This window comes from Talpa europaea (assembly GCF_964194135.1).
Source record: "Talpa europaea genome assembly, chromosome: 4".
NCBI classification, from domain to species: Eukaryota; Metazoa; Chordata; class Mammalia; order Eulipotyphla; family Talpidae; genus Talpa; species Talpa europaea.
Window position 1 is genome coordinate 59,733,382 of NC_140070.1, and position 144,179 is coordinate 59,877,560.

The 144,179-nt window shown below is 37.3% G+C and overlaps 2 protein-coding genes across 2 annotated transcripts; both read left to right on the top strand.

The window, feature by feature from the left end:
• Positions 1–34,894: 34,894 nt before the first annotated feature.
• On the top strand, positions 34,895–69,582 carry CPB1 (carboxypeptidase B1; the record flags this gene model as incomplete). Its single annotated transcript, XM_084231471.1, has 11 exons — positions 34,895–35,042; positions 35,151–35,226; positions 42,636–42,760; positions 50,997–51,096; positions 51,187–51,288; positions 52,128–52,229; positions 54,890–55,000; positions 55,086–55,176; positions 56,161–56,363; positions 68,024–68,108; positions 69,395–69,582. Exons 1-11 carry the CDS (start codon positions 34,972–34,974, stop codon positions 69,580–69,582), a joined length of 1,254 nt encoding a protein of 417 aa, XP_084087597.1. The 5' UTR covers positions 34,895–34,971.
• A 5,294-nt stretch (positions 69,583–74,876) lies between these two features.
• Positions 74,877–100,548, top strand: CPA3 (carboxypeptidase A3; the record flags this gene model as incomplete). The annotated part of the gene is made up of 11 exons (XM_084232031.1): positions 74,877–74,944; positions 75,039–75,114; positions 78,477–78,601; positions 84,761–84,863; positions 84,968–85,069; positions 86,208–86,309; positions 88,421–88,531; positions 90,273–90,363; positions 91,332–91,534; positions 96,877–96,961; positions 100,361–100,548. 11 exons carry the CDS (start codon positions 74,877–74,879, stop codon positions 100,546–100,548), a joined length of 1,254 nt encoding a protein of 417 aa, XP_084088157.1.
• Positions 100,549–144,179: the final 43,631 nt, after the last annotated feature.

A 144,179-nucleotide genomic window follows, 5' to 3' on the forward strand; every position in this document is an offset into this window, starting at 1 on the left:
CCTGATGATAACTGATGAGGAGCATATTTTCATATCTGTTGACCATCTGCATGTCTTCTTTGGAAAAGTACCTATATTGCTCTTCTGCCCACTTTATTATTGAATTGTTTGATTTTTTATTGTCGAGTTGCATTAATTCTTTGTAAGTCTCGATATCAATCATTTATCAGATGTATGGTGTGTAAATATTTTCTGCCATTCAGTAAGGTGTCTCTTTTTTTGGATCACTGTCTCCTTTACTGTATAGAACATTTTAGTTTGATGTTGTCCCAATTGTTTTATTTTCTCCATTGTTTTCCTTGCTGCTAGAGATGAGTCCACAAAGATGTTTCTAAAGTTTATGTCATGGAGTGGTTTACCTCTGTTTTCTTCTATGTGTTTTCTTGTTTCAGGTCTTACATCCAAGTCCTTTATTTACTTTGAGTTGATTTTTGTGTATGGAGTAATATAGTGGTCTACTATAATTTTTTTGCATGTGGCAGTCCAATTTTTGCAACACCATTTGTGGAAGAGGTGGTCCATGTTCTCGTGTATAAACTTTGCTCCTTTGTCATATATTTGTGGCCCATAAATTGTCATTTTTGTCTGGGTTCTCAATTCCATTCATCTGTGTATCTGTTTTTGTTCCTGAAACATGCTGTTTAAATTGTTATGGTTTTATAGTATAGTTTGAAGTTCATAAGTGTGACACCTCCATTTTTCCCCTTTTTAGTCAGTAGAGCTTTGAATATTATGGATTTTTTTTTGAGCATCCATATGAATTTCAGTAATCTTTCTATTTCTTTGAAGAAAGTCATTGGGATTTTTATTGAGATTGCATTTAATCTATAAATTACTTTGGGTATGACAGTCATTTTGACAATGTTGATTCTTCCTATTCATGAGCAGGGAATATCTTTCCATTTCTTTGTGACTTTTTCTATTTCTTTCACAATTTTTATAGTTTTCCTAATATAGGCACTTTCCCTCCTTTGTTAGGTTTATCCCCAGGTATTTAATTGTTCTGGTAAGATTATAATTTCTTATTTTCTTATTCTTAATTTCTTATTTTTTTAAAAAAAAAGATTTTATTCTTTTTAATTTTTGTATAGAAGAACTAGGGTGTAGGCCAGAGGTTCATGGGGTGAGAAGATTCACCAGAGACAGAGTGGAGAGCAAAGCATGCAGATCTACTGACATATACTGCTAAGGAGAACAGTGGGCAGGACAGAAGAGGTCTGCTGCAGCATATGTGGGTTAGTTCCCTGGCCAAGGATCAAACTGAGGCCATTGCAGGGACAATGCTAAGACCTAACCTGTAGGCCACCCTGGAGGCCCAGTTTCTTATTCTTTTAGTTCATTATTTGTATGTAGAAAGTCTACTAATTTTTGTGTGTTAATTTTGTATCCTGCCATTTTGCTGAACTCATTTATTGTTTCAATTATTTTTTTCATGGTGTTTTAAGGGTTTTCTATGTATAGTATCATGCCTTCAGCAAATAACTATAGCTTTACTTCTTTTGCCAATTTTTTAATTGGTAATTTTTAATTTTTTATAAGGTATTAGTTTGCCTTTGAAGTTTTGGTAGAACTCACTTCTGAAGCCATCTGGTCCTGGACTCGTGTTTTGGGGAATTTTGGTTATTGTTTAAATTTCCTTGCTTGTGATTGCTTTGTCCAGACTATTTATTCCCAATTCAGACTTGGATTACTATATAATTCTAAGACTCTGTCCACTTCATCTAGGTTGTTGGATTTTTGCATGTAAACATGTATTTTATCTCTTATTATCCTCTGAATTTCTGCAATCTTTTGTAACTTCTCCTCTTTTATTTTTTATTTTATTTGAGTTTTCTCCCTCTTTTTCTTAATGAGTATAGCTGAAGTTTTATCTATTTTGTTTATTTTTTCAAAGAAGCATCTTTTGGTTTCATCAATTTTATGGACTGCCTTTTTTATTTCTATTTCATTTATTTCTGCTCTAATTTTTATTATTTACTTCTTTCTACTGGCTTTTGGATTTTTGTTTTTCATTTTCCAGTTCCTTGTGATGAGAGACAAGATTGTATGTTTCTTTCCAGTTTCTTAATGCAGGCTATATTGCTATGTAATTGCCTCTTCAAACAGCTTTTGCTGTCTTTCATACATTCTGAAAGGTTATGTCTTTATTTTCATTCATCTCAATGTATTTTTTTGGTCTGATGTCCTCATTAATCCAGTTGTCATTCAGTAGTGCATTGTTCAGTCTCCACATATTAAAGTATTTCCTTGTTTTCCTTTTGTAGTTGATTTGTAGTTTAGCACCTTTCTCGTCAGAGAAGGGAGTTGGTATAATTTCTATCTTTATAAATTTGTTGATGCTTCTCTTGTAGAAAGGAGTGACAAATATGAAAAGAGAAAAATAAAATAGATTGGAATTGAAGTTATACATGGATGTCAATGTAGACAGTTTGGGAAGTAAACATAAAACTATGTTGGTATATACGCATATACATGTGTATATATATATATACACATATATGTATATGTGTGAGAGAGGATAATAGCAATAATTACATTTAACACTCAGATATTATTTTTTCTAAATAACCATTCTCTCCTAAAGGAACGAGAGTTCCTTGGAGAAATAGCTGCTTCCAAGGCTGAGCAAATAAAGAATAAGGTGAACTCAGAACATATTTGTATTAGAAAGCAAGAAAATGATCAGAGAATCATGGGAATATAAAGCCACCAGTGTAGAGAACTCCTAGCCAGACTTTGGACAAGTTTAGCATTAAAATAAACAATAAGTAAAATAAATTATACAATATTTTGAATAGCATAGGAATATATGAGTTCATCCTAACACAAATAAATCATAAAAATAACAATTTGACAACCATCAGAATAATAATTAACTCAGCCATGAAACAGCAATGGATGCTAAACTACTTGGACAAAGTTTCATGAGGAATGGGACAGTTTCAAAATACTTCTCCACAAAATCCTTATTCATTACAAGAGCATAAAGAGTACAACTAGAGTGGAAAATCCTGACCGATACCACTTTAATCATGATTATGATCACCAGTAATGGGATATATCAAAACTATGTGTTACTGGACAGGATGCACTAAAAAAAAATATAGTATCACTTCTGTGCTATTCCTGTCAAAATGCAAAACCTGAATCTACCCATGGGGAAACATCAGCAATAGAAAAACTGATGGACATTCTGCAAAATAACCATCGTATAATCCTCAAAAGTTTCAACATTTATGTCAAGGAAGACTGAACAATGGTTCAACAGAGAAGGAAACCAAAAAGCCAGAACCACCACGTGGTTAGCTTCTTTCAGTATCAAGACATTATTGAAACAGTTGGCAAAACTTAAATGGAGGCTGACTAGGTGATAAAAATGCATCATTGTTAATTTTCTCTTTCTTTTTTTAAGATTTATTTATTTATCCATACATATAAGAACCGGAGTACAGGCCAGACTCGGGGGAGGGTGAGAGGATTCACCAGAGACAGAGCAGGGAACAGAACAAGCGGACTGAAGAAATACACTGCTGGGGAGCAGCAGGGCGATAAGAGAAGTCTGTGGCGCTATGTGGGACCCTCGCCGGCCGGCCAGGATCCAACGGGCGCTGCAGAGGTTGCGGACAGCTTCACGGAGCTGCGCTCAACCACCTGCGCCACCAGGGGAGGCCCCAATGTTAATTTTCTGATTTTAGTGGCTGCTTGTGGTTATGTAGGAGAATTCCCTTGTTTATAAGAATTATATTTTAAAGCAATCGGAAGTATAGTTTTACTACATCACATCAACCATTTTCTGTTAGGTAATAGGGAAAATTTCTTTATCCTTTTCTTACAAGTTTTCTCTAGGTTTGAAAATTATTTCATATTTTAAAACAATAATAATTCAACTAGTAGGGCAGACACAGAAAATAGTGAATTTTTTGAATCCTAGAACAGAAATGATTTCAAACAAAAAACTCAAATACTAGAAAAAATTTTAAAAATGAATGGGGGGGTCCAGAGTTAAGGGTTTAAGGGCTTTACACTAGTTCAGAGGAGAGTATATTTTTTTTTACTTTAGAATTTAAAAAGGCACATAAAATTTTAAAGTTAACATAAAGCAGGAAAACAATTAAAAACTTAAAAATTAATAGAGGAAAAAAATAAGAAAAACATGAACAATCTTATTTATAGGTAGTGGGACAAAAAATAAGACCATGGAAGCTGAATGATTAAAAATATTTGGATATAAACCAATCGATAGATGTGAGAGAAAGAGAGAGAGGATCATATCCTTAAATCCCTTGAAATGGAATCACTGTATTAAAATTTATGTACACAATTTTATTATCTATACAATAACCTTTGATTCACTAACAAGTAAAATAAGATTTTACTTTATAAATAGATTTTTCCCCTACATTGAGGTAATATTGGTTTAGAATACTTTATATGATTGAGGAAAATAGGTTCTCATGTTCTCAGATGTATGTACCTACCCACTCCCATCATCCAAGCACCCAGAGTCCTTTACCAGAGGCCATTGGGCCCCTCCCACCATCATCCCCACCCCCACCCACACTACCCCTTCTGCAGTCACATATATAGGGCTCATATTGGCTTATAAACTATGTTTTTAAATAAAAAATTTGTAACTGCCTCTCTCCTAAGCTTCCCTGTGCCATTTCTACTCTGTTGATGATGCTCCAGCCACACTATTTTTCTACCTGCTCTCAGAACATGCCAATCTCTTTCTCACCTTAGGGTCTTAGCATTTCCTGTTTCTTCTATCTGGATTGACCTCCCAAACCCTATTATAATTATAAACATACTCGTTTTGTTGTTCCCAAAATGGCTGCCTTCCCAAGGACATCCTCTCTCTACTCTTCTTCAGAGTGGACTTCCTGGTAGACCACCTCCCAGGGAACCCACTGTCATACCCTGCAGAAAATTTTTGACAACTTTCTCTCCTAAAACTGCAAAATGTAGTGTCACCTTCTTATGTAAATTTTTATAGTGCAGTCTTTTTCTTTTGACACACTATATTCATTTTTTTCATAAATCAAACTGCTAAGTGCTAATAAAACATGTAATAAAAAAGTAAATGGCCTCTGTATTAATCTTAAGTACTGCCACCAGTAATATGATTTTTAAAGCTATATTCTCAAATTACTTAAATCCCATGGGGCTAATTGTCAATGTCTTTCATACATAATAAAGCCTCATTATGGTTGTCATATAACTTATGCTGAATCTGTTTTCTCTTCTGAAGGAAGAAAGGGAGGAAGGGAGGGAGGAAGAAAAGGGAGGGCAGGAAGAGGAAGGAGGGATGGAGGGGGAGGAGAGAGGGAGGGAAACTTATTACAAAGATACTTATAAATTTAGTCTGGTGAAAGGAGCCGCCCTTACAGTGTCCTTGACCTTGGTTCAATTACAGGAGAAACATTCTTTACTCACACTGTCATGCTTCACATACACTTCAGAAAATCCAGTTTTCTTGCAACATTCATCTAATTTGGTGAAAGTTATGTCATTAGAGTTTTTGCCATTTCCAATAGGAAATGACCTGGACTGCCACAAAGCAACTGGCTTAATGGGGCTAGTAGTGGCCATTAAGAAAGAACTGGTGGGGCATCCCTGGTGGCGCAAGGGGTTAAAACACAACCTATGAAGCTATCCGCAGCCACTGCAGCTCGAGTTCAAGCCCTGGCCAGGGAGCAACCCACATGGCGCAGCAGACCTCTCCTGACTCGCCCACTGCTCCCCTCAGCAGTGTATTTCAGTAGATCTGCCTGTTCTGTTCCCCACTCTGTCTCTGGTGGATCCTCTCACTCCCACACCTGTGGCCTGTACCCTGATTCTTGTATACATAAATAAATAAATCTTTAAAAAAAAAAAGAAGGAACTGGTGAATTATTAACATTACTAGACTTATATGCAATGTTGAGTGTTTCCAGGCTGTTTTCTTAATAACTCATAGATTTTTAAAGGAAGACGTTCCAGCAATTTTTGCTTTATAGTTTGGATGCTGATCCATAGAAAAGTTATATACCATTTCTTGGGTCACCCATATGTTTCTGGATAGAACTTACTTAAGCATTCGTTGCCACTGACATAGGGTTCTGGGGACGAGAGACAAGTGACGAAAAGTCCTCCATGATAAAAATGACTACCATACACACACCTCTGGGGATAACCTTATAAACTATAGAGAAACAATTACATCACAAAAGAACCAATTATGTTCAGTTGTTGCCAGTATTAATAAGCACTATACTCAGGATTCCTGATAAAAGGCACAGCAATAAACTGAAATAGACTGAGAGAGAGATGAAAGAAAATACTTTCTAAATACTTACTTTCTAAATATATTTACTTTCTAATACCTACCAAGACATATTATTTATTTTCTATATATACCATGTCAGTTCTAACACATGTAGCTTATATCTACAAACATTCATGTAGCCCTTTTGTATGTGCTAAAAGCATTAGGCATTGTTTGTTGCTGTTATCTGTCAAGGTCACAATAGGCTCTTATTGTAAAAAGTACATTCTCATTTTTCAGAGCAGTTCACCATATTCAGAAAAGTTAAGTGACTTGTCCAACATCACACATTACCCAGAGTCCCCTACGCCCAGTCCAATACCCTGTCCCCACACCATGCAAGCTCCCTTTGACCTTCCTCTCTTGCGATAAATGATACCCTTAAGTATATGGAAAACAACATCCATGAGGACATTTTAATTTAGAGGAAGGTATGAATGGAAGGAATCAATTGACAAGAGCTATTCATCTACTATAGGATTTTGGGTAAAAAAAATGCTCAAAATAATCTGGAATCCCATGATCTGAAGTTCTTTGAGAGGAAACATCATTTCTCGTTAATCACCTATTCCATTTACTGCTTATCCTAAGAACATGGACAAATCTAGACTACCTCTGGAGATCAGCCTGGACTTCAATCTTAGATGCCTGGATCCATAATCACCTGGCTAATCAGACTGCCCTCTGCACAGAAATGGACAGAGTAATGCTTTTTGCAACTATTGCAAAACAATAGCATACAAGTCAAATCTCCAGTATTTTCTTTACTTATTCCAGATAATATCTTATTTCCTGTGGCTTATGAATACATTTGATCATAAAAATGTGTCAGCTCTTGGGTGTTAATGTTGTCTAACTGAGAGTAGAATAGATGCCAAGGCAGGACTTCAGGCTACTGAGAAGACTTGGAACTTCAAGAAATTCCCTTCAGTCACACCCACCTCTTAGCAGAATCCAAGCATGGCCCTCTTGCTCCTGTCCTCATCAGCAGCCAAAAGATTTTCACTATGTGATTAAGGGATTTGGTTTGTTTTCCCTTATCCCTGTGACAATGACTTTGTAAGAGAATTCATTGTTTCTCTCCTGAGCTCCCAAGTTGGTCTCCACAGAAGACTTGGTGCCCAAAGCAATGTTAGGTAAACTACAAAGTCTGCAGAATGAGGAATTATTGGAAGTAGATAATATACTCCACTGAAAGTTCTTCCTGGCAGTGAGACCCTGATTTGGACTTCAAAAGCTTAATGGCAACAACAAATGAGATTGGCCTGGAAAATCTGCTTCCTCTTAGGCAATACAAGGTAGGTGATGTGAAATGAGTTTTGGGTATTTGCAGACTCTTTATTTAAAAAAAAAAATAAAATGGCCACACTCACATACAGACCACTTTCATGAAGTCACTCAACTCAGCATCCCTTGCTTGTGATCCAAAGTTTTTTGCAGCTCTGACTGCCTCCCAGTACCTGAGGGTCAAGTGTCCCACTGAGAGCTCGGAAAGAGAAGCCAAAAAGATTTGGAACTGGTGCGGATGACTGCAGAGTACAGATGGCCAGTTAGAGGTGTAATCTGTGCATCTGGGAGACATGTGTTATAAGGAGGCAGCTGCTAACCCAAATGAATCAACCAGAGATTTTAAGAAAAGAGAATGCAGTTTGGAAAAATGGGTAGAAGTTTTGAATGTATGTAACTGGGCAGAGTTGTGACCAATGGTCAAAAATGAGTTATATGCAGAATAGTCCATTTCGTAGGAAGTGTGTGCATGTTGGAGGGGTCATTTTGCAAATGCTGTGTTAACTCTCTCCATCCAAGTTTTTGCCTCATATGCTGTAATGTGTGACTTTTTTATCGGTGCTCTAGACTCTGCGATAAGGTACAATTCAAGAGTTAAAGGAAGAATTGACCTGTCATTTTCCAATGAAGGGAGAATGGGTGGTGGAGAGTGTTTTTATTCCATTTATTGCCCCCTTCGATGTATGACTTTTGTATAGCTGGATAAAGTCTGAATTTCTACCTATCCACACCATAGCCCATGATATTGGGAAATGAGCTAACATGACTTTGTTCTGGCTATGTAAGCAGTTCTGAATTTTAATTGTATTTCTTTATCAAGACCCCAGAATGGAAACAAAATCAATTTGTTTTAATAAATCACCTGTTTCTGATGACAATCTACATTGAACTATAACTACTAAGCTTTTTTTATTCCTAAAAAAATTATGAAGCAAGCTGTGGGGGCAGGAAGGGCACAGGGTAGGTTATGACCTGAGTAGACAGGGTAAAGGAGGAGTCCTGGAGCCCTCAGTGACTTTTTCAGGGTTTTATTGGGATTTTACCAGGTACATGGTGGGCAGGGGTGGCAGAGGACCGGGAGGCCTGCCAGCAAGTCTTCACTCTTTATGGACTCTCCGGCATTCTCTCCTGGCCTGTGATTCTCTGTTCCTTTTGCTCTGCTGTTCCGCAGGTGTCCTCGTGATGCCACCCTTATAAGCCCAGACTCTCAGCCCAGGTGTACGCACTTACATATGCCCACACTCTACTCCAGGTGTCCGCCATCAGGAATGCATTCAGGACCGCAGATCCATCATCAACACTAATGGCGGGAAAGCAGAAAAACCTGATACATTTTTACCTCACCCTACACAAGCATACTCCAACTATGAGTCAAACTGTTTTAGTGAACTGATGAATTTCTCTGGGAAACTTATTATGACAACTTTTGATCAATTACTGAATACAAACTGGTTTAAAAGGGATGTATCATAATTACGGTAACAAATATGCTATAATGCTGCCTCTTATAATGAGTCCTTTCTTCAAGATTGAGGGCTCAGGGGTGAGGGAGTATTTTGCATTTTTTCTGTTTATTGATTTTCATGTTTTATAAAATGATAAATTAACCAGCAATGGCTCTTTGTCCAGAGTTTATGGAGAAAGAAATACCTTTTGGGCTCCCTCGGAAAAATCTCCTCTTAGAAGTGTAGGAGGAATAAGTTTATGTCATCTAGCAATACTACTGCGAACATTTACCTAGATCAAAATTAGGGAATGCATTTCAGCTGCCACTATCATATCATTATAGCTGCATGTCTTCAATTGCATATTTGTTGCCAACAAGAATCCTCACCAGATCAAACTGATTAGAGTTAGGCCCAAGATAACTGTAGCCTAGATAAAACCAAATGATTTTCAGTTTCCTGGATACCAAGAAACAGGATATGTCATTGATGGCCAGTGAGTGAACTTATTCCACATTTCAGTCTTACTCATCTGAATGTGACACTTTCTTTATGGTACTTGAACTTTCATTGTTTATTACAGTTTAAAAGAAAAGATTTCTATTTCTTTAAAGCCTTTTGCTTCAAAATTAGAGATTCAGATACCATATGACACAGATCAAACTTCAAGAGCCTATAAAAAGAACCAACAATCCAATCAAATACAAGGTTGTTTTTTTTTCCCTAATAATTATGTTGTTCAAAAACTGAGGAGAAATGGGCATTAAATATATTCTATAATTTGGTTTTATATGTTATAGAAAAGGGGAAATAGGAACATGAAGACAAAGTCACCAGTGAAAACTCTCACAAGAAGTTTTGGGCATTGATAAGAAATTTGCCCTTTTATTGCTACTTGTGTTTAAAGACATTTAATATTGCACTTTATAAGATGAAACTTAATTAGAAATTTTGCAGGTCAGATATAAATGTGGACATGATCAAAGTCATTGGAACCTTATGACCAAAAACAAACAAATCTCTGTAACTCAAGGTAGTAACTTTCTTAGAAATAACCTGTGTTCTATCTTCCCCTTTTCCATAAAAGTCAAAGAGAACCCCTTAAGTGGGCCTCCATTTTCTTTTTTTTAAGATTTATTTATTTATCCATACAAGAGCTGGGGTACAGGCCAGAGATGTGGGGGGGAGGGGAGGTGAGAGGATTCACCAGAGACAGAGTGAGGAACAGAACAGGAAGACTGACTGAAATACACTGCTAAGGGGAGCAGCGGGCGAGACAGGTGAGGTCTGCTTCACCATGTGGGTTGCTGCCTGGCTAGCTGGGGATCTAACTCGTGCTGCAGAGGCTGCAGATTGCTTCATAGTGCGGTGCTTTATCCCTTACACCACCAGGGAGGAAGTGGACCTCCATTTTCACTGGCCAGTGAGTGATCTTTTTCTTATTTGAGGGAATGAGATCTTGTTTTTTCCCTGGGAATTCTTGAGTCTCCAGATTTATAGAGCTTTTTGTTTTAGTTTTTGTTCCTCTTGATAATAAAGTTAACCTCTCTGAAATAAATAATAATGCTATGTATGAGATAATCTGAGCAAGTGTGACATCTTCAGAAGACCAATGTTTACAGTCAAGTCACTTAAAACAGTGCTCCCAAAGTGTCCTCACCTCATAGAATACATAAAGTGATTGCTTCTACAGACAAAGTTGGGTGATGCCCTGCACTGTGCCAGGGTTGCTACAGCAGCCCTACATCCCACCACTCTGAGGATGGAGTATAAATATCTTGGGCACATTATAAGTTATTCATGAGGGAAGGTTTCATGTCCAGCAGAGGATCTTAACCATTTTTTTCCATGAACCCTTTTAATGTCTGATGAAGCATCTGGATCTCTTCTCTGAATAATATTTTTAAATGCATAAAATAAAATTCACAGGATTGGAGAGAAAAATTATTATATTGAAATAGTTATAAAATATTCAAAAGCCAAAAGTGTGATATAGTATATGTACTTTTTTATTAAAGCATTAAATAAAAAGATCTAGTGGCAAGTCTAGTAACTATCATAATTTCAGACTACTTATGAGTACAAGTAGTTTTTCAAGATATATGCAACAATTGCATTGTGATAGAAACATTTGTTATCTCTGTTAAAGACAAAGTCATGGATATTGCTAATGCTGCAGTGATTCTGGACTATATTTATGGTTGAGCGAAATGCTAACTTTCAGTTAGAACTGAGAGAAAATGAGAATGTAATTTTTTTAAATCTCATGGGCCCCCTTAATTTTCTCCATGGATCTCAAGTTGAGAAACTGCTTAGAAGAATAAAAGGTACAGGAGGAAGAGTTCTCTCTGTTACTTAACATTCTTCCCTTTCTGAAGACTTATCTTGAATCCCTTAATCTTCTTCCCTTATCCTCTTTCCTATTTCCTCTCTGTGTCTGACTTCCTTTCACTCTTTCTTTATTTCCTCCTCCCATTCTGTTCCTTCACTTCATTTGCTTTCTTTACTTTCCATAATCCCCACCTGGATACATTCAGCAGATGAGCAGACCAATCAGGGCAGGCTTTTGGATTGGTCTATCCATCACCCAGTAAGAGTTTGGACAAAGAGGAAAGGGCACCAAGAAATGCAGCCATGTAATGAGAAAGATGCAACTTATTTGAGCCAGACCTCCCTGTCAAAAGTAAAAGAAAGAATCTTCCATAGTTCAGAATGAAAATGGGCTTTTGTTAGCTAATTTTAGCCAATATTCAATCAGCAAAGTATCTAAGCTTCAAAGTAGAATATTTGCGGACATAACTTTTATCATTTAATTATCAAGTTCTTATAGAAACTAAACTTATATTAACTAATAAAGTTACATTGTTATACTATAAAAGAAATTAGTATTAGCACAATCCTAAAAATATTCCTGGATAGTAAAGAAGATTGTAAGGGATCTCAGCATTTAGAATTTGCTATCCACAAGACTTCACCCATATCATGGTGGGATAACTAGGTTGGGATCTTTTTCTATAAATATAAAAAATAATATTTGCTCAAAGGAAATTCAGGCATTCCATGATAAAGTCCCAGAACTTTCCCATGGAGGACTTTCCCTAAGGCAAGTAGCTCATAGCCAGGAAGGAGTGGGAGAAGGTGAGGGGAATGTGACCAGGAAACTACATACCCCCCATTGGGGTTTCACAATCCATGACTTTATAGAAAGCTCCAGAGGGCATGCTGAACTTCCCCAAAATTACATTTCAGAAAGGGGTTGCAGCCACGTCTGTGCGTGGATCCAGCCTCAGACACTGTGAGTTCCCCAACAAATGTAAGAAAGGAAAGCTCTCACCCACCCCTTCAGGAAAGAAAAGATCAGAGTCATGAAGCAGAGCCTCATTCATCACAAATAGGGCCTCCCTGTCATGTAAAACTGGTTTAACATATTCAAAGAAAAATTACATGATCATTTCAATAGACAATGAAAAACCGGTGAACAAGATTCAACATCTATTTGTGATTAAAAACCCTCAATAAAGTGGGAATATGTGGAATTTATCTAAATATTATGGAAGCCATATATGACAAACCCATAGATAACATTATGCTCAATCATGAATAAATGAAAGAATTTATAGAAAAGGGAACAAGACAGGAACAATACAAAGATATCCAATGTCATCACTGTTGTTTAACATAATATTGGAAGTCCTAGTTGGAGCATTTAGGCAAACAAAACACATCAAATCAATCTAAATTAGAAATAAAGAACAGTCATTATTTGCAGGTGATTTGATAATAATCAAAAAAACTCTACCAAAAAAAAACTACCAGAGGGGCCTCCCTGGTGGCACAGTGGTTGAGCACTGGGTTGCGAAGCTGCCCGCAGCCTCCACAGCGCCGGTTCAAACCCCAGCCGCCAGGCGAGGGTCCCACATGGCGCGCAGACCTCTCCTGCTGCTCCCGCTGCTCCCCTCAGCAGTGTACTTCATCAGTCTGCCTGTTCTGCTCTCCACTCTGGCTCTGGTGAATTCTCTCACCCTCCCTCACTTCTGACTGTACCCAGTGCTTGTATAAATAAATAAATAAAATCTTTAAAAAAAAAAAACTACTAGAAATAATAAATGTATACAGTAAAGTGGCAGGGTACAAAAAATCAATACACAAAAAACAAATGCATTTCTATATGCAAACAGCAATAACAAAAAAAAAAAATCCACAGACAACACAATCAAAATAATGGTAAAAATACCTAAACAGACATTTCTCTATAGTAGATATTAGATGACTTATAGACACATGTAAAATTGTTCAGTATCACCTGTTATAAGGGAAATATAAATCAAAACCACAATGAGATATTACTTCACCCCTATGACAATGGCTTATATCAAAAAGAATAGTAACAAAATAGTAACAAAAAGTAAAAAAAGGACAAGAAGAAAGAGGGAATCTTATCCAAAGTTGATGGTAATGCAAGTTGCTGCAACCACTATAGAAAACAGTATGGAGATTCCTTAAGAAAATGAAAGTGGAAGTTCCATATGATCCAGAAATACCTCTGCTAGGCATTTATCAAAAAACAATGGAAGTTCTAATACTAAAAGATTTATGTGTTCCTGTGTTCATAACAGCGTGGTCCATAACTGTCCAGTCATGAAACTAATCTGAGTGTTCAGTGACAATTGACAGGATAAAGAAGTTGACTGGAATGTATATTCAATGGCATACTGCACAGCTGTGAAAAATGATGGAATAGTGGCTTTTGGGACAAAATGGATGGACCTTGAGGTGATTATGCTAAATGAAATAAGTCAAAGACAAATATTAGATGGTTTTACTTATCTATGGAATATAAATAACAAAAAGCATACATTGGCAAAATATAGCAAAAATAAATCTTGGACTTAGTGAAAAAACATACTGGTTACCAGAGGGAACAGGGGAGAAGGAAAAGGAAATGGAAGAGGGTCGTATGTAGGTTATTGGCTTGGGAAGTTTGGCAGAGGGTGAGTAGAATACATGGAGGAATGAAAATTTAACCCTTAAATTACAATAGAAAAAGAGTAGGGCCTCCTTAATGGTGCAACAGGTTAAGTCTCAGCGCTACCACGCTATCACTGGTGCAGCCAGAGTTCAATCCCTGGCCAGGGAACTAACCCACACATATGGACCAGCAGACCTCTCCTGTCTTGCCCACTGTTCCCCTCAGCAGTGTATTTCATCGATCTACCTGTGTTGCTCCCCTCTCTGTGGCTGGTGAATCCTCTCACACACACCCCCCCCACACACCTCTGGCCTACACCTTAGCTCTTACATGCCTAAATGTTTTATTTTTTTTAAAAAGGTAATAATAAAATTATGTGTAGGGGGAAAATGAACTATTATCCACAAATCTCAAATACATACCATGAATTGGCACTCAAAAAAAGTAAGAATACTTCACAGATACACTTACCACCCTCCTCCTCAAATATTCTAATGGTGTCGTATACGATTATTCTCTCAGAGGCCACTGAATTTTCTGGTTGATCTTCTAGGCCAATACTGAATATTCCAGGCCATTAAATCCCCCAGAAGTACTTAATAAATATGGAAACAGTAGGACAACAATACACTTAAAAAGAAATTTTTTTTTATTAAATAATAAATTTTATTTTTATATTCCCCCATACAACTGCACATGCCCCATTCTGACACCAATCCCTCCCCTCCCGGCCCCCACCCCCCAAAAAGTGTCTCTGGTTCATAGTTTTTTGTTGATTTTGATTTTCACTTTCTTATAGTTATTCTTTTTCCTGATCCCTTATTTAAGTTTTCTAGATCCCTGCTATGAGTGAGACCATCCGGTATTTTTCTTTTTCTTTTTGGCTTATTTTGCTGAGCATGATCCCTTCCAGCGCCATCCATGTTGCTGCAAATTGCATGTGTTTATCTTTTTTGAATGCTGAGTAATATTCCATGGTATATATGTACCACATCTTCTTGATCCAGTCATCTATTTTTGGGCATTTGGGCTGTTTCCAAAGCTTAGCTATTGTAAATAGTGCTGCTATAAACATAGGGGTGCAGGTGTTCTTTGGAATTGATGTTTCTGCGTCCTTTGGGTAAATACCTAGGAGTGGAATTGCTGGATCATATGGAAGCTCTATGTTTAGTAGGTCCAGAAATCTCCACACAGCTCTCCATAGTGGTTGGACCAGTTTGCACTCCCACCAACAGTGCAGAAGAGTTCCTTTTTCTCCACAACCTCGCCAACATTTGTTGTTGCTAGTTTTTTTAATATGTGCCATTCTCACTGGTGTAAGATGGTATCTCATGGTAGTTTTGATTTGCATTTCCCTGATTACAAGTGATGTTGAACATTTTTTCATATGCCTTTTGGCCATTTGCATTTCCTCTTCAGAGAAGTTTCTTTTTAGCTCTTCTGCCCATTTTTTGACTGGGTTATTTTCTTTGTTGTTGTTGAGTCTCATCAGCTCTTTGCAGATTTTTGTGATCAGTCCTTTATCATTAGTGTTGGGTGCAAAAATGTTCTCCCAGTTGGTGGGGTTTCTCTTTGTTTTTGTTATTGTCTCTTTTGCTGTGCAGAAGCTCTTTAATTTGATGTAGTCCCAGCTGTTTATCTTTGCCTTCACTATCACTGCTTTGGGTGATGTGTCTGTAAAGATGTCTTTGATATGCAAATCACGTAGTGTTTCACCTATATTTCCTTCTATGTATTTTATGGTTTCAGGGCTTATGTCTAGTTCTTTAATCCATTTTGAGTTGATTTTTGTGTATGGTGTGAGGGAGCGGTCAAGCTTCATTCTTTTGCATGTAGCGACCCAATTTTCCCAGCACCATTTATTGAACAAACTTTCTTTGCTCCAATGCATAGTCTTTGCTCCTTTGTCAAAGATTAGTTGACCATAAATATGTGGGTTTATTTCTGGATTTTCTATTCGATTCCATTGGTCTGTATGTCTGTTCTTGTTCCAATACCATGCAGTTTTGATGATTATGGCTTTGTAGTAGAGTTTGAAGTCTGGGAGTGTGATGCCTCCATTTCCTTCTTTTTTTTTCAGGAGAGCTTTGGCTATTCGGGGTTTTTGGTGATTCCATATGAATTTCATCAATAATTGTTCTATTTCTTTGAAGAATGACATTGAAATTTTGATTGGAATAGCATTGAATCTGTATATTGCTTTTGGTAGGATGGCAATTTTAATGTTTATTCTTCCAATCCATGAGCAGGGGATGTCTTTCCATTTCTTTGTGTCTTCTTCTATTTCTTTTAACAGTGTTTTATAATTTTCTTTGTATAGGTCCTTTACCTCTTTTGTTAGATTTATTCCCAAATATTTGATTTTTTTTGTTTCGATAATAAAAGGGATGTTTTTTTTATTTCTTCTTCTTCAGATTTATTGTTTGTGTATAGGAAGGCTACTGACTTTTGCGTGTTGATTTTGTATCCTGCCACTTTACTGAATTGATTGATAAGTTGAATTAGTTTTTCTGTGGAGTTTTTGGGGTTCTCTATGTATATTATCATATCATCTGCAAATAGTGATAGTTTGACTTCTTCTTTTCCTATTTGGATTCCTTGGATGTCTTTCTCTTGTCTTATTGCTCTGGCTAGGACTTCCAGTATTATATTGAAAAGCAGTGGTGAGAGTGGACATCCTTGTCTTGTTCCAGATCTTAATGGAATTGCTTTCAGCTTTTCACCATTGAGGATGATACTGGCTGTTGGCTTGTCATAGATGGCCTTTATGATGTTGAGGTATGTTCCTTGTATCCCAAGAATTTCAAGGGCTTTTATCATGAATGGGTGTTGCACTTTGTCGAAAGCTTTCTCAGCATCTATTGATATTATCATATGGTTTTTATATTTCTTTTTGTTGATGTGTTGGATAACGTTGATTGATTTTCTGATGTTAAACCATCCTTGTGTCCCTGGAATGAATCCTACTTGGTCGTGGTGAATTATCTTATGGATACATTGTTGGATTCTGATAGCTAAAATTTTATTGAGGATTTTTGCATCAGTGTTCATTAGGGAGATTGGCCTGTAGTTTTCCTTTTTTGTGTTGTCCTTATTCGGTTTTGGTATTAGTGTAATGTTGGCTTCATAGAACGTGTTTGGTATTGTCCCTTCCTTCTCAATTTTTTGGAAGAGTTTGTGAAGGATAGGCACTAATTCGTCTCTGAATGTTTGGTAGAATTCATTTGTAAATCCATCAGGTCCTGGGCTTTTGTTTTTGGGAAGGTTTTTGATTACCATTTCAATTTCGCTGCTTGTAATTGGTCTGTTTAGGTGTTCTATTTCTTCTTTATCTAGCTTTGGGTGATTGTAGAGTTGTAGGAATTTGTCCATCTCCTCTAGATTGTTGAACTTGTTTCCATATAACTGTTCATAGTAGTTACTGATTATTCTTTTGATTTCTGCTGTGTCCGTTGTGATTTCTCCTCTTTCATTTATGATCCTGTTTATTTGTGCTTTCTCCCTTTTTTCCTTTGTGAGCCTGGCTAGGGGTTTGTCTATTTTATTGATTTTTTCAAAGAACTAGCTCTTGGTTTCATTGATCTTTTGGATTGTTTTTTTAGTTTCAATTTCATTTATTTCTGCTTTGTTTTTTATTATTTCAAAAAGAAATTTTTTTAATTATGCCAGATAGATTAGATTTACCAATGAGAAAGTGCAATTCATTAAATGTTAAGTATTTCATTTCAATAAGTCATGTGTAACAACATTTAATATGATTTTGTGTAAGAAAATCTGAACTTATTTTGCAGCAGAAAACTCGGTAATCTAGGTAGAAAACTGTCTTTTAAAATGATAATTTATAAGAAATTCAGCTGGAGAAATCCACTTAATACCATCTGACTTGCCAAAGAATATATCTATTCCAATTATTTCAATGCTCTGCAAGTGTGAAGATTTTTTGTTGTTTTGTTTATAATACATCATGACAAAGATCCAATCAGGAGACAGGTGGAAGCATCTGTGCCAGAGTCACACCTGAATTTACACTTTTTTTTCAGATGACTCTTTGCTTTCCATGCTACAGGTCTACTGCTTGTTGTCTCAAGTGCAAATAAACATGATGCCTCTGATTCAAAATCTTGAGCGTCCAACCCAGTGTGTAACCTGAAGCCATTACTTTCTCATAAGTCCCCATTTCTTCAAAATTAAGATTAATTCATAGAACAATTATGAAAATCAAGAGAGATGATCTATGTTATTAGCACTGAACCTGGAACAAAATATATTCTCAGTAAATAATATGATGTTATTTAGCTGATCTAATATACCAAGATAACATATCAAACTACAAAAAGAAAGCACAGATGAATTTTGTATACTGTGAAATGTCTTGTAAACATTAGTTTAGAAAACTGTTCTGTTCTATTATTTGAATGGTACAGCAATCTATGCTGGTGCCATGCTATTTTTCACACACCAAAGATGGTAGAAGCATGATTTTAACATCAAATTTAAGCAGCTCATTATGCCAAGGACTACAGCATCTGCCTTGATATGACAAAGAAAATTCAACTCTACCCGGAGGGAGAGAGCAGTTATAACATTGTTTATATTAGGGAGAATATATTAAAATTTTGTGATTTCTACACTTTGAAATCAACAGTACATTGACTTAACCTGGGAATTTCCAAAGCAATTATTTTTTTAAAGCAGTAGTGATCTTTAAAACTAATGATTGGTCCTCCCCAGTGGCACAGCGGGTTAAGTGCAGTGCTGTGAAGCTGTCTGCAGCCTCTGCAGCATGAGTTCGATTCCTGGCCAGCCAGGGAGAGACCCACATGGTGCAGCAGACCTCTCCTGTCTCGCCTGCTGCTCCCCTCAGCAGTGTATTTCAGTCAGTCTGCCTGTTCTGTTCCCAGCTCTGTCTCTGGTGAATTCTCTCACCCTCCTGCACATCTGCCCTATACCCCAGCTCTTGTTAAAAAAAAAAAAAAAAAAAAAAAAAAAAAAAAACCTGCTAAAACTAGTGATTAAAAATCCACCTCCTTTATTAAATTCATTCAAATATAATATCTATAAAAGCTTTCTGTTGTGGTAATAAACCTTTCCTATTTTCTCTCTCTCCTTGGCCTTTTTATTTATTCATTTCCCATTAATGGTAGCATTTAAATAAGAGAATGAAATTTTTAAAGTCACTTTCCATTCTACCGCTTTGTTAATTTCTTCTAAGTGCACTTTAGTGTTGTTTAATTTGTGTATGGGGTAGTGCATAGTTACCACACTATTCCTTTATTCCTCCAGACAGAAGCAATTAGCTGGGCTAGCCAAATCCTCCACCTGGCCACTATCAGCACATGCACAGCACCAGGAAGAAGCAGGAAGCTGAGTGCTCCATAGGGCCTATTTCCTTTGATATTCAAATCCTCCACTTTCTCCAGCAGACTGTAATGGAGGCAGATTTACAGAACCCATATCATCTCTGATCCTGATCCCACCAGACAGTGAACATAATTGCATTTCTATTCTAATATTTGAGGACTAAACACAATTGTGTGTGTGTGTGTGTGTTTGTTTTTCTATTTAAAAACTGTTGCACGGACAAAGAATGAATCTTTAAAATGCACTTACTAATTTAGCATAGGTTGATATATCTGATGTGTGTATTTTTTAATGCCACCAAACTAGACTTATTATTTCTAAAGATATTTATGTGGCATCTTCCATGTATTAGACACTGAGGTAGGTACCTAGATTACAACTGTCAACATCAGTTTAAATTGTACATGTTGTATTAATTAGTCTTTTTAAAAATGAAAATCAACAAGCAACTATAAACCAAAGACACACTGCAGGGGAGCAGGGGGCGGGGAGAGGAAGGATTACAGTCAAAATAAGGGGGGGGGTGCAATTGTACGCGGAATATAACCAAAATGAAAATGCATACATTGTGCAAAAATGAAAAATGATGTAAGAATTATATAAAATAAAATATTAAAAAAAAATATTGAACTGCACACATACAAATGGTTAAGACTGAAAAAAACATGATGCAAAAAATACATACAAAAAAGAGAAGGGAGGAGAAAGGTCCATATTATCAAGAAATAAAGGACAAGGTTTCTCCCTGGTGGAGCAGCAGACTGAGTGCAGTGCTGTGAAGCTGTCCACAGCCTCTGTAGTGCGTGTTCAATCCCAGCCAGCCACAGAGATACCCACATGGCACAGCAGATCTCTCTTCTCTCGCCCACTGCTCCCCTTAGCAGTGTTTTTGGTTGTCTGCCTATTCTGCTCTCCATTGTGTCTCTGGTGAATTCTCTCACCCTCTCACACCTCTGGTCTGTACCCCAGTTCTTGTATAAATAAATAAATCTTTAAAAAATAAATAAATAGGGCCTCCCCGGTGGCGCAGCGGTTGAGCGCTGGGTTGCGAAACTGCGCGCGGCCTCTGCGGCGCCGGTTCGATCCCCGGCTGCTCCCCGGCCACCAGAGGAGGGTCCCACATGGCGTGCAGACCTCTCCTGCCGCCCGCTGCTCCCCTCAGCAGTGTACTTCGGTCCTTCTGCCTGCTCTGCTCCCCGTTCTGGCTCTGGTGAATTCTCTCACCCTCCCGCGCTTCTGACTGTACCCAGTGCATGTATAAACAAAACAAACAAACAAACCAGCAAACAAATAAATAAAGCATGCCTCTATAAAAAAAATAAAAAATTTAAAAAAAATAAAATAATAAATAATAAATAAATAAATAAATAAATAAATAAATAAATAAATTGTACATGTTGATAGTAAGGAAAGAAGCTATTCAGTGATAGGTTTTTTTTTTTTTTAAGATTTATTTTAGTTATACAAGAGCCAGGGTACAGTCCAGATGCGCAGGAGGGTGAGAGGATTCACCGCAGACAGAGTGGGGAACAGAAGAGGCAGACTGACGAAATACACTGCTGAGAGGAGGAGGGAGCGAGACAGGAGAGTTCTGCTCACCATGTGGGTTGCTCCAAGGCCGGCGGGGATCAAACTGGCACTGCAGAGGCTGCAGAATGCAGACAGCTTCACAGCGCTGTGTTCAACCACCTGCGCCACCAGGGAGGCCTCTTTAGCAGAAAGTTTTAACTAATTAAAAATATTAATTTGCCTTAGAAGAAGAAATTTCCAACTTTTGGTAACTTGATTTAAAGATCTGTGGGGTTTCCCTTCCACACCTTATTATAATAGTTGTTTTTTTTTTTTTTTAAGATTTATTTATTTATTTATACAAGCACTGGGTACAGTCAGAAGCATGGGAGGGTGAGAGAATTCACCAGAGTCAGAGCGGGGAGCAGAACAGACAGACTGACAAAGTACACTGCTGAGGGGAGCAGCGGGCGGCAGGAGAGGTCTGCGCGACATGTGGGACCCTCCTCTGGTAGCCGGGGAGCAGCCCGGGATCGAACCGGCGCTGCAGAGGCTGCGGGCAGCTTCGCAACCCAGCGCTCAACCGCTGTGCCACCGGGCAGGCCCTTATAATAGCTTTTTTAACGTTTTTCCTGAATAACCTCTGTGTTTGGTATTTAGCAGCTTCTAAGACAAGGGAAAACATGATAACCAAAAAATAAATTTAAACTTCCTTGCAAAAAAGTGAGTGCCATCAGGTGATACCTAGGGTATAAAACTTCTTGTACAATAAATTAGAGAAAATTACCTGCTATTATGGGAAGAAAGTTTAGAAACTGGCGGTGATCCTCTAAGAGAAAACCATTTCACCATAGACATATTTCAAATTATACTTCAAACTTACTAAATTCTGATTCGTAGGGGTAGCGAGCTGTCCAGTAACTTTACAAATACAATCTCTCCATAGTCCAACATCTATACATTTTCTGAAGTGTAACCATGAATAACTAGCTGAGTCACAATGAAATCATTCCTATTTTTTCTAGGCTTTTCTTATGTAACTTATATAAAACAATGAGTTTCAGTGTTGCGATATTGTGATTTATAATAAGAAATATGAATTTTATCTTTGTCCCCATTGGAGGCACAGTACTCCAAATCCTTATTTCCCACATGATAAAATCATAAACATGTCTTGATATATATGACAAACCCCTTCAACCATACCTGAGTTTATGATAATGTGGAGACTTTTGGAAAGCACCCAAGGAAAGGGCTGATTGCCAGCAGAACCAAACATATGGTTGGATGCTTGGAGCTTTCTGTCCCACCTGTCTGACCTTGGGGAGGAAAGAGGAGTAGCGGGTGAATCAATTGCCAATGGCTAAGTGATATAACCAGTAATGCCTGTTTAATGGAACTTCCATAAAAATTCAAAAGTGGGCCTCCCTGTTGGCACAAGGGGTTAAGCACAGCGCTATGAAGCTATCTGCAGCCTCTGCAGCATAAGTTCAATTCCCGCCCAGCCAGGGAGCTACCCACATGGTGCAGCAGACCTCTCCTGTCTCACCTGCTGCTCCCCTCAGCAGTGTATTTCAGTACATCTGCCTGTTCTGCTCCCCGCTCTGTCTCTGGTGTATCCTCTCCACCCCTGCACCTCTGGCCTATACCCCTGTTCTTCTATGCATAAAAAATAAATAAATCTTAAAAAAAAAAGAAAGGGGGAGGGAAAAAAAAGAAACCAAAACTAACAAGAAATTGGTCCTTCTCTACTTCGTTTTGGAAAAATAGAAATAAAATAAAAATAACTACACAACTTTCTCTGGTCCCCACCCAAGTATGGCTTTACCTAGAAAAGGCAGAGGGAATCTAGCCCAGGAAAGATGAGGAAAGCCCAACTGGACTGTGCAGGGAACTCAATTTCTCTGGGGACAGATGTGCAGAAGGAACAAGTGTCAAAGAACTTTAAAGAAATCAAGCTACTGCTATTCAAAAAAAGTCTTCTCCATAATTGCTGCCCTCTTAGTTGGCAACTGCTATTAATTTCCAGTTTGTTGCATCTCAGCTTCCACTCTTCATGCCATGCTTCAGGGTTTCTTTTCCCTGGGTACAGCTGTTCCTTTTCATCTCATAAAGCCACATCTGCCTACAAAGCCACCAACCTCTCTGCTGTGCACAGTTCAAAGAGAATAATCTATTGGAGGAAGCATCATTTTCATGCAGAAATGTGAATACCTCATTGTCACTGATGTATTGAGATTTAATGCTTTAATGGGTTCTTAAGGATGCTGATAAAACCATTAAAAATTCATACCAATTTTTAATTTAAACATAATACATATATACCTTTTCCTGATTTGCCTCTCCATCTGTGTCCACAGTCTTACTAAATTTCATGGAAGCCTTAGCTAGATTTGGAACTAAGCTAATCTTACCAGTGGACCAGGGATTCTCAACAGGAGAGATTTGGTCTGGAGGGTACATTTGACAAAGCCTGAAAACAACTTTTGGTTGTCTCAACTTAGAGGGGATAAGAGGATTGCTACCAATTTCTAATTGGTAGAGTCTAGGCATGCTGCCAAATATCTTACAATGCATAGGACAACCCCACAACTAAGAAGTATAGAGCCCAAAATGTCCACTGCTAAAATTTAGAAATCCTGCAGTAGTATAACAAAATGTTGCTAATTCCATGACTAAACACATTTCTCATTGTCACAGGTTAATTTTTTTTTATATAAAGAAGCTCTTTAAAGACTATCCTTTCATATATTGAGCATATGTCTCTAAAGACTTAATAATGCAAGCCTGAATAGAAAATTGTTCTGTATATCAGCCAGGCATACATTTAAACCATATTCAGAAATCACCAGCATCAGATAAAGTAGTGCATGTCAAATACATTCTTGATTCTTTTTTTTAATCCCAAAATACAGGTAAGCTATTAATATGCATAAATCATTAATTCATTTAATAAATTCATGAAAGAGCAAAGTCACTTAGAGTCTCTGTGATTTCTTTTAAGATTTATTTATTTATGCATACAAGACCTGGGGTACAGGCCAGAGGTGCAGGGGGTGAGAGGATTCACCAGAGACAGAGTAGGGAGCAGAACAGGCAGACTGACTGAAATACACTGCTGAAGGGAGCAGCGGGTGAGACAAGAGAGGTCTGCTATGCCATGTGGGTTGCTCCCTGTCTGGCTGGGGATCGAACTCATGCTGCAGAGGCTGTGGATTGCTTCAAAGTGCTGTGCTTAACCCCTTGCACCACCAGGGAGGCCCCACAGTCTCTATGTTTAATTTTCACTTCTGAACATTCTTCCAGACTGTTTCTCCTCCAGATTAAAGCATTATCTAGGTTAAAGATGATATCTTCTCACCATAAGCAAAAAGAATGTATGTCATGGGGTTTGAGCTGCACACCTGTACCTGCAGGGCAGAATGTGCATTATATTCCAGTTTGACCTGATGTCTTCAAGATGCTCCCACAGTATAATCTTGAATTATGTGAACATTTTGTTTACTGGATAAACTCTATGTAGAAATGAAAAAAAAATCTTTTTTAGAATATATGGCAGAGAGTGAAAAAGGAAGAACACTAAGAACATAGAGAAAAAAAATTTTAATCATCAAAGCTTATCAGACATATTGGAAATAATCAGCTATGTCCTTTGTTCTGCCTCTCCAGCCCTGTCTTTGACCACAATTTATGCCTTGGTTCAGAATTTCTCTTGATCAACTAGTCATTCTGTCAGTTAAAATTTGCCATCAAGCAAAACTTTTACCAACTGCTGCCCTTATGCCCACTGGACTTAAACCAACTATGCTTCCCCACATTTTATACTCTGAAATAAATTGTGTGTGAAAATTACCTTTTATTGACTTTAGTGAGAGCCTTATACAAACAACTGAGGGCAGATTTCAACTGCCCACTGCCAAAATAGCCCTCTGTCCCATCTGTTGGGTGCACATATCATTGAGACTTTTATTAGCCTCAGAAATAGAGAACTCATTTTATGGTGTTAGCTTAAAATCTACAGAAGTTCTTGAAAAGTAGCTCTTCCTTTTCCTGACAACCATTGTATCTGAGCAAAGGCTGCTACAGAACCATAGTAACAAATATTAAATCATGGAACTGTCCCCAAAATGATAGGACCAATATATAATTTCAAGTCTATAAATTCATACTATATATAAACTGATCAAAGAATATATACCTGTTATTTCTGCAAAAGTGTAAACTTTTTTAAACTTAAGTTTTAAGAAAAGAATAAGAAAATTTTCACCAAAACATTGAAAAAAAAATTTTTTTTTTAAAAATCACAATAAAAGTTAAGACATAGCATAAGTGGAAGAATGGAAAAGTTGTAAAAGGCTTAACCATTAGGGGCCCAGGGAGAAGTAATGATCTTTTACCAAAAGAAGAGAAACAAAATCATGGAAGCCTAATATGGTTTTTTACAGTTCTGCTTACAATTACACATTAAACAATTTACCCCTTGTGGATGAGTTCCTAAAGCCTGCTGAGATGTTGCACTTAGAGAAATGAGTACATGCTGTTTTTTCTTCTGTTGTGGTTTATTTTTATTAAAACAAAAAACTTACAAGTAAAAAAATTTACTTTTACTGAATTTTACTCTTTCCAAGAAGACCAACAGCATGGATGAACATTTGTCCAATGTTTGTAACACAATAAAAGACAATGGCTTATACATGCATGCCTAGTCAATGTTCTATGGACTGGAATACATGAAATAAAGGCAACAGATGGTATACCTAAATTTAATTTGCTCTCTGATTTATCCTTGTTTCCACTCTGAAATGTTTGTCTAATGTTGTTAGAAAACACAAGACCATGCTTTGAGCAAGTTTATCTTGTAAACTGATGCTGGATCATCAATCCCCAGAATGAAAATTGTAGTCTATCCACAGGAGCACTCTCCTTAGACTAAAAGGAACTTGTCAACAACCAATACTACAACCAATATCAGGGATGGCATTTCATGATGTTTGGAATCACTACATATAACAATAAAACAACCCAGAGACCATCAAGAGAAAGAAGTGTGATTTGAAGTTAGAGGGGGTATTTTTGTGTGCCCAGTCTTATCTCGCAATGTTCCCTGAAAAAAAATGGTGTTTTGCTTGATTAATGTGATCACTTATCCTTGTGATTTCTTCTTTTGAACACTCTGCCACTGTCTTTGATTGTCCATCAGTATGTATACATCAGAGGAATGTTCTAGACAGCCACATTCTAAAATGAAAATTTTTGAGTCTTATGTTACTGCTTCTAACAGCTGTCAAAATAATTCATGCTGACATCGTATTTAACAGACTTGCCTTCAAGTCAGATCAATGTTGGGAGCAGCATGCAGTGCTGCAAAATTAGGTCATTAATTGAGAAGTAAGTTCAATCCTCCTTGCATTTGCAGACTAAAACTCTGAGGTAAAAGGGAACCGAACAATCAAAGATTCTGGAATCTTCTTTCAAACCTCCATCAAAATGTCAATTTAGCTATTTAATTCTGAGTTCTTAAGAAGAATTTCATTATTTAAAAGTATGGTGATATAATGCCTACTCTGAAAAAAAAAATCACTGTAAAACATTCCAACATTAAAATGTATCACTCTTAAAAAGGGAAAATTCAAGTGCTGAATATGTTACATTGGTCATCTTTCAAACACTCAGATGTCAACTTTTTCAAATGACTACAGAAAAATCTGTTGTTACTCTCAAATGTCAACCAGCATGGTCCTCATAGAACTAGCATACAGAATTACCTCATGGTAATATGTTAGAGAGAAACAGAAGATTCTCAATGACTTAGAATCTGGGAACAGAAAAAAACAATCTGGTGTTTAGAACCAGATTGCCAAATGACAGCATCAGCTGTATTATCTATGTGCCTAGGGGTTGCCCTTCCAAACTAATTTTAAGAATAAATTGAAATTGAACTGGTGCCATGCAAAGTAGAATACAGACATTTGTGAAGATTCATACCAGCTAAATAGTAAACAAGTTGTCATAAAATATCAACATTTTCTTTTTTGAATTGATTTTGAATTAATTTATATTTCTGTTAGTATGGCATTTTATACTATTAACATTTATATATTAAAATCCTGCCCTTTCTACAAAAGATTTTAAAGAGCTTTAATATTCCATTACAGAATTTTAAAAATAGAAATAGTTCCCCATTACGTTGAAAACTAGATAAAAATAAATATTTCTCTTATTTTGAGCTAAAGGTAGAAATGTACATACTTTGTTTTCAATAAAATAAAGATGCTAAATAGACATATAAAATTAGTAATTTATTCATTTAATAATTCAAATACTTGGGAGTTTTTTCTCTAAAAACAAGCATTTAATGCACAAATATAAGAACGAAACGTTAAGATGGGCTATAAGAATTAATAAAGATAAATGTAGATGTAAAAACAGGTTGATTTATTTGGCATTATTCCAATATGCTTTCTCATTCTTCTGTCCTGATTAATTGCCCTCAGCAAGGAACTGGAGCCTAGTTATGCTGTTTTCTTAATTCCTGTTGATGGAGTGTTAATATAAGGATAGAAAGAGAACAAACCACCTTTTAACTAACCCATTCTTTATGAGTTAATCAATCATAACTTGTCCATTTTAATTATCTCCCTAATTCCAAATAGAGATATGTTTGCAGTTTCCAAATATTTGCATGATTAAAGATGTTTTCCTTGTTTCAATAAAGAACCTCAAATTGATGAGTAAGGTAGTAAGATTTATGAGAAGAAGTTGTCCTGTTTATCTCCCAGTTGTCAAAAATACTGGTATGCAATCAGTAACAAACAACTTTCCCACCAGAGATATGCAAACTATGCCCCTTAATAGTGATAATCATGTTAAAATACATGTATATACCAACATCAGTAGATGCCAGAGCAAAAGATCAGCCAAGAAAATGCTTACTAGTCTCCCTCTTCATATCCACAAAGAGGCAGTTTATTTGAATATTAAATATAATTATACAAGCTAACAGGCCATTGGTGCACCTGGATAATATTTTCAGATTGCTTTTAACTTCCTTGGAGTGATATCAACAGATTGGGTCAGCAATCAGTTATACCCATCAAGTTACAGAGAAATTCTAGCTACCTCACAACAACTGGACAGTTAATTTATGAATAAGGAGCATGATAGCAAGCTCTGGAGAAGCCACAATGGCAACAGCCCTTAGTAGACCTCCGCAAGCCCCAGGATGGGACCCATCATAACAAACCTCCACGGAACCTGCAACAGACGTTGTTGAGTTCCAGGATAGGTCCTTGAAGCATCCCCATAAGCAGTAAACTTCAGCAAGTCCTATGATGAGTCCTGGAAGCAGACCCTCCAAGGTAAGACTGATGTAAGAGCTCAGAAAACTCTGTGAAGCTTATGGAAGCAGAACTTCCACAGGAGGCCTTCAAATCTCAGTGAGCCCTGGGACAAGTCCTAAAATCAAACCCACTAGTGATAGCCTCAGCAGTTAATACTAAATAGTAAACAGGGGCTACTCAGGTAGCCCCAGAAGTACATGGAAGCAGTTTTCACCACAGTAGGCCCTGGCAGATATAAGCCAGCCCAGTAATAGCCTGGGACCAAATAGTAGCCTTCCAAAGTAGGCCCCTGTTGACTCCAGTGAGGCCAAGGGAGCGTTCTGGAAACAACTCAGACCCTGTAAGTCCTAGCCCACAGTAGAGCAGGCCTTGCCAAGGGGAGAAGATGTGACAGAACCTAACAGAAATAACTGCAGGGCCTAGTCTCCACATGCTGTGGCTCTTGAAGCAACACAGATAGCCTTTCAGATAATATTGAGATTGATTATCCTTTGGTCAGTAGAGACCATTGCAGACTTCACTAAGGTTGTCATTGAGGATATTCATGCTACATTTAGCAGGAGGTAAATGGAGAAAAGAACCTGTGAATAGTGATGTTGAGTAGGAAACAATCTCACCACATCAGCTCAGTCAGGGGAACTGGGAGGAAGGGAGTGGAAGTTGGGTAGATATATTCTCCCTGAAAGAGGGGAAAACCTTATAGAGGAGCTAGGGTGATATACACAGACTGGGTTTCCAGTATAGATAATAGCAGAATAGGCTAAAATCAATCCTCATCTAATCCTCATTCCCTCTTCCCATTCCATGGTTCTGGTACTTACTTTTTGAGGTGTACTCAGAGCATACGGACTGGTGAGACTTTCATTCCAAACACCAGAAAGGAAGGTGAAGGGGTTACCACAAACATAAGGCAATCCCACCCCAACTCATTCTCACTAATATCTGAATTCCTCCTAGTCTCTTATCATGCTGAACACTCAGCAAATACAAATCACATCTGAGTATATATAGAAGCAAGAAAAGGCATAAATAAATAAATAAGAAAGACACTGAAGATATAAAAAATAAAATAAGGAGACATCAAAAGTAAACCTGGTAATATATATCTCTATATATAGATAGATATAGATATATAAATATATATGCATATATAGATATATATGTGTGTATATATATATATACACACATACATACATACACACATACACACAAAATAGAGGACTGCAAAGGAGGATGTTATCACAAGGAGAGAATAGCTCTCCAGAATCCAAAGTCAAAAAATAGGAAGATTATATTAACCTATCAGATAGAGTTCAGAACTGCTATAATAAAAAATCTCAAAATGGCAAGTCAAAATAACAGGAAACTCAGAAAAGCAAGTCAAAATAACACAAGAGAAAAGTAAGTCAAAGAAATATGTGAGAACTCAGAAAAAACAAGCTCATACAACAAAATTCAGGGAAAAAACTCATGAGCATAGAAATAAAATCAATGCACATAAGGTAGAAATTGAAGCTTTAAATAAAAAAAAAAAAAAACAGAAACTCAGGAGGTAAAGAGCTCAAAAATGAACTGACAAAACTAATCTATATTAAACCTTGGGACTATGACTGCAAAATTGAAAATGCTGAAGGGAGCAAGGAAGAAAGAGGTTAATACAGGGGAAAGGACCCCAATAACCTAGGGTAAAGGATTATGGGTACTTTCTATGGTTGGGATAGTGTGTGATAACATACATCTGAAGAGGTGTGAACCTATCCCCTAATTCATATTTAGTATTGTAAACAAACCAATGTTACTTCATTAAAGAAAATAATAAATAAATTTTTAAAAGCATAGGGGATGTGAGGGCCTCCCTGGTGGCACAAGGTGTTAAGACACAACTTATGAAGCTAACTGCCGCCACTGCAGCACCAGACCAATCCCCAGATAGGGAGCTACACACATGGTGCAGCAGACCTGCTGCTCCCCTCAGCAGTGTATTTCAGTCGATCTGGCTGTTCTGCTCCCCACTCTTGTCTCTGGTGAATCACTCACCCCCCGCATCTCTGGCCTGTACCCCAGTTCTTGCATTAATAATAAAAATAAATCTTTAAAAAAATTAAAAAAAAACAAAAGAGAATAGGGGATGTGAGCAGAATTTTCACTGATTGACTGAACATATCAGTTATTTCTGTACTAACTTCCCATTTCAGAGCTTCCCTCTTCCATCACCTAAAATACTGTTATATTTTTATTTTTTTAAGATTTATTTATACAAGAACCAGGGTACAGGCCAGATGCGCATGAGGGTGAGAGGATTCACCAGAGACAGAGCGGGGAGCAGAACAGGCAGACTGAGGAAACACACTGCTGAGGGGAGCAGCGGGCAAGACAGGAGAGGTCTGCCGCGACATGTGGGACCCTCGCCGGCAGGCCAGGATCGAACCAGTGCTGCAGAGGCTGCAGACAGCTCACAGTGTGGCACTCAGCCACTTGCACCACCAGGGGAGGCCCATTGTTATATTTTTAACATCGGAATTTGTTAGAGTTTTTGTCTGGTTTTATTGATATGATGAAAGGAATTTAGAGAGAAACCCAATCTAGAATTCAAACAGGGAACTTTCATTACAGATTACACAATAGGGAAGGATAACTGCCCTGACCAGTCTGAAAATGGCAGGGGTCTTGGTTATGAGGTTAATAAACAGGGCAGGGGAGTAGAGAAGTAGTATATTGACTTACTAGGATTTTGTGGTTTTCAAAACAAGGTTCTGGATAACTCAATAATATGAAGGCAAGGACCAGGTTTCAGGGGCCCTATAACAAATTGAAGCAACAATGTTCTCCTTTCATAGTAAATGGTCTTGCATATGATGCATAGAATATGATGTTGAATATAATGATGTTGATGTAGGAGTTCCCAGATTATAATTTTTATATAATTTATTTTTCAATTGATTCTCCAATAGGAATAAATACATATACAAAGTTCTTGAATTCCTCCAAGTTCTTAGAGGAATTAGTGTTCTTAACAGAAACAACACATTCCTTGATTTATGGCTTTTCCTGGTATTATCTGATCCTCCAACAGTGAGGAAGAGTCTTCTATTTACCTCTTCTCCTTCAGTTCCAGGCAGCACCCAATTTGAGAGAATTGTCTTATTCAGAATCAGCAGTTGACCAATTGATAAATGCCAGATTCTAAATCAAAGAAGAAAGATGCTAAAAAAAAAAAAAAAAAACTACTTTCTTAATGTGTCTGTCTAACCACTTGCCTGTCCAGCACAGCAGGATTTGAAAAGAAAGAATCATGCTTTTTCTTCTTTAACTACTCAATAGAATTTAGCCCAGTGACCTTAACATTAAAAATCACAGTAAGTCATTTGACCTTGAGCAAAACACAAGAATCCACAAGGCCAAAGCTTTAAGTTAATGTGATTCCATTTGTGAACTCAGTCTAGAGTTTCCCAAAATGTGTTCCCAAAATCAATGGTCCTAAGTGACATTTTTGAAGAAAATTTTGCATCGCCCAAAACACTGGAATGTAACAATGGTCCTAAACCTTCTAATTTTAGCTGGACTTGGCTGACCAGGCACAATCCACAATACCGGCAAGTATTAAGAGATAGATTTGGAAAATGCTGTATCCAAGTCCCTTTTTGAAGATTTTAAAAACATGTTAAAGACTCCAAGAAGCCCTACACCAAAGGAAAGTGTTTCTTTTAATTTAAAGCAAAAACATTTGACCTCAGAACCCTTTCCTATTTAATTCTATGAAATATGCTTGGGGAAATGATTTTCCAGAAACTAAGATAGGATGAGTTGCAACACCACAGGGCAGATTACAGTGTCAGAAATCTCATACTGTTACATGAAACACAAACAGACACAAAGGTGCCTCGTGGCTTATTAATCACCAAAGCTGTGTATATAAAAAGATAAATTTAAATATATAAATATGAGATAGGAATCAGAATTTCAATATCTATGGAAGACATATAGCAACTTAAAAAGACAAATTTCAATTACTAATTGCCCTCCATTTGAATTTACAGAACATCAGTTAAAATAAACTCATAGTTTTTTTTTTTTTTTTCCCTTGGTCCATTATTTGGTTCCCCTATATTCCTCCTATAAGTGAAACCATCTGATATTTTTCTTTTTCCTTCTGACTTATTTCACTGAGCATGATCCCTTCTAGCTCCATCCATGTTGCTGCAAATGGCATTAGCTTGTCTTTTTTGATTGCTGAATAGTATTCCATCATAAATATATATAAAATAATAAAAAATAAATAAATCATAGTTACACTATCTTTGTAGCTCCAAGTGCAGATCTATTTGTAATTATGTGACCAAAACCTACTCAATCAGCACACGCCATAATCTTAACTGCAAAATTGTCTCAAGGATAAAAAGGTTCATGTGCTAAATGAGTACACTAAGATTCAATTTGAAGATTTAGATTAGAATTTAGGGGAAGAGGAAATGATCTTTCCAATAAGATTACCAACCCAGTGACCATCCTGTTAGCAGGTGGCAGAATTGACTAAAACAGGGAGACCCAGGTTTGAACTTGTGAAGCCAGTACCATTGATGAACTTTTCAGTTACATGAATAGAGTCTCTCTTTCATTTAGCTAGTTTAGACAAGGTTTATCATGGACAGTAGAATTGTCCTAGACCCCCTGTGCCTCAGGCAAAGTAAAATAGTCAATATTGAATTTTTTTTGTGTGTGAAATCTTTATTTCTATCATGTTGCTTTCTGCCACATGAGGTACAATGGAACATAACCATAAATGTTGACAGTTTTACCTGTAGTTTTAAGCTGTAAACACATTTACACTGATTTTTTTAAGTTGTTCCCACCATAGTTCATTTTTATAGCCATAATTACTATATCTGTAAAGTTGGGTTCACACTTCCACTAAATTTGGCTGGTTTCTGCCTTAAGTTAAAATTCTCCTTCACTTAACTTTGATCAAATCCAATGTATGGTTTGATAGACTTCTTTGAAATTGCCATCTCCATAGGATTTGCTAATGATTTAGTCACACAGGATTTGTTAACTTTTATATATTTCCCAGAAAAATATAAGACACAAACAAACTTGTTAATTCAATTGATATGAAAGGAAGTTACCTGGATTTCTAAAGCAGACAATGATGGTTATGGAATTTGTTCAATTGTTTGGGTCTAGTACCCTGGGTAGGTATGGCTGTAATCAACATTGCAGATTGGTTTTATCATGTTGCCTGGAATCCTAATGCAATTTCTTGTAATTAAATGCCACATTAGAATAATTAAATGGATTTGGCCCCACCCCTGTCAGAATACTGAATGACCAACAGTAGCAAACTCATGGAAAAAGTCACCAGAAGTCAAGAGTGGAAATGTAAGTCAAGAGTGGAAATGTAAAGTACTTAGAATAACAAGATAATCTTGGGAAAAATCAAAGTTGGAGGACTAAAATACCATCTGAACTGAAGATTTATTGTATAGTACAGTAATCAAAAATTTGTGGCAGTTGTACAAAATCAGACAAATGGATCAACGGACACAATAGAAAGTGTAGAAATCATCCCATACATATATAACCAAATGAATTTGACAGAAAAAACAGTAATTCATTGGGGGAAGGAAAAGTCTTCCCAAAAAAATAATGCTGGATTTACTAGATATACATATTAAAAGAAAGTATGTTGGCCCATATCTGACACTTTACATAAAGACATAAACTATAAGCTCCCATAAGAAAACTTAAGGCATTTTTTTTAATTTAAAATATTTTTACTTAATTCATGTCCTGTTTCACAGAATAAAGCCACAAGTAGCTACTACTACATACTCACTAGAATTGCAAAAGTTAAAGATTAGTAATAATAAAATGTTGGAAGGAATTCAGAATAAGTGGATACTAGTAGAAAATTAAAACAGTACAGCCACTGAAAAATACATGTCAGAATCTTTTAATGTTAAACACTTATTTACATTATTTAGCAATTCCACTCTTAAATAGTTACCTCCTCTCAAAAGGAGAAAAATATGTCAACCATAAAACTTGTGCAAGAATGTTTAATTTTAGTTTTGTTCATAACTCACAACTGGAAATACTACAAAAACTATCAGTAGGAAAAATGGATAATTTGTAATATATTAATAAATGGAATACTACTAGTTAATGAAGAGAAAAAACAATATATAAACAAAAATAGTAATAAATATCAAAAACTTTATCTTGAATGAAAGAAGTCAGACAAAAAGGAGTATATAAAATATGACCTCATTTACATGAAATATTAGTACAGGAAAAATTAATGTGTGAATCTAGAAATCCATATAGTGGTTGTCTGAAAGGAATACAGAAATAGATTGGAAAGATGCCCCCAAGGAATTTCTTAGAGTAATGTTTATTTCATAGGTTACACACTTGTTAAAACTCATTGAACTTAAACTTATATTATAAAATTAATTGTATATAATTTTCAATTCAAAATGAAAAGACTTCAAAATAGGCTTTATTCAAACTCATTTATTTCCAGGATATTCAAGGTCTAACAACTAAATTAGATCATTTGAACTTGAGATTGTTTGTTCTACTGCCACAGGTGTTAAGGGAGATATCCTCTCATACTTTACACAGCTACCAAGGCAATAATGATAGAAAAATCATTAATCAAGACTTGATAATACCTGTTAGTAAGAAGAAAACAAATAACACCCCAGTATATAAAAGGAGGTGAAATTAATCCAAATGACCTAATCAGGCACAATGTTGGTGTTCTTGGTTCTCCTGTCTGTGGCTCTAGCTTCCACTCACCATGCTGGTGAGCACTTTGAAGGGTAAGTAAGCAGTAACTTAAATGAACAAATCCTTCTTCCTTGCTGGCCCCCAAATTTGAATGCACTGCTAAATTTTCTCTGTTTCTGCTACTATTTTTTACCATGCAGTGAGAAGGTGTTTCGTGTCAATGTTGAAGAAGAAGATCAGATTAAATTACTCCAAAAGTTAGCCAGCATCACCCAGGTAAATGACAATTTTATACTATGGATTTGCTGCACACTAACGTTATTTTGTTTTTTTTAAAGATTTATTTATTTTTTATGCAAACAAGAGCTGGGGTATAGGCAGAGGTACAGGAGGTGAGAGGATTTCCTGAGACAAAGTGGAGAACAGAACAGGCAGACTGACTGAAATACACTGCTGAGGGGAGCAGCAGGTGAGACAGAGAGGTTAGCTGCACATGTGCATTAGCATCCTGGCCAAGGATCGAACTCATGATAGGGTGGTTGCGGATAGCTTCATAGTGCTGTTTTAACCCCTTGGGCCACCAGGGATGCCCTGCACCCTAACTTTAAAATCTTAGATTGCACTGTGATGCCATCAAATAAATATGACATGAAAAGTTACCTATAACATTTTTTGACAAGAAATAAAAACCCAAAAAGCATTTAATATTGCAGTGCCTTCTTTAGATGTCTAATTTAATTGCCATAAGTCCTAGAGTATTATAAATCCACAGGAACTTTTAACAGTTGACAAAGCATGACAACTGGATGAGTTGGAACTATAGCAAAGGTCAGAGAACATCTAATACACAGTCACTTCCCTTCTAAGACAAAAGAGAAAAATGGTCTACTTGGATATTACTAAAAAAAACTGGGCTTCTGTCCAACTTGAAATTTATTTTCACATGCCATGTATCATCTGCTCTCTTTGATTTCCTTTCATTCCAAATCAAACAACTTCCTGACCTTGGTTCAGGCTCTTCTACTTTTTATATCATGGAAGTTGTGAGCGGGTGAGATGGGGAATAAAAAGTCATGAATGATTTCCATACTTTACTTTCAAGAAACCAAAATGTCTATGCTACTTTAGCATCCTCTATATATGGGCTAAGAACTGTTTTATTATATATGTAATATATATGTCAGAAAGCTATTACTTACCACACAAAAAATTCACTTGAGTAAACACTGTTTTTTTTCATGAATATATAAATCAAAATAATCTACTGGCCTCTAAATATCTGTCTATCCATCCACATATTCACTCTATATTTATCCATCTACCCACCCATCCATCTATCTTTCTCTTTCTACAGTTACTTTTTTAGTATAGATGTGGAGGGGGAAAAATAAGAGTGTAGAGAATGCGATGATCTGAAATAGGTTCAAATGTTTAGAACAGGAGTGAATATAGAGTCATGTATTCCTGCCTTCTATGCAAATACATTTCCACCATGGAATGGAAATAGTATTTCTGGTTGTTAGACCTAATAAAACCCATTTGAGTAGTTTCAAGGATAGTAGGAATTCCACTTTTCAGAGTAGCCCAACTGCCTTACAAAATTGTTATACTGAGATGAAATACACCTTCTCTAACTTTGACCTAACTGATCCAAACATTTGGCTTACCTTCAAGATTTATCTGTTCCAAGATTGCCATCATTTCTCTTAGCACCGGTTTACAGACACTTGATCATTTGGTCACCTCTAAACCTAGCTCAGGATTTCCATCCATATTTCTTTTATAACATGTAGCTCTCAGAAGTGACAATGGATCTCCAAGTGTGTGCTGATTGATACATATTGCGGAACCAGTGTCTGCCTTCATTTGTGAAGGAGACAATTATTAATGGGGCCAAAGATTCTTTTCAACATCTTGAACAGGTTGGAGAACATTTTTAATTTATATTAAGCCTATGGCAATTCGAAACAATTTTGTTATTTTTTTCCCCTTGAATAACCCTCAGCAAGGTATTCTTCCTTTTGTGTTTGCCTAATTGATTTTTTTTAATCTAAATGTAGGATTTTAGATTTACCCTGTTAAAATTGATCTTGACAACCTATTTTATTTATAGCAAGTTTAGGTCATTTTAAAAATGAATCCATTCATCCAGAAAAATAATTCTTCCCCCTGACTTGCACATTCCCAGTAAGCTTGATATGCATACCTTCTTGACTTTTATCTTTGTCACTGATACAGAAAAGTATTAGTAAGTCAGGGATCAGCAGGGAATTAGAGGCTTCCTTCATGGTACATTCATGCAATACATATTTATCATGGAGTCTCCAATGTTCCAGACACAGTGTTAAGTACTAAAAGTGATAAATTAACCTATTCTCCTTTGTAAGTTCAACTTGCCACATTATTGGGGTGTTACCTACTACTAACACTGCCACTTTTCAGCTTATAAAGTAGAATATAAAATGCAAAGATTTGGTCAAATACTTTGCTGAGAGCCAAGATTCAGAATTCTATCTGGCTGTGGCCTCTTCCAGTAATAAGATAAAGTTAATTGAGCTGACTTATTCTTGTTTTAAACTGTTCTAGCTCCCAAGGACCACTACTTCCTTTATAAGCATTCACAATCCATCTGCTTCCAGCTTACTCTGCAGTTTTGCCAGATCCCTGCCATGCCCCGAAGAATTCCTACTTCTGGGATTCACCTGTTTTCTTGTTTATGAAATCCAAATCTTGCCCCCTCAGGGATGCCTTCAAACTCTGACTCTTCCAGGATTACTGAGAAAATGCTGCAATCACATCTGTGGTATCTTTTTAGTTATCAGAAATACAACATTTTGTGGTGGTCAAGAGCAAAGAATCTGGACTCAGACTACCTGAGGGTTCAATTCCTGGCTCAACCACTTACTGGACTTTGGACACCTCTTTGGGTTTCAACTTTTTCATTTGAAAAATTAGGAGAATGAGGGCCTCCCCGGTGGCGCAGCGGTTGAGCGCTGGGTTGCGAAGCTGCCCGCGATCTCTGCGGTGCCGGTTCGATCCCCGGCTGCTCCCCAGCCACCGGAGGAGGGTCCCACATGGCGCGCAGACCTCTCCTGCCGCCCGCTGCTCCCCTCAGCAGTGTACTTCGGTCCTTCTGCCTGCTCTGCACCCCGCTCTGGCTCTGGTGAATTCTCTCACCCTCCCGCGCTTCTGACTGTACCCAGTGCATGTATAAACAAACAAACAAACAAACAAATAAATAAATAAATAACATGCCTCTATAAAAAAAAAAAAGAAAAGAAAAATTAGGAGAATGATAGTTTTTATCTTATAAGATTGTTGTGATATTTTAAAGTATTACTATAAATGGAACACTAGAAATTTCTTATACAGTAAAAACTATGTGTTTGTTACTATCATCATCGTATCTGGGATTTTACAAACCAGCATAATCACCTCCCTCCTCATGGACATTGGGCCTGAAAGAAGGCGTTTCTGCTATGATTATAGCATATGGAAAATCATTTCTTTTCATCCTTAATCCTTAAATCCCTTTTCATCCTTAATTCTATACTAAGGATTTTGTTTTATATCCTTGCAATCAGATTCTATGTCTCCATTCCTTGGAGACAGTCAGCATAAAAACTACTTTGTCTTCTCTGTACTTTTTGAACTCTGCTTCTGTAGGATAAGGTGAATATTTATGCCCAAAATAACTTAGTGACTATCTTCTGATATTCTTATGACTCCCACTGTACAAGTAAGTTCCTCTCTGTTAACTGGAATCAGACCTAAAGTTGCGTCCTCTCCCAACAAGATAGGAACATTTCAAGATAAATGAATCCTATCAGATTTCCAACTTATAGTCAAAAAAATGTTAAGAAAAAGTTGTACAGTGTGTGCAACACCAAAGACACTCATTACAAATATTTATTCTTTTATATATGCATCTTATTCCTAAAATTATGTAAGGTGGATACATTACTTCATCATGATTTTATGTTAGTTTTATGATATGTCTTAGGAGGACTCTAGATATTTGCCATTTGAATGATTAAGTTGGTAATTGCAATGTTATCACTTAAAAATATTACTTTGTCTTCCAACAAATGTTCTTTATGTGTCTGTCACTCATATTCTTGGAATTAGAATTCTTAACCACACTTTAATAACTTTTTAATATATAACTCAGTTCCTCACATCTTACATTTTATTTACTCCACTTGCATATTTCAAACCTAGATATAATTCATAAGATCTTGATAATTACTGAAATTCACATGTATTGTCTTGTGCTAATATTTTCAGTTTATCATTTATATGCATTCTTGATGCACTGGCAAACAGCGATGAAGCCAAATAATTGTTCCAGGTTTTTGGTTTCATTTCTTCTAATAACTACTGCACACTAATGCCAGTATAGTTAAATATACACCATATTTGTTTGAAGCCACGGTATGAGACATTGTGTATTTGCTTACCAGTTTTCTCCATGCCAAACTGAAATTTTCAAGTAACCTCAGATTAGGTCTGTAAGTTTTCAGTTAAGTATATTTTGGAGATTTCTTCAATCCATTTTAAAGAATCCTCCATTCTCATGTGTAATCTTGAAGGTAACACTATCTATTTATCCTCTTTTTCAATAATTGGCAGAACCAAAACCAAAGGCCAAGAGGTTATCAAGTTAAGAAAGCAACCTTCAGGTTAATATCAGAAAGAAAATTTCTCATAAGGCATTTAAGCTGTTCTGAAATGGTACTAAATGTACTCAAGATTGTGTTAGAACTGTCATCAAGGATATTGTATTGAGATTTATTAATTTGAGTGGAAAGCTGGCATCTATCATAGGTTTTTCCAGAGCCAACACTTAAGCAAATATTCAAGGACAAATATTACACTTGAGAACTGCAGGGAGCTCTTGTAGAAAAATGGAATGTGATACAAAGAATAAAAGGCAGACAACAAAGGGAACACTGTTAAACCAGCTACATAGGGATTGACTTGGGGTATAATCCTGCAGGGATACTTTAGGAAAGGGTGCAAATGACATGCTTCAGAATTATGTTACCTAAGGAAGGAGGGAATTGGATTATTTAGTCATCAAATTTCCAGGGTCATTGGTTGAGCACTTCTTTGGAAAGAGTTATTTATCCATCTTGCCTGCCTGAAGCAGTCAGCTTGTTTTTTGTTTTTTTTTTTTGTTGGTTTTTTTTTTTTTTCCAGTTCTAGAGGGAAAGAGCTTTCATGCACAGAGTTGCAGATCTTGGCAGTGAGGAGTCCCTTGAGCAGTTTGTGTTATGTATGGGGAGGGCTGTCAAATTGTCTACAGATGCTTAGAGGGCTTTATGTGCTTTACAAATTCCAAACCTCTGGGTCTATACTAAAGACACCACTCCCTCTGTTAGCCCATCTTGGAATGAAAAGTGTCTATTAAGAACACGAATTCAGACTCAACTTTTTAAGATTTGTTTTCTCCTATAATATGCTTTTTTATTGCCTTTCTATTTACAATGTTTGCTAACTAGAATTCATTACTACCCCTTTGCTTTCTCTACCCTTATCACAGTATGTCTTCATACTTCCTCCACTATCGTTCAATCTCTCATCTTTTTCCTCTCATCTTTGACTCACTAGATGACTTTTTGTAGCCAATTCATACCAAATCATCAATACTCTCCTTTCAACACCTTACTGCAACAGCACTAACACTTTATTTCCTGGAATCCCTCCTGATGTGAGCCGAGTGTCCCTGCATCCCATTACCCTGACAGTTTCTATGACCCTGATTCATGACTCAGTACCCACTGGATTTCTATAGTGGTTTGAGGACTAACAAGATAAGATATTGGCTCCTGCATTCTCCACAGGTATATCTATTTTTTTATTTAAATTTTATTTTTATATTCCCCATACAATTACAACCCCCTTATTTTGACCCCAATCTCTCCTTTCCCCACCCCCCGCCCCCCATAGAGTGTCTCTGGTTCATAGTTATTTGTTGATTTTGATATTTTCTTTCTTATAGTTATTCTTTTTCCTGGTCCCTTATTTAAGTTTTCTAGATTCCTGCTATGAGTGAGACCATCCGGTATTTTTCTTTTTCTTTCTGGCTTATTTCGCTGAGCATGATCCCTTCCAGCTCCATCCATGTTGCTGCAAATTGCATGTGTTTATCTTTTTTGAATGCTGAGTAATATTTAATGGTGTATATGTACCACATCTTCTTCATCCAGTCATCTATTATTGGGCATTTGGGTTGTTTCCAAAGCTTAGCTATTGTAAATAGTGTTGCTATAAACATAGAGGTGCAGATGTTCTTTGGAATTGATGTTTCTGTGTCCTTTGGGTAAATACTTAGGAGTGGAATTGCTGGAAGCTCTATGGAAGCTCTATGTTTAGTAGGTCAGGAAATCTCCACACAGCTCTCCATAGTGGTTGGACCAGTTTGCACTCCCACCAACAGTGCAGGAGAGTTCCTTTTTCTCCACAACCTCGTCAACATTTGTTGTTGCTAGTTTTTTTAATATGTGCCATTCTCACTGGTGTAAGATGGTATCTCATTGTAGTTTTGATTTGCATTTCCCTCCACAGGTATATCTAAAATTAAGTCATCTTAATATCGCACCTCATCAGGTTCTATTAAACTACCTCTAAATTTTCCCAAACTCCCTTCCAAATTTACAAGCAATGGTTCTAAACCACCTGTCAAATTCCCAGCCTGAAATAGTCCATAAACATCTAAATAGGGTATGGGTGACACAGGGGGGCAGAGAAAGAGCCAATAGCCTGTTCACTTCAGGCTTCCAGGTCAAGAAAATTATAGGAAACAGACACCTACAAGTGACAGCATGTCTTCTCTTAATATTTTTCCACAGGAAAAGGAAATTTAAAGCCACATGTCAAAAAGAAAAAAAATTAATATCATCAAATATGTCATCTTTTTATTTTTTGTGTACAATTTTCTCTAAAATCTCCCCCATGAGGAAAAAGGTCATAAGAGATTTGTCCACTAGTGTATTCCTAGTCTCAGGTACAAAGCCTAGCACATAGTAGGTTGTCAATAATAGCTGGTTAATAATTGAACAAATGAAAATATCAGTACATTACTGAATCCTCCCGGGTATTTAGTTTTTTGCCATGATGCCAAGATGTCCATTGTGAAAAGACACATGTTCCTGTCTGATATATTCTCCAGAGGCAAGGGACGCTCCCAGTTCCACATATAACTGTGATATATAGCTTTGAGTTTCAAGATAAATGCATAAAATAAGTCCATTAAAAAGTAAAGCAGAAAACTCAATTTCACTCCATTAAATTTTGTGATGCTAGTTAATTCATCATCATTCATTCAGCATATTTATCCTTTCCCAAAAACATTGCTATCACAATAAGCAACTGCTCCAGAAAATCAGTAAGTAGAGAACAGCAGTTATAGAATATTGCAATTAACTAGCATTGTGTGAAACAATTATATGTTCTTCATGCTTGTTGATAATCAATTAAGGCTATGGATATATGTGTAAACATGTTTATTGACATCTAATGGCTTGCTTCCAACCCTTGTTCACTCAAAGGGGATATTTTTAAGCAATTTCATGGATAATTTGATTTTGAAAATAGTTCAATGGAGTAGATCAACAGTGTAGTAGCTGATAAAAGTTCATAGTGGAATTATAGTTGTCCAATGTATCTTATTCCATATTTAGATTGACTTCTGGAAACCAGATTCTGCCACACAAATCAAACCTCACAGCACAGTTGACTTCCGTGTAAAAGCAGATGATGCTGTCACTGTGGAAGACTTTCTGGACCAGAATGAACTGAATTATGAGTAAGCTTATGTTTTATGACTATTTAAATTCTCTCCCCATGTATGCTGTCATCTAAGCCTCTGGGAAGATTAAAATAAGACCAAGAGCATAAGCAAGGCCCCACAAATAGATCATGGTGGAATTGGCCCTGGATTCCAAATCTTAAGACATCAGGCCTAGTGAATTCTGTGTTTTGATTGCATAAAAATGGTTCTTCCTCTTGAACCCCCAGTCCTCATCCAGATATATGATCTGCTACTATATTACAAGTGATATATAAACTATAGTCCAAATCAATGAACACTCTTATTATGAGCCAGATACAGTTCTACTTCCAAATCATATGAAATCTTCTTTCCAGGTGAGCTGTCAGACCTATGGTAAATCATGAGGGCTCTTCATGCTCTTTTAGATTAAGAAGTAGACTAGAGTCAGACTGAGAATTTCTTCTGCCCTTTCCTCCCCCAAGCTCCATCGTCTTCTCTAATGATAGATCACATGGAGAAAAACCCTGAAAGGAACGTGATTCTCCAAAGGCCTAGATAAGAGTTGGCAAAATAGGTTCTTCTCACCCTAAGTACCAAACTGGTCCATCTAAACCTTTAAGATGAGAATGTCCTCTCAAGTACAAGCAGTTGCCTATGTATTGATCCAAGAAAAGAGAGTGAGTGCCTATGTGTACCAAGTACCAAAAAAGCCAAAAATGGCCCCACCCACTTGAGAGGGATGACAGAGGAGTGTCTTTAAAGAAAGATAGAATTCAAAGAAAGAAAGACAGACTATTACATACAATGTGTTATATATGTGGAGAATGGTAAAGAACTAGAAATGAATAACAGACCAAGTCTAGGGACCAGGGAGATGCAGCATAGAAATGAAACTTCAGTGGAAAACTGAAAGATGAATTGGAGTTAGCCAGACAAAAACAAAGAAAAATCTTATTCTGTGAGAGTCCACATTACCCTGCAGGCATTTGCACAAGTGGAAGGTAGGAAATGGTTTCCTCCTCCAAAGCATGATCCTTCCTCCAGACAACAGATCAGACAGGAATGGGGGTAGTCTTGGACTTCAGTCCTGAACATTTGAATGCTTGTCCAAAATCTCCCACCATAAACCCAAAGGATTTTATTGTATTTTGAAAAATGTGACCTATATAATTTTAACATTAGAATTTTTTCTTGTTTTTCACATTTTAAAAATGTAAAATAGCATTTATGCCAATGAAGTTATTAGAATTGTCAGTTATAAATCTAAAATTCCATCAGAAGGGAAGCATAATAAGCAAGTTAGTGGTCTGGACAAAAACAAACCAGATTCAAACCCTGGCTCTGCAACTTCCTGGCTGTGTGACCTTGGATAATTTGCTTAACCTTACTGAACTTGAGTTTCCTTATCCATCAAACAAAGATATAATGCCTCCCCCAAAGGGATGTTGTGAAGATGAAATAAAACCATATGTAAATAAATTTCAATTGGGAGTACTATTGCTGAAAATGCTATTATGATCTACTATTGTATGGAGGAAAATTATACATTTTTAAAGGTCAATGGAAACTGTTATGTTTAACCCCATTATCATGTTTCACACAGTTTAACTATCTGCTTTTGCCTGAGGGAAGTGTCAAAATATGACCTTAAGAATTGACTGTCTTTTTAAAACAGGATATAATACATTAAGTTCCAAAATGTGACTATGATTCATGTCTTTGATATTTTGCTCTTCTTATTACATTAGGAAAGACTTCTAAAATCCTAACCTTTAGGAGCCTCCAGTAACCTTAAAAAGGATGGCAGTTTCTTAAAGTCTTAAGAAAAACAAAAGAAATTTCAGCAACTATAAATAAGCTAACTCTCGCTACCTGAATGATGTCCTAATTCTACCTATATCACAAAGTAGTAAATGTCTTCTATTTATATACCAATCTCCTTTCATCAGGTGGAAACTTCATGTCTTTTTTGTAATAGGTAAATTTTTGGGGAACTGAATGAATGTTATCTCATCTAGAACATAAGACATTCCCTGATGGTTATGAATTCATTAATTTTCGCTTCTCTATTCACTGTTTGACATATTTGTAGCATATAATTTTCTAAATATTAAGTAAATCCCTAGAAATTCTGTTCACCGGCAATATCTTTGTGAGCCCCAGCAGACCCTGTTAAGCCCATTATTATCTCGAGTGGTAACTAATGTTTTTAGATGGTTCCTGCAAGCAAGAATTTGCAGTTGTATTTGTGCGTAACAGGAACCATCTGCTGCACACGTTACTCCAAAATAGCTTCTCAGATTTTGGGGGTGTTCCAACCCTCTTCACTATGACTTGTATCATTTGGCCACATTAATCAGATTATGAATTACCATGGGGAAAAATTAAAATGTCTGCACCAAAAAAATAACTGTTTTTTTTTTAAATAAATTTTATTGTTATATTCCCCATACAATTGCAGCCCCCCCATTCTGACCCCAATCCCTCCCCTCCCGCCCACCTAAAAGTGTCTCTGGTTCATAGTTTTTTGTTGATTTTGATTTTCACTATCTTATAGTTATTCATTTTCCTGGTCCCTTATTTAAGTTTTCTAGATTCCTGCTATGAGTGAGACCATCCGGTATTTTTCTTTTTCTTTTTGGCTTATTTCGCTGAGCATGATCCCTTCCAGCGCCATCCATGTTGCTGCAAATTGCATGTGTTTATCTTTTTTGAATGCTGAGTAATATTCCATGGTATATATGTACCACATCTTCTTGATCCAGTCATCTATTTTTGGGCATTTGGGTTGTTTCCAAAGCTTAGCTATTGTAAACAATGCTGCTATAAACATAGGGGTGCAGGTGTTCTTTGGAATTGATGTTTCTGTGTCCTTTGGGTAAATACCTAGGAGTGGAATTGCTGGATCATGTGGAAGCTCTATGTTTAGTAGGTCCAGAAATCTCCACACAGCTTTCCACAGTGGTTGGACCAGTTTGCACTCCCACCAACAGTGCAGAAGAGTTCCTTTTTCTCCACACCCTCGCCAACATTTGTTGTTGCTAGTTTTTTTAATATGTGCCATTCTCACTGGTGTAAGATGGTATCTCATGGTAGTTTTGATTTGCATTTCCCTGATGGCAAGTGATGTTGAACATTTTTTCATATGCCTGTTGGCCATTTGCATTTCCTCTTCAGAGAAGTTTCTTTTTAGCTCTTCTGCCCATTTTTTGACTGGATTATTTTCTTAGTTGTTGTTGAGTCTCATCAGCTCTTTGCAGATTTTTGTGATCAGTCCTTTATCATTAGTGTTGGGTGCAAAAATGTTCTCCCAGTTGGTGGGGTTTCTCTTTGTTTTTGTTATTGTCTCTTTTGCTGTGCAAAAGCTCTTTAATTTGATGTAGTCCCAGCTGTTTATCTTTGCCTTCACTATCACTGCTTTGGGTGATGTGTCTATAAAGATGTCTTTGATGTGCAAATCACGTAGTGTTTCGCCTATATTTCCTTCTATATATTTTATGGTTTCAGGTCTTATGTCTAGTTCTTTAATCCATTTTGAGTTGATTTTTGTGTATGGTGTGAGGTGGTGGTCAAGCTTCATTCTTTTGCATGTAGCGACCCAGTTTTCCCAGCACCATTTATTGAACAAACTTTCTTTGCTCCAATGCATATTTTTTGCTCCTTTGTCAAAGATTAGTTGACCATAAATCTGTGGGTTTATTTCTGGATTTTCTATTCGATTCCATTGGTCTGTATGTCTGTTCTTGTTCCAATACCATGCAGTTTTGATGATTATGGCTTTGTAGTATAGTTTGAAGTCTGGGAGTGTGATGCCTCCATTCCCTTCTTTTTTTTTCAGGAGAGCTTTGGCTATTCGGGGTTTTTGGTGATTCCATATGAATTTCATCAATAATTGTTCTATTTCTTTGAAGAATGACATTGAAATTTTGATTGGAATAGCATTGAATCTGTATATTGCTTTTGGAAGGATGGCCATTTTAATAATGTTTATTCTTCCAATCCATGAGCAGGGGATGTCTCTCCATTTCTTTGTGTCTTCTTCTATTTCTTTTAACAGTGTTTTATAGTTTTCTTTGTATAGGTCCTTTACCTCTTTTGTTAGATTTATTCCCAAATATTTGATTTTTTTTGTTTCAATAACAAAAGGGATGGTCTTTTTGATTCTTGGGATACAAGGAACATACCTCAACATCATAAAGGCCATCTATGACAAGCCAACAGCCAGTATCATTCTCAATGGTGAAAAGCTGAAAGCAATTCCATTAAGATCTGGAACAAGACAAGGATGTCCACTCTCACCATTGCTTTTCAATATAATACTGGAAGTCCTAGCCAGGGCAATAAGACAAGAGAAAGACATCCAAGGAATCCAAATAGGAAAAGAAGAAGTCAAACTATCACTATTTGCAGACGATATGATATTATATATAGAGAACCCCAAAAACTCCACAGAAAAGCTAATTCAACTCATCAATCAGTTCAGTAAAGTGGCAGGATACAAAATCAACACGCAAAAGTCAGTAGCCTTCCTATACACAAACAATAAATCTGAAGAGGAAGTAACTGTTTTTTTTTTAATTCTTACATTGTACAGTTAGGTACAGAAAGACTAGGAATTGGATGGTGTTAATCTTCAACTTAAGGTTCCAGAGCCAAGTGGACAGAACTTTTTCAGTGGGCAGCCTGCCACAGGAGTCCTTCCTACAAATTGCAAAAGGGCAGTCTTTGCAGTTTCCAATCTAGGGAGAGATTAATTGTTGCCTGTAATATCATTTATCTCAGTGTTTTAGGTTCAGGAATATGTCCTTGGATAGCAATGGGTTCATAGTAGTATTCTTCAACAGTCCAAGAATTGATCAAATTATTTTCAAGAGTCTGAAAGAAGAAAAATGAGTCATGTCTCTAAGGCATTGATTCCTTGCTTTGTTGGGAGTCCCTATCATCTAATTTGCCTGTTGTTTTTTTTTAAGAAATTGGATGGCACTATAAAAAGAACCTATAAATGTATAAAATAGTGTATGTGCTTCTGTATTTTGGAGCTGTAATGTGGTCCCTATTACATTAAGAGGCATTGTTTTAATCTCCAAGAATAGAAGCTCATTATTTAGTAATGATATTTTGTAATATAGCTAAAGTAGTGCTATGTTCTAAATCTAATAACATCAAATAATCATAGGACTGGAAAGGATCATTTGAGGTTAATCCCCTGCCTTCAGGCAAAAAAAAAAGAGCATCATTCTGATGCTCTTTCTCAAGTTACTAGATGTGAAATTAATAAATTTAACTGTTATCTTATGCTTCTTTGTCCTGGTTATTGATGAAAATGTTTAATATTTAACAAGTAATAACTCCAAAAGAATGTTTCATCTTAGTACCAAACAAAACACTAACCCTGACATAGTTACTGATTCCCTTAAATAATTTGAATTTCAGGATTGGGTGCAGTAGAAAGAAAACTAGATGCAAAAGAAACTACTGCCCTCTGCACTATGAACTGGGTCCTCACAGATCAGAGATCACCATGACCTTAGATGCACATGTCTAGTGAAAGTCTTGAGACTATGCAATGCCTGGGAGCAATTAACTATTTTCTCTGGGTACACAATAAGAAGTCATGTGACTTAGATGGCATTTTACTTGCTCACTGATGATGGAAAAAGCTTGCTAAAATGAAAGTAGATGGCATTTACCATTTCCTCTTAGACTTTTATTTCTGTGGTTGAGGCAGAGTAGTTCATCTTTGTTAAGCAAGATTTATTCTTTCAAATTGATGATTTTGAAGTATAGCTGTTTTCTTAAAGGTTTCTGTCAGTTGATTTCTTTTTTATTATTATTAATTTATTTATTTATACAAGCACTGGGTACAGTCAGAAGCGCAGGAGGGTGAGAGAATTCACCAGAGCCAGAGCAGGGAACAGAACAGGCAGACTGACGAAGTACACTGCTGAGGGGAGCAGCAGGTGGCAGGAGAGGTCTGTGCACCGTGTGGGACCCTTCCCGGTGGCCGGGGTTCGAACAGGCGCTGCAGAGGTTGAGGGCAGCTTCACAACTCAGTGCTCAACCGCTGCGCCACCAGGGAGGCCCTCTGTCAGTTGATTTCATCTAAGGTTTCACAATTTTTATTTTGCTTGTTTCAGTTTGCTTTGATTTGGTTTTAGTTTTTAGTTATATTTGAAAATCATTTTCTTAAACGATCTCTATTCTAAGTGTTAATTTCCTCCATGTTTTCCTGGAGTTAATGAAAACAGTAAATGGAAACTTTACCATAGCTTAATTATTTTTCTTCATAAACTCTTGAGACATCTAGATAAATTGACCAAGATCTACAGATTTGAGTCATGTCATTGTATCATTGTATCTTAGAAATGAAAAGGACATTGAATATCAGCTAATCAAATGTGCCATTTGAAAAATCAAAATTTTAATTAATTTAATTGAAGACTAATTAAAGTTGATTAATATATTTAATTAAATAATTTAATTAAAGCCCAGTGATTAAATGACTTTTCTGAAGCCAGTTTATGAGTTAGGTAAAACCATAAAGTTGATCTTTTCAAATCTGATTCTGGATTCCTTCTATTTAGATCCTATTTCCTAACAATCCAATTTAGGTTGTAGAATATAATTATTACATTTATTTTTATCATTGTTCCTAACAGTAGCAGGCAAAATGGTGGTTCCCAAAAATGTCTACATCCTAATCCCTAAAATATCTGAATAAGTTATATTATATGACAAAAAGGAGTAAGGAATTAAGATTGCTAAACAGCACTTAAAATAGGGAGATTAACCTGGATTGTCTGGGTAGATTCACTGTAATCACAGAATCCTTAAAGGTGGATGAGGGAGGCAGAAGAGGAGGTAGAATGATGCCAAGTGAGAGGGATTTGAACCACAGTTGCTGGATTCCAATGTGAAAGAGGCAAGGAAGGCATATGGGCCGCCTCTGGGATGTGGAAAGGGCAAAGAATCAGAGTATCTTTCGAGCCTCCAGAGAACAGTACACATAATCCTGTTGACATTTGACTTTAGCCCAGTGAGGTCTGTGTTGAACTTCTTCCCTACAGCACTATAAAATAATAAATTCTACATTGTTTCAAGCACAAATTTGTTGTAATTTATAGCAGTTAAAGGGACCTAAGACACTCAAAGTACTAATGGCTGCTGCTCAATAGAAAATTTTCATTCCACAGAATATGCTTCTTAATCTGCTCCTTTTCTTTTTTAATACTACTGTAAGATGGTTAAGACCGTAAGACAGTATTTGCTTCTTGCTGGGAAGCAAATATCATTTAATATTAAGTTATTGTATTTTCCATAAACAGATACAAGTCATGTCCAAATTACCGTAATGAAGAAGAAACCAGGAGGGAGGTTCAGAGGATGTCCTTGACATACTTCATCAGACTGTCCTTGGGGCAGCCGGAAGAAAAGTAGACATTTGATGTGTGGCTGCAATTCTCTGCATGTCAGATAAAAACATTTCAAGGCTTGACTGTGGATGATAGAAGTTTCTGCAAACTAGACTCTGCCTGAATAGTCACAGTGCTATGATCAAGGACATTAATCTTCATAAAGATTTATCCATTCTAATCTTACTTGTATACATTCTACTCAATAGTACCAAAGAGAAATAAGTTACACATATCCACGCCTGTGCTTTGCCCTAAAACTTTTACTAAACAATCTTTTATAGAAATAAGCAGGTTTTAAAGGTTCTATCACTAATTTTCGTATAACCTTGCTACACATTATTTGTAGGTTGATTAAACCAGTTAAAGGACAAGCAAGCAGAAAACTAATTCCTTAACTGCAGTCATATTTTGCCTAATAAATCTTAAACTTGTTACTATTTCTGAATTTCCACTCATCAAGATATTTGGGACTGAGTAGTTTCCTGAGACATGCAACTTTCAGTGCTGAAGCCAGGAAAGCACTAAGGTTAAAGAGACCACAGAAAGGGCTCAAGCGCATGTTGTTGTATGGCAGCCCAAACCCCTGATTCAGAGTGCTCTAGGTACCTAAGGAAATAATTTTCCAAATTTAGAGCCCAAGAACATTCAAATATGTGATGTTCATGCCAAGGAAGAGCCAGCCTTGCTTATAACACCCAGTAGCCTTCTCAGGGGATTACTTCTTTTTTGTGGTGAACAGGTCAAGTTGAAGAGCAGCAGGACACATGTGACTCCATTCACTAAAGCAATCACTCTGGATCTTTGTCTGTGGTCCCACATGTGCTAATCGGAGCCCCTACCTTGTTTTATTGCAGAGTATTAATCAACAACCTGAGATCTGCACTGGAGACCCAGTTTGATAGCCAGGTCCGCGCAACTGGACACAGTTATGTCAAGTACAACAACTGGGAAACGGTATGAAGTGCACATGATTTTTAGATAGACATTGCTTTAAGAATTGAACCAAGAACACCACATTAATCCACAAATTATTCCATTTGGTAGATCGAGGCTTGGACTGAACAAATCGCCAGTGAGAATCCAGCTATTGTCTCTCGCAGTGTCATCGGAACCACTTTTGAAGGACGCAATATGTACGTCCTCAAGGTAATCATTTTTAACCATGACCTCACCAAGTCTCAGGGCTTCGTATCAATGAATTCTAATATGTTAACATCTGTTTTACAGACACACAGATCCCAAACATTGTTATAAGTCTTTCCCTGACTGCATCCCCCAGAGAATCAGATCCCCCACTTTCTTTTATCATATGTGGATTTTCAATCATTATTTTGATTTATTCAAGAAGAAAAAATGCAATAAAATAATAAAAGTACTATAAATTTAACCACATTCCTGTAAGCAATGTAAATGATCATCTACCTTGATAAAATTCTTCTCTCCCAGATGTTGTTTGCAAATCCATTTGCTAAAGAGGTTCATAAACTTCTGTCTATCAGACAACATTACAAAGCATATCAATAATTTGTTTTTGTCATCCTCTAATGCCATTTTGTCATGTAATTCTAATGAAGAAAATAAAAAGACAAGGAATAAGTGAGAGAGAAGAAAAATTCTTACAAGATTAGCAACAATCATGATTACTTCTAATTACTCATCCAGTTGTCTTGGTCATGTCACCTAATAATAGCAGCTGAAAATAACCTCCACGTGAGTACAATTAAGCAGGGTAATCAAGTATCTTCTGAAAATACGAGCTGTCAAGCTTAATAAAAATAATAAACAGCCATGTAAGTCTTCAGCTCAAACATTGTGAGTGTCTAGAGGCAAGAACATTCTGTGCTAGAATTATGTTTTAATTTAATCATGGGATATATCTCTTGCTGCTGTCAAGTTTCACCTGTTATGTCCAAAACCAGACAGGTAGTAAATGTTAACTTTGAAATATAATGTATCAGCTTCCCCTTCCTTTTTCTTTGTGATAGATTGGCAAAGCTGGATCAAATAAGCCTGCCATTTTCATGGACTGTGGTTTCCATGCCAGAGAGTGGATTTCTCCTGCCTTTTGCCAGTGGTTTGTGAAAGAGGTCAGTATGTAGAGTGATTTTGGGCAGAGGGAAACAGAAAGTATATTTTCAATCCAAACAATCCTTTATAACCTAACTATAATAATAGAGAAAAATAACACAGAAAAAATAATTCATAATTCCAAGTTCCCATTTTTTTAAGATTTGTTTATTTATGCTTACAAGAACTGGGGTAAAGGCCAGAGGTGTGGGGGGGGTTGAGAGGATTCACCAGAGACAGAGCAGGAAACAGAACAGGCAGATTGACTGAAGTACACTGCTGGGAGGAGCAGCGGACGCGTCCAGAGAGGTCTGCAGCACTATGTGAGTTGCTCCCTGGCTGGCCGGATATCGAACTTGTGCTGCAGTGGCTTTGGATAGCTTCATAGGTTGCATCTTAATCCCTTGCACCACCAGAGGAGCCCCAAGTTCCCATTTTTTATATTAATTCCAACTTTCACTAGGAGACCTTAATATGGCAAGATGTTAAAATAGTTAGCAAATTATATTTACTTGAATTCCATTCACCTGAACTTTCTTATCTATGTTTGGTGGTAAAGTTAACTGGCTCTATTTTAGATAGGCAATTTAAAAGTTAATATATAAATAAATAAATTATAAAAAATAAATTAATTAAAGTTAATAATTGTTGATAAACCACAAACTTACTCATTAGCTCCTGGATAATAATCATTGTATACAGAATAAAAGGAAACAATACACTTTACCCTCTTTAAATGATAAATTGTTTTTCATTCCTTATAATTCTATTGATAGGAGATACTCTAAAACCTTAATTTTGAGCCCATATTGATAGAAATAGATGACTCAGCAGATAAGGAGAGAGAAGGAACAACTTTTTCTCATAGAAGAATTACAACTAATAAATGTACAAAGAATAAGCAAAACAGAAAATTTCTGTTAAAACACCACAGTAATAATCATTTCAGGAAAAAATAATGGCTAAAAGTTTAGAGAAATAAGACATTTGCACTTTCAAAGTGTCTCTCCCAAAGTAAGTATTAAATTACAAAACAAAACTTACAGTAAAGAAACCTAGCAGAAACTTTCTGATCCAGTTGATACAGGTTATTATCACGAGGAACCTCATCAGTATAACATAAAATTAAATGATTCTACTCTCTGATATTATGCACCCCCTAGAACCATATCCTGTGCCACATCATTTTTAGTGATATTGTTCCAAAAAATGCATAACATCCCTCTAATTGTTAAAAAAAATTCAGACAAACCCAATAATGAAACTTCTGCAAAATAATCCGACCAGTACCCTTCAAGTGTGTCACTGATGAAAGATAAGGAAATACTAAGGAGTTATAACAAATAAGAGGCTACCAAGAACACATGACAGCCAAATGCAACACAGGATCCTAAAGTGGATCCTAGATTAGAATGTGGACATTAGTGGAAAAATTGCTAAAATCTGAATAAAGTCCATAGTTCAGTTTTTAGTATTTTACTAATGCTAATGTCTTCACTTTGATGACTGTACCATGGTTATTTATATAAAATGTTAACACTAGGGGGAACTGGGTGAAGGGTATATGGGACCTCCCTGTATTTGCAATTCTTCTGGAAGTATAAAATTATTTCAGAGTTAAAAGTTTATAATATCAAAATGTTCTTAAAGTGTAAGTATATTATTACATGCAATTTAATTCATTTTGTTTAAGGCACTTCTCTATTTGTTACAGTCTTGTTTCTAGATATGTTGTGTATCCAATTGGCATCATGTAACTTTAGTGGGCATCTCATCATCCACCCTCTAGAAAAAAAAAGAACTTCTGTCCCTACTTTGGTTATCTCCAATCATAGACCACTAAAAGAACATGGTTCTATAGATTCTCCTACCTAAAAACACATGTTTATTGTGTTATTATAATGAACACACATGTGTAGAGTTACAAAGTGTATATAAAAACTCTTATTACATAGAAAATTTGAAGATTTTATAGTCCATCAAACATGCATGGAGTATCTGGGTTTAAGATTAATATAATCCCAGAGACTCAGAGAACATAATATAAGGATATGAGGTCCTTCACTTGGAGATAAGTTACTTCACTCCATGTTACTTAGCACAGACAAATAGTCCTGTAACAGGTTTCCCTTCTTAAAGAAAAAGAGGATTAAGAATTCTGTCTGTCATTATGTGTGGATCTTTGGTGAGTGAGAGACTCCACAAAATCCCTCAGTGTGAACTCACTTATTAAATGGAAGTTTTCTCTTTCCATGTTGGGTACTCCCTCTTAAAAGAATATCTACAGAAGTTTTCAATTTCTACACAAAACATGCACAGATTTCTATAGGCATTCCTTAATAACTAGGAATAGGTCTTATCCTCATAGCCTAACTAAAAAAAATAATAATAATAATAATAACCGTGACGACTCATAGAAAGTAAATATATAAGTTCTTTAAAAATCTAAATTCATTAAATTCTTGTTCCACTTTAAAGTAAAAGATTAAAATAAAAAATAATAACATGGTTTTTGTTCTAGATGTGTTGTATATCCAATTGGCATCATATAACCTTAGTGGGCATTTCAATAAAAGACACTGCTTTCTCTACCAAAATAAACATTTATCCAGTATGTAAATTTTAGCAGCATTGTACATTCCATTTTTCCATGAAATTCTGCTTTATACTTCATATACAGGCTGTTCGTACCTATGGACATGAGATCCACATGACAGATCTTCTTGAAAAGTTAGACTTTTATGTCCTGCCTGTTGTCAATATTGACGGCTACGTGTACACATGGACAAAGGTATATGAACCAATATTGAGAGCTGATGAAATTAAAACCAACCACTTTGCATTATATTTGTCCTTACCATATAATCCATTTTCAGAACCGAATGTGGAGAAAGACCCGCTCCACCCATCCTGGGTCTTCCTGCATTGGCACAGATCCCAACAGAAATTTCAATGCTGGTTGGTGCAGTAAGTATCTGACTGGCCATTTTGCACACATTTGTTGAAAATCATAAGAGAAAAAATAACATAGGAAAGCACAATAATGTCTAAATCAAGAAAAATGTAAAATTTTTGGAGTTTTGACTTTCAAAAGCATATACTATAGTTTGTTTATTCAGTCAATAAAAATATTTTTATGCCCTATTTTGTTCTTTTCTGTGCTGTGCTAGAAAATTAACACTGAACAAAGCAGGAATAATCTTATTGTCAAATGTTCAATCTAGAGGATACCATTGTTAAATAAAAAATATTTAAAGAAAACAGTTGTATAATTATCATCTTAGAATTCAGTTCTCAGAAAATGATTATAGTAGTCTCCCCCTTACCCACAGGGGATACAATCCAAGACTCCCCATAAATGCCAGAAACCATGGATAGCAATAAACCCTACATATACTCTTTTTTCCTATACATGCATGCTTATAATAAAATTCAATTTATAAATTAAGTACAGTGAGAGATTAACTATAATAACTAATAATAAAGTAGAATTTTAAGTGTATTGCAATAACACTTAGAATGTTCCCCCCTCTCTCTTTCTCACTCTCAATATCTTATTGTACATAATATTTTCTGACCATATTTGACTGCAAGTAATTGAAACTGCAGAAAGCAAAACCCCAGATAAGGGGGCACTACTCTACAGTAATACAGAAATTTCTCACAGATATTAGTTTGTCCCTGACTTGTGATTTTAATACTATATTGATCTTATTATATAATGCAACAGAGGGACACACTGGGGGTTTCACATGCAACTTTTTAACCCTGTCAGTAATCTTGTGACTAAATGTATATACTTTACAATGTATATACATATATGAGTATGATTAAAAGAACTTTCATGAATACAACTTATTTTTAACTCCCTAATTTAAAACTTTGAAACATGCCCTATGAGAAATTCAGTAGGTGACCAGTTGCCATTAGCAAAATATATGTCTTTTTCAGAAATCGGAGCCTCTAATAGACCCTGTGATGACACTTACTGTGGACCTGCTGCAGAGTCTGAAAAAGAGACCCATGCCCTGGCTGATTTCATCCGCCAAAACCTCTCTTCTATCAAAGCCTATTTGACCATCCACTCATATTCTCAGATGATGCTTTATCCTTATTCCTATGATTACAAAATCTCCAAGGACAATGCTGAGTTGGTAAGTAATTACAGTAGAGATTTGGTATTTCACTCAAATTTTTTAAAATTTTAATCTTGAAAAAAATGTAATTTCTGGAAGTTCCATGATTGATGTTTGGCACTAGGAACAAAATAACATACAGATTTACGGGGAATCTAGAGTTGGCTAGATAAATTGACCAATAGAAATATGATTTTTTTGATGCAGGAAATGGTTCACCACAGGTAGTTTATTTACTGATCTTCAAAATGAAAATAATTCTGCTTCCTTCTGCTTTATGGCAGCACTGACTCACATGATGATTTCAGACACATATGGAATAATCAACAAAGTTACTCAATCTTAAACAAAATCTTCATCAGAAAGTCAATTTTATCAACTTGGCTTGAGTTGGATTTCACAAAGGCAAATTATAGCAGATGTCTTTAGGAATTTGGCATATTTGGTTGATATGAGGTTAATGATGAAATCCTAAAATTGCTTAATTAGTGGGACACAGAAGTCAATCAATCATTGAAAAAATGACCTGAATGGATCCTCATAAGATATAGGGAACAATGCAAAGAAATTTAACTGTCCTGATGAAAACTAGCAACCTTTTTGGAGAATCCAGATAAAATCATAAAATATGTTAAATAATATGGGTTTTATAACATTCATATTAATAAATATATCAATTCATACATTCTTTAGCAAGCATGTTTGAATTCTTCAAACACTGTTTTTTTACTGAACATCTGGTTCCCAAAAGTTGGGACCAATTATCAAAAGAAGCAAGTAGAAGATTTAAAGCAGATGATTTCTGCCAAAAAAAAAAAAGGAAAAAACATTCCTAAAAACATTAGACAATGATTCTATATGACTTACCTAAATGCATAAATTTAAAGACCCAGTAACTTTTTTTATTATTTTTATTATTAAGGCTACATTCATTTATAGCACTATATGATTTAGAGGTACAAAATCACACCCCTCAGTTATATGTCATCACACCACCCCCACCACCTCCAAAGTACCAATTGTCTCCATCACAGCCCACTGAGCACACTCCCCACTTTGCTCTTTCTTCTTTTGTTCCCCCTCTGGTAGCCTCAAATCTATAGTGAGAATTTGTTATTGATTTGGTTTTATTTGAGCTTTATGTTTGTTCATTTCTCTATATTCCACATATAAGTCACACAATCCCTTGTGTTTCTTTTTCCTTCAGACTTAGTTTGCTTATCACAATCCCATCCACTTCTGTCCATGTTGTTGGAAATTGCAAGTTTATCTTTTATATAGCTGGGAAGTATTCCATTGCATGTATCTGTTCCACATATTTTATATCTGCTCATGTGTCCGTGGGCGTTCAGATTGTTCCTATAACTTGGCTATTGTAAAAAGTGCAGCAATGAATATAGTAGTGCATATATCCCTTCGATATACTGTTTTGCATTTTTTGGGTAGATACCTAAGAGTGGGATTGCTGGATCATATGGTAGATCTATTTTGATATTTTAAGTGACTTTCATACTGTTTTCCATAGGAACTGGACCAATCTACATACCCATTAATAGTGTATAAGGGTTCCTTTTTCTCCACATCCTCACTAACACTGGTTGTTTCTGGTCTTTTAGATATGGGTCATTCTCATAGGTGTGAGATGGTATCTTTTTATGGCTTTTATTTGATTTTACCTGACAATAAGTGATGATGAGCATATTTTCATGTTTCTGTGGGCCAGCTGTATGTCTTCTTTGGAAAAGTGCCTATTAAGCTCTTCGCCCATTTTTTTGATTGGGTTATTTATTTTCTTTTGGTTGAGTTGTATGAGTTCTTTGTAGATCTTGGATATCAGCCCTTATTTCTCCCATTCAAAAGGCTATCCATTGGCTGTCTTCATGTTTTAATAATAGTTGCTTTCACGGTATAAAATCTTTTTAGTTTGACATAGTGACAATTGTTTATATTTCTCTTGTTGCTCTTGCTGTTGGAGACAAACACAAAGATATTGCCGAAGCCTTGTGTCATACAATAATAATATCTAGTGTCTTGGCTACTCTAAAAATCTCCAAATTATCCTTTAAAAAAATGAACCAAGTTCTACTTTTAGAATATAATAAATAATTTTTGCTACTTTCTTTGGTAGTTTTATCCAGAAAAAAAGACCCAAAACACAGTATTAGCAGGTTCTGTGGGCCAAAACACATCACACCCCAAGTGGTGTGAAACCTATCCACCAGAATGTGAGCCACTGATATTCTTCTCTAAGAATCATTTCTTCATTTATAATCAAGGAAAATGAGGTAATAGTAAATGAGATATTAGAAACCCTATCCTCCATAACTGTTTTTAATTCTAATTAACAAAGAAGTGGAATAAACAGAATTAAATCAAAGTAAAATATTCATGATCTAGTCTCAAAAAAAGCACTATGAGCCTCTCTGGTGGCCTAAGGGTTAAACCTCAGCACTATTGCCTCTACGGCCTGAATTCAATGCTCAGCCAGGGAGCTAACCTACATAAGATGCAGCAGACTTCAACTGTTTTGTCTGCTGCTCCCCTTTGCAGTGTATTTCAGTAAATCCACCTGCTTTGCTCCCCACTTTGTCTCTGGTGAATCCTCTCACCACCCACCACTCACCACCTCTGGCCTACACCCCAGTTCTTCTACGCAAAAATAAATAAATAAAATCTTAAAAAAAAAAAAAACTAGCCACAGAATAATCTTATCTAAAAATTAAAGAAAAGTACATGCTACTTCTTATCCTTTCCAAAGCATGTTAAGTTAAGTGGCTAAAATGCAAAAGTTCGTTCTACTTACATCACAGTCATTGATTTAAAAGTTACTTTGATTTCCAACTTTTTTTTCTATGACTAAAATTTTTTCTAGTCTCTTAAAGTAAATATTTGTATTCTACTACATAAGGTGAATGTTATTTTATTATTGACTTATTCGGGAACTAAATTTAGTTCAACACCCCGAAGCAACATAACTAGATTCTTTCATTGCTAATTCCAACTGACTTACTTCCTAAGCACATTATGCTAGATCATAACTGTAGTGTTATTACAAATACACGTGTAACAAAAATAAGGAAGAATACTGGTTTTTTTTAATTATTTTTATCTGTAATGAGAATATCAAGAGAAAAAGTCAGTCAATCTAGAAAGATGAATGACCTATCCATATCCTGTGCCTCCATTTTAATCCTCAGTTAGAAAACTGTGACCCTCATTATAAGAAGATTAAAAATATAAATTTTTGGCATCATATCACATTACAGATAACTCAGAATTTTCTTAAAGGAAAAATGCAAAGCAGACTTTGCCTTATACAGAATTCAATATATATATATATGATTTTTCTTCTCTTTAGAGTTATGAAATTTATAAGTATGCATTATAGCAAAAAAGTGTTAAAGGCGAATAAGTCGACTCAAGGAAATTATTTTGTACTTAGATTAGCATTCCCAGCCCAAATATGAATCTTTTGATATTACTAGCAATCTTTTGATGTCTGAGTCATGATAAAAGTATATGTGGCTTCATTTCTGAAAAATCTTAATATGTAGATTACTGACAATTACTCATATCATGAGATAACTTTCAGAGAGAAGAAAGGCAAAGACGGGTATGCAGAATCAGCGAAGTAAAAGAACAGGAGAAGTAATAACATAGATTACTAAGAAGGTTAGCAAAAAATATATCTTCAACAGATCTATATTATTTTCTAAAAGTGTGCAAACTGATTTCACATACACTATAAGTTTCCAATATCTTCATAGACAGCCCAGTTCTCAATGGTGATTTCTTTAATATAAAACTGTCACTATCTTTAAAAGAAAATTTATGAGAATTTAGAAGAATACTCTTACATTTCTAAAACTCTAAAGGATAATGAAATACTGAATTGTATAACCACTTTATTTTTAGAGGAAATAAAAACTAGGAGACAAAATTTAAAAGGCTTCTAACCCTGTCCATATCTTTGCATTTACTAACATTTATTGAGCACAGGAAAGCTCCCTAACTTCGGTCCACCTTTTCCCAAAGAGGCCTACATAGTGCTGTTATAACAATATCATTTCTAAGTTCAAAAACCCTTCTAAATTCAAAAGCAAAATAATATTGTTTCAACTAAGTGTCTTTTTTTAAGATTTATTTATTTATGCATTCAAGAACTGGGGTACAGGTCAGAGGTGTGTGGCGGGGGCAAAATCAGAGGATCCACCAGAGGCAGAGTGGGGAGCAGAATAGGCAGATCCACTGAATTATACTGCCGAGGGGAGCAGCGGGCAAGACAGGAGAGGTCTGCTATGCCATGTGGGTAGCTCCCTGGCTGGGGATGGAACTTGTGCTGCAGTAGTTGCAGATAGCTTCATAGGTTGACTCTTAACCCCTTGTGCCACCAGAGAAGCCCTTCAACTAAGTATCTTGACCCACTCCTTCAACTGAACAGAGAGACAGCTTATGATCACTATAAAAATAGGCTGATTCAGGGCAGTTTGCACCATATTTCTGAATTAGAACTGGGGAACCACATAGCTAGAAAACTTGGACATTCTCTGGTTATAATTTCTCACTGTCCAGCTGAGATAGTGAAGGCTTGGCTAGGCCAACAGCAGTACTGGAGACAGTCTTGGACTTACAGCTACTGAGTTCTGCAGCATATTCTACACTTACGCACAAACACACACACCGGTGTGGCCATGTTCTATGTTCGCACTCCATATAGCTTTGCAGAAGAACATTCATCAGATAAAGTCCTTCATACCAGAAATCATATCTTTATTTTGTCTGTCCTTGGACACTGCTACTGATTTGCACTGGTCAGCTCACATGCCGAATTCATAGGGTCTAGTCTTCATGATTCTGGCCCATGCTTTCATGGGTATATGTTCATTAACCAGGGGAAAGATGGCAATAACCAGAAAAAAGATGGCAATCTTTCTGAAAATTCATTAAACTTAACTGAAAGATAGAAATGCATTTCTAAAGTCTAATACTGCCCAGTCCATTAGCACTGCATTACCACTTAAAGGGGGTTTTAATGAACCACCAAGATAAAAGTTCACTGTTCCAGCCAGGTGTGTGAGTATATAGTAAAATCATGATTAGAAACAGACATAAGAATCAGAGATAAGAAATATTGTGATTAGGAAGTAAACGGATGCAAAGTCATGCACACGCCCAGTGACAGATGGCACATGCTCCCCTCTTCCTTCCCAATGACCAGTAACAAGGCCATGGTCTCCTGTCAGCCAGAATAGCAGCTGCTAAAACAGACAGACTTTAAAGCACACAAAAGATCCACTTCAGAAATATTTTCAGAATTTCTAATCTTAAAAGTTTAAATATTTTTAAATGACAGCTACAGAGTTTCCTTGATTAAAGAAACCAATTGCAACTTGCCATTGCAAATGACTTCTTGGCCGTTAAATTTCTCCTAGAGCTTGGTCACAAGGTGGCTCATGAGGTAATCACCAGAGATTTCACTGAGCACCTAGTAAGTCCTCTGAATACACACAGTTCCTGCCTTTGAGAACTTAAGATCTTATTCAAATGATAAGCCTCAGAGTCAGACACCACACAAGTACAGAACTGGAAGTTTCCAAGTCGGTACACATAGGAATTTAGGGCAGCAAAATGGCAATGCCTGACAGAGCTATTCAAGGCAGGTTATAGAGAAGACATACGATTTATTTTGAATCTCAAAATACAGGTAGGATTTGAATGGCCGAATAAGGAAGCTTTCACTTTAGGCATAGAAAAGTCAACAGGTTTTTGTGTGAATTGAAAAACAGAGTTGAGGAGGTTATTAGAAAGGAGTCAGTCTGTTTTGTGTTGTCTTGTTTTGGAACAGTAGGGTAAGGAAACCAGATTATAGGAGACTTGAATGTCTGGATGAATTCTGTGTGATAGAAGGCCCTGGGGCTTGCAGTCTGGTCACTACAGGACTAGTTTGAATTTCAGATAAATAACAAATAATTTTAGAGTAAGTAGTTTCCAAATATTGCATGGGGCAGACTTTTACTGAAGAAGTATTCATGGTTTATCTGAAATTTGAGCTGCTGGATCTGGCAGCCCTACTGCCAAAGTGGTATTCTAGCAGGTTGACTTAGCAGTAGTATTTAGGAGACAACTGTTCTGTCTTATGACCTTCAAAGCACCTTTAAAACCAGAATATTCCTGTTTAATTTTTTTCTCTGACACTTTTATTTACCACAGTCTTGTTTATCTGACTTTCTTTAAACTAATGTTTTCTCTTTCCCCACTGCTAGGGAACATTTGGTAATGAAGAGACATTTTTTGGTTGACCTAATTCTGGGAGTAGCATGGAATAAACAGCCCATTCTGGTAAACAGCCCAAAATACACAGGACAGTTCCCACCCTCAACAAAGAATAATCCAGCCCAACATATAAAGAGTGCTGAGGCTGAAGAACCCTGCTTCAGACAAAGATAAGAACAGAGTCCCATTCTTGGTCAAATTCCCTGGTTTTCACAGGCTCTTACACTCTCTTCCCAAATGGTTTCTCTTACAATGGTCTATCTTAAGTGCCAGACACTGCATCTGCCATTATATAGCATTTATTTTTTAATATTTATTTGAAAGATGCACTACTTCCTACAGTCACACACACACACACACACACATCTCTGGACTTTACAACTTCAGCTGACTCATGCTTCATATTTTCTTTGAATTGTAAAGAGTTTACAAATATGTATGCACATCAGCCAAAGAAAAAATTTGGTTTATATCAGTGAAAGCATTCCCACAATCCCAGTGGGCTCTGCTGAGCAGGGCAGTCTTTGCTCTCCTAATGCAAGCATGTCCCCTTATGCCCTGCTTTCTCTAATCTTAGGGTTTTGCTGCCAGAGCCTGTACCTGCTTACCCTCCTCCTTTTTCTCAGAAACATGTTAGTTTTTTCAAATCCCAAAGGCTTTCTCCTCAGAGCCTGCTTATATAGGGCTTAAGGACTTCTCCTTTTGCACCAGAGTTATAAAAGTTAAATTTTTCATTGGTCCCTTGGTGTAAATTACCCATTATCACAGGACAGAGGAAGGAAACTGCAGTTAAAGATCATTTTGATGCTTCCATTATCACATGTATTCACCCATAGGGATGGTTAAACTCGAAACTTAAGTTAGAAACAAGTTCGGAAGAAGATTTCCTTTGAGTCGTTTTATACCCTGAAATCAGTTTGAACTTTCCTCTTCTTGAACTGTAATAATAGAAGAGTGGATGATTTAAAGAGACAGCCTCTTGTCAGGACCTTGGCTGTGCACGTGGAGGTGCTAATGAGGACTATGAGTGTTCTTGAGAATGGGGGGCCCTGAGCACATGTTTCCAAGAAGACAGGTCAGTGGAAAAGAGCACCCTCACCTTATTCATCACACCAACAACCAGGAGCTCAGAACCTGGAGGGATATTACACAAGACTTTGGATTTGAAAAAAAAAAAAAAAACTAACATGTTTCTGAGAAAAAAAAAGAGGAGGGTAAACAGGCACAAGCTCTGGCTGCAAAGCCCTAAGATTAGAGGAAGGCAGGACAAGGCGTAAGGGACATGTGTGGATTAGGAGAACAGAGACTGCCCTACTCAGCAGAGCCCACTGGGAGTGTCTGGTCCTTTGTCTCTGGGCTTTGAGCTAGATGTAATATTTTAGATTCTCTTTGCCTTTTGCTCTATGTCCAAGGCCTCTTTTTGAGAAAACAGGTGAGAAAAGAGAACATGCATAAATTGTTGTGGGAAGCTCATCTCTGAGGATTATTAAAAGCTGGTGCTGTTTGGCCTTGACTGAAAGCAAAATTTCTCTTAAAGCTTTTTATATGTAGCTTCCTTCTATTCTTTACAATCGGTAAAGCCAGCTTCAGCAACCCCTCTTTTGATGTATTTGAAGGCCATGAGAAGTGAAAAAGAGCACAGGATTTAAAGCAAGAAGAACCTAGCTCAAGTCAGCCACTTAGGGTTCTTTGGACTTGGGCAAGTTCTCTTGTCCTCTCTAAGTTTCAATTCTTTTATCTGTAAAATGGGGATAAAAATATCTAGCTCTCATCAAGAGTTCTTTGTAAAGTCTAAAGTTTTATGTAAATATTTGTTCTAATTTTGGAACCACTGGGCAAGGACGTAAGGAAGCCCCCCAGTGTAGAAAGTGTCATTAATTGGAATTTCAAGGTATGGACCATGCTCTATGTGTTTTTGCTTCTGAAGGTTTTTTGTCAGTTGTGCTAGTCCCTTTTTTACAGAAACACAGAAGGGAAGTGAGTTACCACTCTAAATTTTCAGCAAATGTAGGAATTACCTCTCTCTGTACTCCTCCTTCCCAGAGTCAGTCACCTAGCTCAAATGGAGCATTCCTGTGGGGTGTGTTTTCCCTCAGGGAGTTCCATTCTGCTAGAAAATTCCATGTCTATGCAATGTGCACAGATAACATTGGAAAGATAAATGAATAGCACTGGTGAAAGTATTTGAACTCCTCAAAAGGAAAGTTCCACACTGATTATGGGGATTTTTGCTAAGAAAATTGGAATTTAAGCTGTGATATTTGGTTGATTAATGTCTATTCTGACTCTGTTTCTTGGTCTTGGAGAGACCGAAAGAAAAGGTCCGCAGAAGTTAATTTTTTTAATTAATGAAAATAAGCCAAGTGCACTGCAATGTTTAAATGAGGCATCTTATCAACCATAACTACATTCTGCCACCACCCCACAAGCACCCACAACCTCCACTCAGGTGGGTTACGGCTCAGCCTTGGCAGAGCTCAGAACTCTGCACCTCCATCCAGATAGGTAATGCCCAGAAGTCTTAGTAATAAGACGCAATCAACCAAGTGCATGCTAAGTGCCAGGTAATCTACTGAGGGTACCAAATGAATAGGCAAGAATTTCTTCTTGCAGAAAACTCTCCTCTGATGTTTAAAGATTATTCTGATTTCATTCAGCAATGGGCCCTATGTAAAAGGGTGGAGAAAAAATATACAGGTCTAATGTCTGGGTTAAAATAAGAGTGAACTACAAAAGCAGTTGATAGTGGCACAGTCATAGGACTCTGGAGGTGTGTAAGCTCTCACAAAGGAGGAGGCTCAGTTCTCCCCAAGAGAGTGAGAGGAAACTTTGAAAAGGTGATACTAAAACTGAATCTGGAAGAACAATAGCAATTCTCTATGTGAAGGAGAAGAGGATTCCAACCAAGTAAGGATACTTGAGTTGTGCAAGTATGGAGAGGCAGGGAATGGTGTACAAGGAGGTAGTTCAGGGAAGCCTCACCAGAAGGAACACGGGACTACATAGCAAGGGTTGCAGTATGAGGGAGGAGAAGGGACTGGTTCACAAAAACTGTGCCAAAAGAGAAGATTGGACTTCAACACGAAGTGAGAGAGCCACTGAAGGTGTGCAATGAAGGAACACTCAGAAGGTGAGTGATGAAAGAGCTATCAGATGAGGAGCAATGAGGATGAGGGGAGCTGAGGCCGAGGCACAGACCAAATGTTCCTTGAGTGCGCACCAGTAACAAGAACAAAATGACAGCTGATGTCAATCTTCAATATTGCTTCAGCATCACAGACAGCAAATGAGGCCTATGAAGGCTTAAATGAGGCCTATGAAGGCTTAAAAAGCATTTCTATATCACTTCACAGCCCCAGAGTATGAGTTGGGAAAAAGGCACACTGAATATTGTCGTTTTGTCCTAATGGTAGTTATGATTAATTTGATAAGTTGATGAGTCAAAAGAGATAACAGATCACGAGTAGCCCCTTTGGTTTTGAATGATAACTCAAATATATTACATTACACCAATAAATATATTGAAAAACTTGAAGGCAATTAACATTTAGGAGTTCAATAAATAATGACAATGACCTTCTCTAGTTTTAATAACTCTTCTAGTCTTAATAATTTTTCACATTTGGAACTAATTCTGAAGAATCATTTCTTTTTTCAGTTTTGAGATATAATTATAACATTGTATAAATTTAAGGTACACAATTTGATATTTTGATATGTATGTGTATATATTATGAAATGTTACCACAATAAATTAGTTAACAAATTCTCTTTCTCACATACTTACCATTTTGTTTTTGTTGCTGTTGCAGTGAAATTAAAGCTCTATTCTCATAACAACTTTTTACAATATATCACTGACTATAGTCACAGTGCTGGACTTTAGAGCCCCAGAACATATATGAATCTTATTTCTACTAACTAAGGGAAGTTGCTACTTTGTAAGGAAAAAAAGGATTATTCTGATCTCATCACTGACCTCACAGTTTACCAGGTTTATGTACAAAACATAATCATGATGCCAAAGCAAGAAATATAGCTAGTTTTGTAGCCAGAGGGAATTATGGCTAATTCTCCATAGTGAACAGTTTTTTTTTAATCTTTATTTTCCATGCAGCTGCATCAGATCTTACTTTCCAAGTGATCCGTTCAAATAGGCAGAGTAGCAGTGGACATGGCGGAGGTCATGGTGCAAGGAGGCGTTGGGGACAGAGCCTTCTCCTTGAGGAACTGAGTACAGGGGGTTGAAGTTCAATGGGTCTTATGGAAGGGTGATGCAGTTTCTAAGAAAAAAGGGTGCACAGAAGTTAATACCCACTACTTTTTAAAATTTTTTAATCTAAAGATCATCCAAGCTGAAACTAGCAGTCATCCTTAGAATGAGTTCCTAAGAAGGGCTGTGCCAGCACCGAGCACAGTATTAACTATGCAGTCTTTTAAGCGCCTGCTCAGAAACTCACATAATCTCTCATGATTCAGTCTTGGCTTTATAACCTGTCATGTTTCCAGTTAGTTTTTGTTTTGTTTGGAGAGGAGGAGTTATTTTGCATGTATTTGATTTTTGTTTGTTTAGCAGTAATGGACAACTTCATTGCATAACTATGAAGTTCTTCTTGCCACCTGCTTTTCTCTTACCATCTCCAGAGATAAAATAGCTCCAGAGATAAAATTCGATTCAATATAACCTAATTCTTAATATACAGTGACATTCTGCTATGTCAACAAATGTGATATCTGGGACTATTACATATCACTATAGTTTCATTTCTCTAACCTGAACTAAGATTTTTTAAAATATATTTAATAAGACTAAAAATTCCATTAAAAAATTACTAACTTGTATGTAAATATCAAAGAAAATGAAATAAAAATTGTCTTCGGCCTCTAAAACAAGACTTACTGCTAAGACCCAGACTTTACTGCAACAATGATTTTAAAACGAATATAAGACATAGATGTCAAATAATCAAGTAGGAAAAGTGTTAATCATCCTCATTATTTCAACAAGTAGTTCCTGAACAACCATTAAGTGGCAAGTCCTGAGCTAGGTCCTGAGTCACCGAGTTAAAAGGTGGAAAATTCACTGAGCTCTCTCAGAGGCCAGAAACTGTTGCTGACACAACATGATACTCTCGTGTGTGACAAAGGCAAGCTCAGGGTGAGTGCTTGGGGAGAGCGTTAGGGAAGGCATCCTTTCAAAAGAGACACTTGGGTCATATAACTAAAGTAGCTGGAAAAATTGGAATGGCTATTGAACAAGTATAAAACACTAACCCAAATTGTGCCATGTACATTTTCAATCTCTTAAAAATAATGTACGTGTGTGTGTGTGTGTGTGTGTGTGCGCGCGCGCGCGCGCGCGCATGCACAGTTTACTTATTCACTCACTGTTGGGTCTCTTACAGAATGCGCTGGCTAAAGCCACTGTGAATGAACTTGCCACGCTACATGGCACCAAGTACACATACGGCCCAGGAGCTACAACTATCTGTGAGTCTTGGCTTCTCGATGTACAAAGAATATGAGAGCCTAAAAAATCAACAAATGGTTCCCAAAGCCTTTCCTTTCTGATCATTTAAAGTCTGTGGCTTTTGCCTCGTAGTAATTATATATATATATATATATATATATATATAAATATGTCATCCATTTACTTTTTTCTTTTTTTTTTTTGTGGGACCCTCGCTGGTGGCCGGGATGGAACTGGTGCTGCAGAGGCTGCGGGCAGCCTCGCAACCCAGCGCTCAACCGCTGCGCCACCAGGGGAAGCCCTCCATTTACTATTAAAAAGAAAATGGTATCCCTTTCAACTCATGGGAGAAAAATTGTTCTCTGAAGACATCCATTGAGCATCTTCTATGTGCCAGACCCTTAGTGGGTGCCAAGGGAAAAAGGAAGGATGGAAAGAAAGCAAGGGGAAGGAGAAAGGGAAGGAGGGACCAGCACAAATCTTCCAAGAATCCACATTCAGGGAGAAGGAAAAGTGAAAGTCGATTGTATGAGGGTGGTAAGTGCTGTGACTGAAGGCCACAAAAGGGAAGAAAACACGCAAGGACCAACCGAGCCAGCTTGCAGTGCCAGGATGATGACACAGAAGCTTTACGTGGAAAAGCATTAGCCGGTGGAAAATATAAGAGGGAGTATGTTCCCAGCTCAAGAGACTGCATGTGGGAGGTCTACTTCATCCTCCAGCCACTTCCAGAGGCAGACCAGAGGCAGGCATCTTTCCCTCTCACCACTCACGCAGTATGTGGGGAGCAAATGGCTAGAGACTCACTGAGGGAGCGTGGGTTAGGATGAGACCCCACAGCCTTGCGTGCTGCAGAATTTAGATTACACTGGTGTGGGCCTCCCTGGTGGCACAAGGGGTTAAGCACCGCACTATGAAGCGATCCGCAGCCTCTGCAGCACGAGTTCGATCCCAGCCGGCCAGGGAGCAACCCACATGGCGCAGCAGACCTCTCCTGACTCACCAGTTTCCCCCCTCAGCAGTGTATTTCAGTCAGTCTGCCTGTTCTGTTCCCCACTCTGTCTCTGGTGAATCCTCTCACCTCCCCGCATCTCTGGCCTGTACCCCAGCAAAGTAAGTTTAGAAGTACGATTTGGACTCATTTTTTAAAACAGCTCCATACCTTTTGTGATCGATTTTACTGGAGAATTGTCCTACCTATAATATTTTGCAGAGCAAAACATTTATAATAGTAAAAGGAAGCTGGAATTGTTTTAAATCTCCTTCCTGAATTTGAAGGTTTTTTTCTGTTGTTTACAAATTTCAGATCCTGCTGCTGGGGGCTCTGATGATTGGGCTTATGACCAAGGCATCAAATATTCCTTCACCTTTGAACTCCGAGACAAAGGCAGATATGGCTTTACCCTTCCCGAATCCCAGATCCAGGCCACCTGTGAGGAGACCATGCTGGCTATCAAGCACATCGCCCAGTACGTCTCAGAACATCTGTACTAGTGGAGAAAGCAGAGATCCTTATTTCACTCTTTGTTTATTTTCTGTCCTGAATTCTTACTATGTTTACCTGGAGGTTTTCCAAAACCTAATCTTTCTTTTGAGCTTCTGGGTCTATTAATTATATGTGGGTCTTTTAATATTGATTATAATAAAAGTAAATCGTTATAATTGAAAAATGTGACAGACTGTCTATTTCTTCATGGGAAAAGATGTGAGCAAATGACTTGGCAAGTCACTCTTAAATGAGATGGGTCATTCAGATGGAATTAAAGTCCTTGGGATGTTACCAATGCTGGTGGAATGCACAGGTTTTAACGTGGGGGAAGGGTCTTGGGAGGAGGAAGAAATAGAAGGGGAAATTTAGCATTGTAAAGGGTGGTATAGGTAAAAAGGTGCCGTCTTGGCTGAACTTTCATATCTGCTCATTCATGTTGTTTTGTGAGCTGCCTACCAGGTGCCAAGCATTGTGCCAGGCAATGGAGAATAGAACAATGGCAAGGAAAGAGAGCACTTCTGCCCTCAGTGGCTACATAGGCCATTTGGGAAGACAGAAATAATTATCACAAATAATTATCACTTAACCAATTATTTAATAATCGGTATTTTAATTTACATGAAGAAAACAAATGCTAGGCATGCTGTCGGTGACAGCTGGTTCATGTGACAGCACAGAGCAGAAAAGTAAACACTGATTGTTAAGTGTCTGATGCAAAGATAGAATATAATATCTGAACAGCACCAACCAGGATGGTGGGAGGCAATCCTCAAGTTCACCACCCCAGTTGTGGGGTTATAGGCTTTTTACAGGAAGGCTTATGTGCAGAAAAACAGGGAAGTTAAAGTTAGTGTTGTTTACGGTTGCAGGGGCTAGAGGGTCGATGTTCATTGGCATTTATTGCAGATTTGCAGACTCAAGGGATCTGCAACCAAAGACTGAGGGGACTGTGTTACGTCATCTGTGCAATGGTTTTCTGGTTTCCCGAAGAACAAATTAATCCTTATCTCACAGCTGTGCATTCTTTGATCTACAAACAAAGAGATAGGTTAATGTATGGCCAGAGGGTTGGTAGTGGCCTGAGACTTAGGCAAGCTGTATAGATTAACCTTTGAAGGCCTGGGTTTTGGGCCCCATTTCAGGCAGACTACATAAAAAGAACATATAAAGATGTACCCACCTGAAGTGGGAGAGAGTACTCTCTCTCAAAAACAGCTGAAAACTGAAAAATTAGTCACACTTAGCTGGGCCAACATAGTACTGCTTCTAGGCCCATGACTGTAAGGAAAAAAATCCAGAGAAGGTGGAGCGCCAAGAGGGACATGTGTAGGCACTGAGCAAGGAAGCAGGGCCATATCAGGCAGTACTTATGGATCGCGGAAAGGATTTGGAACATTGTCCAACAGGAAGCCACTGAAGACATTAGATTGTAAGAACCTGATCAGTGGTGTTTCTTAAACACTAGACAGGGTAAGGTTTTGAAAGCAGACTGAAAGTGAAGCAAGAGGGTACCTTGCTAGCACTGTTGTGTCTAAAGTAAATAAAGCAAAAAATACTCTGTGACTTGGACATCACACATGACCTAAGGTTTTCCAGAATTAGAACTGAATGTGCTGATGTTGGAGAGTATTGTACAAAGTTCAAATTTTAAAGAACAATAACACATATTTGTTTTATAATTCAGGGACATCTTTTATTCTAAGGTCAGAGAAGAAAATATTAACCCATTATTTCCTGCATGGATTCAAGGAAAATTGGATTTCATATCTAGAATAATATATTGAAATACCTATAACAGTGTTCTATTCAAAAACAGTGTCCTTCAAAGTTACGATGATTTCAAAGTTGTCATGCCAAACAATGACTAATTTCATTAATTGACCACTAGATGGTAGCAGCGCAGCTGCAACAATTTGTCCAGTAATCATCCTCAAAACAATTTAGTAACACATCATTTAATAAGCAGAGACAATTTTCTCTTTCTATTTAATATATATCAGTTTTGTAAAGTTGAGGGCCAGTTCCACCAGAGATAGCTGAGTGATGTTATCTTGTTGAAGGCTGCAATTCAACTCATTGATAGTTTTACAGGACACTCCTAGTAACCTCAACCTCTAAGGGACCCTGTAGCCCTAAGTTCAGAAGTCATGTGAATAAACCAAAAAAAATCTTCCAAAGTTCCTAAATTAATAATTTAAAATATAAATTATAGGGGCCTCCCTGGTGGCGCAAGAGGTAAAGCACCGTATTACGAAGCAATCCGCAGACTCTGCAGCATGAGTTCGATTCCCTGCCGGCCAGGGAGCAACCCACATGGCAAGGCAGACCTCTCCTGTCTTGCCCGCTGCTCCCCTCAGCAGTGTATTTTAGTCAGTCTGCCTGTTCCATACCCCACTCTGTCTCTGGTGAATCCTCTCACCCCCTGCATCTCTGGCCTGTACCCCAGCTCTTGTATGCATAAATAAATAAATCTTAAAAAAATAAAATATAATATAAATTATAAATATATGATGTTTTCTAAAATTCCAATGATTTTTAAAAGGTGAATAAGGAATAGGAAGACAAATATGCAAACATTCTCATTCATAATCCCATGTATCCCATTTCCTGAACCATTTTTGCTTTTTATTTTGATACTTGCAGTTACCTGATCTATTCAGCATACTGACAGTGGCCAATTGTAAGGCTATTTTTTTTGTTACTTTTTTTTTAATTTTTTTTTAATAGAGGCATGCTTATTTATTTATTTGTTTGTTTGTTTGTTTCTTTTGTTTTGTTCATACATGCACTGGGTACAGTCAGAAGCGCGGGAGGGCGAGAGAATTCACCAGAGCCAGAGCGGGGAGCAGAGCAGGCAGAAGGACTGAAGCACACTGCTGAGGGGAGCAGCGGGCGGCAGGAGAGGTCTGCGCACCATGTGGGACCCTCCTCTGGTGGCCGGGGAGCAGCTGGGGATCGAACCGGCGTCGCAGAGGCCGCGGGCAGCTTCGCAACCCAGCGCTCAACCGCTGCGCCACCGGGGAGGCCCTACTTTTTTTTTTAAAGATTTATTTATTTATTTATACAAGCACTGGGTATAGTCAGAAGCACGGGAGGGTGAGAGAATTCACCAGAGCCAGAGCGGGGAGCAGAGCAGGCAAAAGGACTGAAGTACACTGCTTAGGGGAGCAGCGGGCGGCAGGAGAGGTCTGTGCGCCATGCGGGACCCTCCTCCGGTGGCCGGGGAGCAGCCGGGGATTGAACCGGCGCTGCAGAGGCTGCAGGCAGCTTTGCAACCCAGCGCTCAACCGCTGCACCACCGGGGAGGCCCAGTAAGGCTATTTATTGAAACTGAATATATTATCAGCTATCTAGAGGACCCAGTCATGTTTTTGAGTGCCTGCTATTCATCCAGTCTTACACATTCCTAAGTCACCAGTGAGAGTTGTTTTTGCATGCCCATTTCACAGATGAGGAAACCAAGACCAGATGACTAAATGGCCTGCTCAAAGTACAGGGGTTAATGTTTGGAAACCACAGTGACGTAGTCTAGCTAATTCAAAGTCAAACTCTCCCTTTCCATCTGTACTCCTGTTTAACGTACCCTTTAAGCAATCCCAAGCATTTACTTTGGGATTTCTGGTGCTGATGAGCTTGACCAACTTCAAGAACATGAGGGCACTTGTGAAACTCCTCTTTCTTACCTGCAGCACTGGGGCAAGAGGTCCTCTTGGATGAATGAATAGTGCACACTTAGCAGATGGAGATGCTGTAGATGATGTTGTACACATAATAATGTACACATCTCCTAAATAACATCATTTTGATAGGAAAAATATATAACCATGATTCAGAAAGTTCATATGTGACCATCTCTTCATTTGTTAATGTGAAGAGGGAGTTGTTGTTTTGTTTTGTTTTTTTAAAGAAAACTCAATTAATTATCTAATTAGATAAATTCACTCGCTCTTTAAGGTAACCTATAATTCTGGATAAAAAAGTGTTGTCTTCTCCAAATAATCTATAATTAACTGAGTTGTGTTCAAAATCAAAAACACACCCAGAGACTGTTTAAAATGGTGTACTTTCATTAATTCAGTTTTCAAAAAGGATTTTTGGGCACCAACGTCATCCAGACCCTGAAGACAGCAGCCAATGGATGAACATTTGCGCAACCACATTATAGATTTTCCTCAGTACCCAAAAGTAGAGTGTTCCTATGAAACCTTTTGTAAGCCACAATGGCACAAAGCATAGAAGCAATTACCATAAATGTATATGAAAAGCCTTTTGAGTGTTCCAAGACACCCAAACTAACCTCCCATGTCATACTAAGTAACACAAGACTACAATAACACGAACATATAGCACAAGCAGGAATGATATGACAAAAGCAAAGTCTGTGGAGTATCTTCTGGGGAAGTGCCACTCATGCTCTCTACTGTCTCTGGCACAGACGCTACAAAACCACACTAAAAGTCATTTGCAATTTTGGCCTTTTGTAATAAAAGTGAAAAGTCTTTTTATATTCCTTTTGTCTAAAAAAAATAGGTACTAATTAAGGTGTTTCATAAAATCAAAGAGATATATTACAAACTTTCAAAAATCAGAGGATACCTGATTTTTGGAGAACCCTTAAGCTGCTTTAGATGTAAAAGCAGCCTCTGATGTTACAGGGGAGAAAGGGGTGAAGAGTGGGAATGTGGGTGCTTTAGTTCTTTCTATAATGTTCACCTTTTGACAAAAAGTTACAGAGCAAGTGTGGCTAAGATACTGGACAGTGAACACATTGACGTTTTCCAGATTAGGGAATTTTTAGTATTTCAAAATATTTTGTGGTTTAAATGCTCTTAATTTAATAATTCACAGTGTAGCTTCAAAAACATGATTTATGTGATTAGGGACTACACACCAAGACTCTAGGACCTAAATTCAATTCAGATTCCAAGTGAAAATTTAAACTGATTTCTTCCACCATGCTATTCAAAAATAGTGGAAGGGTAGTATTTCAGAACTGTATTCAAACCCTCGCCTTGGAAACTTACTAGTTTTGCTACATTGGGCATGTTACTTATTACAAAAGAGATTTGCTTCCCATCCTTTATTTGCAAAATGGGCATTCCCAATTATAAAAGGCATATAAGTAGTATAGTACTGTGCCTGCCACCAAATCAGCATCTATTGCTACAGCTGCCCACCCTACTCCTCCCTCTTCAACTAGAAGACAAAGGGGGGGAAACATTTCTAAGAGGAAATCAGCTGCTCCTCCAGATAAGAGCTGAGGCATAAAACTGGCAGCGAATCTGGGACACAAAGAGCCATGTGGTTCCTCCTGCCTGTAGTTTTGGCTGCAACCACAATTGCCTTTGCTCCTGTTCGCTTTGACAGGTAAAACTCATCACTACGTTCCAGTCTCTGTGTGGGAAGAGAACTAAGAAAGGCTTCTTCACTGTCCCATCTTTTGTCTTTTGCTGTCTTAAAGGGAGAAGGTATTCCGTGTGAAGCCCCAGGATGACAAACAAGCAAACCTCATAAAGAATTTGGCCAAAAGCAACCAGGTAAAGCACTTAGAGGGCTATTTTAACATTTCCTTCTGTTCTCTAAAAGCTGTTTCTTTTTATTTTATGTTTAATGCCCACAAGAAAAAATAAAAGGAAGTGATGGGAGCTACTTGGGATAATTCAGCCAATTACCTCATTTGTCTTTGACGATTTTCCCTCCATTACCATTTTCAAGTCCCCAGTCCAAAATCTTTGCAAACAATAGGTGAAATTAAAAGAAGGGGCCAATCTACACTGCTTTATCAGCATCTCTTTTCCCTCCTTATGAGTGCCTTGCCTACTTCATTCTCCTCACTCTCACCCTGATCGCCCTCAGTGGCATAATGTCTGTTACCCAGAATGATAGGTAACTAACAAAGTGAATTTGTCTAATTAGATAACTATTTGGAATCAAGTATCCGACTGATAATATAAAGCTGTGACCCTTTCCAAGAGTAGGTCCATTTTGAAAGGAAACTCTTATAATTAGATCAATCTTTAAAATCCAAGGAGCTAATCATTTTATCACTTACATTATTAATATAATTTTTTGTCATTTTTGCTTATGTACACTCCTGTATGCCTGTCACCCTATATACATCATTTCAAATTCACCAACATAGTTTCAGTGGCAGTGTCATAATTTAACCCATTTAAAATAAAAGCTCAGAAATAATCATTTTAGTGACCAAGATGACAAATCAGGTTTTAAACCCAGAACTGAATCTGGAATTTATTTTAGTCACACGCCCTCTTATCTCCACATCAAGTCAATCAAAAGTCCTTCCAATTCTATTTTCCAACTGTTTTTCAAATCCACACTTTCCTCCCCATTCCCCTGCCAATTTCATGTCTGCCCTACTCTTACCTGGACAATTTCAATAGCCCCTTACCTAGGAGTCCTTTCACAAAGCCAATTTCACAGCACAACCTGATGGTTCTCTCTAAAACTTGACGATTACATTCCTCCATTTGAAGCTTTTTAGTTAGAAGCAGACTTATATGGAATGAGCATGTTCATCAGAGGTTTAAATCACAATTCTGTGGCCTTCAGCAAGGTACTTAACTTCTCTGGGCCTCAATTTCCTCCTCCGCTGACTGGGGATAATAATCATATCTACTTCCTAAGATTGTTATAAAGACTAAGTGAGCTTATATCTGAGTGGTGCTCTGAAGCAGGCTAAGCCATATGAAACACTATAGAAGCATTTTCTATTGCTATTAGCTTTCAAAGTCCTTCATGATCTGCCAATCTAGTAAATAGCCTCTGCAGTCTGTATTCCACCTTCTCTCTCACTCTTTACGCTCCATGAAAATTCACCCACTTTGACCCCACATACTCTTTCCTTACTTGACTAACTCCTACTATTTCTTAAAGAACCTCTAGTGTCTTCTGCAGGAAGTCTTCTCTGTCCATCAACTTTGATGATCCAATTAAATTGTTTCTTGTGCTCTGGAACACTTTGTGCTTGCCCTGGCATTGGATAGAAAGTTGGGAATGTATACATGATTATCTCCCACACCAGACCTCTTTAAGTTCTTTATTAACTTCTACAACCATGGTGGCTCACTCTGGGCCTGTTAATTAACAAAAGTCCCTGAAAGTTCACTAAATCCTAAACTCTTGCTCCACATTATCCTTATGGAACATAATTAGATGAACTGCATAGCTCAGCCTTAAAATACTAATTATATCTTCCACATGTCCAATTCATAGTTTTTGTTGTTGTTGTTTTTGTAAAGATTTATTTATTTATTTATTTATTTATCTATCTATTTATTTATTTATTTATTTATACAAGCACTGGGTATAGTCAGAAGCGCAGGAGGGTGAGGGAATTCACCAGAGCCAAAGCAGGGAGCAGAACAGGCAGAAGGACCAAGGTACATTGCTGAGGGGAGCAGTGGGCGTGGCAGGAGAGGTCTGTGCACCATGTGGGACCCTCGCCACCGGCCAGGGATCAAACCAGCACTGCAGAGGCTGCAGGCAGCTTCGCAGCCCAGCGCTCAACCGCTGTGCCACCGGGGAGGCCCCATAGTATTTTTAATGAAAATAAACCAATAAATATTGGTTGGTTTATAGCATCCTCATATTGTACATAATGGACTGACACAGAGGTAGAGTGGGATTCAAGTGTAAAACAGTCTGGAAAACTTAGATGCATCACAAATTTGGTGTGATGGTAGAAACTGAGCATTTGCTTCACATTTCCCAGGTTGGGGCTTTGTGTTGCGTTTGGTTTCACAATTGAGTATGATTTTTGAAAATCCACAAGAACTGGAATCTTCTCAAAGTTATTTTGCTCTGAATGCTATCCTTATGGGCTTATTTACCAAATTTCTGAAAGTCTCAGCCAGAGGAAGACAGAAAGGAATAGGCAGCTGTTAAATGCCTGCATGTGCTAGACCTCATATCCATTTTACAATCTCCACAACACTCCTGATAGAGTCCTATTAGCCCCATTTTTAGTGGAGGGGACTGAAACTTGTTAAACAATGTTTGCTGCTAGAAAAATGACAGGGCTAGAGATTAAACCTTATGTTGGATACAAACCTTCCAGGAATTCCAGAGTTTATTCCAAAAGGATATCTGATACTGAGCCCTGGTCAAGGGAAGAAAAAACATGTATTTATATTCAAGTTAGAAACAGACACTGTGACTAAATCAATTCTAAAATAACCCAAATCAACCCAAGATGATGGAAGCAAAACAGATAACCAAAAAGTGCTATTCCTTTTGAATATATGCATACAGGTTTCCCCCATTATCTGAAAGTAGGCTATTCCTATGAAAACTTTCATAGACCATAGGAATACAACAAAGAAACAACATTATCTATATGGAAACATTTTGTGTATTCCAGTATCCAAAAATAACCTACCAAATTATATGAAGTAATACATAAAAACTAAAATAACACTAACAGATGGCAAAAGCAGAAATGATATGATAGATACAATCTGTATAAGGTAGCTTGGGGAAGGAGCTTGGCAAGTCCAATCTCACTGCTCAGGGGTACACTGCCTCTAGAATGACTCCTGCAAAATAAATGCTGATCGCTATTTAACTTTCATCCTTTGTCATGAAGGTAAAAATCTTCTTCAGCTTAATTTTGTGTAGAAAAAAAAACAGCTACTAATATAAGTGTTCTGTAAGGCAAAATAGCATAAAATGAACTTTCAAAAAGTGGGAGATATCTTACTGTATCTTGAAAAAAGTAATCAAATTGTTTCTTTAACACTCCTTAATTGAATATATTTGGAAAAAAATCTCATAAGTTTAAGAAAGGGGTCTATACTTTCATCACATTGAGCCCCAAATTGCATGTGTTGGGTGAGCAAATAAAGAACTACCACTAACATTGAACTTGTCTCCACAGCTTGACTTCTGGTATCCAAATATCATCCACCATGTAGTTGCTAACATGACAGTGGATTTCCGAATCAATGAAAAGGAATCCCAGTTCATCCAGGCTGCCTTAGATCAAAATAAAATGCACTATGAGTAAGTTCTGTTCCAATATTCAGTTGTGTTGGATAGACAAAGTTTTGGGACCCTTGAAGTTAAGAGGAAAGTACTATTTTTTAACTGGGCCCCAAGAAACAAAAGCTCTGTCTATCAGATAAAATCTACAGTTACTTCCAAACAGACTATTAAAGCTACTTACACAGGTGATTAGATTAAACATGGCCACTCAACTTCCTTCTATGCCTTCTATGTTTGCTCTGATCTCCAAGAATGACAATTACCAACATCTGCCACCTCTAAAATCTACTATGACAGCATTCTTTTTTTTTAAAGATTTATTTATTTTTATACAAGAACAGGGGCACAAGCCAGAAGCGCGGGAGGGTAAGAGGATTCACCAGAGACAGAGTGGGGAGCAGAACAGGCAGACTGATGAAACACACTGCTGAGGGCAGCAGTGGGTGACACAGCAAAGGTCTGCCATGCCATGTGGGATTCTCACCGGCCGGCCTGGATCGAACTCGCACTGCAGGGGCTGCGAACAGCTTCACAATGCAGCGCTCAACCACCTGCGCCACCAAGGAGGCCTGAGTACTGCATTCTTGTGAGTTTTTCTGACTCATGAAAGGAGGCCCAAAAAATAGTGCTTATCTTTTAGTCAAAGAAGGAATGTAAAATATTTAATAAATAAATAATTCTTTATAAAAGAAATTCTTCCTCAGAGGAAGAAAAGCAAAGCAGTAGAATAAGACATCTAAGAAGAGAAAATTCTCACAATGCCAAAAAAATGCAAAAATGAGTCATTGTAGCCTCATAGTGCAATAAGGGGAAATTAGAATTTCTTGAGCACCAACCAGGGGCCACACACAGTCTGGGCCCAGTGAATAAAAAGGGAATCCAATGATAAATATTATAAATCACAACTTAAAATAGAAAACAAAATGTTTTTATTCTTCTAGTGATGACATTTATTCTTTAGTGATGACATTTTGAGAGGTTCTATTTTAATTCCCCATCACTCAAAATCCCAGAAGCCCCTTTAATGGAGATTCTTGCTTTTCACAACACTGCTGAGCATCAGTTCTTTCTTTTCTGTCTTGGTATTTCATCCTCTGCTACCAAACTTAGTGCTATGACGCAAAGACTTCCCTCTGACTGAGATAAACAGAAAACCTATTGATGTCAGGTGTGTCACATTGCAGAGTAGTGGTTACTGCTCTTCATGACTGAATTGTATTTATGATACTGCTATAATATTGTTGATAAATTTAGGCTATTGCAACTAAGTAAAGATAAAGAAACAAAATATTCTATTGTGGCTCAGTGCTTAAAAAGTAAGACTCTTTTTGTAGCTGTTGTTTTTGGTTTTAATTTTATTTCAACAGGGTTGTGATACAAGTGTAGAAGTTAATAAATTGGAAGGATATACTTAAAATTAAAGTATACCAATATTTAACCATTTTATTTTTTTAAAGATATATTTATTTGTGCATACAAGGGCTGGGGTACAGGCCAGAGATGCAGGGAGGTGAGAGGATCCACCAGAGACAGAGTAGGGAGCAGAACACGCAGACAGACTGAAAACACTGCTGAGGGGAGCAGCGGGCCAAATAGGAGAGGTCTGCTTCGCCATGTGGGTAGCTCCCTGGCCAGCAGGGGATCAAACTCATGCCGCAGAGGCTGCAGATTGCCTCATAGTGCAGTGCTTAACCCCTTGCGCCACCAGGGAAGCCCTATTTAACCATTTTAAATTAATATATTAATATGTGCTTTTCTATGCTTTTATAAGTTGCACCATTAAAACTTGAAAGAGATATATTCTAAATAAACCTCCAAGATTGTAGAGATTAGTAGTATGTTATAGATCCTCTGCTTATGCTAATGTTCAGATGAGGTGTTCATAGTTTCATCTAAAAGAAATCATCCCTTCTCTTCCCACTCCCATAAACCTCCTAGTGACTGTTTCTCTTGATTCACTTCATTATCAGTCTTCTCAAGTATGTGCTTGATTATTACACTCTTCACTTCATTAAAACAGACCTGAACCAAATTTCTGAGATCCAGGCCAAGCTAAAATAAATTTTAGTTGGTTAATTTCATATAATTTGATTTGAACAGCAGGGTAAAAAATCAAGCATTATGTGTTCTATAATATCGTGGTAATGTGGACATAAACTAGTTGACTGACCCCAATGTGGATAATGGATAAATCACTTTCAGAAGACAGCTAGCAGCAACTGACATCCTCCCATTTTACCTACTAGCTCACATTCTCCCTCTCCCTCTTTGGTCCTCTAGGCATCTCCTAGCATGTAATACTTCTGTCTTAAATAGAGGTCTGAATTCAGATCCTCAAAAACAATGTGTTTTTTACTTTTCTTATACAAAGATACTTCCTTGCTATCTTCATCAAGAACCAAAGTGTTAAACTATCTATAAAAATTAGTTTTATCTAATTAGGACATGATTTCTAGAAATTGACCCAAATTAGCTACAGTTGTGGGAAAGCCACATAATTAGTTACCTTCCTCAGAAATATAAATATGCAAAGTGATCTGTGCAGACAAGAACTATTTAAAATCTTGTCTCCAAGTACTAATTATATAGATAATTTTATTTGCATATTAATTATATGTGTTATTTGGTATCAATCAGTAACAGAAGAGAGTTCTAAGAATGAAAACATCTGGTTGGACCCAGGCACAAGCCTGAATAAAACTCTATTAAGATGCTGCTTTGACACAATGATTTACTTAGACACCCTTCATTAGACAGTGCATATAAACCACTATTTAGTTTAAAGCATCTGTGCGTGATTTTTTTTAATATTCAGGAAATTAAATTACTGACAGATTTTATTTTAAAATAGCATGTTTGTTTTCTATTATTTACACTTTCATAAAATCATAAAAGGCTAAGTCCAAAAAACAAGTGTGGGGGTTTGGGTGTGTGTGTGTGTGTGTGTGTGTGTGTGTGTGTGTGTGTGTGTGAACCTGAACAAACTGGTGAATAAATGTCTACAGGAAAATCTAATCCATTGAACTGAGCCCAGATGAACAGATTCAGTAGTTTAAAAACTTAGTGTTTTTGGTAACTTTTCATATTGTAGATAGCCAATCTTTAGCATTATCTTTTCTTTGAACAAAAGCAAAAATTAGAAAATAAAGAGTTGTTAAAGAAAAGTAATTCAGATAACTATTAATGTAATAGTAAAACCAAATGGCACAACTAAGTAAAATCATATTAAAATACACATAAGAAGGCCATAGATGCAGGGAGGTGAGAGGATGGCGCAGAGGGTTGAGAGCAGCATTGTGAAGCTGTCCACAGCCTCCGCTGCGCCGGTTTGATTCCCGGCCAGGGAGATTCCCACATGGTGCGACAGACCTCTCCTGTCTCGCCTGCAGCTCCCCTCAGCAGTGTGTTTTGGTCCTTTTGCCTGTTCTGCCCCCTGCTCTGTCTCTGGTGGATTCTCTCACCCTCCAGCACCTCTGGCCTGTACCCAGTTCTTGTATACATAAATAAATAAATCTTTTAAAAAAAAGATACACATAAGATTATGGGAATTGCAAGAGAGCTATACTAAACTGATACAGTGATAATCAACACTTTACTTTAATGTCCAATTACTTAATAATGTTTAGTCAGACACAAATTCATATTCCAAGTATATACACAGTCCTATCAAATAAGTATTTCAATAAATCATTCTAATGTTTCATTCCATTCATTTTTCCTTCCATTCTATTTTCACGTTACTTGGCCAATAGAAAAATATTTATGTTAATGTCTGCTCCATATGTCAAGGAGATGTTGGTCATGGTGGGAAAAAGAAGAGGGTAGAAAGTAAGAGTGTGGATTCTGGAGTGAGACTTTCTGAGTCCAGCCCCATTTAAATCATGTGGTTGGTACTTAACATTGACAATTTAACTTCTCTTCACCTCATTTTCTTCATCTCTAAAATGGTATCTCACAGGGATTTCATAAAGATAACAAAGACCATAAATTACTTTTTGTCTTTTTCCCTAAATTCCATTAATGCAAGTGGAGTAAAGGTCACTTACACACGTGCTTACATGTGTGTGCACACACATACACACAATTTTGCAGCAGGGTGTAATTGCAGCCGATCACTAGATGGCCCATTCCGTCCTCGGAACTAAATTAATGCCTTAAGGTATTTTAACCTCTATATTTAACCTCTACAACACAGAGGTTATGTCTTAAAGGTTAGGAAATAAATGTTGGGAAGTAAATGTCAGTAAGTGCCAAGTTTGATAGGTGGTAACCTAATTAGGAAGTTACTGGAGAAAAATTAAATCTTGTGGAAACCTGAAATCTTGCTTCTTGAGTAACTTCTATTTTACTGGAATTGGGGGGAAAGAGTCCAGATCTGTTTAGAAGTCACCATAAGAATGACACTATCTCCCTGAAATAACTTTCCCCACTTTAGGCACACATACACACACACACACACACACACACACACACACACACAAGAGCCCATAGCACTAGTGTAGTGCCCACTATTTGCCATTATTTTTTTTAATATTTCATCTTATATAATTCTTACATCATTTTTCATCTTTGTACAATGTATGCATTTTCATTTTGGTTATATTCCCCATACAATTGCACCCCCCCTTTATTTTGACTCTAGTTATTCCTCTCCCTAACCTTCTCTCCTCTCCACCCCACCCCCAAGTGTGTCTTAATAGCTAAGATATGGAAACAACCAAAATGCCCAAAAATAGATGACTGGATCAAGAAGATGTGGTACATATACACCATGGAATATTACTCAGCAATCAAAAAAGATAAACACATTCAGTTTGCAGCAACATGGATGGAGCTAGAAGGGTTCATTCTCAGCGAAATAAGTCAGAAAGAAAAAGAAAAATACCACATGGTCTCACTCATAGCAGGAATTTAGAAAACCTAAATAAGAGACCAGGAAAAAGACTAATTAATATAAAGTAATAATTAAAATCCATTTTTTTTTGTTGATCTCTAAAAGATTCCTTGAAATAGCCAAAATAGGACTCAACTCACCTCTTCTTTGAAGTTTTAAACCTGTCCTTGAAACACAGGCTCTGCTCTGGGAGAAATTTACGTAAGTCTCAGTAGCCTGTGGGCAAAACCCATCACTCCTCGTGATGGAGACTTAGTTGTATAACGACTCTCAGGTAGAGCACTGAAGTTAGACAGTGAGGGATTCAAATTCCAACTTCCGGATTTTACCAGTTGTATTAACCTTAGAAATCAACCTAACCTCTATAAAAAGCGTGATACTGGCACCCAAACAAGAGTGCTGATATGAAGATCAAATGATAAAATACAAATACTATGTTAAACAGAGTATCTGACACATAAAAAAGGCTCAGCAAATATTGGTCATGTACATAGCATTAAATCCTCCATGACAATTATTCATCCTTCCACCAAGGCCTAGGAATTTTTTTAAACAAATTAAGTAAATCTTGGAGTATTTAAATATTTGAGAGAAAATAATTTTGTTTCATATGCTTGATCCTGGTTGCTGGTTAGTGGAAGGGCTCATGAAAATAGCATCTGGCTCTATTTCTTAATTGGTGGGTTTAGGGTTAATTTCTAGTCCTTATCAGCAACAATTTTGATGTCCTCATGCAGCTGTATTGTGGAGAGTTTGTATTTCAGCTCACGTGACTTTCTTTTGCTGCTGTTATCATAAGAGCTAAATTGATATGTGTAAGCCTAAAAATATTCTTCGATAAGAACTTCCTGTAACTAATTAATACTGCCTTATGTTATGAATCAACCTTTAGGGTCATAAAATTTCTCTTTTACTTGGTTCTTGCTCTATTAATGCAGGTGTAACAAAAGTCACATGCCCTCTTTAGAGCTTAAGATGACTGTGTCTGTAGTGACCACTCAAAATATAATTCCCAGTCTTTTCAGGATTCATGTTTTAGTGCAACATGCCCCACCTGATTCCAAAATTGTTGTCATTATTTTATTTTCATAAATCCAACATAGTTCTAGGTAAATGGAGAAATCAAAAGTCAGTCACTTGATATGTGTGAAAGAAATAGAGGACTATAACAAAGAGAAGGACAAATGATATAAGATAGAGAAGTCTGAAGAGAAAATGTTTGCAAATGACAAGGTGGCAGTGGTTTTTATTTCTCTAAAAATGTTCATTTTCCTCTAAAACAGAATCTTAATTCATGATCTACAAGAAGAGATTGAGAAACAGTTTGATGTTAGAGAAGATAGCTCACACAAGCACAGCTACGCAAAATATAATAACTGGGACAAGGTATAGTACAAAATGCTTGTATTCCAAAATAAAATTGCCCTCAACACTTGTTGTCATTTAATTTTCTTCTATACTAATTCCTCAAACTTGTGTTTGCTCTTAAGATTGTTGCTTGGACTAAAAAAATGGTGGATAAGCATCCCAAAATGGTCACTCGTATTAAAATTGGAACCACTGTTGAAGATAATCCACTGTATGTTCTCAAGGTAAAAATAATTAAATACTAACACTCATTATTGTGTAAAACCAGGACTTGACAAGTTAGTTTGTGACCTAACTGCCTAATTTTAAGATAAGAAAAAGTCTCATCTTCTGAAGAATATTTAAGTGCTAGATGACTTTTCAAAATAGAAGTGAGATGTGGTTTTAGGTGAAACAAAAAAAGCCAAATAAACCATTTGTCAGGCATAGTGTCCAAACCCACACAAATATCTCATCCCGTATCTTTACTTTTATAGTTTATCATGTCTCTGTAAAATATTTTTAATCCAATAATATTCAGTGAAACTGATGAATAAATATCATCATGAAAAGAAACTTAAGAATCATAATTATAGAAGCCCAGAAGAGTAAGTGAGGCATTTCAACCCCATGTCGACAGGATACAGTATGAATTGCCTGTACCCAGCTAACAAGTGCCATTCAACAGTGGCTAGATTTTTGTGCAACTAAAGACATTGCTCCCTTAATAACTGAAAAGATCTTTCTTTTTTTTTTTTTTTGCCTTGCAATTATTGGGCATTTATTCATGTCCTATACCAAGCACTAGGCATAGAGTTTTACGTGTGCTGATTCATTTCATTCTTACAATAACTGTATTTTTTTAAATAATAAATTTTATTTTTATATTCCCCCATACAACTGCAGATCTTTCTTTCCCTAAACTTCAATCCTCTCATTCTGTCCAACCACCCAAAACAAATATAAACTCTATTCTAAGTGACAGACCTTCAAATGTCTGTTCACTATTCCTCCTCCCCAAAGTACTATATGTACATCTTTTTCCATCCACTCTTGGCTAACATCTCCAGTGTAAAAAACCAGAAGAAACACAAGCGGAAAGGGCAGAAACAGAATCATCTGTTTCTCAGGCTAAAGGATGTTAGCAATAAAGTTTTAAAAAGCAGTAGACTGTGCTTTAAAAAAAAAAAAAACTAAAACAACTCTGACAGTAGAAAAATTGAAAAATATAGCATGTATTAGATTATAAATTATGGTGATCCTTGAGGATAATCTGTGCACAGTTACTCATTTAACAAAAGATAGGGAAAGAATTTCTTTGAAAACATCAAGGGATCAGTGTGTGAACTCATGTAAAATAACATCTCATTTATTTTTAAATAGATTGGGGGAAAGGATGAAAGAAAAAAGGCTATCTTTATGGATTGTGGCATTCATGCACGAGAATGGGCCTCCCCAGCATTCTGCCAGTGGTTTGTCTATCAGGTAAATGAATCAGAACATTCACATAATTCTCCTTTGATTGTCACATCCCCAGCACTTCACTGGGTGGCAACAACCATCTCCAAAGGAATGCAGTTCCACTTAACTAAAAGGACTGAAGTCCCACATTTGGTACTGTCAGGAAAAAAAATGTTCTGGATTTTACTCATCACTAGTTTTTATAAAATTGATGCCTTGCTTCAAATTTTTTAAACTCCAGCTGGACATCTATACAACTAAGATTTTCTTGGCTATAAAATGAGTTTTTGCTATAGTGTGGAAAATATGAAACTCTTCCTATTACAGCTAACAAGCCTGGCCTTCCTTCAATGAACTCAAAGCACAAATATTTTATTCCTGTTTGATAGATGATTAGTCACACGTGTACTTGAAATTTTCTTTTTTTTTTTTAGATTTATTTATTTATTTATATAAGCACTGTGCACAGTCAGGAGGGTGAGAGAATTCACCAGAGCCCGAGAGGAGAGCAGAGCAGGCAGACTGGCGAGGTACACTGCTGAGGGGAGCAGCTGGCGGCAGGAGTGGTCTGCGTGCCATGCGGGACCCTCCTCCAGTGGCCAGGGAGCAGCCGGGGATCCAACCGGCGCTGCAGAGGCTGTGGGCAGCCTCGCAACCCAACGCTCAACCGCTGCGCCACCAGGGAGTCCCTGTATTTGAAATTTTCTTACATTAATTTTCCTTCCAAGTAAAAAAAAAAAATCCATTTTTCTAGAGGTAAACTCTGTTTATATTTTTTATTTTTATTTTTTATATTTATTTTTTATTTTTTTTTATTTTATATATTTTTACATCATTTTTCATTTTTGCACAATGTATGCATTTTCATCTTGTATGAGGACTATAAACTCAGTTATTCCTTATTTTTTCTGCCTTATTTTTGTGCAGTTAGGGAATACATGTTTGAAACCATATGATCTTGAGCAAATGACTTCAGGAGTAGTAGTTATTTCTACTAACTGCTGTTATTCCTTCTAACTCTATTTCTATTGTATTTGAACATCCTGTTATCTTTATTATTTTTAAGATTTATTTATTCATGTATACAAGAAACTGGGGTACAGGCCAGATGTGCGGGAGGGTGAGAGGATTCACCAGAGACAGAGTGGGGACCACAACAGGCAGAGTGATGAAATACACTGCTAAGGGGAGCAGCGGGTGAGACAGGAGAGGTCTACCGTACCATGTGGTATCTCCCTGGCCAGCAGGGATCAAACTCTTGTTGCAGAGACTGTGGACAGCTTCACAGCATTGTGCTCAATCACCTGCACCACAAGGGGAAGTCCTCCTGTTATCTTTATACTTTCTCTTTCTGCAAGATTTTGCATGCAAGACACTGATGGAATATACATGCCAGTGACTTCCTGGGCATGGATACTTTCACTAGGGAAGAATTTGCCCACAAAATTATTTCTACAGCTGTTTTAGTTTTTTCCAAATGGAAGTCCAGAGTGCCCCTTACTCAATCCATATAGGAACAGATACCATAATGTTACAAGAAATCTATTGGTTCCAGTATAAATGTGTCTGGGAGAGATGACCCCAAAATAATGAGAGATGTTTTAGTTAGTTATAGAAAGTCCAGATGATCTGAAAATTTCAGTTCTGTGTGAATTTGGTCAGCTCAATTGACCAAAAGTTCACTGGTCAATCTCTAAGTGCTTGAGTTATTTTTAATAGAGCATTTTAAAATCATATTTATAATTAATTTGTAAATCTTCTCCAATATTTACATAGTTCTATGCCTACAGGAGCAATACCTTAAGGATGGGAGGGAAAGAATCCATTCAAAATATTGTACTTTTCACTCAGTTTCCATTCCTCCTGTGAAGTATATCTTGCATGCTACATTTGAAGTGCTACAAGTTTTAATTAAAATTTCCTTAAAAGAATGTTTAGTTCAGCTTACTTCTCTAGTATGAAGAAGTGTCATTTTTTCTGCCTTATTTTTGTGCAGTTAGGGAATACATGTTTGAAATCAGATGATCTTGAGCAAATGATTTCAGCAGTGGTAGCTATTTCTATAATGATCATAACTTTTCACATGGTAACAAAAACTTCACAACAATAGCTTATATTTTTTCCTATTCCCACAGGCAACCAAAACTTATGGGAAAAACAAAATTATGACCAAACTCCTGGACCAAATGAATTTTTATGTTCTTCCTGTGTTCAATGTTGATGGATATATTTGGTCATGGACACAGGTACTTCCCTGTAGTCTCTTGTTTGCATTTAGATAATACAGTATTTATTAAGTTTAAAGCATGTTGATTATTGTGCATTAATTTTAAAGTCTGGGTAACCAGGTAATTCCAATTCAGAATTTTTTTTTTTAGATCTGAATTTGAGGCTAAGGTAAACATGATCTCCTGATTGTACAGATATTTTAGAAATATTAAAATTTTGCTTTTGAAGCTAAATGTGAAATTGAAATAAAGTAGAAATTATAAAGGAAATGCATGCTTTATGTTATCATAAAAGCATATTCTAGCTAAGTAAAAAAAAAGTCATTTTAAGGTACTATTAACATATTGATTTCAAAACATGTCATTCATTCCATCAATTTGGGACAGAATTTGAGTAGAATAACTATATCAAAAGCCAAATAAAAGGGTGACGCAAATATCCTTCTGTCTTTAACAGGATATTTTATTGCCATATAAGATTGATGTTAAATTTTCATACACTTTTTAATCATGCTCTAACAGGTACAACTTCATCTGTATTATATCTCTGAACCATAAGTGGTGAAAGATGTAATGAAATTAAAATCTTGCCAGGGACCGGCCTCCGGCAAAATGTCGTGTCAGGGTTCCTGAAAGGATGAAACAGCCTCCTCGAATAATACGAATGATCTGAAACTTAGGGACTGAGGGGAAGGGAATGAGGAGACACGGACACTTGGTGAGGTGTTGTTAGTATCTTCTGCCTAAAGGCTCAGCAGGTTCTTTATTTATACATTTTTTGCAAGCATTGAGATTACATTATCAAGTGCATAGAAACAAAGCAGAAACAATTAGTGCATCTCCTTTTCTGTGCTCTCAGCAAGAAGGCAACCTTCAAGGTTAATAAAAAACTAAGTCTTACACTAAAATTCATTGTTTTAGCTAAATAATAACCTAAGACATTGATAGCCACCGGAACATCCCCATCAGCTAAAGCCTAAGCAAAGAAAGAACTTTTCTTATTCTCATGGCCTTCACACCAGGGGCGGGCTGCTACTCAGCTATCAGAACTTCCTCTGCCTAGAAACTCCTTAACTCAAATAGCTTCATTTAAGAACTTTCCCAAGAAACTTCAAGGGAAGGCAAAAGAAGGACTTAGAATAATAGTTGTATTGTGATGCTTGTCAGGCATGTTCAATAACTTGTCTCCCATTGTCAAGTGGGCCAAATTGTTTAATAATTAGTTTTTAAGAGATAATTTCCGTGCCGTTTATTTACTGTATATTGATGCATATAATGTAGTGCCTGATGTACTTTTTGGGAAATTTTTCTCCTTTTATGACCAAGAACAAAAAGTGAAGGGATGTTAGATCTTCAGCCCCACGGCGTGAGGCACAAGGAATCTTCGACCCCACGGTGTGAGGCCCTTTAAGCTTCGCTGCTTGCCAGTAGTTTATCTGGCTGGGCTACAAGGCCTCCTGCAGCAAAATCTATAGGCAATTTCAGAATACTATTGATCAATTTCTAATATTCAAAATTAATCAGTAGTTTTTAAAATCAAGTCATTTTCTGAAGGCTTGGAATATTCATATAAATGATGTGTTTCTGAAAATATTACAAATAAAATATTTTTACTTAATCTATTTTATATATTATACTTTTATCAAAATAAACTAAGCATATGTCAAATAAAGTTATAGATACGTGGAGAGAGAATCTGAAATGACCAAATTGAAAAATGCAAATTGATATGGTATTAACCCACGATTCAATTCTTCAGGACCGCATGTGGAGGAAAAATCGTTCCAAGAACAGGAACTCGGAATGCATTGGCACTGACCTCAACAGGAACTTTAATGTCTCATGGAACTGTGAGTAACAAACTTCATCTCAGGAAAAATAGCTATAAAGAGTGTTTAATCACCAAACTTAGCTAAACTACCTACTTATTTCAGTAAGGATATATGTTGATTTTCTTATCTACAAAATGAAAATCATCACAATCATGGAGGGATTAAGTGTTTTCTGTTGTGTGGGGGGAAAGGTGGTTATCTCTTATTTAACATATCTATCTTGCTAAAAATCAGGCACAATACAAATGTACCAAAAAATCATATATTCTGAAGAGAGATCTCAGGACACTTCTCTTTCTGGTCTATTAAAGTTGAGAAATAGCCAGTGGTTAAACCAATGGTTAAAACCAATATACCTGCTGCGTAAGATCTTTGGATATTTCTTAAAAGGAAACTTCTAGGGAAAGGAAATGACAAGGTTAGTTGAACTGCAATGATAAGCAGAGGCCTGGTATATCAGATGAGGCTGTACTTGCTACACAAATATGATTTTTATCATTACACACCTTCAAAGAGAAATTACCACTACCCCAATTCATAAATTTTTCTCTTTACCTAATTTTGTTGAAAATATTTCCTTAACTTTTAATTCTGTTTTGCCATAATGAATATGATAATAGCAGTTAATCCTAACTGCTAAAACAAGTTGAAGAGGCTCAGACTCAAAGAATGCAATTTCCAACAGTTCAGAGTTGGTGCAAGGGGGTTGAATTGGAACTGGGGTCCATCTGGCTCCCAGCCACAGGCTGATACTGATGTATTATTCCTGTGACCCGGGAAAATAAACAAGGTTAAGAAAGTTCCAGGAAGCAAATTTGTTATATGTTATTTGTATGACAAGGTTAGTCAACAGTGACTGTGATATCTTCCCTGTAAGCCCTGGAGGCTAAAATGTTTATAACATTTTGAGAATTCACCGTAGAAGAGGCAGGGGATGTGTACAGAGGAAGAACAAATGTGATCTAGTCCATCAATATCCTCTGCAGCTTTTCCTGACACCAAGAACCCATGTGTTCCTGTCTATCCGGGCCCTGCACCAGAGTCTGAGAAAGAGACGAAAGCTGTCACTGACTTTATCCGAAGAAACCAGAAATCCATCAAGGCCTATATCACCTTCCATGCCTACTCCCAGATGATGTTGTTGCCTTATGGATACACATCAGAATTGCCGGCTGGTTACAATGACCTGGTACGTGAAAAATGTCTGTGGTTTATGCATTGACTTCTAGTCAGTTAACAACTTGAGTTATATTAGAAGACTTTCATATTTTAATACCAACAACATAAGCTAGCACTTGATCAACTCTTTTGAATGGAAAAGAAATGGAGTGCAAGAGACTGAACTTTATCTGCCTCTTTCCAACTGACTCATTCAACTTTCACTCACACACAAAATAAATGCAGGAAAATGTATTAATCCATTTTTAAAAGAAAAAATAAATATAAAATTATAGTAAAAATAGTGTTTTACTTTAGTAACATGGCTGGAACAAGCTGCAGCAGTGACTGCATGGATGAAGATTTAATTCAGTGAATTTTCTGTGGTTGTTGGTTGTTCACTAGTATCACCATGATGGAAGCTGGACATTCTAAGGACAGAAAGCTGAAGTTTTGATTCTCCAGGCAGTAATCAAATGCACAGCAAGGATCTGGGGATCTTCACAGCATCCCAAGATCTCAGTGGACTGTACTTTTGAAGGATATGCAGTATTTGTTATTGGTACTACCCTCTTGCTAAAAGCACTGGTTCCCCTGTTGAAACTTACTAGGGAATACAGTGGGTTTGACTGAATTTAAAGCTTCTTTTGTGCTGGTATTAGTTTACTGAAGGCTTCTCATCAAGGGAACTCATCAGAATTTCCAGTAAGAGGGAGTTTCTTAATACATTTTTCCCAAATGGAGCAGCAGGATATGGATTCTGACTGTTGGTACTTACATACTTTGGAATTCCCAGAGAGGAAAGGAGATCAAACCCTGAAAAAATCCTAATGAGCGAACTTGACCGAGTAGTTATGTACATTCTACAAAAAATATGGTATTCATGCAAAGGACGTCACCTATGAGAATGGAATGCATGTGTGACCTGACACCAGATCTGTTATGATCCAAACCTATCAATCCTTTATGGGTGTTGGTATGGTAATGGATGTAACTTAATGAACTATTCACATCAATTCAAAAACCAGAATTTTTCTTTAAAGATTTATTTATTCATGCAGTTCTTAGTGGGATGTAGGCCAGATGTGTGGCAGGGGGAGGTGGGGGTGTGTGTGAAAGAATTCATCAGAGTGGGGAGCAGAACAGGCAGATCTACTGAAATCCCCTGGCCAGCCAGGGATCAAACTCGGGCTGCAGCAGCTGCGGATTGCTTCATAGTTCTGAGACTTAATCCCTTGAGCCACCGGGGAGGCCCAAAATTTTTTATGTTAACTTTGAAACAAACTTAAGTCATATTTCCTATGATGACTTGATCAGGGTTAGTTGTGAAAGTCTTCAAGCTGGGAAAATTTGTGACCACTCTCTTTGTAAGTCAGAGTTCTAACGAGACAGTATTTTTTTGGTTCAAGAAACCTGAAGGTTTTAAGCTTCTTGGTTACCAGAGCACTATGTTCAATGATTATCATTTTTACCAGTTTTGCTAGGAAGCAGCAATAGCAGAGTTGATTTTTTTAAAAAAATGAAGGAAAAAATGCAAAAGAAAGAACGTACATCGAAAAAGGTAGCGGCTACTTATTAGATAGTGATACTGGGGGCATGCTTTCCATAACCATCACCTCATAATTGCAGAAAACCCTAGATGTAATGATACTGTAATAATTTTTAATTGTGTGCATTACTCTATCAAGGAGTTAGATATCTTCATAAATGCTCTCTTCTGTGTTTAGGTATCCTATGCCATTCTTGTTGTGAAACTGAAGTGCCTGTAGGAAAAAAAAAATAACTTTTACTGTATTGAACTTTAAACACTTGTGAAAGCAACACAATTTGGGTTCTTCACAGTGAAATATTTCTCTGGAAATCCCCACAATGTTTTCAGGTGCTGGGTTGGTCTCAGCCTAACCATCTGGAATTGTTCTATTAAATTAGCAGGATTTTTCAAATTAATTTATTTTCTTACATTGTTATTCATTTTTATACAGAATTTGATTTTCCCCCACAGGTGTAGCTTTTAAAGATGTATTTATTTATGCATACAAGAACTGGGGTACAGGCCAATGGTGTGGGGGATGAGAGGATTCACCAGAGACAGAGTGGGGAACAGTACAGGAGGATTGACTGAAATACCCTGCTGAGGGGAGAAGTGGGCGAATCAGGAGAGGTCTGCTGCACTATGTGGGTCGCTCCCTGGCTGGCCGGGGATCGAACTCATGCTGCAGTGGCTGCAGATAGCTCATAGGTTGCATCTTAACCCCTTGCGCCACCAGGGAGGCCCTATTCCCCATAGTTCTGCCACTACCATAGCACCCATGACCATCACCACAGCCCCCTGTGCTCTTCCCTCCCGTTTTGACCCAGACCCCTCACCTTTACCCTCACACTCCCCTTCCCCCTCCCCTGCTGTATGCCTTAGATCTGTGGTCAGCTTTCAAGTTTTGTCTTTTTCCTGATCCTTTGTTCAATTTCTCTATACTCCACATATGAGTGAAACCATTCAGTATTTATCTTTTTCCTTCTGATTTATTTTCACTTAGCATAATACCGTCCAGCTCCATCCATGTTGCTCCAAATTTTTGCCAGGATTTTATATCCAGTTAACTCTCTAGAAACTATTCTCTACTAATGTTATTGAAACTTCATACATTACTTCTTCATGCAGAATGGTTTTGCAACAGCAGTTAAAATTTTTCTTCCACAAGTCCTCTTTAGAAAATAGTTCCAGTTTTCCATTTTGTGTATCACTAATTTAACATTATTGCTTCCTGCCCTTGAATTCCTTTCATTGATTTTTGTTCCCCCCTACTGAGGTCTCTCCCCCACCACCCCAACAGAGCGCTGTTATACTGTGGGCATGTACTAATATTATATACCAGAGAAGGAGCGGGGGATCCTGGACTTCCTTTTCTTTTAAGGTCAGGGGAGTTTGGCCTCCTTTATAGTTTTATGATCTCTTTTGAAAGATAGTGACAAAACTAATCTAGTGTTGATAAGCAAGAAAGACACACAGATTTGAAATTAGGATACACTGGCAGAACTGGGCTTAGTAAATCATGTCAGCTCAGATCATACACATTAACTTTTAGTTCAGCAGCCATTTCCACTAATTTCCACTAATAAGATAAGCTAATCTTTGGTTCAAAGCAGTCAATGTCTTTGCCATCTGTGACTTAAAGTTTTGTGACTTGTGATTCATGTGCTAGTGTACTGACTTTATCTGTTTCGCTGACTGGGGTTCCTTTCATCATGGCTGCGCAGGACTAAATGGATTACTGACAGCTCAGAAACGTCATGTCATTCAGGATATACAAACATACACAGTGAAGTGAAGCAGAATGCTATCCATAAAATGTTACAAAAAATTCAAAAGTGGGCAATGGGAAATGACCAGAAATAGAGGTTTCTAGAGTTGACATCTATTAGCTATATTTGCAAATACCGTGAGATTTAAGCAACTGAGAAAACAGCAAGGTTGACTAAATTTTGTATTTCTTGTCCTCCCCCAATATTTTTTTATTTCTTCTGAATTGATGCAGTGATTTTTTTTCTCTTTCCATATTTATGTGATACTTTTTTGACTATTTCTAAACATAAAATCTACTTGGTTTGATATTAAATAGATGGAACACTTGATTTTAATTTAAGCATGTGGCAACTGAAAGTTTTATGAAGGAAGCTTTCAATAAAGGAATCCATTTTGTTCTGTGATTACTGCAGAGTACTTAATGTTTCAGTGCTACTTTGAGGCCCAAAGATGAAAGTGGATTTTTTTCTTGAAGAATGTAATTGTAGGGCTTCCCTGATGGTACAAGGGGTTAAGCACAGTACTGTGAAGCTATCGGCAGCCACTGCAGTATGAGTTCTATCCCCTGCCAGAGAGCTGACCCACATGGTACAGTAGACCTCGCCTGTCTCACCCACTGCTACCCTCAGCATCATATTTTGGTAGATCCACCTGTTATGCTCCCCACTTGGTCTCTGGTGAATCCTCTCACCCCCTGTACCTCTGGCCTACACCCTGGCTCTATATGCATAAATAAATAAATCTTTTTAAAAAAAAAAAAAGTGTAACTGTAGATTTGATGACATTTGTTGGCTTTGAGTTCTGAATTTTTTACCCTAATAGATTTAAGATTTCTGTCAAATGTTGAAAAAATACAAAGTTTTATGGAACAAAGCCCAAAAGAATGAAAATTATAGATTGAGTAGTAGGGTTTTCTTTTTAAGATTTTTTTTTTATTTATTTATACAAGAACCGGGGTACAATCCAGATGTGCGGGAGGGTGAGAGGATTCACCAGAGACAGAGCAAGGACAGAACAGGCAGACTGATGAAATGCAGTGCTGAGGGGAGCAGCGGGCAAGACAGGAAAGGTCTGCTGCGCCATGTGGAACCCTCGCCTGCCAGCCAGGATCAAACCAACACTGCAGAGGCTGCGGACAGCTTCACAGCGTGGCGCTCAACCGCCTGTGCCACCAGGGGAGGCCCCTGAGTAGTAGTTTAAATTAATCCTAGTATAGTGATAGAGGAAGGAGATTTTGGGTGCCATAATTTCTCATGGTGTTGGACTTAAGTCAGTTGAAATATGTATCTGCACACAATCTAAACTTCAATAAAAGTTTGCATCATTTGTAACAAAAAAAGTTATATTATAGAATTAAAACTACAAATGTGCACAACAAATCATGTTCAGTAAAGTAAGAGTTATTACACAACAACTAAATTGACAAAAAACAAATTATCCTTCAGTAATATACACTATACATAAACTTAAAAATATTCATGTAGAGTACACATGTTAGTGATTTTATCCCATTAAAGTTCATTCCAATAATCATTCTCATAGCGCAAAACACGAATGTGTATCAAAGATGATGAAATTCCACTCTGGAAGCAAAGTAATTTCACAGAGCTATTTTAGAAAGGAGGCATCCACCTAGCTTCCATTGGCTAGGAATGTGGAAGACGTGGAAGAAGGCCTATGAGCTAAGGGATCGATAAAGACAAAAGAATGAGAACATGGAAGAGACTGACTTTAGAGGACAAATATCTGAAGCCAAAAAAAAAAAAAAAAAAAAACCTGGGAAGAAGAAATGACGCTTTTTTTGGAAAGAAGGATGCAAGGAGAATGAAGAGAGGGAAGATGGGAAGAGAGAGAAAAGGTAGAGACAAGTATGACATGTATGACAATATATAACTGATTTCACATTCAGATGGAATCTTTATAATGCCATATTGTACTGAAAATAAAGTTCTCATTTAATGATTGTTTTTATTTTGACATTCAAATGTCAAATAATCAAGTCAATGACTTTATTTTATCCCCAGTATAATAATGGTATTTCTATTATTCCACCTAACTTCCCTTCTCTCCAGGTCAAAGTTGCAAAGATTGGCACTGATATTCTGTCAACGAGATATGAAACGCACTACATCTATGGTCCAATAGCATCGACAATTTGTAAGTTTTATGTATTATTTATTGTGTTATTTTCCTTAGTTCCTTTTAATATATTTTTAAAGAAAATTATACAACTTGCAAGTTAGGGTTAAAGAATTATTAATTTAAACTCCAGGCTTCATAGTATATGGAATTATTCATTTAAACTCCAGTCTTCATAGTAGATTCTAAATTATATGTGAATCTAGGGAGGAATTCTGCCCTTTTTTCAGGATAAGACTTCCTAAAAACAAATTATGCTAAGATTTTATAAGATTGCAAGATCAACAGAAGTCATAAATCAAGAAAAAATTATACTTTAATTCATCTACCTTTCTGTTCTCCACCACTAAACAGATTTTATTCTCATGAGAACTTTTTTAAACATTTAAAAGTTTTGACTCTCCATTTGACTCTCTTTCTTGACTTGTCCTTATACAAGCACAGTCTTTTTTCTAGTTACTGTTGGGAAAACAGATAAACTAATTTTGTCAGGCACTCTGGCTATGTGAGACCATTTCCTATCCCTCTCACTAGCCAACTCTTATGTTCAGCTGAAATCTATATGGTAAATTAAGAAACGAAGTCACCAAATTCTAGTTGTGTTACTTTGCTTTTGTTTTAGTTCTCAGCATTATTTCTTACTCTTTAGTAATTTTAAACTTTCAATATCTTTGTGATTTGTTTAATTGTTCACTTAGATTTCTTGGCTTTTGTTTTCTCTTATTCTAAAAAAAGGTGTTATCAAACCTTTCCATAAGGACTAAACAGTAAATAGTTTGGACTTTTCTGGCAGAATGGCCTCTGTTGCAGCCACACAATCAGGATATTATAGCTTGAAAGTAACTGTATACAATAAATTACAAATTCTGAAAACAAGACAAAAAATCTGGAAAGCAACCAGAAAAAAATCTAAAAAGTTGAAACAATTCAAATGATAGCTTTTGGAGTTGGAATCATAGAAATTCAAAAGCAATTGAAAACATTTTTCAAGGGCTGGAGGTAAACAATTATCAACCCTAAATTCTATAGTAAAAATATCCATCAGGGCCTCCCCGGTGGTGCAGCGGCTTGAGCACAGCAGCACTGTGAAGCTGGCCACAGCCTCTGCAGTGCAGGTTCAATTCCCGGCCTGCCAGGGACATACCCACATGGTGTGGCAGACCTCTCCTGTCTTGCCTCAGCAGTGTTTTCAATCCGTCTGCCTGTTCTGCTCCTGGCTTTGTCTCTGGTGAATCCTCTCACCCTCCTGCGCCTCTGGCCCGTACCCCAGTTCTTGTATACCTAAATAAATAAATCTTAAAAAAAAAGACCTGAAGCAACCATGAAAACTATGTAAAGGGATATATTCAAAAAATATTATTATAAATAAATCAAATGGGAATCCTAAAAATGTTCAACCAAGAAGAAAATAAAAGAGAAACACAGGAATAAAAAAACAAAGGTAACAAAACAAAAATAAACAATAATATGGCAGCATTAAGTCACATCAATAATTTACCTACTTATATTAGTCAAAAAGACAGAAATTGCAAGAGTAGATTAAAACTATGACTTTACAATATACTATCTACAGAAACTCCCTTTATATATAGCATTGTTTGGTTGAAATAGAAAGGATGGGGAAATATATATCATGTAAACATAAACCAAAGGAGGAGTGACTATATTAAATATCAGATAAAATAAATTTCAGAACACAGAAATTTGTTAGAGAGGGATATTAATGACAAAATTATCACTCCACCAAGGAGACACAATGATCCTGAATGTGTACAACTGATTTCACCTATATTTCCACCAAACAAAACTTCACTTTCCCAGACTCCCTCCTGAATGTCTGATTGAGACAAAGCATATCCTTTTGCCTTCCTTTACTTGTTTTCCCCATCATTACCCCCTCTAAGTTCCTTTTTCTGTTAATAGTAGGCTGAATTTTTTTAACTACCCAGATTGAAACCTCAGATTTTTTATAAAATTCTGACTCTTCTATTCTAATGTTTCTTATATAGAGACCTCAATTTTTAGTGTTGACTCTGTATTAGCTCCAGTTTTCATTTCAGAATACTTCCCAAAAGGTTTCTCATGTTTACAGTTCAGATGAATCATCCTAAATACAACACAGAAATGACCACTATTGCCTCCCAAAACAAAATGTAAACTCATCTTGACTTACCTAGTTTTCTAGATTTTGCACTAGAAATGCTCAATGCTCTGTTTGTTCCAGTCCAGCTGGATCTCACTCATGCTTCCATGATTTTTCATCCTGTCACTCATTGTTTAGAATGTTGTTCTTCCAGTTCTTCCAATCAGCATTCTTCAAGGCTCTCCTTAAACACTATCTCATCATAAAGGTGATTTTTGAGCAGATGTTAAGCATGGAATACCATCCTCCTCATCAGGCATAGTATCTTTATTTCCTCAAATTTAAGAAAATATTTTACCTTTTCTATGGTTATTACATATTCTGCCATGTCTCTTCTGATTTGCATCTTTGACTCCTCTCCCCTTAAATTGGAAGTTCCCCAAAATCCCATTAGCAGCTTCTTCATCATTGGACCCTGTACCAACCACACTCCACAGTGCCAATAAAGTGCATTGTACATATTAAGATTTAATAAATATTGGGTGAATAATATGAGTCAACTCTATCTCTTTACAACAAATAATCCTTTTTTCTTTCATTACAGGTTTGAATTCTTATCTTTAAAAAGCTAATATGAGTTGAACTCATTACTTATCCTTGAACATAAGTTATTTATTACGAAATAGTTTTTCTGTTATGTAAAACAAAATAGACATAAATGCATTTGTAGTTTTACATGCACTTATGTAACACTTCCATACATATAACCTGTAGATGAATGGTTATATTTTCAATCTTCTTCAGCAAATCGCCTTAGAATAATTTCATAAAAATCGGCATGGAAAAATTAGATGAAGGGATTAAAAACATCATTAAAATAACTAATATAAGCTCTCTTGGACTTCGAAAAATAAAACAGCAACATGCATAGCAAGAGACCTGAACTGTTAAAGCAAATGTGATTTTGCATAGCTTATAATGTATAGTTTACATTGGTGGGTTTTCTGTGACCAGTGATCCATCCTCAATTGTTTTCTTCAGTTGCTATACTTGCTCAGACCACTCCATCTGCTACAATGTGTGTCCAGGAAACAAGTTAGAGTACTGACTCAAGCAATGCAATTTTGAAAATGCAGCACATATTTAAAATGTATAGTGAATTCCAAAGCCGTGATTATTTTTTACTCTATACTATGCAGACCATTACTCCCATTCATGACCACAATTAACTGTACACATAATTATTTTTATTGCTGATTTTACTCTAGTGAATCCATTTCAAAAAAAAGTTAGCATTTGTTTCTAATTAAATATTAACCACTTATGTTTTACAGACCCATCATCAGGTTCTTCTTTAGACTGGGCTTATGACCTGGGCATCAAATACACCTTTGCCTTTGAGCTCCGAGATAAAGGCAAATTTGGTTTTCTCCTTCCAGAATCTCAGATAAAGCCAACCTGTAAAGAGACCATGCTAGCTGTCAAATATATTGCCAAGTATATCCTCAAGCATGCTTCCTAAAGAGTTGCCCTCCATTTGGAATAAACCAAATAATCTTTCTTTATGCCTTTCACAAAAAGTTATCTTCAATTATCTCTAAATGCATTCTCCTCATCACCTGAATAGGTTCCTCTCTTGCTCACTCAACTACCAGTTATTTCTTTCTTGCTCTTATTTTCTCTCAATAGTACCTTCTGTAAGGTACTACTAGCTTAAGTGCAAGTCTTTACTATCTTTCTCTGCTCCAAGTAAAATCTAAAACCAGCATTTGGCCTTTTGAATGTTTTGAAAGGTGAAGTAGGCCATACAAAGAAAACCTTCAATTTCTCTAGAAACATATTTTTACCATGTAACTTCATCATTTCATGTGCTGATATAATAAAAACAAAATGCATTCCAATGTTTTAAAAATGTACTTTATGTTCTTGATAAACTATGCTCTCCACATTTCTCTAATAGTATTAATCAAGCACCAATGTTAAATATGCAGTCTGTTAATAAGAAAGAACATCTTTAACTTTTAAAGATATAAGTTGCCTGCATGTTTTTAGTAGAATTAGACACTGTTTATATCTTCACAATAGCAACAGGGTATTCTAGCAAGAAATAAAATTATTCAAAGTAGTTAATAAAGAGATGAATGTCAGTGCTTTAAACAACTGATCCAGTTTTTATCAACATGATGTTCATTAAATTCACAACAGTTGTAATTTAACCTGCCATAATCAGAAGAAACCACCTGCAAAATATCTTTTAGCAATTGTAGACACATCTCTAACAGTCTGGTCAACTATGAGCCTTACTCTCCAACGCACAGAAAGGCTGCCTGAAAAACAGGACAAATTGAATAGAGAAAGTCACGTTGAGTAGTAATTTATTACTGTCTATAAACACAGGTATCTGCCCAGAATTTAAGTACAAGTAGAAAGATCCTTGACTTCCTATAAACTTACTTCTCAGAATACTCTGGACAAATTTTTAATGATCCTGGGACATTTCTGATGACCCCTTCAGTCAAATTTTTTTACCTTCAGTATAGAAAGTGTAAATGAGAATCTTCCTAAAAATAGTATTTTTTGGTCCCAAAAATCTACACTGAAGAGTGTAGTATTAAATCAATCCTCAATTTTCCAGGACATGAATAATATAAAACAGCAGTTGTAAGCAATCTTAGTTGAACTCTCATTTATTTGAGCATCTATAAGAAGTAGTGGACTAATATACAACATAGTGATTACAGTCAACAATAATATATCAATAACTTCAGTTTCTAATATATCAATAACTTTCAGTTTCCTACTGCAAAACAAAAAGCTTTGATATTTATTAAATGATAGAAGTGTGGCTCTTGTACTTTTTGGTCAGTAACTTGTAGGACTCATCATTTTACAAGTCTAGGAACCTAATTTCAAAGATCTCTGGCATACACTCCTTGGCTCTTCTCCATTCCTCTTTCTCTTTCATTGAAATATAATGGTGATGACTGATATTGAGCAACTATCTTAGGTTGTAAGATATTCTTAAAAACTGAAACAAATAATATGATAGTAGGAACCTGGGCCCCTAACAATTGGTATAGCAGTTCTAGATATATTCTCAGTGGGGAGTACTGAAGGGTGATTAGTATAATGCAAATCACAGGAAGTTTGAGGTAAAGTCTTACATGTACTACCAAATGATATCCAGCAAGTAGAACTATATCAAAGTAAAAAGCTGCTACACAGCAAAAGAAGCAATCAACAAAATGAAAAGACAGCCTAAGTACGGGAGAAAATATTTGTAAATAATCTATCTGATAAGAAGTTAATACCCAAAATACATAAGGAACTCATAGAACTCAATAACAAAAAAAGAAAGGAAGAAATCAATTCAATTTAAAAATGGTCAGAGGACCTGAAAAACATTCTCCAAAAAAAAATAAAAATAAAAATAAAACATGCAAATGGTGAGCAGCTCCATGAACATCACTAGTGATCAGAGAGATTCAAATTAAAAAACCACAATGATATATATCACCTCATACCTGTGAGAAAGGCTGTTATTAACACCAACAAGTGTAAGTGAGGTTGTGGTAAAAGGGAACTCCTGTGCACTGTTGGTAGAACATAAAGTGATCAAGCCACTATGGAAAACCATATAGAGGTATCTCCAAAAATTAAAAATAGAACTACCATATGGGCTAATAATCCAACCTCTTGGTATATATCCAAAAGAAATTAAATCAGGATCTCAAAGAAATATTTGCATTCTCATCTTGGTTGCAGCATTATTCACAATATCCAAGACATGAAAAAAATGTAAGTGTCCATCTCTGGTTGAATTGATAAAAGATCTCTCTCTCTCTCTCTCTCTCTCTCTCTCTCTCTCTCTCTCTCTCTTTGTCTCTCTCTCTCTGTGTGTGTGTGTGTGTGCATATTATTCAGCCATGAAAATTAAAGAAATCCCACCATTTGTGACAACATGGATTGTCACAAATCCATGTGACAACATGGATTGTCACAATACTAAGGGAAATAAGCCAGAGAATGACAAATACTTAATATAATATCACATACTTGGAATCTAAAAGAGCTGAACTCACACCAACAGAGCAGAAGAGTGGTTGTCAATGGTAGGAGGTCAGAAGGGGAGATATTGGTCATAGGGTACCAAATTTCATCTATAAGATGAATAATGCTGGAATATAATGTAAGGCATGACAACTATGACTAACAAAATGTATTTTATACTTGAAAGTTGCTAAGATAGTAAATCTAAATGTTCTCACAACAAAAAATAATTATGTAAAATGATATAGGTGCTAATTAGCTCCATTTGGTAATCAATTTATAATACATGTATCAAATTGCAAGTTGTATACTTTCTATTTATACAAATTGTGTCAATTATATCTCAATAAACTTGAGGAAAAAGAAAGAATATATAACCCTTATGAAGGCCATGTAAAATTTTAGCTACACGTTATGAACTTTTTAGGCAAATTTACACATTTGCCTCAAAAAAAAATTAACCCAGGGCCTCCCTGGTGGCGCAGCGGTTGAGCGCTGGGTTGCGAAGCTGCTCGCAGCCTCTGCAGCGCAGGTTCGATCCCCGGCCGCCGGTGAGGGTTCCACATGGTGTGCAGACCTCTCCTGCCGCCTGCTGCTCGCCCCAGCAGTGTACTTTGGTCCTTCTGCCTGCTCTGCTGCCCACTCTGGCTCTGGTGAATTCTCTCACCCTTCCGCGCTTCTGACTGTACCCAGTGTTTGTATAAATAAATAAATAAATCTTTAAAAAAAAATTAACCCATTATAGCAGTATTATTTCAGGGAAGAACAGTCTTGTAAGGAATCATATAAAGTTCAGATTATCTCTGATGACAGTGGCAACCTCTTTTTCATTCAACTGGTGACATACAGAAAATTATGAGTGGAATTCAAATTAGGAGTAACAAATATAGGCACCCTTCCAAATTAAAAGGTTTTATGTCAAACCACATTTAAAGCAACATTACTAAATAGTACAGCTAATATGAATACACGGCAACAGCTCAAACATTATGCCTTTATACATCTTTCTGCTTTTCAACTCAATTGTATCTCATGATTAAAATACCAAGTCATTTTTCTATAATGAGTAGAAATGAGTCATAATAGCATCTTGAAAATTTCAGCTGCATATAGGCTACTGTCAGAAATTTCTTAGGCAAAGCTTTTGGGAGACTCTCTTGCATTTCATTGTCACAAAATCCATTATACCAAAACGGATCTCAGTCTGCCTGAGAACATCTATCTGAGGATTATAATTTTGTCATAAAAATTTACTCTCACATGAACGTAGCATAAAAGGTCTCAGTCCAGAAAATAGGAATTGAAATGGATATATTATCACATGAACTGCTTTTTTGCTCACTTATCCTTCAATTACAAGCCTTAAGTTCACTGGTGTCAAGAGAGGTTAAACCAGAAAAACGTAAAACAATTTTTGAAATATGTGAGGGAAATTTGACACTTAATGTTCCAAATGCATTATTATTGCCATGGTATTGCTGAAGTGTGCTATTGATTCATTTTACATTGTGGATTAAAGGCTTAAAAGACTGCTCATGAAACAAAGAAAAATCCATATGTATCATTTCACTTATAACATAAATTGCAAGAATTTTTATTTCTTTTCTTATGTTAAAAGTCTCTAATTTCTTTGGGAAAAATCTCTGCTCTGCAGAACTTGATTTTCAAGAGGTAATTAAATTTTAATGGAACAAAAAGGGGGGTAAGAAGGCAAAGTTCTAAGAGTTGCAATTATTCTGGCAAAAATATAAAAGCATATAAAAATAACATTTGCATGACACTGGATAATTTGAAAATTGCCCTTGCATTGATATATACATTTGATCATTACAATTCTGTGAAACTGGTTCAAAATACTTAAGAAATTCACATGTATATAAAGATGCAACTGAAACTTTATCTTCATACTTCAAAATTCAAATTCTTTTCATTACACCATATTGTCCAATGATCATCACTTCTCTAGAAGGCAAAGAGAAAAAGAGGTTATCCAACCGGTGTTTGTAATTCCCCAACTTGCTAAAGTTATATTATAACTACTCATCAGATGCTTCTCTGGTTGTTCTGAACCAGGGATTCTTATACTTGAAAGTGCATCATAATCACCTGGGGAGCTTATTAAAGGATACATTGATTGACCCCTTCCTAGTAGTTTCTGAAACAATAGGTCTGGGGTGAAGCACAAAAATTTTCATTTTTAATAAGTTCTAAGGTAATGCTAATGCTGCTGGTCAAAGAACCACATTTTGAGACTCATTGACAAAAAACAATTTTAAATTTCCTTTCTATTTATCAGTAACTTTTAAAATAATTTTAGTGGTATCATCTTCAATTAAAATTATAGACAAATCAAATAGATGAAATAGGAATATTTCCAATTCCTTTCTTATTGTCCATAAAAATGTTTGGAAATAGCAAAACCCAGTGTTGGTACACAGATTTACATATTTCAAATTAATTATGCATCAAAATAACATAAATATATCCATAAATAAGTAAGTATAAAAATAAAGAATTCTTGCTTTAAAATTTTGTTGATTCTATGGATTTTAAGATAACTGTCATTAATTTATTTTTACCGCCAATATTTTACTTGTCAATTTGTTGCATATTTAAATATTTTAACATTTTATATTAAATATCATATCCAAATCCATTTTTAGAACCAAAAAATGTGATTTCTGCTAAGGCTTAGGTTCACTTTGGCGATATCCAACTGAGAATCTCTGGTTTGGAAACCATTGTAAAATTCCTTTGACAGTGAGCAGTATTTTTCTTAATAGTAAACTGTGCAAATTCTGTGAGAATTATTTTCAGAAGTATTTTTTGGAGTTAAGAGCATTTGTTTCATGAAGACTAAGGGAAGAATTCCAGCTGATACGGTTCTTTGCCTGTCAGATAAAATGTTCAGACAGGGTAATGGGATAATCTGAGGACTTTCTTATGTTCAGGCTTCCCTGATGTTGCAACTTGACAAAGTTCAATTGTATCTGCTCCTATTAATTTTTACAAGTCAGGAAACTGAAGAAAGATAAGGAGCATGTCTGGTCCTTATTGCAGAAGTCTATGAAGAATCAAGAAGAAAAGGAATAAAATCGGATTTCCTGACTTCCTTCCCCAAATTTCCAGCTTTACCAGGATTATTTATTCTACCTCTAGGCTTCAAATTAACATTGCTATCCATTTTATTTGGTCTATAAAAAGCAAGTGTTTGGCTGAGTTGTATTTCCTCCAATCTTGAACCAGGACAGCCTCATGATTCTGGTTTATCAGTATTTTTTATTAAAATCACCTTGGGGAGATTAAAGACCTTTTTATTATTTTATCTTATTCTAAACCAAATATGTTTCTGATGCACATTTAAAAGGCTAAATAAGAACCCAGGAACATTTGAACATACAACACAGGAAATGGAGCCCACAGGACTGAGTCTCTCAAAGGCAGCTTTGAATAGAAGCTTCACCCATTCAGTAGCTGTGGTGCATTACCCCATCTGTGAAATCCACTTACTGGTGCCAACATCATGAGAGTATTGTGAGGATTGAAAAATAAACATAGAGTTTAAAGAAGAAAAAAGGAATAAAATTGGATTTCCTTATCCCCTTCCCCAGAACAACTGATCTTGTTTTCTCAGAAGTAACAGACTTCCAGAATTTTTCAGGGCAGGAGATTTTCAGGCTTAAACCAAGACAATCCTGGCAAAATTGGGAAGACTGGGCACTGAGTTGCACTGAAAAGCATTGTAAACAAAAATAAATAAATATTAGGAGTCCTTTCTATTTTCTTCTAATTTTCTCGAAACTATTTTCACCAGATAAAATAAATTTGTATTAATATTATCAGTAGCTATCAGTTTGCTGTTACATGTTAACTCCTTCTTATTGATTATAGTCAGTTATTCTTTATATGAACCCTTAGAACTAAATGCCATTTAATCACTCCCATTTTGATGGATGGCAAGACAAAGGCAAAAAGCAACCAAATGCCCAACCCTTCCTCACAGTGCTAGTTAGTGGCAAGACAGGCATTCAAACTCAAGCAGTCATCTATACACTAAACTCTTTCTACTCCGAGTGGTCCTCAGACCAGTAGCCTCAGACTCAGTTGGGATCCTGTTCAAAACACAAAATCTCATCACCACATCCACCTCAGAATAACATCCATAGTCTGTGCTAAAACAATATGCTACAATAACTGAGATGCTTATAGGTGGGAAGAAATTAGAATCTTGAGCTTCAGATAACATTAGCAAATTCTCACTTCATGCCCCTAATTTGAGAACTCACAAATCTGAAAATCAGATCCTCTAAAAGCCACAGAGACACGTGGTGAAGGAAACTAAGTTGAACTGAAATGCTATTAAGTAGCTCTAGAAGTAGAGTATACTAAGTAAACTTGAAATGGAAATAAACCCAAATAACATTTACTTAAAGCACAGGTATAGGGTTTTTTTTTTTCCTTTCAAAATATACCTACTTAAACCATAACTGAAACTACATCTTTTTCCCTAATACAAATGCATCAAGAAGCAAGGAGGACAGAAATTAAAATATATAAGCATTTTGAAAAGAACTTTGAGCTGATCTACTTTTTGTGCTGCTTAAGTTCTTAACTTTTAGCACAAAACTGAAAATTGGTGTGAAATTCATAACTAGGACCCTTGTTTATGTTTATCCTGGATTTAGAGTTTTGAATATAAATATAAATTAACAGGTATTTAATGTTCTTTCCAAAAAACAGGGTCTTAATGATAGTCTGTGAAGCACTCTTACCAAAAGCTGAAAGCACAGCAATAAAACCTCATTCTGGGCTAAAACCAGACACACAAAGTCAGAAGTGATGAAGTCATTATCGTTTGCTAGATTAAAAACACTCAGTTTCAATAACAACTCAGACCCAGTTCAGAGTAACAGCTTCAGTCTATCAGAGTAAATATTTTATGTGCCAAAATATGTTGGGTACACAGTCTGTACCAAATTATGTGTTTAATTAGCTGCATTTCATCAGATGCCTTTATACCAAAGATATCTCTTCTACACAACATATTTTCCCTATAAAGTGCATAAAATAATCACTAGAAATAACTGCGTTTAAGAAATAAGACAATAATTCCACCCTCAAAATTCCTTAGTTTAAATCTAAGGATTTTTCTCATACTCTTTCTTTTTTTTAATACAACATAAATATCTCATTCCTTCATTAAATTCAGATTGTATTTCTAAGTCTTTAGATTCAGGTATTACAACTGACATATTAGGCAGTACTAGAACAGAACTGACATTTTTAGCACTCCATTCTAGGTACTTTATTTCATGATTTTATTTCATCTCCAAGCAGTGCTAAAGCCAGGTATGACTACACACTGTTTTAGGAAACAAAATCGAAGAGAATCACCAGTGATTTTCACTATAGGGGCAGCCTTACAGCTTAAACCCAGGTCTGAGATATAAGTATAATGTCTTCCAAAAGTGACCATAAGAGCTTGTGTTAGATCACTCAAAGCCTCTGGACCCTAAGTAAACTGTTCCCTGCCTAACAAAATATAGACTCACAATTACAAAAATATGAGGTAAGGGGATAGCTTTGCAGTTCTTCAAATATATGTTACCAGACCACACCCATCACCAAAGCGCCCATAGTTCTCCAACATAGTCCAATGTTCCATTCCCATACTAGTTGAATAGTTGTGGTGAACGTGGACATTTTTGTCTTACACCTGATCTAAGAGGAAAAGCTTTCTATTTTTCACCATTGTGTAGGACGTCAGCACTGGGTTTGCATATATAACCTTTATTGTGTTGAGGTGTGTTCCTTCCATCCCCTTTAATTGAGAGTTTTCATCATAAGCATGTGCTAAATCTTGTCAAATGCCTTCTCTGCATCTATCAATACGATCATGGGATTTTTATCTTTAACGAAAGGATGACTTACTGTTTCTCCCAGCCACCCATGCAGCCCAAGCTTCATCCTACTACAGCCTACAGGAAAGCAAATGGTCATGTCTCTTTCCTAATGATGAATAAGAGGGAGTCATGACTCCACAAGGTGCCAGTTCCCCCAGCAGCTATTCAGCTTCATCCAAAAGACATGGGCAGTTATTTCCCCAGTAAGTTCCAGCACAAGCGATACAATGGCTTGGACCCAAATGCATGACCACAGTATGTCTGGCTATATCAGAGAATAAGCCACCAGGTTCTCCCTATTATGGGCTCCACTGCATCCATTGCTCTTATTCAGAGTTGCCAGGCATTGAGAAACTGAGCCTCCCATACACGAGTCAAGGGCACTCCAAGAACACTGTTAACGCCAGTCACCCATCTTCTCTGCAAATATAGAATTTAGATTTATATTCAAACATCAATCCCATATGCATGTTGCTGCTGTTAAGGTCTACAAGCTCCAAAATAATTTAACAGAAAATCTGGTGACAAAGGAAGAATAAGACCACTTTTTAAAATGGTATTTGGCTAGAGGTCTCAGACTTCAATAAGAATATGTCCTAGATTCCCTTATTGAGTTCTCCCCTTACTCAATTGTTTCCAGATTTTGAGTGCCTGATTTTGGTAAAAAGCCCATTGTGTAGGGTTACCTTTGAGCATGCATCTAATTTTTGGAACTCAGCACTGTTACATGAACTTCTTTTTTATTCCTCCATAGCACCTAACATATTTGTGACACAGGCTGATTCTGGCAGGCTGCTTCAGCTGAGCCTCCTGGGGTGGCAATGTCTAGGTGGGGCAACCACAATTCAGAATTTCATGTGCAAAAGTGAGGAAGAATGAACAGGTTTCTGCCAAATGAACAGATGTCTGCCAGACTCGCTAAGGTCTGACTTCTATACAAGATTGCCAAGTTATTAATTTACGATGTGCTGATAGGGGTTTGAAGTGAATTGTAGTATAGAGTAAATAAATAGGACAGACCCGGATTTCATCCCAAATAGTTGTTTAAAAGGGAGAAATACAAACAAACTTGCTGAGTAAGTGTCATAAGTTCATGCTCTGGCAAATGACATGGGAAAAAAACAAAACCAGCGTAGTGTTCCCCAGTAACCATCTCCAGTCTTCATTGTTTTTTATGCAAAATAATAAGGATGTCTCTGCTTTTCTACCATAGGGAAGCCTAGAAATTGTAGGACACTTACTGTCCCCAAAGATGATGTTAATGTCTTTGTGGGTCACTTGCTTCTAGAGATCACTCTCTAAATATGGTTTCTCAGTACCCATATTTTGTCGTAGCTTCTGCTTCCAGAAAGAGTCAGAATAATAGGAAAATGATGGTAGGAAATGACCAAATTATCCAGAAGAGATAAAAGAGGCTGTGTGAATAATTCACATACCATCTAGGATTATTGTTAAGACCCTAATTATGAATTTGTCAGAAACTTTTTGTTGAATATGTACAGAAGTTACTTAATTCCCAGAAACGTGATACAATTGAGGAAATTAATAATGGTTTATTGATAAATGTATTTAGTCAAATTGAAAATGCTAAAAAACTCACTGTTAAAAATGCTAAAGAGATCATAATCATGACTCAAGTCATAAAAAGCAGCCTAAACCTGTAAAGCTATGCAGAATTACCACAGAATTGCCAATAACAGTGTCATTATATTTAAATTTTTAATAGATTTTATTTTTTGTACCAGTTTTTAGGTTCGTAACAAAACTGAACAGAAAGAACACAGTGCTCCCAAATGCCCCCACCCACCCCACTGCACTCACACATAGCTCTCCCAACACCACCACCTCACACCAGGGTTGTACCTTTATCACAATCAGTGTGCCCACATAGACACAACTCTATCACCCAAAGTCCATTAGGGTTCACTCTTCTTATACATTCCTTGGGTTTCTTGTCTATTTTTTTTTAAGATTTATTTATTTATTTATACAAGCACTGGGTACAGTCAGAAGCGCGGGAGGGTGAGAGAATCCACCAGAGCCAGAGCAGGGAGCAGAGCAGGCAGAAGAACCGAAGTACACTGCTGAGGGGAGCAGCGGGCGGCAGGAGAGGTCTGCGCGCCATGTGGGACCCTCCTGGGGAGGCCGGGGAGCAGCCGGGGATCAAACCGGCCGCTGCTGAGGGTGCTGGCAGCTTCGCAACCCAACACTCAACCGCTGCACCACCGGGGAGGCCCTCTTGTCTAATTTTAAAATTACAAAATGGTATACAAAACTGAGCTCTTCCACCAAGATGTTATAGTATGTGCTAAAAAAAAAAAAAAAAAAAAAAAAAAAAAAAACAGATGGACTGACATTGAGCTAACTGAAAATCTTTGGAATAGATATGGAGGAACCTTACTCTATCCAACAATTCAGTTAGTCCCTTGTGCACACGGGAAAATGTATTAAGATGGAAAAAGAATACTCAGTGAAATAAGCCAGAAAGAAAAAGAAAAATACTGGATGGTCTCACTCATAGCAGGAATTTAGAAAACCTAAATAAGGGACCAGAAAAAAGAATAACTATAATAAAGAAAAAATCAAAATCAACAAGCAACTATAAACCAGAGACACACTACAGCGGTGGGGAGAGGGGTTCGAGGAAAGGAGGGATTAAGGTCAAAATAAGGGGGGTGAGAATTGGACAGGGAATATAACCAAAATGAAAATGCATACATTGTGCAAAAATGAAAAATGATGTAAAAATTTTATAAAATAAAATATATTTTAAAAAAAGATGGAAAAAGAGTAACTTCGAGGTCATTCCCTGGGTGTCATAAGACTGAGTCATTGCAACTCCTCATGCTTTGAGTCCACAAAACATTTAAGGACTCTTTGAGAATAGACTATGAGATGATACAAAATCAAAATAACTCCAGCCAAACTGGCAGAATAGTTGTTAGCAATTTGGAGATAATGATAGAGCACTCTTAAGAAATGATCCATCACAATGTCTCTGGTGCCTCCCAATAAGTGAAAAAATAAACACACTGAGGCCTCTAAGTGGAAAAAATAATTCACAAGAGGAAAATTCAGAATGTAAGTTATTTTAGAAATAATAGCATATTTATTGGGTTTACATTTAATTTCTTTCAAAATTTGTCTAAATAAGTTTAACACTTTTCCTCTTTATTTTATCAAATTTGGTCTTACATATCCTATAGGTTTCAGGTATACTGCATTATAGCTCTACATCTGTTTACACTACATCATGACACCACCAAACTAGACCAAGAGTCTAGTTCCCATTCACCACAATACAATTGGCCCCCTTGACCCAATTTACCTGTATACCTTCTTCCTTCCACTCTGGTATCCACCATTTGTTCTTATAATCTAGAGCTTGCTTTTGTTTTGTTTGTTCATTTTGTTCCTTTATCTTTCACATATCAGTGAAATCATAATGTTTTTCTCCCTCCATCTATCTGCCTTATTTCACTTAGCATAATAGCCTCTAGGCCCATCTATGTTATTGCAAATGGCAAGATTTCTCCATTTTTTTATAGCTAAGTAATGTGCCATAGTTATATATATACCACATATTCTTTATCCATTAAAAGAGCCCTTTTTTAAGTACTGAATAAATATCTAGGGATAAAAAAATCACAATTGTAATTGTTGCCTTTGTTTTCTTCTTTGACACATATGATAGTATTTTAATTCAATAAACTATGACAAGTACTTACAAAGTTATGGGAGTGTCTGGGGAAACAAAGGTCAGGGAAAACTGGCATTCAGGAGTCAGAATCCCAGAAAAATCTCTGCCAACAATCTCAGTCTCTGGCATCTCTCATCAAGTATTTCACTAAATCATGTTCAAAAATCAGAGTAAATTGCATGATCACCATTTGCCACTTATCTGCCCACCGGCTAGCAGAGAATTATAACTTCTAATTTTCCAATTTTGCTAGCTCAAATAAGTTTTCCTCATGAACAGAATCTGACCCAGAACTCTGTTGGGTCAAGAATCCTAAGAAATAAGGCCTCCCTGCTGGTGCAATGGGTTGAGCCTCAGCATTTTGAAGCTCTCCACAGCCACTGTAGCCTGAGTTCGATCCCCGGCCAGGGAGGTGACACCCATGGCACAGCAGACCTCTCCTGTCATGCCCACAGTTCCCCTCAGCAGTGTATTTCAGTTGATCTGCCTGTTCTGCTCCCCACTCTGTCTCTGGTGAATCCTCTCACCCCTGTACCTTTGGCCTGTACCCCAGCTCTTATATGCATAAATAAATTAATAAATCTTTAAAAAAAAAAAAGATTTAAAAAAAATCCTAAGAAATGGTGTTCCTAAGAACTATGTACTGAATTGTGTGGCCTAACCCCAAATTCATGTGTTGTAGTTCTAACAACCAATGTGATGCTATTACGTGACATCATAGCACTGAGCCACTCAGATGCACTTATAAGATCAGATACCAGAGATCTTGTTCCCTCTCTGCCATGTGGGGACACAGCATGAAGCAGTAATTATGCAGTGAACTCTCACCAGAATCCCACCATGCTGACATCCTAACCTCGGGCCCCAGCCTCCATATCTTTGAGAAATAAATCTTTGTTGTTAAAGTCAGCTACTCTATGGTATTCATAGCAACCCTACATGACCAATACTCTAGACTTCTCCCCTAAAATCAGTGCAATCACTACCTTTAATATAATACAGGGGATGGGGATGATGCTAAGTTAACAGCAGACAATCTGCATAACTGCTTTGAAGATTATAATACACAGAAATACTGTTCTCAATTCTTCACTCACTCCTTAATAAAGTCACTCATCCACACTGTTACTCATGTGACACTACAGTGCTCCCACTGTGGGCAGAGTACAAATTCCAGCCTACTGAACTTGACTATGTGATTCATATGGGAAGAGGGAATGTTAGCAGATGTAATGAAAGCAGAGATTTTACGTGTGTGTATAGACTGGTTTGCCCACTTACATATCTGTGGTCTGCAAGAGAACAGAAAGCTCCCAGATAACTGCTGGCATTATAAAACAGATGGGAACCCTCAGCCTAGAATACAGGTGAGGCACAGACAACCCAGATGTGTAAAACAGGAAATAGTATTTATTATTATAAACTTCCAAGATTTGACATTGTTGTGCAGCAAAAATTAATACAAGGATTAGACATATAGTAACTAAAAACAGTGCTTGACACATGTTAACCATAATTATTTCAGAATCTTGTAAATTATAATGCATTATAAAAATGTAAGAAACATTCAGAGATTATGTTGAAAGATAATAAAAGATTAAAATAGTAAGCTTTTAATATGTAAAAAATGCCATGTTTTTGCATTTTTCTACACCAAAGTAAATTAAGTTGAAGCACCAAACATTAGAATTGGCTAGAAGTTTAGTAGCTGTTCTTTGTTAGTCCCCATCCCTCCTTGCAGCCAAGACTATGTAACTATGTAACTCCCAAGACTTACATAGTTCCAACAGAGAGGGACAACCAGACTTTCTGACAACTGAAATGTAACACTGACTTCAAAAATATTATATACCTTTCTGAGACACCAAAGACCTCAAACAGTGAACTCAAACATGTCCTCTACACTGCCAGAATCTAAGGGAGTAAATGTCACCCATTGTCTTAAATTATATTTATATTCCTAATTACTTAAATTAGAATTAGAATTAAAGGATTTTACAGGGCTATTTGGAAGTAATAGTGGTTTAAAAAAAAGAGAGATGGTCTATCACCATTTTAATTTAATGTATCCTTTAAAAATGTAATCAGAGTAGTGTAAAAAAGACAGAAGAGGATTTGTCTTAAGTGATATACAAGTTTGTGCATATGCAATTAAGTATACTTCAGAATAAGTGTATCTAAAACCATTCAAACAATAGCATCATTCTTTGAAGGGCAATTTGGCAATACTTATCTAGAGCCATAAAGTGCTTACATCCATGGACCCTATAATCTCATTCTTAAAATAAATCTAAACCAATATATCAAAAGAAAAAAAAGATATTTCTATAGATGTATACTGATCCAAAATAGTGAAAAGTAAAAGTAGTACAAACATTCTATAAGAGAGCTCTGGTAAGCTACATGTATATTAGAATATTGTGCAATGTATATTAATATACAGAATATAAATATATGTAACTATAAATGCACGTTATATATAACTTATAAATGCATATTATATTATTATAAATATGAATTACATATAATATAAATATATAATAAGACACAATACTAAAATGAAAACTGTAAAATCATAACATAAAAATAACAAATCAAATGATGTACTTTGAAATAAAGTGAAAAAAAACTTGCAGAATAAAAATATGGTTGTGTGTGTATAAAAATGTGCACATGCACCTCAAAGACATCTTTACAGACACATCACCCAAAGCAGTGATAGTGAAGGCAAAGATAAACAGCTGGGACTACATCAAATTAAAGAGCTTCTGCACAGCAAAGCAACAATAACCAAAACAAAGAGAAACCCCACCGACTGGGAGAAAATTTTTGCACACAACACTAATGATAACAGACTGATCACAAAAATCTACAAAGAGCTGATGAGACTCAACAAAAACAAAGAAAATAATCCAGTCAAAAAATGGGCAGAAGAGCTAAAAAGAAACTTCTCCAAAGAGGAAATGCAAATGGCCAACAGACATATGAAAAAATGTTCAACATCACTTGTAATCAGGGAAATGCAAATCAAAACTACAATGAGATACCATCTCACACCAATGAGAATGGCACATATTAAAAAAACTAGCAACAACAAATGTTGGCGAGGTTGTGGAGAAAAAGGAATGCTCCTGCATTGCTGGTGAGGGTACAAACTGGTCCAACCACAATGGAGAGCTGTGTGGCGATTTCTTGACCTACTAAAGATAGAGCTTCCATATGATCCAGCAATTCCACTCCTAGGTATATACCCAACTGACACAGAAACATTAATTCCAAAGGGCATTAATTCCAAAGGGCATCCCTATGTTCATAGCAGCACTATTTATAATAACTAAGCTTTGGAAACAACCCAAATGCCCAAAAATAGATGACTAGATCAAGAAGATGTGGTACATATACACAATGGAATATTACTCAGCAATCAAAAAAGATAAACACATGCAGTTTGCAGCAACATGGATGGAGCTAGAAGGGTTCATTCTCAGTGAAATAAGTCAGAAAGAAAAAGAAAAATACCGGATGGTCCCACTCATAGCAGGAATCTAGAAAACCTAAATATGGACCAGGATAAAGAATAACTATAAGAAAGAAAAAAATCAAAATCAACAAACAACTATGAACCAGAGACACTCTTTGGGGGGGAGGGGAAAGGAGGGATTGGGGTCAAAATGGGGTTGCAATTGTATGGGGAATATAAAAATAAAAAAATAATAATAATGCTACCCAAAATAGGAAATAGAACTATTAAAAAAAAGAAAAAGAAAGAAACAAGGGTTGCCCAGAATGTGGAAATAAATGAACTTTCACATAGCGTTGGGAATGTAGACAGGTACAGACTCTGTGGAAAACAATATGAAGGTTCCTCAAAATATTAGAAACAGATCTACCATATGACCCAGCAATTCCATTCTTAGGCATCTACCTGACAAATGCAAAAACACTAATTTGAAGGGATACATGTAGCCCTATGTTCACCGCAGTAATACCGATGATACCCAAGCTGTGGAAACAACCTATGTGCACAACAACAGATAAGTGGATAAATAAGATGTAGTATATATACACAACAGAATATTACTTAGCTCTAAAAAGTGGTGGAACTTTGTTATTTGTGACAACATGGATGAAACTGGAGGAGATAATATTAAGTGAAGTAAGTCAGGAGAAAGGTAAATACCGGATGATTTCAGTCTTATGTGGTCCATAGAGAAAGCAACCAAAGGAAGTACTGCTGCTTCCGCTGCCTCTCAGAAGACTCCGAACAAAGCAAACCCTAGAAATCTGAATGTAGAATTGAGAATACCAGAGGGGAAGGGTGGAGGCAGGGGGCAAGGTGAGGGTGGAGGCCCAATGGACTGGGTTGGAGGACAACAACAGGTGCCTTGATGGTGGGCATGGTGTGGTAACATACAGCTAATGAGGTGTGAACCTATACCTCGAAATCATATACAATGTTGTAATCAATGTTACCTCAAAAAAATCAATATTATAAATTTTTAAATATAAATGAATAAATAAAATAAACAAATTATCTCAACGTAATAAAAGAAAAAATACAGTCTTTAAAAGGACAAGATTGCCATTCAGAAAAGAAGGAAAGATCAAGGAAATGAGAAGTATACAGAGGAGAGGCTCACCACGTAGGTAGGTACCCAAGAAAGAGATATCAGGCAACAGTGACAACTATGACCCCTCCCCGGAGTCTGTGTTCCAAGCTACACAGGCTTGCAGTCCTGAAGAGGAGGGCAGCGACAGAGGCTCCGTGCACAGCATTTACAGGGAAAGAGGGCAACATATGGCTGGGAGCCTGGTGTCCCCCATCCCTTCACTGCCCCAGCTCAGGGATACCATGCCTGGGGTCCTTCCTTCCCTTCTCCCTCCCAGCTCACTATCTGGTATAGAAAAGAGAAACTTGATTAGTCTTTTTCCTGGTCTCTTGGATTCTTGGGAGCTTTACTATTATGTGTCTTGCTGTATTTTTCCTTTCATCATGGAAGTTGGGTGTTCTTCTTGCTTCTTGTATGTCTATTTTCCGCTCCTTCTTCATGTTGATTAGGGAGGGCCGGGGAGAGGAAGAACTAGAGTCAAAATAAGGGGGGGGGTGCAATCGTATGGGGAATATAACCAAAATGAAAATGCATACATTGTACAAAGATGAAAAATGATGTAAGAATTATATAAAATAAAATATTTAAAAAAAGAGAAAAGAGAAACTTGAGCTACATTGCCACCTACTGAAAAAGAAAGGCACCTACTTACTCTTATATAAGCCAAATGTGCAGCCAGAGGAGCATCAAGTAATAGGAAGAAGAAGAAAAATACCGGATGGTCTCACTCATAGCAGGAATTTAGAAAACCTAAATAAGGGACCAGGGAAAAGACTAATTGTAATAAAGTAAAAATCAAAATCAACAAGCAACTATAGACCAGAGACACACACAGAAGACGGGGGGGGGGGGTGGAGAAGAGGAATTAGGGTCAGAATAATGGGGGTGGGAATTGTATGGGGAATATAACCAAAATGAAAATGCATACATTGTGCAAAAATGAAAAATGATGTAAGAATTATATAAAATAAAATAATTAAAAAATAATAATTATAGGAAGAGCCAAAGCAACATGGCATTACTAAAAGAGAACAATAAATCTCCAGAAATCAAAAAGACACAGAATTTTTATCATCTAATGAACAGAGAATGTGAATGTGTATACACTAGCAGTATGTTGAAAGTCGGGTTTTCCTAAGGAATGTGAGAACACACTGAAACAGTATTTCTCAACATGTAATCCATAGAGCTGGCCTGTGAATTGCTTATTAGTTCTTGACTGGAGACTTTACCAACTGTGTCACTAACCACACTGCTTAGTGCAGCTGACATGATTTTACATAAAGACTTTCTCGATCGGACATGAGGACCTTATTCTCACTGTGAATCAGTAACAAACAAGTCCCAGATGAACATTCTGGGTAAATAAAGCAATAAATTTAAAAGGGGGAGAGAGAGATGAAGTGGGTGAAATGAATATAAATAGAGGAAAAAAACAAAAATAGTAGGTTGAGATATCTAAGACTGGTTCAAATGTATTAATAATTAGTATAAATTAACATGGATTAAATACATAGTTTTTCATTACTGATCTTTGATCACACTTGAGAGTGATGCTGAGAGAAGAAAATTTGAGGATTAAACCCCAGTTTACTACCTGGATCTTCAGACTGCAGCTCAGGAAGGATCTGTAGTAGGTCTACACACTGCTAGTGGGGATGCTAAATAGTACAACTATTTTGGAAAAGAATTTAGTATTCTCTAGTTGAAGACTTACATAGCTATAGTTTAGAAACTCCAGTTCTGGATATGCAGCAAGAGAAACTCGAGCATGTGCATGAGACACATGTAAAAGCTTGTTCACAGCAGCATAGTCTGCAAAAACTGGAAACACCACAAATGTCAATCCACAGGTAAGTGGATGAAAAAACCATGGCATAGACACACAGCAATCAGAACTAACAACCACACAGGGACCCCCTGCCACTAGAAAGACTCCAAACAATGTAATAGTAATGCAGAAAAAGAAAGTCCTTTTTTTTGTCTTTAAGTAATTTTTATAATGAATTTTATTTTTATATTCCCCATACAATTGCAACCCCCTTGTTTTGACCCCAATCCCTCCCCTCCCACCCTCCACCCCCATAGAGTGTCTCTGGTTCATAGTTTTTTATTGATTTTGATTTTCACTTTCTTATAGTTATTCATTTTCCTGGTCCCTTATTTAAGTTTTCTAGATTGCTGCTATGAGTGAGACCATCCGGTATTTTTCTTTTCCTTTCTGGCTTATTTCGCTGAGCATGATCCCTTCCAGTGCCATCCATGTTGCTGCAAATTGCATGTGTTTATCTTTTTTGATTGCTGAGTAATATTCCATGGTATATATGTACCACATCTTCTTGATCCAGTCAACTATTTCTTTTCCCCCAGCAAAAACCGTGGGAATTCTGTGTCCCAACCCATGCCAGCAAAGACTGAGTGAGGAGTGTAGATTTCCACCCTCTTCCCCTCTTCAGGCTATAACAAGGAACCCAAACCACCCACAGGTTGGTGTCCAAAATGGTCAACAAAGGAGTCAAAACTTTCATCTCTACTTGAGGTAATGTGGTCCTGCAGCAGGTTCAATAGTCAATGTGGGAAACCTACTTTCCCCTCTGACCTGGTCATCACTGGGGGGCCCTCCCTATCTCTGCTGAGGAGGACTTTCACCGCTGCCCAGCAGTAACCAGGCCACTCCTGTCACCATGGTGCCATGATGGGAACCATATGAGGGGCAGTAAAAGTTACTTGTGTCCCTCTCTATGGGGTTCCAGTGAGGAGCTAATTCTCCCAATCCTATTTTTATTTCCTCTCAGGCACAGGGAAAATTTACATTCTCTCAATGTCCTTGCATCTAAGTATTTTGCTGGTGGATGGAGCTCCAGCTGCTGGTATTGTAAAGTACAACCCTTTCAGAACTGGCCATTAAACAGCTTTCACTATCTACCACCAATTTTGTTCTCCGTCCCTATGGCTATAAGGAGGTGGCAGAGCTGTACACTTACAGAGCCTAGAAAAAAAGAGCAGACTGCCTGGAGATGAACCTTCCAGAAGAGCCTGCCCATCAGTATCTGGACATCACAAGAGCTAGAAAGAACCCTTTGCTGGATAAAACCACTGTGAATTTTGCATGTTTATTTATTACTACAACACAATCCAGTCTGCTATGACTAATACAGATGCTTTATAAGATCCTTTAAAAGGGAGTGGGAACTCACAGAAGTGAAAGCTAGAACTGGCAATTAATTGTCAAAATCTGGGAGAAATGGCCGCTATTTGCAAAGCCCTCAGTATTGGATTGAGAAATATAATTGGTAACCCATGAATGTGTTGGCACTGGGTTGCAGAAAACCCGATGGCTAAAAAGAAGGGAGAAAGATGTTTTGCCCCTCCCCACTGTCTGCCCTGGCTCAGAAACACAAAGACACTGCCAACCAAAAAAATGGAACAATTTGGCTATTACAAGTAACATTCCAAATAGTCACTCTAGCCCTCCTCTTTCACTTCTATTCCAACAGATTTATTTTAAGTAAAAGAACATTATAAATAATTTGAAACTCCCTTTGTAACCTTCCCAAATCCTTCATCTTTTGTTAGTCCTCTGCTTTGAGTTATTTCTGTCCATATTTTTATGCTTTCCTACATGTGTAAATTCTATGCTTTTCAAAGCAATAGATGATAGGAGGTGTCTTAAAAGATTTACCTAAATACTAGCCTATCCTATGGATCCTCCTGCAACTTTTTTCACTTGATACTATATTTTCTATATTTTTATTCATATTGATATTTACTTGTATTTATTTTAACTGCTATACATACTGAACATACAATTTTTTTTAACTTGATAAATATTTATTTCTGGTTATATACAACGATGGAAATATACAACCATGGGGAGTATCACTTCGGTTGTTTTCAGCAGAAGGATTTCCTCATAGTGAATGTACATTTTTTTCTAAAATAAACTCCCCCCACTTAAAAAGAAATATTTCGATCAGAATCTTATCCAATGCAAAACTGTCTTCTTAAAACTCAAGGCTTGACCCTTTAGTGAGTGAAATCAATTTACCTGGAAAAGATGTAGCGTGTGCGAGGGGGCGCTGGTGCCGATGGCAGCATGGAATAAGTTCATTTGGGTTAAATGTGTGCTGGGGTGAGAAGGGAGATGCATTTCTTGTCTGATTTGTGGTTTAAAAAAAATTCCCATTATTCAAAGCCCCATGTTAGAGGCACCTGGTTGGGTGTGGCTGGAACCTGCTGCTGTTATTTGTGATGAAGAGAGCAAAGGCAGCCCTTCTCTGATGCACCGTATTTCAAAAGATCTGTTTTTTTTTTTTTAAAGATTTGTTTTACTTATTTATGCATACAAGAGCTGGGGTGTAGGCCGGAGGTGTGGGGGGGGTGGCGGTGAGAGGATTCACCAGAGCCAGAGTGGGGAACAGAACAGGCAGATCCACTGAAACACACTGCTGAGGGGAGCAGTGGGCGAGACAGGAGAGGTCCGCTGCGCCATGTGGGTCACTTCCCTGGCCAGGGATCGAATTCGTGTCACAGTGGCTGCTGATAGCTTGATCGTGCTGAGACCCAACCCCTGCATCACCTGTCGTGTGTGTGTGTGTGTGTGTGTGTGTGTGTGTGTGTGTGTGTGTAGGGCAACTGCCTTATATAAAAACATCATTCTAGAACAAGGTTTCTGAATCTTCGCACTATAAACATTCTGGCCAGATAACTCTCTGCAGGGCAGCTGTCCTGTGGCTTTAAGATATTTTGCCTCTCCCCATTCAACGCCAGTAGCATATGGGTGAATAACATCTGTTCACACCCCCACCAGTTCTGATCAGCTGGAGACAAAATGTCCCTGGATTACCAACTGTCCCTGCAGGGTGGAGGGTGGGGATGGCCCTGGTGGAGAACCACTGGTCTAAACCACAATGGCCTTGCTCCCACCACCAGTGTCCATCCAGGTTTAAAGCAAGACCAGCCCCAGTCCAGCCCAGTTCTACCTGATGAGCTGGCGTCTGTGCCCTCTAAAGCTCCCATCAGTTACAGAATCAACATCAGATGCCTAAGTCCTTTCAGGAGTTTGGGGCGCACGGTGCTGCCCTGCTAGGGGCTCTTGGAATGAGTCTGGGCACGTCCCTTATCTCTCTGGCATCTGGGATACACCTGTTCTAGCCACATCAACAGGGAACTGGGTGGTGCAGGGATGAGTTAATAGACAGGACAGATCTTTGGAGAGTTAAAAGCCCTCTTCAAAGGTGAGTGATTATACGTTGAAGGCTCGATCAGGGGGTACATCAGCGACATCAGCCTGAGCTCTTCTCACCATCTATGCCTGGAATGCGTTCCGAAGGGATGCCAGGGCCTGCCCAGCCCAGAGGCAGGGAGCATGGGGCTGAGACTGCAGACTTTGTCACTGCTGCTCCCATTGAAAAGGCTGTCTGGGGCTTTCTGGGTGGAGGGTGACGTCCTGTTCCACTCTGGCTTGGCTTGGTTATCCAGTTTCTAGTCTCCTTTCCTCTCAATCATTCTACTGGTGTTGGATGTTACCTTGATTCAACTGGTTAGAAAATTCTGCCAAAGGCCTCCCCGCTCCCGGGGGTCCCGGTTTTACTGTCCATAGTTACCTCGGCGGAGTCTCCGTTGCCAGGTGCTCGCCCTGAACATACAATTTTTACCATCCCTCTTTTAATATTTTACAGACATAATTTGGCTATTATTTGTAATACTCCAAAGGAACATTTTACGTATCTAATTATGTGTATTTGTGTTCATTCTCTAGGACAGATGCCTAAGAGTGTAGAGATCTTCTGTTATACTAGATAAAATCTAAGTGCTCTGATTGTGATATACCAATTTACATTACCGCTAGCAGTGTAGGAAATTTTATTCCTTTAATTCTCAACAATATTTAGTATTTTCAGACTTTTAATGAATATGAAATGCTCACCTTAAATAATATCACTTTTTTATTTTCAGGTTTCTGATTTTCAATAAAGTTGAGCAATTTTTCATAAGCTCACTGACCCCTCAGGTCCTTATTCTACTAATCACTTGCTCATACCACCTACCTGTTTTCCAGCTAAGTTTTCTTTCATCTTATTGATTTATAGAAATGTTCTGTAAATTCAGAGTCATAATTCTGGATCAGTTATATGCTTTGACAATAACTTCCTCAGTCTATGGCTTGTCCTTTCATCTTGCCTATGAAATAGTTTGCGATACAAAACTTACATGCCAAATCTATCAGGAAAAAAATTTTTCCTATATGATTTGAATTTTGTGGGTTTATCCCACTGATGTCAGTTCTTTCATTTATAATTTGTCTATACATGCAATATTTCTTGCCCTCTATTCTGTTCTATTGGTCTATATTTTATTCCTATGCCAATCACCTTAACACTTTAATTACTGTGGCTTTATTTAAAATGTTGATATCTGCTAAAAGATATTCCCAGTTCATATGTTAAATTATTATTTTATTCCTATCCTGTTACTCTTCATGTAAGTTTTCTTTTTCTGGTAAATGTTGCCTTCAAAAGAAGACTTTTTGATATTTAGAGGGCAAACAAAATTATTGTTCTATTTCTTTGATCCTTTTACAATCAGTAATACAAAGGCTAAAAATTAATGCATAAAAAAATTTTTAAATAATGATTCATGTATTAATCAAATGGCTGCAGTTAGAAGAGTGTGTAGTCTACATGAGGTTCTTGGTAGGGACATGGGGGGAGGAGGAGGCTGCCTGGTGGGGAATAGTAGATATGATATTACTTTTTTGGAATCCCAGAGATTAGAAACCCATACATAAATCAAAATAATTAAAATGGTCAATATAATGGGTTTCATTGAAGAATATTTTGATGGAGGAAAAGAGGTGAGAACTTATGCTACTCTGCGTTCTATTGACAGCACTTGGATATTGCACACCCTATTGAGCAGAGTTAATTTTTTTTCCTAAGTCAAGAGTATTTCCCATTGCAAAGTAAAATGGATTTCCTTCAATTCTCTGTTGTTCAAAGAATTCAATAGTGTATTAGAGTTCTCCAGAGAAACAGAACCAGTAGAATGTGTGGCGAGAGATTTTTTATTTTAAGAAATTGGCTCATGACATTGTGGAGGCTGACAAGTTCAAAATCTGCAACTTACACAGGCAGCTGGAAACCCAGGGAGAAATGAACATTGCAGTTCAAGTCTAAAGGCAGTCATTTAGCAAAACCCCCTCTTCATCAGGGTAGGTCTCTTTTCTTAAGACCTTCAGCCTATGAGATGAGACCCGTCCATTTTATAAAGAGGCATCTGCTTTACTCAAAGTCTAATGGTTTAAATGTTAATTTCACCTAAAAAAAAAAATCCTCACTGCAACATCCATGTGTGTTTGACCATCTATCTGAGCACCATGGTCTAGCCAAGCTGACACACAAAATTCACTATCACAGATGATCTGAATGAATTTTGTAAAACAAATCAAATTATAATAAAATATCTCAGATCCCTTTCCCTCCTCCTCCCCTGCAGGATATCTCTGGTTTATAATTGTCCATTTGTTTTTGTTGTGTTGTGTTGTGTTTTGTATTGTTGTTATTTTTTTCCCCTGATGTCTTATTTGGGATGAAGAGGAGGGAGGGAGGAGCACAGGGGACTGTGGTGATGGTGCCCGGGTGCATTGGTGAAGGAAATTCTATGGGGACTACACTTGGGGGCGGGGAAGCAAACATTGTTTAAAAATGAACACTGGGGGCCTCCCCGGTGGCACAGCGGTTGAGCGCTGGGTTGCGAAGCTGCCTGCGGCCTCTGCGGCACCGGTTCGATACCCAGCTGCTCCCCGGCCACCGAAGGAGGGTCCCACGTGGCGTGCAGACCTCTCCTGCCGCCCGCTGCTTCCCTCAGCAGTGTACTTCGGTCCTTCTGCCTGCTCTGCTCCCCGCTCTGGCTCTGGTGAATTCTCTCACCCTCCCACGCTTCTGACTGTACCCAGTGCATGTATAAGCAAAGCAAACAAACAAACAAATAAATAAATAAAACATGCTTCTATAAAAAAAAAATGAACACTGATGTAAAAAATATATTAATTTTTTTTTAAAATAAAATATCTTAGGAAGCACTGTCAACAAGAAAAAATGGACACTGAGTGTAACAGGATAAATTCTTTAGCATAGACAAGTTGGAAAAAATAATTTTTAAAAGAACATGCTTTCTGGATATTCTAGATTAAACACAAAAAGGAAGGAAATTGTATTTCATATTTTACACCATTCTGGCATCTTGACACAGAGTTGGTTTTTTGTCTCCTGTGTTCTCAGGGATATCAGAATAGACTCTTCACTCTTTCTGACCTTGCTCAGAGGTCAGAAAGATCATCATTACCAAGATTTTTCTCATTTTTTCAATTTGAAATGAACTCTGTTTGCCTGAAGTCTCATCTGAAAATGTGGACTATGTAAAAATACCATAAAGATTTTTTTATTTATATTACAGATGGAATTTCTGTCCTGCTATTTCAAAGCTAAATAACTACTGAACACAAAGCTAAAATCAACCATCCCATACCCACAAAAAACTCAAATGGAATCAGTTTCCATGTCGTTTGGCAGTTACAGTTGGACTGTGTTATTGGTGGAATATTATCCAAGTGTTGTTTTTTTTTTTCTTCTTTAAAAGAAAATAGTTTCGGGGGGGGGAAATCCAGTGATTCCCTGCTTTACCTGCCAATAGTCTAAACTCTACTGACTCCATCTAAGATGTTGCTAAGTTCTAGACCCGTCAATGGCGAATTAGTCAAACGCCTGCGTGTGTGCGCAGGTGGAAGGAGATGAGCGACACTTCTCAAGTTTCACGGAAGATCAGAGGTTGTTTTCCCCAGACTGCTCTGCCACATGGGTCAGTATTAAACAAGAATTCCCTATATATTTTCAAGTAACTGCCCATGCTAAGGGTTATCTGCCTCCATGGCTCTTCGCCCCACAAATAATATCAGTGGAATTTTTTCAGCCATCACCTTAAACTATATGTGTCGATTCTCACTGATTCACTGTGGACTGGGTTAGGGTTTTTTCCTATCGCTTCCTTATCTTGAAGTTTTTTGTTTTTATTTTCTTTTAAACACATTTCTCCGTCACTATTTTTATTCTCCTAAGGTTTTTAATATTCATATTTTAATTTTACCTTGTTTTGTTTACTTTTTTTGCCACTTTTGTATTTTATTGTGGAACTGAGTTTTTTTTCTGTTATTTTTTAAAAATTTATTTTATTTATACAAGAACCAGGGTACAGGCCAGATGAGCAGGAGGGTGAGAGTATTCACCAGAGACAGAGCAAGGAACAGAACAGGCAGACTGATGAAATACACTGCTGAGGGGAGCAGCCGGGAGACAGGAGAAGTCTGCTTTGCTGTGTGGGTTGCTCCAAGGCCAGAGGGGATGGAACCGGCACTGCAGAGGCTGCGGACAACTTCACAGCGCTGTGCTCAACCACCTGCGCCACCAGGGAGGCCTGAGTTTTTTTTTTTTTTTTTTTTCCTTTTACATCAAATATCCTCAGTGGAAGAGAGGATATTTGCACACAAATATCATAAAAGCACTACAGATTACTTTCACTGGAAACTAACTTTCTACATTAGATATGACTGGATAGGATAGAAGTGATGCAGGATTATAAGACATACTACCACACACAGCTGCAGACTCACACAAACACCTTTCAGAACAAGAGAGAGGAGTGGGCGGTGCTTCTCAGCTGGGCTCAGGACCCTCTGCCCAGGGCCCAAAGAGCAGGGCCGCTGGCCACTCATGAGTCCAGAACACCTGCCTCCGGGTGTTCTCAAGGAGCAGCCTGGTCTTGATGTCTCATCTCGAAGTCTTCCTCTATTGGGGAGCTCCAAACCAGTGTGGAGAAGTTATTTTGCCCCTTTTCAGTTTTGATGTTGCCTTTTAAATTAACTTAAAGTCACAGATTTTTTTAGTAGTTTAATACCAGGTGAATAACCTAATTGCTTTCAAAGAAATGCTCATTGCTAGGTGGCTTTGGTGTATTCTTCAGTTGGTTAAAAGAGAAATGCTTAAGCAGCTCCTTTCAAATGGAAACAGATCTGTTCTTCTTAACCTGAAGCGCCAAAAAAAAAAAAAAAAGAAAGAAAGAAAAGCTATTAATATAAATCACAATATCATTACTGAGCAAGAACGTCTTATGACAGGTGACTAAAGAGAGGCAAGAAAAGCAATTTCAGAATTGTAGAGCAGCTCCTGAGAGCTGAAATTTGGTAACGGAGAGAAAATGGAAGATGGTATACTTTCCATTAGCAAAATTCTTTTATTAATCCTTTATCCCCTCAATTTCTATTTTCTGAACTTTGCTATCACAGATATTAATCTTTTATGGTCCTCTTTTATCTCTTCCACTGTTATATTTTTAAATTTCAATTCTTTATATCTTAATTTTAAACTACCTATTTACCTATAAGTTATCTCTTAACCTTTTGTCTTTCCTGACATTTAAGTGTCATATTTAGATCACATTTTTTCCTTCTACTTTCTTCCTACATCTCTAGTTTTTGTTGTAATCTCCTCATATTATCATAGGGTAGGAATCCTTTTTGCATGTGACAGAAGCCCTCACTCAAAATGGTTAAGGCAAAAAAAAAAAAAAAAAGGTTTAGATGGGGAGGGTAGAATATACTGACTTATATTGATGAAAATATCTACCTGTAGACTTGGTTTCTGGTATATTAAATTACAAGTTTCAAAAACTTGCCTCAAAAACCGGCTCTCAGGTTTCGTCTGTATTGCTACATTCTAGACAAACTCCACTACCATGAACCACAGGGTAAAAAAACGAGATCACAATTTCCGCCTACTACCTTCTTCCTGACTCAAGTCCCTGGGAAGGGAGATTTTTTTGTGGTTGGCCAGATCCAGAGCCACAGGCTTCATTCTAACAGGCTATACTTGAGCCTCATGCCTCTCCCTAAAGTTTGAAACAATCATGTAATCAGGGGAAATTTATTAACTGACTAGATCTATATTGAGTCACCACGCCTAGAGCCATGGCGGAAGGCTGCTCAGTCTCCATGAAAGCTCTGTGATTAACAAGAGAGAAGGAAGTTTCCCCTGAAGGAAATGGGAATATGTGGCCAGTAAGTGAGAAAAAGGATGGTGGGCAGGTCACAGAGAACACATAGCTAGGCCAATGACCCTCCAATTGTTTTAGGTTGTCTTAAAATGGTCAGCCCTGTGATTGGCTTCAGAATGGACAAAGGAGCTTATATCACCCCCATGATTGGCTTCAGAATGGACAAAGGAGCTTATATCATGTCAGGATAGACTATAGATCTTTTTCTTTCATCTTTCCTGGCAGCCTCTTCTCCAGCTCCCCACAGTGGATACTGCAGCTTTTTCAGATAATTCTCCAAAACAAATACTTTACAGAGCCATAAATCTCACTGAAAAAAAAAATGAAATGTTAAGTTTAATGAAACAAGAGTAGCTTCCTTACATCTCAAGCCATCCAGGCTTCAAATAAACAAACACAACTGCTTCCATTTTTAAATCCATTAGAAATAGAGTGTGAATAAGCCAAGAAGGGTTGATATACAAATCCTTCCTTGAGAAGACACATCGTATGCAACGTAGTTGGCCTTACACACTGCAGTCAATAGCTCAAATAAGTAACAACTAACAAGATATAGCCAACAGTTGCATTTTTTTAAAATTCTAGTAGGTTCATTGGAGTATGTGCCTCTACAACAAACACCCCTTTTAAAATAAGGTGAAATCCTGCTTTTTAAATTATTTTCATTATTATCTTATAGTCCCCACGCCCCTGCCTCACTTTCTCTTTGACTACCAGGAAAAAGAACCATGTCAGGCGTTAGTGTGGAATGACATTCACTTCATACAGTCCTATATCCTGTTTTGCACCTCATTCCATCATAAAACCTTCCTTCCAGGCCTAATTCAGTTTCAGAAAGATGATGGATTATAGTTCCATCCCCAAGCAATTGTCTATACACACAGAGTGTGTATGAATTCACAATTTTTATAATGACTTCACAATTTTTATTTACTACACACACCCAAGAATAGAATAAATCCCACATGGGGAAATAAATGATTCCTGCATAAACTTAACACATGTGTTGCTTTAAATGACCCCTCTCTCTTTTCTTCCTATTTTCCTGAAATCCTTTCCTGGTTTGGGGGGGCGGGGGGGAGGTGATTTGTATGTTTAAACATATATGTAAAGTATCATCTCAAATGTCACTGGCCAAGCCATTGTGCATTGCCTCTTGACTTAATGCCTTCCATAATTATATAAATCCCAAACCCCAAGGTTCAGCACTGAGCCAAAAACATGCCACATCTACATGATACAAAAGAGCTTAACCTTGAAATGTATCACACCAAATGGAGCCCCATTCCTTGCCAAAAGCTTTGCAGGCATCTGTCACAACATTTATCTCCCTTCAAGCAACAGCATCAGCAGCTCACGTTGGTTTCTAACACTCAAGCTTGATCCAAGGCCACTCCATCTTCTGCAGAGTTTATTCCAAATACAAAGAATAGATTCCCTCCCTATGCCCAGAGAACCTCATATTCCCCCAATTACAAGTTTCCCTGGGTCATCCTATAATTCTTAAATCCAATCATTAAAACCCAATCATTGATAACAAACTCCTTTAACATATGTTGATTTCACATATATCTTTCAGAGCTATTTAACTCAGGCTTCCCTATTCACATCATATGGTTCTAATTACTTTAGCATAAAGTTGCTCAAACCTTTTTTGTTTAAGTAATACATGTACATGGTATTTCCAAATTCAAAAGTACATTTACTTCCCACACTGATTCCCATCCCAAATACTCATTCTCCAGAAAGAACTACTAAAACCAATTTATTGTGTTGTCCAAGACCTACTCCTTTATATATTTAAAGATATATCCAGTTTATTGACAGTTATAAATTCAGTAGGGTTTAAGTTGTCATAGTTTCATTATTTTTTTCAAACACCACATGCAGCTGAGCTCTGCAGAACCACCTTTCTCCTCCTACTTTACCTCTCAATCAGATCCTACAACTTTCTTGCCATAAATTTCATTTTAGTTTAAAATATTCACCTCACATCCAATTAAAACCTCATCTCCTTTATCTTCCCAGAGTAGACCTGGCATTGCCTCAAGGAACTAGGTGTTTAAAAGAGGATCTTTCATTTGGTGGAGGAAAAAAGAGAGGGACTGTCTCCTTTTCTGGATTAGGTGTTTCATGTTGAGTGGGGTGGATGAGGAATAAGAGAAACAGAGACCCACTCACATTATTGGCAGTATATGGGAGTTTGGGTGGCCTCCTTGGTCTTGCTCTAGTTCCATCTGCTAGTGGTAACACCTGGGGATGGAAAGGCTTTACCGTGGAGAGGATGATTTTCTAGGAATAGTTCTCAGCTTCACCATGGCATCCTCCATTGTTGAGAGCTACCTCAGAAAGTGGCAGTTGTGTCTCACTAACAAACCTAGTTCCCTTTTATTGGCTGAATTGTGTACCCTCAAAATTCATTTATATTTAAGCCAAGAACTTCAGTACATCAAAATGTGACCATATTTGGAGATAGAGACCTAAAGGTGATGAAATTAAAATGAAGCTCTTAGGGTATACCCTAAACTAATCTGATTGGTGTCCCTTCTAAAAGAGGAACTTCAGACAGACAAGGAGACAGCAGATCTGAGCACTTGCAGAGGAAAGACTATGTGAGATATAGTAAGAGGGCAGCCATCTGCAAGGCAAGGAGAGAGGCTTCATTAGATATCAAATTTGCCAACACCTTGATCTTGAATTTTAGTCAGCCTTTCTAATTGAGAGAAAATAAATTTATGGTTTCTAAGTCACCAATCTGCTGTATTTTGTTATGGAAGCCATGGCAGACTAATAGAGTCCCCCTAACTATATACACCCACTTAGACCAGAGGCTCCCTAGACCTCATAGCCTGTACCCTCAACTCTCTCTTTTATGTTCTTTTACATGAACTATAAAATAATCTTCCATTTTTTCAAAGGACATGGGGAGCTACATGTGGAGCTTTCCCCTCCCATGCAAACGAATCCTCTTTGTTCTCACCTCTTTGCAATGGCTGACTCCTGCAGTTCACCTATTTGCAGAAATACCATTAGAAATGCCACTCTAATGGGAACTATAGTGAATCACCAGATAAAACTATATCCACCAAGAGAGGAAATGACAACCCCAACCCTTTCTTACAGGAACACTTATTGCTATGAATGAGTCTTCTGGGCCCCTTCACTATGTCTTGGGCGATGTAATCTTGAACATTGGACTTATTCCCTAACATTTTGGGGCAAATGTATGGGAGCAGAGATGATTGTGGTTACAGTCCAATCCAGAACTTCTTGGTAAGCCCAAAGGAAGAGTTTAAACTAAATTGTTGGCATGTTTCTTTAGCATGTGGGACTGAACCTCTTTGTTCTCAATGATGAAACTTATTCACCAATTTGAGAGAAATAGGAAAAGTACAACTCCACATATTCAGAGTGCAAAGGAAATGTAGTTTGTTGTAACGATAACTGATCCGGTCTTCAATATCAACCCTTCCTTCTAAGAGGTAGCTGAACGTGAATCAACTTTTGGTTTTATCCAATCCCTTAAAGCTCAATGTCTTGGGATAACTGCGCTTTCTTTCACTGCAATAAACACTGCTCAATGACTCGGGTGTTTATGTTGCTTTGTGCACATGTGTAAGTCTGTCATAGAATAGATTCCTAGAATTGCTGGGTCAAATGCCAGTCAATATTTTTTTTTAATTTAGGAATGTATTTATAAATAAATACCTATATGACAGCTTGTCAGGCACTGCCAATGAACAAAATGAAAACGCATTGCCCTTGTGGCAGTTAAATTCTCATGGAGATACAAGCAAAACCAGATAAATAAGGCAGTCACATAGTGTGATAGGACATGATCCGAGCTATAGAAATAAATAGAGAAGAGCAAGAGGGAATGGGGTCACGAGCTTAGGATTTTAAATTGAATTGTCAGTAATGGTCTGGTTGAAAAGGTGGTATTTCTGCAAAGACCTAAAGGAGATGAGAGTTTTGGCACTGCAAATATCTAGGGAAGACTGTTCCAAGCAGAACATCCCATGCAAAAGCTCTAGAATGAAAGGATCGCTGATATGTTCAGAGAAAAACAAGTAGTACAGTGTGTTTAGAGCAGAAGGAACAAGAACAGAGTAAAATAAAACATCAAAGGTCCTTGTATCCCATAGGGGAATTTAGGGTGTTGCTTTTAGTAAGATGGGAAGCCAAAGGAGGGATTTGAGCAAGACATGACATAACGCAGACTTGAGTGGGCAAGAGTGGAAGGGGGGGAGCAAAAAAGAAGGTTATTGCAGCAATCCAAGTGAGAGAGACGTCGGCTCAGATGTTAGTGGATATAATGATATTAGTGGAGATGCTCAAATGTGGTCAAGCTCTACCTATATTTTGATTATATGTGATAGAGTTTCCTAAAGTAGTTTCACCAACTTATCATCCCAATAACAAAGGAGATTTCCTGTTTCCACACGCCCTGGCCAAAGCAGAGCATTGTCACACTCCAGAGGCTTTGCACAGCAAGTAGTAAAAAGTAGCAGCTCACTTTCTAGTTCAATTCCTGTTTTTCCATTTGTGAGGGATGACAAATATTTTTCACATTTATAAACTATTTTTATGTCATGTTACCTATCCCTGTCCTTTGTCCATTTTCCTAGTGAGTTGGTGATCTTATAAACTGATTTGTAAGAACTTTCTACATATAAATGTAATTGTATTGCATATATATGGATCATATGCATAATCCATAAAGGATTATATATATAATCCTTTCTCAATTTGTCATTTTCCCCTGACTTTCTCTCATATGCACAATTTTAACTTTTGTATACTTAAAACTGCTGACTTTTTCTTTTAAAAATAACTTTTTAGGAAAGCATTTCTTGCACACAACCTTCCCCACAGTTTCTTCAAAATATAGTGGCCCTCCAAGTTTTCAAAAGAAAGATCCCTGTGGTCAAAAGGTCTGGAAATGACTGTGACCTTATTCCCTTCCTGGAGACTTACAATACACATAAACATGTTAAGAAAAATCTTTCAGTAAAGAAACGTGTTTACTTTGCTAACCCTGTTTCCCAAGATTACTGAACTACAAAGCACTGCCTTACCTCATATCCTATTAAATTCTAAGGGGCTGGATTAACTTAGGACATGATTTAGAAAACGCTGCATTAAATATTATTAAATCTATCCCCGTGTCAAGGCAGCTTAGATTATGTATTTTTGCTTACTCTCTCCTTCTACATTGCCTCATGCCAGTCCACCCACCAGACCCGACAGCAACAAACGTGCAAGCCTTTACAGCACAAGTGCCATGAACCAATATTCCTCTTCATTTTATCTCACCTTTTCAGTCTTTCATTTTCCTTTGCCTTCTTATTTTTAATTTTAGTTATCTTATTATTTTGAATTTATATATGCATATATGCGTGGCCCTTTCTTAAGTCCTTTCTGGAACAAAGCAGGGATAAGTAAATATAAAGAAATAAATTCCATACAGGAATACTGTTTGGCGTGCAAAGTGCTAAGGACATAAAGTCTCTTGACAGAAAGAAACATGCCATGGTGAGGTTGAAGACTGAAGGAGAGAATGAATGGGGAAAGAAAGTAAGCACTCCTGGCTTCCATGGCATATAGAGCCCCAAAATCTCACATCACTCAACAAGCCTGCTCCCTCTACCCTCGTCTATCAGAGGTAGATGGCTCCACCAGAAGTGATGCCTGGACCTCAGCTGTGGTCAGTAGCAAATGGGAGAAAATTGGGAATGGAGGAGACTGGAGATAAGGGAATTGATCCAAATTAGGACCGGTCCTTTAGAAGATCAGGTGAGGCACCAAATGACAGCAGCAAGAAGAGATCTGATTGAGGGGTACATGAAGAAGGGGGAGGTCCACCATCAGGCAGTGAATGGCCAGAACAATAGAAAATAGAACTTCAGACAGAGGCACAGTTTTCATGGGAAAAAGACCAACTCAGAAGAGGGAGAAGAGTATAAGTGTTTAAGTGTAGGGCTTAGTGCCATATTGCCTGAGTTCAAATTCTGGTTTCCATTGCTGGCTGTGTGACCGTAGGCAAATTACCTATCCTCTCTGTGCTTTCCACCCTTTAAAAAAAAAAAAAAGGTTTAAAGTGTTAAATTCAAAGAGGCAGCATCCATCAAGCACTTAGAAGATGCATCTGGCTTAAAATAAGGACTGTAAAAAAATTTTTTTTAATGAAGTAAGGACTAAGGAGAGGAACCCAGCAATAAACTGTTTAGGGTGAGGACAAAGCAGATAGAAACCAGGGGAAAAGTAGAATGCAAATACCCCTTGCTTTGTTTTTCAGTTGGGTGAGTGGGTGGGTGGTGGTTGATTGGTTTATCCTGAGAAGATCTGCAAGTTGAGACAATGGGTGCTACGCTTAAGCACAGCAGAATCCAACTAATGCAGACTAATTTCAATTCAGCTAGAGGTCTAGTACAAAAGGAGCAAAAATAAGCCTTTTAAATATGAACTCAGTATCTGGGGCCACAGCTTTCCAGATGGTGGCACCTTTTTGTAAATTGGTAGCTAATGGAAGGAGCCCCTTCCTCAAGACATTTCCAAGTCATTTGCTAGGAAATTATTGTAATAAATACACAAATGTGCAAGGGCTGTGATGTGAACAGCACCTGCAGCATTTTGCAGTGTGTGTTCTGCAACAACCCCACAGCCTTCCAACTCCAGCTGAACGTTTGCTTTCTTGTCATTATGCATTATGTTGCATACACTACCATAAAATTTTCAAGAAAAAGGAAAATGGTATAAGCCATATCAATCCTTCCTCCTGTTGAGGTAGATTGGAATATTTTTAATCCCTATCTGATATTAAAAAATATTTCTGAAAATCTGTTTTACAAGAGATATGATTGATTCAAAATGCAATTTTTTAAAAAAGGAATTTAATTCAAAAAGTTCAAGTTGTTTAGAAATAAAGAATGCTGAATATGATCTAAATGTCAGAAAGTCTGTGCTATTAACTTCTTTATTTTGAAATAAACTTCTGGAGAGGCTTTCAAATCCTGAAAAAAGTTTAAAAGATTTCTGCAATCATTGAGATTCCACAGACATAGAAGACAGGGCTGGAAGCAGTTTGGCTGAAACAAACACAAACTAAACTTCTGGTTCGGGTAGGGTTCCCATCCCCCAAAATTATTTTCTTTTCATCACAAAATAGAAAACTGCTTTGTTTCATGTATCCCGCTGAGCACCCATAGGCATTCATTCTGGTTTGGTCTCAGCTAAATGCGGAGAACAGAGTGGACCTGTTTCAAGTCTACGTGGCCTCGTCGTCATGAATCCATCACTGCACTGTTCACAAATGTCCTCCTACGGTGCTTTTCATTGCCTAGTGGTAGCCAGAGAAAGAAGCCAGTATTGTTTATGAAAATGGCTGTGAAACAGATATTTGATTCTTTTTCCCCCCTCCAAATCTGTTATAAGTGAAGGAAGGAGGAAAAAAAAAAAAAAAAGGCAGTCACTTCAGTAGTGTCTAACAGAGTAGAAGGAAAAGAGGAGAAAGAAATGGAAGAAAAGAGTGCAGAACTGGGCAGCCAGAGGGGAGGGAGGTGGAAGAAGAGTGGGGGACAAAGGGGCCCAATGGAACATGTGGATGACTGTCACACACTGGTGTTGGGCAGGGTGTGAAAATGTATTTGTAGAGGTTTAACCTACAACCCCCAAAGCAGATACAAAGTTGTAAAACCTTTTATCTAAATAAACATAATTTATATATTTTTTTTAAAGTTGAAAGAAAAGAGAAAAAGAAAGCAAGGCAAGAGGAAAAGAATTTCAACATCTCCAATGCATTGGTGGGAAGCTAATATGGAAGGGTTTTGTTTTGTGTTTTTTAGCCTTCAATGACAAATGTTTACATCTCGTTAAACTATGATCTCTGCTCTTATCAGAGTAAAAACCTTATAATGCACTAAGACTTTCGTTCCCAAAGTTGGGCTATTTTGATTTTAATCAGAACCTCTGTGTTCTGATTAGTTTGAGGCTGTCTTGGTGAAAGCAGAATGTTCCATTTTCCCTGCTCTCAAGTGCTGCACAGACAGCAAGCCAGGCCTCGACCATGCAAGCTTTAAGGAGGGCTTCACTTTTCACACTGGCTCTGCACTGCCAGGAACCCGAAGGTGGGTGTCTCCTTACATTTAGCACTTAGCTGACTCAGTTGCCTTCCCCTAGCCCTGCCTTGCCACTGGCTGCCCTGCCTAGTGCTCCTCTGTCCTGGCAAGAATCTCAGTGCCTTTCAGATTCAAATCTGAATCTCCACCTTATACCTTCAATCCTTCCCTTACTCTCCCAAGTATTGCCCTCACCTCCCTCAAGCAGCTGTTTCTACCCTTAGGAGTATGTGACCGAGTTTAAATTTTAGAGGTTAATAAGTAACTCTTGTCCTCATTAAAAAATCATGAAAGAAACTGTCTTTGTTATACTATGAAACAACGACACCACATTTAGTGACATGCTGCCATACAAGCCATGCAAAGTTCTACCTGGAATGGGTTTTTTATCTATTGATGAGATAAAGTCTAATAGACCTTTCTAGTTCACTGTTGATTAGATTATTTATTCTTATTTATTCGTGAATGAGGTTTTCTAAAGGAATCTATACTATCACGAAGGAATCTGATATTCTGAGTGGAGACTCTGGCTTCAGCCCCCCAGTGTCCTCCCTTCTTCCCACTCAACTTTCTTCCTTATCTACAAGCAGTCTTCACTGTGCGGGCCTCTCATAAGGAGAAGGGTGTAGCACAGCAGCAGGTGTGTTGAAAAGCATGGCTTTGCTGGAGAGAGTCGCTCCAGAGAGAACAAGATGACTTTTGTTGCAGCAACAAAGTTCAGTGTCGGTAGGCAGAGCTGTTTCTTGGTCAGAGAGTCTTGTTCCCGTCCACCAAATCCCTAAAGCGGGAAGTTATAAATACCTGGATCCTGCACACAATCCTGCCTTTGATTTTGATGACAGAGCAACAGCAAAATACTGTGGCCATCAAACTGCTTGAAAATAGCATGTTAGCCATTCAGGGATTAAAGTCAGTTGACCATAGAAATGTTGCACATGCACCCTCCTCGGTTCTTAAGTAGAGAACTCTGCTGCCTGCTTCAGACCTCACCCCTCACTTGGTACCACTCTCCTAGATGGAGAGGGGACTCACAGGGGTGATTTTCAAGTGGGATTAGGAGCAAAATACCCTTGCATTTAATCTTCTAAAGAACCCAAACATATCCTAGGGTCGTAATTTTGCAAATGAAATAGATACCCACAAAAGTTAAATGACTTTCCCAATGTCACTGGGTAAGGAAAAGGTGGAGGTAGACCTGGAGCACTTACGTAATGTTGTTGACTCACATGATTCAGCCTCCCCACCACTGCTTCCTCCCATGATGCATTGCCACCAATCTCTTCTCAAAAGCATGTGGTGTGTGGTTGACAGGTTGGCTTGTTTATATGAGCTGTGTCTTGACCTTTCTTTTCACAGGAAACTAATGCTAAAGTGAATTTTCTGGGCTGCATTATTTAATCCCTTTAAATTTTGTTGAAAAACTAAAGTGCAATGCTTAATTACTGTGTGCTAGTGAGCCACTTCGTGCCAGGAATAGGACTAGCACAGATGCCAGGGCAGACTCAGGGTGCTACCAAAATGTACACAGAGAGACTCAAGTCCCAGATATAGAGAACTGATCTTCTCAACTCCCTGACACTTCTGGGAACATACATACCTCACAGGTGACTACAAATGTCAATCCCATTGGACTTAAGAGTTCACTGTTACTCTCAGCAGAGCAATTCCAGTTATCCAAGCCCAAACAGAAAACAGATATTAGAATGCATGGGAAACAGATTCTGCTACATTTTTCCAGATTGATTCCTGCTCTTATTCCAGGAGTTTCTCATCCCTGAGTATTTACAGGGCTTTCTATGGCACAACCAGCCCTTAGTTACTCCTCAGATCACCACTATCACCACACTAAAGTCCTTGTACCCTATTTTCCAATATGGCCACGTGATCTGCCAGGTCCATCAGCATATGACTTGCCAAGGAAGTACTGAGCAAGTACTCATGTTATAGCCCCTGGATGCTGCCTCCTCCCTCCTGTGCCCCTTCCCAGTCCTCTAATCTAAGGCTGGCATGCAAATGTCTAAAAGGTATAAGAGATGTGTGAAGTTCCGGGTATATGATGACAGGGCCCGGTGAGGGATGTTGCAAACTAAAAGGTGCATGTCCCACCAAACGAAGTTCAAATGTTACAACACTTAACATCTTCCACTGATAAAGCAAAGCACTTTAGTATATACCAGTTTTTTACCCTTGTTAGGCCTCCAGCATAATCTGTAGATATTACTTTCTTAAAATCCAACTCAAAGTCAAATTTACTTCTGAGTATGTTCTCTAATAACTACCACTCCTTTCCATTCCCTAATTATATGTATATTTGTGCCATATTATCTGACTTTTGTATTTATGTCTTTTTTTTTTCCAACAAGAAGCATAACTTTATTAATGATAGAAACAGTACAAATTTCAAACTGTATTTATGTCTTGATGATAAGAATAAACTTTGTTTTATATTCCAACTTTATATCAGCTCATGCCTTAAATTTAGTCAACTAGATCCTCCAAGGATAAAGTGTATATAGTGCGCAAGTTTTATAAGATTACCCTTTTATAACAAGTCCCATACTAAGTGTGTAGATTTATATCATCAACACCTTCAAACTCCTAACAATGAAACAGAAGTTAGTTTTTGTATGCCCATAGTTTGGAGGAAAGGGAAACATTCTGTTGTTAATTTGCACTAATATGAGTAAACCAATTGGCTTTCTAAACAGTAGAGTCACTGTGTCGCCCAATCAGCTATACCTGTGACATTTCTCACTTGTTTCCCAAAGAGCCACCAACTCAGGAAGTCAACCTTAAGACCAAGGAGTCCTATCATCTGCCGCCCTCTAGTGGAAAAAAAGGAAGTAGCAGACATTATGGTCCAAAATCTAGAGTTCTCCCAAGCCTCTTTCCAGGAGACTGTTAACGGACACAAAAAAATTCATCCCCTCCTCTGTGTGGCAGATTTGGAGTGATTAGCAATAAAAATAGGAAAAATTACAGAGGAATCAATCAAGTTGTAGTTTCCCATGTAGAAGGTAAAGTTTGTGTTGAAATAAGTAGGAATCCACAATTCACAGGTGAGATAGAAAGCTGCCAAGACGGTGGAAGGAAACCAGGAGATGAGCCTCACACCATGCAGCAAACATGTCATTTTTTAATAATAACCTTTAGTGGTAAGGATATAGACTTACCACTAAGTACATATAAAATGATATAAACTAGTATACATATTTCATTTACAAATGTATGTTCATCTTGGGAAGTGCAAAACAAGCAAAAAAATAAAAATTAAATCACCCTCCACTAAAGGACTATCACTGAAAATAGCATGAGTCTATCATTCTAGACATCACTGATTGCACATGTCGATGTATGATCCTGTTCTAACTTCACAGGATATATTTTACATCCAATTTCACCATGTGCTCCTTTACTCTGAATTCTGAGCTCATGAAAGGTGCATGTTTCCCGAATTCACTCTTCACTGGGGTGATTCAGCCACTCAGAGCACAGATTATTGAAGAATACTGAGGGTTGGGCCTCCCCTGGTGGTGCAGGTGGCTGAGCGCAGCGCTGTGAAGCTGTCTGCAGCCTCTGCAGCGCCATTTCGATCCCAGCCGGCCAGACGAGGGTCCCACATTGTGCGGCAGACCTCTCCTGTAGTGCCCGCTGCTCCCCTCAGCAGTGTATTTCGTCAGTCTGCCTGTTCTGTTCCCCGCTCTGTCTCTAGTGAATACTCTTTCACCCTCGCACGCATCTAGCCTGTACCTGGTTCTTGTATAAATAAATAAATCTTTAAAAATAATAATAATAAAATGAAAAGTAAAAAAAAAAAGAATACTGAGGCAGGCAGTTAGCTGAATTTCTCATCTGGGGCCCTCTTTCATCTGACTTTTCCAACTGGTTCAGCAAGTGACCAATAACAGCATATTGTTTTGTTTTCCATATATAGTAGTTAAAATAATAAATCTGAGCATATGGAAATAAATCAACATTAATACTATCTAATGTAACTGTTTTCATCATGGTGAGTTAATTAAGATCTGCTGCCTACATTTAAACTTTGTGGATTATGATTTTCTATTCCTGCCATAATAAATACATCTTTAAATTACATGTGCATGAAAGTTTTTTCCCCAAAAATTATGGAAGATATTTAACTCTATTGACAGAAAACTTCAAATATAACCAATCTGTACTTCTCCTAGAAATGAACTGTATCATTTCTCTAGGCATGTTTAGTTTGTCTCCATGTTATCAACACAGAAAAGAACAGCATCTACTTAAGAGAAATCCCTGATGGTAGGAATGAAAGACAGCATGACCAGATTTAATGTTAAAGCAAAACTAAAAACTCCAGGATGGTACTTAAGTGAGTGTGATGGGAACGTATTGTTTCCTTATAATGATTTTAAATGGAAATTACAATTCAATCACAAATAAAAGTAAATTGTAGACAGTGAGGCGAGCAAATCTGTTTCACTCGGATTCACGGTGATTATCAAATTAGCAGCTACTCATTCACCACTAACCATTTTCAGTCTTCTTGGTCTCTCTAACAGCCCTGAACTGCAGCTTCATGGTGATTGCAATAGTGGCAGCTCATCAGGGTTGTATTTTAGCTGTGCTTTTATCTTCCCTGTTTTTCCTTTTGGTTGCTTGGCAAGGTAAAAGGAAAAAAAGAACAGTAGGGGAGTGAGAACTTATGCCTGCACCTGTTTTAAAAGTTGTGTAACACCACTAAAGGTCTAACATCTGGTTGGCTCCAGGCTCCCTCCTGAGCCTCTGACTTTCTGTCCTCACGGACTACATTCTGGCCATAAGGCTCTCCTTTCTGTCTCTGCACACACCACACACACCCCTGCCTCAGGACCTTTGCACCTGCTAATCCCTCTGCTAAAACACTCTTCCCACTTACCTCTGCAAAGTTTACTCTTCCAATCCTGGAACAGTATGGATTCAAATGGCTTCTCCTTGAACTTTCCTCAATTGAGGATCCTTTCAAAAACATGATCTCCTAACATTCTCAACTCCCTCACTCTGCATTGATATTTCAAAATCACTTCCCTCTATCTGCATAGTATTAATAGATGACTGGATCAAGAAGATGTGGATGGTCTCACTCATAACAGGAATTTAGATACCTACTTTAAATGACCAGTATCACTCAGGAGATTCTGAGAGAGAAGAACCAACATGTGTCTGATAGTACATATTTTGAAAAGTTCACCAAGAGATGCTGTGCACACCCTGGCTAAGAGCTACTTGTTTAATGGATTAATTATAACCTTTGGAGTCCAATGGTCTGAAATGAACCTCCAGTTTGACAAGCATGGACCATTACAGCTGTAGGCCAGTCAGAAATATGGTAACAAATAGCACCCATCTCTCATGGCTATGCCAAAGATGATACCAGGTGATGGATTTATGACAGCTTCCTGAACTGGAGTATGCTATATAAACAGTAATTATTATGTCCCATTTTTCCTTTGAGTGTTAATGCTTCACATTTTGGAGTAAGAAAAATAAATAATAATACCTATTTTTTCATTAGAACCTAAGATAATCTCTCTGAATCAGGTTGTTGCTTTCTTGTAAACTCTAATATGTAAGTCCATTTTTATTCCTGAACACTGTGCAAAAAAAAGAAAAAAGGGTTGAATTTAGTTAATACACACAGCCAATCCAAATAATTCCATATTCTGAAACTGAAATTCAAAATTGCTAGCAGCAATTTTGCCAGCATTGCCCTCCAGAGGCCTTGGTAGCTAGGCAGCTCCTAGATAAGCACCTTCCCCACCCCTGAGTGTATTTCAACTTGGGCTTTTTCAGGCTCACTTAGAAAGGTGGAAGCTGGTGGGTGCCAGGGGATCATGGGCCAGATCTCAGCCCATGAAAGTTCAGCCTGGAAATGGCACTTCAGGAACAGCAAGGGGTAGTGGACATTTTGGAAACATTACCTCTAATCACTGGAGAATCCAGTGTGATCTCCAAATGGGATGGGTCCTGGGTCTTAAAAAGCAATTGCTGAATCTAGGCTTTGACTCTGGGACCTGCCTGCATGGCACAGGAGGTGTCATCACAGAAATGGTCCTGTGATAGGAATTATTCTTCCTGGGAACTGATTACTGTCGCCTTTTATGTCAGAGATCACCAGAAAGGACTTAAGAAGAGCCAAGTGGTGATATTTTGTTCTTCATGTTTACGTAGCCAAGGAAATAAATATTTTATAGATTTATATCTATTTATAAACAATGCTAGCCAGGTTTAATTGTATTAAGAGTGACACCTAGTGGACAAACTCTGCTAAACTCTGTTTTCTGTCCTCTCCCCCTCCCTCCCCCCATAAAATCAAATTAGCTTATAAAATCATTGCATAGTATAGCCAGGTTGTCATAAAATCAGTGTCTTTGAAAATTGCATCCAAAATCCTATAACTTCAGTCTCTAAAAGAACAACAGCAAAAAGAGACTGGCTGACTGAAACCAGTTTTAAAGCGTATGTGTATATGAAGATACTGGCAAAGAGAGGAAATCGAAAAAGAAAAAGACAAATCTTTGTTCCAAGTTTCTTTGGTATGATATGAAAATAGAACGTGAAGTATAAAGGAGATAGAAATTCAAATTTGATGGGGAATTTTTGAGTAAGACTTCTCAGATTGAAATCAAGCAGCAAGCAGTTGCTACTACCCCCCTGCAAACCCTGCGATTGGCCCCTTTACCTGGTGCGAGCCAGAAATCCTGAGGTTCTGCAATGATTTCACCCCAGCTCCCGACTAGCATAAGAAATCCATGCTTCTACCTAATTGTCCTATGGAGCAGTATTTTTTTTTTTTCTTTCTTCCCCAGAAACAACCATTGGCAGTTACATGGAGGATGTGGCCAGCTCTTCAGTAGAGTTGCTGTGCCTCTCCCATTCCACCAGTTTTCTTTCAGCCTCTCCTCGTGACCTGGTATGACTGCAGCTCTGGCCTCTCTCCCTCCTCACCGAGCCCCGCACAGGACCCCGGCGGCTCCACTCCAGAGTGTTGCCAGCTGGGACCTCCCTCCCAGCTGCCTCATAATGATTCCTCTGAAACTCACCAAGTAAACATCAATTTGCCATGAAATGGCTCCCACTCAGCACCTCTTTTCCACTAGAAACTTGCACTTTATTACTCCCGGGTCTGGGCTGCACCGGGCTGTTGGTTTGCTCCAGCAGCCATGTTGAGCCTAACGGCATAATCCACTCCTGTTTGTTTAATTGGTTAAATCAGATTAAAATGTGGTTTTGGCCAAGGTATAGTGTGCTCACTTGTGTGTGTTTTAATGAACATACACAATGCTGAGACCCAAAGGCACAGTTTAAAAATTAAAAGCTTTCCAAGCCACGATGATGACAGTCAGAAATAGCTAACAGACTTCATAGCTAGCGAATTCTTAAAATAAGTATAATTACCAAGACTACTGGTTCTCAACTAAATCACAAGAAGTAGGTCTGGTATCCAGTAGTTCTACTATGAATCCAGGGGTAAAAACTAATGATTCAGTTCCTTTCCAAAGATATTTCCCCCCAATTAGGAACCCCCGCTACCACTAACTCCTCCAAGGAGGCCACCTTGCATTGATTGATAAGGGTGAAAAAATCACTCAGCTATTAAAGCATTCTCACAAGTACATGGAAGAGCCAAAAACTGATGTCTGGAT